A 144,179-nucleotide genomic window follows, 5' to 3' on the forward strand; every position below is an offset into this window, starting at 1 on the left:
TGTACGGCCCTCTCGCCAGGATGATCGAAACTTCGGCGTCGGAACGGAGGAACACATTCTGCAGCTTGGAGTTTCTGAGTCAGCCGCCTCTGGACGGAGCTCCAACACTGGTGATCCTCGGCAAAAGATCCCAGGCCTCCGCAATGTTAAAGTCAGCCCTCGCGGCTAGAAGCTTCACAAACCACAGCTCCACGATGTTAAAATCAGCAGGCACAACACCCCGGAGCTCCGACACTGGCGATCCCCAACAAGGGATCGCCCCGATCCGCGATGGTAATTCCTCGCTGCGCCTGCTGCTAAAGCTCTGGGCCAGTCTCCGTTAGGAAAGGCCGCGCCCATCCAGTTGGTAGGCTGCGATGAGGGGGAAGATGCATCAGATAAAAGATGCATCTCCGTCCAGGTAAGTGACTGAGAAATGGCAACAGTTAGAAAAGTACACAGAGAAGAAAAGGTCGAGGGAGATGCGTGTCAAATGCAGACGAGTGGGACCAGTTCAGTTATAAAATCTGGTCGGCATGGATGGGTTGGGTTAATGGGCCGGTTTATGACTATGTGATTTAGGACGCATACACACACTGAGCAATTGCCCACTTCCAAGAGCAGCTTTGTTTAAACAGTTAAATGCGTGGAAATGAAGGCTTGACCTTTCAGAACTAGGGGCCACAGTTTAAGAATAAGGCGTAAGCCATTTAGAACGGAGACGAGGAAACACTTTTTCCTCAGAGAGTGGTGAGTCTGCGGAATTCTCTGCCTCAGAGGGCGGTGGAGGCAGGTTCTCTGGATGCTTTCAACAGAGCGCTAGATAGGGCTCTTAAAAATAGCGGAGTCAGGGGATATGGGGAAAAGGCAGGAACGGGGTACTGTTTGGGAATAATCAGCCATGATCACATTGAATGGCGGTGCTGGCTCGAAGGGCCGAATGGCCTACTCCTGCACCTATTGTCTATAAAAATGTATAGTACTAATTTGCTACACCTTTCGTTCATGGTATTTTGTGAAACGAATGGAAAGAATGGTTATTTGTCTCAAACATTTCCAAATGCCTATATTTAATATCTAGTGGACTGTAAAATTGAATCTCATCAGCTATAATATGTCTGAAGAAGGGTCTCGACCCGAAACTTCACCCATTCCTTCTTTCCAGAGATGCTGCCTGCCCCCGAGTTACTCCAGCTTTTTGTGTCTATCTTCGGTTTAAACCAGCATCTGCAGTTCCTTCTTGCACATAACAAATCTCAATGGAGTAGTGGAGTACTCCTCCGCCTATGCCGCATCTGTTCCCAGGATGAGTCCGGATGGCATTAACATTGAATTCTCCCAATTTTGCTAGTCCTTGCTGTCTCCTCCCCTTCCTCAACCCTCTAGCTGTCTCCTCCCACCCTCCCATCCGCCCGCCCTCGGGCTCCTCCTCCTCCTCCCCTTTTCCTTCCTTCTCCCCCCCACCCCCCATCAGTCTGAAGAAGGGTTTCGGTCCGAAACGTCGCCTATTTCCTTCGCTCCATAGATGCTGCTGCACCCGCTGAGTTTCTCCAGCAATTTTGTGTACTTTCGATCTTCCAGCATCTGCAGTTCCTTCTTGAACACAGTGTGTAACTTCTGTTTGGTAATCAGAACACTTTTCCTTGAAAGTCACTTCACAGGTAGATTGGGTGTTCAAAAAGGCTTCCGGCACATTGGCCTTCATCAGTCAGGGTCTTGAGTGTAGAAGTTGGGATGCCATGTTAAAGTTACATAAGATATGGGTGGCGCCACATTTGAAGTATTCTATTCAGTTTTGATCACCATGTTATACGAAAGATGATGTCAAGCTGGAAAAGGTGCAGGGAAGATTTGCAAGGATATTGCCAGGACTCGAGAGTCCGAGCTATAGGGAGAGGTTGAGCAGGTTACGGCTTTATTTCTTGGAGCACATGAGGATGAGGGGTGATCTTATAGAGATGTACAAAATGAGAGGAATAGATTGGGTAAATGCATAGTAATTTGCCCAGAGGGGAAATCAAGAACAATAGAACATAGTTTAAGATGAGATGGGAAAGATTTAATAGGAACCCGAGGGGTATTATTTTTTTACATAAAGGTTGGTGGGAGTATGGAACAAGTTGCCGGAGGAGGTTGTTGAGGCAGGTACTATTGCAACATTTAAGAAACATTTAGACAGGCACATGGGCAGGATAGGTTTAAACTCTAAACTTTAGAGGGAGTATGGACCAAACACAGGCAATGGGACTAGTGTAGATGCTGCATGTTGGTCAGCATGGACAAGTTGGGCCGAAGGACATTTCCACGCTGTACGACTATGTCTCTATAACATGTAGATAGTTTGATAAACTATTATAATAATAATAATAAATTTTATTTTCGGGCACCTTTCAAAGTCTCAAGGACACCTTACAGAAATTAACAGAAGAGAAAAAAACATATAGTCGGAGTAAAAAGAATAATAAGGACATCACCAATACACAAATTAAAGACAGAAATCGCTCCAAAGACAAAAAATCAAAAAACACAATGTGAAGAGAGAGCAGCGGCAGCTAAAGCGCGCTAGCGTCCACTCTCCCTTCCGACAGCCATCTTGGACACAGACTAACATGTTTACTTACACACAAAAAAATCATTCCCCCCACAGTGGATACCACTGTGGGGGAAGGCACAATGTCCAGTCCCCATCCCCAGTTCACCCAAAGTCAGGCCTATTGAGGCCACCACTATTGCCTCTACGGAGGCCCGATGTTCCTGGCCGTTCTGGCCGGGTGGTGTTGCCCCGGCGTCGGGAGAGTCCTCACAGCGGCGGGGCCACCTGGAACGGCCGCTTCCTAGCTGGGGACCGTGGCTTCCGAAGCCGACAAGGCCGCGCCGGGTTGGAGCTCCCAGGCTCCCGATGTTTGAGTCGGCGCCGCCCGCTCCGCTCCGCAGACCGGAGGTGTTGATCTCGGCGGTCACAGCTCACCGGAGCTCCAGCGCGTCGATCCAGCGCGGCGACCCAGGCAAGGCATCGCCCGCTCCGCTCCGCGATAGCGCTCCAGTGCTGTGCCGCCAACGAAGCCGAGGTGCTGGGCGGTCCCCGCCAGGAAACGGCGCTCCACACCCGCTGGTAGGCCACGAGGACGGGTCGACGGGGCAGCCCGGAGAAAAAGCTGCCTCACCGACCAGGTAGGGACCTAGAAGTAAAATTGCCCCCTACCCCCCACATTAAGAAGTCCATTTCTCCAACAGACGAAGAACAAGACTTACTAAAAACTTCAAAAAAAAAAGAATTAAACGGACGGCTGCTGGTTAGCAGCCGTTCCCCAAGATGGCTCCTCCACGTTATTAGTAGTACGTTTTAGATGTTGATCTACTTTAATTGCATATTGCAGGAATGTACGGTTGCATGCTCATGTGTGTAATTCACTGATTGGAGAAACATGGGACAAAACTCTTGCCATAACCATGTAACTTTACAATTTTAATTTCTAGTTTCAACTGCACAACATATTACTTCCTGTATGATAAATTAAATGTTTTAGATTTCTCCTGATCACTATATTTAATTGCACAGCATAGTTGTATTAAGATCTTTTTCCTCCCCAAAATGATTCTGCTTTGAAACCAGATTCACCTCTCATGTAATGATTCAACCGTTTTGTTCATTCACGTTGCACATTACTACAGCTCCCTCTAGTGGAGGTTATGTTAAATAGCTAATTAAGAAGCATTAAATCTAACTCGCCATTTAACATTATGCACATATTTAACATTTTATTTGAATTTGTATTCTGTAGGTAGCCAGGAAGCTAAATTGAAGCGTGGGTGAAAAACATTTGCCAAGATTGTTTTCTGATGAACCAAGGCCAATTTGACCTGGTGCAGAATTCTCAATGTGTGCACTGTGTGATTATCTTATTAACTGGCCCGTTGCTGTCCTTAGCTTTCACTGGTGTTAGCCAACCATCAACAACTGAAGCCTTACTAAATTTCCAAATGCAAGGTGTTATGTGGAATTCACTCCAAAGTGATCAGCAGTTTGCTGGAAAACACTTCAGTAAACAGATAATAGCACTCAGATTATCCATTGTCTCCCTGGAAAGTTTGAGATTGGATGATTAGAGGTCTTCCAAGCAGAGGTGGAGGAAATATTCCAGGCACACCGACACTGTGCAGTAATACTGGAAAGAGCCAACAATCGATATTCAACAACTAAAATTACCTTAATGGTATGGTGCTGCAAGAACTTTGATTACCTGGTACATTTGGAGTCCACGTCAAAGGCATCATTAAATCCCACCTCTCATCCACTGTACACAAGTTAAGGGGCTGTCCCACTGCGGCGACCTAATCCGCGAGTTCTGGCGAGTTTGCCCTTGACTCATACACGCAGCATGGTCGACACGAGGTCCTAGGAGGTCTTTGTAATTCTCCTTCATGCTCGAGAGTAGACCCCGCGTACTCGAGGTTGCAGCTATGTCGCGGCGTATTTTTCAACATGCGAGTAAAAAAAGGTCACCATGGAAAAAAAACGATACTTTTTTTACTCGTGGGTTTAGTCAAAGTAGGTCGTAGTAGGTCGGCATGTTATTCGTAGGCAATCGAGGGTAGTCGAAGGGAGGTCGTCTTCACTCTCCACTATTTAGCGGTGTTACAAAACTTACCTTCAGCGGTGCTGCAGTTCTGCCACTGGCTGTGTGCGCGACTTTGGCGCCTTTGAGGGGGAGGGCGGGATTAAAATCCTGTTTTCTACCACCTGTTCGAGGCGGATTTCCTCGGGCTGCCAGCTGATGCAGAAAAATCGTTCCAACTTCCATTCCCGATTTTATTTTATTTTTTTTAAATCGCGAGACAATTTCATAATTATATTAAAATAAAAAGCGACTTCTAACGGCGTCAACGCCTACAACGTGACGGATCTCAAGTACGGGACAAAACGCGGTGTAAGTCGTTTATTTTACATATAAACTTGCTTCTTGGGATGACTTTAATCAATCCTCTATAAGCGAAAATGTGATTTGGGCCCCATATGACCTGGCAGTGTTTTTCCTGCCGATATGGGGTTCAAACTCACCGTAAATGCAACGTTCCAATCGATCGCTTTCCAGAAGCAAGATGATTAAAATGCCCATTTTTTTTTGGAGATAAGCCGTCTAAATTGTCTATATTTTGTCTTATTCTCTCTCCATGACCATTATTATTAAATATTATTATGTTATAAATATTCACAACAGTTTGAGTCACATGTATTGTGCAAAAAACAATAATTTGATTATATTTTGGGTGGATGTTTATAGATTAATTTATGAGAATTAACCATTTCTGGGATATCTGGGATATAAATTCATGACATGAGATTTAAAAATCATGTTATATTGTGAATTCTTGTGTGAATGGGATTAGTCTGTTATTTGGATACTTAGGCTATTTAAAAAAAATATCCTTTTCTTAAGAAATGGAATCTACAGGACATTGTTAATGGGGAAAGTAGTGAGCAGAAACGCATTTGACATGAGTGGTTTGAAGAGCAAAAACCTGTTGTTTAATTAATGATACCACATTTGGAGTATTATGCGCAGTTCTCTTTGCCATGCAAAGAATAACTTGGAACGGGTGCAGAAAAGATTCATAATAATGTTACTGGGATTGGAGTTCTTGAACTATTAGGAGAGACTGTGATTGGCTGGGACTACTTTTCTCAGGAAGAGGCTGAAGAGTGATCCCAGATAAAATCATGGAGGAGCATCATTGGGGTGAATGGTCACAGTCCCTTTCCTAAGGTGCCAGAGTAGAAAACTAGAGGGCCTAGGTTTGTGAGGAGAAAAATCTTAATGGGGCTTGAGGGGGCTACATTTTCATAGAGGGTGGTGGGCATGTAGATCGAGTTGCCCGCGTAAGTGATGACAATGGGTACAATTGTAATGTCTAAAAGACATTTGGAGAGGTACATGGATAGGAAATATTTAGAGGGATGTGAACCAAATGGAACTAACTCAAGGTGGCAACTTATATGGGTAGTTGGGCTAAATGGCATGTCTCTGTACCATGCAGCTCTGACTTAGATAAATGGATGCAGAGGTCAAGTCAAGTTTATTCGTCACATACACATACAAGATGTGCAGTGAAATGAAAAGTGGAAAAGAGGTTCAGTGATTGCTTTCATTCAAACAGTATTCAGCAGATTTTTGGACAGTATCCAGTATCCAGTATCCAGGATGTCACGGACAGAGTGCAGAAAATCCTCAAGGGCGAAGGTGAACATCCGGAAGTGGTAGTGCATGTCGGCACAAACGATGTCGGAAAGAAGGGGATGAATATTCTGCAGCGTGACTTTAGAGAGCTCGGAAAAATGCTGAAAAGCAGGACCTCCAGGGTTGTTATCTCCGGTTTGCTTCCAGTTCCTCGTGCTGGCGAGAGCAGGAACAGGGAGATACGGGATCTGAACGTGTGGCTGAGGAACTGGTGCACGGGGCAGGGATTTAGATTCTTAGATCACTGGGATCTGTTTTGGGGTAAGGGGGAACTGTACAAAAGGGACGGATTGCATCTTAACAGGTGTGGGACCAGCATTCTGGCAGGCAGGTTTGCCACTGCTACACGGGTGGTTTTAAACTGAATAAGGGGGGTGGGGTGTCAAATGGGAGAGTGGAGGATGGAGTTAAAGGGAAAGGGTTTCTTAAATGTGTGAGCGTAGAGACAGAGGGGTGTAAAATGAGGGTAGAAGCAATAGGTAGCAAGGTGAAAAGTAAAAGTGGCAGGCAGACAAAACCAGGGCAAAAATCAAAAAGGGCCACTTTTCAACATAATTGTATAAGGGGTAAGAGTGTTGTAAAAACAAGCCTGAAGGCTTTGTGTCTCAATGCAAGGAGCATTCGTAATAAGGTGGATGAGTTAAATGTGCAGATAGCTATTAATGACTATGATATAGTTGGGATCACGGAGACATGGCTCCAGGATGACCAAGGCTGGGAGCTGAACATCCAGGGATATTCAATATTCAGGAGGGATAGACAGAAAGGGAAAGGAGGTGGGGTAGCATTCCTGATTAGAGAGGAGATTAACGCAATGGAAAGGAAGGACATTAGTTTGGAGGATGTGGAATCGGTATGGGTAGAGCTGCGAAACACTAAGGGCCAGAAAACGCTGGTGGGTGTTGTGTACAGGCCACCTAACAGTAGTAGTGAAGTTGGAGATGGTATCAAACAGGAAATTAGAAATGCGTGCGACAAAGGCAAAACAGTTATAATGGGTGACTTCAATCTACATATAGATTGGGTGAATCAAATTGGCAGGGGTGCTGAGGAAGAGGATTTCTTGGAATGTATGCGGGATAGTTATCTAAATCAACATGTAGAGGAACCAACGAGAGAGCAGGCTATTTTAGACTGGGTATTGAGTAATGAGGAAGGGTTAGTTAGCAGTCTTGTTGTACGTGCCCCCTTGGGCAAGAGTGACCATAATATGGTTGAGTTCTTCATTAGGATGGAGAGTGACATTGTTAATTCAGAAACAATGGTTCTGAACTTAAAGAAAGGTAACTTTGAGGGTATGAGACGTGAATTGGCCAAGATTGACTGGCAATTAATTCTAAAAGGGTTGACGGTGGATATGCAATGGAAGACATTTAAAGACTGCATGGATGAACTACAAAAATTGTTCATCCCAGTTTGGCAAAAGAATAAATCAGGGAAGGTAGTGCATCCGTGGATAACAAGGGAAATCAGGGATAGTATCAAAGCGAAGGATGATGCCTACAAATTAGCCAGAAAAAGCAGCATACCGGAGGACTGGGAGAAATTCAGAGACCAGCAGAGGAGGACAAAGGGCTTAATTAGGAAAGGAAAAATAGATTATGAAAGAAAACTGGCAGGGAACATAAAAACTGACTGCAAAAGTTTTTATAGATATGTGAAAAGAAAGAGATTAGTTAGAACAAATGTAGGTCCCTTGCAGTCAGAAACAGGTGAGTTGATCATGGGGAACAAGGATATGGCGGACCAATTGAATAACTACTTTGGTTCCGTCTTCACTAAGGAAGACATAAATAATCTGCCGGAAATAGCAGGGGACCGCGCAAAGGAGTTGGAGGAATTGAGTGAAATCCAGGTTAGCCGGGAAGTGGTGTTGGGTAAATTGAATGGATTAAAGGCCGATAAATCCCCAGGGCCAGATAGGCTGCATCCCAGAGTACTTAAGGAAGTAGCTCCAGAAATAGTGGATGCATTAGTAATGATCTTTCAAAACTCTTTAGATTCTGGAGTAGTTCCTGAGGATTGGCGGGTAGCAAACGTAACCCCACTTTTTAAGAAGGGAGGTAGAGAGAAAACGGGGAATTACAGACCAGTTAGTCTAACATCGGTAGTGGGGAAACTGCTAGAGTCAGTTATTAAAGATGGGATAGCAGCACATTTGGAAAGTGGTGAAATCATTGGACAAAGTCAGCATGGATTTACAAAAGGTAAATCATGTCTGACGAATCTTATAGAATTTTTCGAGGATGTAACTAGTAGCGTGGATAGGGGAGAACCAGTGGATGTGGTGTATCTGGACTTCCAGAAGGCTTTCGACAAGGTCCCACATAAGAGATTAGTATACAAACTTAAAGCACACGGCATTGGGGGTTCAGTATTGATGTGGATAGAGAACTGGCTGGCAAACAGGAAGCAAAGAGTAGGAGTAAACGGGTCCTTTTCACAATGGCAGGCAGTGACTAGTGGGGTACTGCAAGGCTCAGTGCTGGGACCCCAGCTATTTACAATATATATTAATGATCTGGATGAAGGAATTGAAGGCAATATCTCCAAGTTTGCGGATGACACTAAGCTGGGGGGCAGTGTTAGCTGTGAGGAGGATGCTAGGAGACTGCAAGGTGACTTGGATAGGCTGGGCGAGTGGGCAAATGTTTGGCAGATGCAGTATAATGTGGATAAATGTGAGGTTATCCATTTTGGTGGCAAAAACAGGAAAGCAGACTATTATCTAAATGGTGGCCGACTAGGAAAAGGGGAGATGCAGCGAGACCTGGGTGTCATGGTACACCAGTCATTGAAAGTAGGCATGCAGGTGCAGCAGGCAGTGAAAAAAGCGAATGGTATGTTAGCTTTCATAGCAAAAGGATTTGAGTATAGGAGCAGGGAGGTTCTACTGCAGTTGTACAGGGTCTTGGTGAGACTGCACCTGGAGTATTGCGTACAGTTTTGGTCTCCAAATCTGAGGAAGGACATTATTGCCATAGAGGAAGTGCAGAGAAGGTTCACCAGACTGATTCCTGGGATGTCAGGACTGTCTTATGAAGAAAGACTGGATAGACTTGGTTTATACTCTCTAGAATTTAGGAGATTGAGAGGGGATCTTATAGAAACTTACAAAATTCTTAAGGGGTTGGACAGGCTAGATGCAGGAAGATTGCTCCCGATGTTGGGGAAGTCCAGGACAAGGGGTCACAGCTTAAGGATAAGGGGGAAATCCTTTAAAACCGAGTGAGAAGAACTTTTTTCACACAGAGAGTGGTGAATCTCTGGAACTCTCTGCCACAGAGGGTAGTCGAGGCCAGTTCATTGGCTATATTTCTGGCTATATATAAGCTGGAAATCACATATTAAACATGTAAAATTAAAATTGTCAAAAAGTATCTCTGTATTATACAAAGCCAAGCAAGCTCTGGATTACAAATCACTCCGTATTCTTTATTGTTCATTGATTTTACCCTACTTAAATTATTGTGCAGAAGTCTGGGGTAATAACTATAAAAATTCGATACACTCATTAACCATGATGCAAAAAAGAGCAATTCGTATTATCCATAATGCTAAGTATCTGGGTCATACGAATCCATTATTTTTAGAGTCAAAATTATTAAAATTAGAATATTTGGTTACATTCAAAACAGCTCAGATAATGTTTAGGGCCAAAAATAAAAATTTACCTGGAAACATTCAAAAATTATTTAACGAGCGTGTGGGGGGTTACAATTTAAGAGGAATATTTAACTTTAAGAAACAAAAAGTCCGTACGACTAGAAAAACCTTTTGTATTTCAGTTTGTGGAGTAGGAGTGTGGAATAAATTGAACGGGGAATTGAAGCAATGCACAAACATGAATCATTTTAAAATGATATATAAAAAAATAATTCTCAAGGGGTACAGGGATGGAGGGGATGGTTGACAAGTGGGGGTTAGTGTTTATCTATTGCTTTACTATTGTTTACTTATGTTTGGGTACTTCAGTTATGAAGTTTGTATGTACATAATAGTTGTATGTATATATATGTCTGTAGGTATTATGGGAAATTGCCTAGGGTAGTATTATTATTAGTAATGAATTGATTTTTAAATATGGTAGAAGTGTTGGGGAAAAGGGGTGAGATTTAATAAGTTATTCTTCTTCTCACTCCTTTTCGAGCTTGTACAGACACAGAGTTGGACATTGGAACTTTGATTTTGTTCTTCTCATTGCTTTGTAAATATTGATTGTAATGTCCAATTGTTTGATAATTTCGATTTTGTTAATATTAATGTCGTTAATGTCTTTACTTGTTCGGAATAAATAAATAAATAAATAAATAAATAAATATATTTAAGAGGGAGTTAGATGTGGCCCTTGTGGCTAAGGGGATCAGAGGGTATGGAGACAAGGCAGGTACGGGATACTGAGTTGGATGATCAGCCATGATCATATTGAATGGCGGTGCAGGCTCGAAGGGCCGAATGGCCTACTCCTGCACCTAATTTCTATGTTTCTATGTTTCTAAACAAATCAAGGGACATAGTGATAGTACAGCAATGGAATGTCGTGCTGAAGATCAGCCACGAGCATGCTTGAAGGGCCAGATGGCCACATCTTGCTTGTATGTATTTTTCTTGTTTAGTGGCCATAGTGGCAGCAGCTGTACAAAAGTGAACATACAAAACACTCAATCCAACACTTATACTTCCAATCAGCAGCCCAGAAACCTTGCATTTGATCTGCTGTAGTGTAGTTTGGATAGATGATATGCACATAGGCTAGCACGCATGAGCAACTTACAGCCCAGTGCAGGGGATGAGGATAACTCCAATGGCAACTTCCCTGAAACAATTTTATATCAGAGGACTCAGATACTGACTCCAATGGGACAGATGTTTACAGGCTACTGGGGATGATGTACTGGCAATGCTGCTACCAGGCATACCCACAAGTCAGAAGTTTGATTGGAGTCCAGAGGCCCTTCTGCTTGCTTTGGAAAAGGTAGCAAGCTCAACTTGCAATACTTCTGGTCCTGACCATCATTCACTGGCCAATAGCCAGTGTTCCAGTTTCCATAAGAATCCAAGCAGAAGTTTGTGCTGCAGGGGAAGATCAAACTTTCAGGTTTATTTATTCCCATTATGAGTCTCAATTCTCTCTTCCTATCTACATCCATTATACCTTTGATACTCTAAGCCATTTTGAGTTTCCTAATCCCATTTACACCAAGGATATTCAATGCTTCTGCAACTCCTCCGCATACGAGAATTTCCTCATTTCCTGCTTAAACAGAGGGTGACCAGACAATGCTGAGCATGCTTACTGCATCTACATTACTGTTTCTCACTATAGGCCGATCTTAGTGCAAGAGCGACAGAGTTATGTACTGCCCATACATACGAGTGAGTGTTTGGAAGACTGGTGCGATGAATTTGCCAGCTGCTACTGGGTTTGAAGGCAAGGTTCTTGACACTAACTGGAATTTTGCCACAGGAATCAGGAAAAAAATATCTAGTTAACACACTGAAGTTCATTTTCAAAGATCAAAGATCTCAAAGATCAAAGATTATTTATTAGTCACATACACCTAGGTGTAGTGAAATGCTTCTTGCCAATGCAGCACATGAAGAAGGAATACAGACATAACATTAATAAGAGTTTTAAACATAAAGAACATCCCCCCACAATGGCTCCCACCATGAGGGAAGGCACAAAGTCCAGTCCCCAACCCCAGTTCACCCATAGTCGGGCCTATTGAGGCCTCCACAGTTGCCTCTACGGAGGCCCGATGTTCCTGGCCGTTCTCGCCGGGTGATGTTGCTCCGGCGTCGGGAGAATCCTCACAGCGGCCTGGGAACCCTGGAACGGCCGCTTCCGTACTGGAGGCCGCGGCTTCCGAAGCCAACAAGGCCGCGCCGGTTGGAGCTCCACAACTGGCGATCTCATCTAGAGATCCCAGGCTCCCGGTGTACAGTTCGGCGCCGCCGCCCGCAGCTGGCCGCTCCTCAGACCCGCAGCTCCGCGATGTTTTACTCGGCGGTCTTCAGCTCACCGGAGCTCCAGCGCAGCGACCCAGGCAAGGCATCGCCCGCTCCACGATAGCGCTCCGCACTGTGCCGCCGCCGAAGCCGTGGTTCTGGGCAGTGCCCGACAGGAAACGCCGCTCCAGGCCCGCTGGTAGGCCGCGAGGACGGGTCGAAGGTGCAGCCCGGAGAAAAGCTGCCTCTCCGACCAGGTTGCATATCCTATCTAGAAATACACTGCCTTGGCTAGTATTAGTGCCTTGTAAAATTTCAGAGCATTTAACGATCTACTATAAACCCCTATTAAAGTATTAACCAGAGTCAGGCTTGGGACAAATTCCTTAATATCAGGTTATTGCTATGAATGATAAAATTAGATTTAAAATGCTTCCCCAGATTAGTCCTATGGGATAACAATCCTCTGCATCTACTGCCATGTGGGAACACTGTTTTGGCCACATTTCAGACTTGCGAATTGCTCAAGTTATAAACCATTCTCAGGACCAGAACCCTGCCGTAACTCAGGGAAGACATCTAGAGGAGAATGAGAGAATTTATATTTTAAACAATTCATTCAAGTGGATGAATTTTCTTCAAATAGCATTTTTAATTCTACTAAACAGCATTAATAAAACGTTAGACCTTTGCAACATTAGTCTTCGTTTGCATGCAAGATTATGAATAAACCATTCACAATTCTCAATTTTTTAAGGATTGACAAGTTAACAAATTGACCCAAAACATTAACCGTGCACCTCCCTCCACAGATGCTACCTGACCCGCTGAGTTTCTCCAGCTGTTCTTTTTTGCTGCAGGTTCCAGCATCTGCAGTCTCTTGTGCCTCACATATACATGTCGCCTTAATCTCAGTTGTAGGGAAGTTACTGCAATCTGTTAGTCATTAACAGAGTATTTGGTTAAAATGATCTGGTCATAGGGAGGCAACCCAGATTTAAAAGATAACAACCATTCCAGAAGGTTACAACTGTTCGTAAGGGAGTGCCGCCGACCATCCAAAAAGGTATTCAAGCATGTTTTCCACAACACTCAATAAACAATACATCAAATGTGAGGCATCTTCTATCTATCTATCTATCTATACTATTACTCAAAAGTCTCATCTTGACCACTTCCTGTTTATGTTGTAAATACATTTTACAAAAAACACTACTCTATATCGCTATGATATTTTTGCCATCGTACTCACCGTCACTCCTCTCCTCCATCCGCCCTAAGGTTTTTTCTGATCAGTGAAATAATAAACAAGTTATGAATGTTTAAAAAATCGTGAGATCAGCAGATTGGTCTTCTCGCCTGTCAGTCATCATGATGAAGGGAACACCCCTTCCGGGGGGCCAGGAGAATAAAGCCCCAGAAGCCGGACGCGAGTCAGTCACCCCGGAAGACCGTGAGTGAGAGTTCAGTCCAGAACTGGGAGTCTACGCTGTGAGTGAACTGAGCCGTGTGTCTGCACTGTGCTGCTTGAACTGAATTGAACGGTTGCTCTGTAAACTGTGGTGCTTGAACTAAATGTCACGCTCATTCTGGAAGTCCCACTCCCTGCGGAATTCACGCTCAGGGGAGAGGCCGCACTCAACCGCGTGAGTAGATTCCAGAGTTTTATTGTCATATATGTTGTGTGTGAGATGGTGGGTGGGTGTGTGTGTGTGTGTGTGCGAGAGATGGTGTGTGTGTGTGTGGGAGGGCGTGTGCGTATTGGGGTGTGTGTGCGTGCGTGTTGGGGTGTGTGTGCGCGTGCTTGTTGGGGTGTGTGTGCGTGCTTGTTGGGGTGCGTGATTGTTGGGGTGTGTGCGTGCGAGTGTTGGTGTGTGTGTATGTGTATGTGTGTGTGTGCGCGAGTGTTGGGGTGTGTGTGCGTGTGTGCGAGTATTGGGGTGTGTGTGCGCGCGTGATGGTGTGTGTACGTGCGTGCACACGCGTGTTGGGGTGGGTGTGCGTGTGCGAGTATTGGGGTGTGTGTGCGTGTGTGCGAGTGTTGGGGTGTGCGCGCGAGTGTAGGGGTGTGTGTGCGAGTATTGGGGTGTGTGTGCGCGCGAGTGATGGTGTGTGTGTGTGCGTGCGCACACACGAGTGTTGGGGTGGGTGTGCGTGTATTGGGGTGGGTGTGCGAGTGTTGGGGTGTGTGTGCGTGTGCGCGCGAGTGTTAGGGTGCGTGTGCGCGAGTGTTGGGGTTGGTGTGTGTGTGAGTGTTGGGGTGTGTGTGCGCGAGCGAGTGTTGGGGTGTGTGCGTGAGTGTTGGGGTGTGTGTGTGTGTGTGTTGGGGTGGGTGTGCTTGTGTGCGAGTGTTGGTGTGTGTGCGAGTGTTGGGGTGTGTGTGTGTGTGTGCGCGCGCGTGTTGGGGTGTGTGTGTGCGAGTGTTGAGGTGTGTGTGTGCGAGTGTTGGGGTGTGTGTGCGCGTGTGCACGAGTGTTGGTGCTTGAACTGAATTGAACGGTTGCTCTGTAAACTGTGGTGCTTGAACTGAATGTCACGCTCATTCTGGAAGTCCCACTCCCTGCGGAATTCACGCTCAGGGGAGAGGCCGCACTCAACCGTGTGAGTAGATTCCAGAGAGTTTTATTGTCATATATGTTGTGTGAGATGGTGAGTGGGTGTGTGTGTGTGTGTGTGTGTGCGTGTGCGTGAGAGATGGTGTGTGTGCGCGTGTGTGTGGGAGGGCGTGTGCGTATTGGGGTGTGTGTGCGTGCGTGTTCGGGTGTGTGTGCGCGTGCTTGTTGGGGTGTGTGTGTGTGTGTGCTTGTTGGGGTGTGTGCGCGCGAGTGTTGGTGTTGGTGTGTGTGTATGTGTATGTGTGTACGTGCGCGCGAGTGTTGGGGTGTGTGTGTGTGCGCGCGCGTGTTGGGGTGTGTGTGTGCGAGTGTTGAGGTGTGTGTGTGCGAGTATTGGGGTGCGTGTGCGAGTGTTGGGGTGTGTGTGCGAGTGTTGGGGTGCGTGTGCGCGAGTGTTGGTGTGTGTGTGTGCACGCGAGTGTTGGGGTGTGTGCGTGTGTGCGAGTATTGGGGTGTGTGTGCGCGCGAGTGATGGTGTGTGTGTGTACGTGCGCGCACACGAGTGTTGGGGTGGGTGTGCGAGTATTGGGGTGTGTTGGGGTGCGTGTGCGCGAGTGTTGGGGTGGGTGTGTGTGTGTGAGTGTTGGGGTGGGTGTGTGTGTGTGAGTGTTGGGGTTGGTGTGTGTGTGTGAGTGTTGGGGTGTGTGTGCGCGCGCGAGTGTTGGGGTGTGTGTGTGTGTGTGTGTGTGTGTGTGTGTGCGCGCGCGCGAGTGTTGGGGTGGGTGTTTGTGTGTGGGTGTGTGTGCGAGTGTTGGGGTGTGTGTGTGTGTGCGCGCGTTGGGGTGTGTGTGTGTGTGCGCGCGTTGGGGTGTGTGTGTGCGAGTGTTGGGGTGTGTGTGTGCGAGTGTTGGGGTGTGTGTGCGCGTGTGCACGAGTGTTGGGGTGTGTGCGTGTGCGTGCGCGAGTGTTGGGGTGTGCGTGCGCGAGTGTTGGTGTGTGTGTGTGTGTGTGTGTGTGTGTGTGTGTGTGTGTTGGGGTGTGCGTGCGCGAGTGTTGGTGTGTGTGTGCGAGCGCGAGTTTGTGGATTACACGAAGCTGGGGGGCAGTGTTAGCTGTGAGGATGCTTGGAGACTGCAAGGTGACTTTGATAGGCTGGGTGAGTGGGCAAATGCATGGCAGATGCAGTATCATGTGGGTAAATGTGAGGTTATCCACTTTGGTGGCAAAAACAGGAAAGTAGACTTATCTGAATGGTGGCCGATTAGGAAAAGGGCAGATGCAACGAGACATGGGTGTCATGGTACACCAGTCATTGAAAGTAGGCATGCAGGTGCAGCAGGCAGTGAAGAAAGCGAATGGTATGTTAGAATTCATAGCAAAAGGATTTGAGTATAGGACAGTTTTGGTCTCCTAATCTGAGGAAAGACATTCTTGCCATAGAGGGAGTACAGGGAAGGTTCACCAGACTGATTCCTGGGATGTCAGGACTTTCATATGAAGAAAGACTGGATAGACTCGGCTTGTACTCCCCTGGCGGGGAGATTTGCAAAGGCTACTGGGGAGACTTTAAACTAGTATGGTTGGGGGGAGGGACTCGAATTGGGAAAGATAGCAGTCAGTGTGTAAGGCAGGAGGCAGAGAATGGTAGCACTCTGACACAAAATGTAGGGGAGAGAGAAGAAAAAGAAAATAAACAGAGAATAAGAGATGGTGGGTTTCTTAAATGTGTATATTTTAATGCTAGGAGCATTGTAAGAAAGGTGGATGAACTTAGAGCCTGGATTGACACCTGGAAGTATGATGTTGTGGCGATCAGTGAAACATGGTTGCAGGAGGGCTGTGATTGGAAACTAAATATTCCAGGATTTCGTTGCTTCAGGTGTGATAGAATTGGAGGGGCAAGAGGTGGAGGTGTTGCATTGCTTATCAGGGAAGATATTACAGCAGTGCTTTGGCAGGATAGATTAGAGGGCTCGTCTAGGGAGGCTATTTGGGTGGAACTGAGAAATGGGATTATGGCGGTATTATGGACCGCCAAATGGGGAGCGAGAATTGGAAGAGCTAATATGTAAGGAGATTGCAGATATTAGTAGTAAGCACAAGGTAGTGATTGTGGGAGATTTCAATTTTCCACACATAGACTGGGAAACACATTCTGTAAATGGGCTGGTACACAAAATTGCTGGAGGAACTCAGCGGGTGCAGCAGCATCTATGGAGCGAAGGAAATAGGCGACGTTTCGGGCCGAAACCCTTCTTCAGACTGATGGGGGGTGGGGAAAGAAAGAAGGAAAAAGGGGAGGAGGAGGAGGAGCCCGAGGGCGGGCGGATGGGAGGGTGGGAGGAGACAGCTAGAGGGTGAAGGAAGGGGAGGGGACAGCACAGGCTAGCCAAATTGGGGGAATTCAATGTTGATGCCATAAGGGCGCAAGGACCCCAGACGGAATATGAGGTGCTGTTCCTCCAATTTCCGCTGTTGCTCACTCTGGCAATGGAGGAGACCCAGGACAGAGAGGTCGGATTGGGAATGGGAGGGGGAGTTGAAGTGCTGAGCCACCGGGAGGTCAGGTAGGTTATTGCGGACTGAGCGGAGGTGTTCGGCGAAACGGTCGCCCAACCTACGCTTGGTCTCACCGATGTAAATTAGCTGACATCTAGAGCAGCGGATGCAGTAGATGAGGTTGGAGGAGATACAGGTGAACCTTTGTCGCACCTGTAAATGGGCTGGATGGGTTGGAGTTTGTAAAATGTGTGCAGGATAGTTTTTTGCAGCAATACATTACATAGAAGTACCTACTAGAGAAGGGGCGGTGCTGGACCTCCTGTTAGGAAATGAGACGGGTCAGGTGGCAGAGGTATGCGTTGGGGAACAGTTCGGGACCAGTGATCACAATACCATTAGTTTCAATATAATTATGGAGAGGGTCAGAACTGGACCTAGGGTTGAGATTTTTGATTGGAGAAAGGCTAACTTTGAGGAGATGCGAAAGGATTTAAAAGGAGTAAATTGGGACAGTTTGTTTTATGGGAAAGATGTGGAAGAGAAATGGAGGACATTTAAAGGTGAAATTTTAAGAGTACAGAATCTTTATATCCCAGTTCGGTTGAAAGGAAATAGTAAAAATTGGAAAGAGCCATGGTTTTCAAGGGAAATTAGACACTTGGTTCGGAAAAAGAGAGATCTACAATAATTATAGGCAGCATGGAGTAAATGAGGTGCTTGAGGAGTATAAAGAATGTAAAAAGAATCTTAAGAAAGAAATTAGAAAAGCTAAAAGAAGATATGAGGTTGCTTTGGCAAGTAAGGTGAAAGTAAATCCAAAGGGTTTCTACAGCTATATTAATAGCAAAAGGATAACGAGGGATAAAGTTGGTCCATTAGAGTCAGAGTGGACAGCTATCTGCAGAGCCAAAAGAGATGGGGGAGATATTGAACAATTTCTTTTCTTCGGTATTCACCAAGGAGAAGGATATTGAATTATGTGAGGTAAGGGAAACAAGTAGAGTAGCTATGGAAACTATGAGGATCAAAGAAGAGGAAGTACTGACACTTTTGAGAAATATAAAAGTGGATAAGTCTCCAGGTCCGGACAGGATATTCCCTAGGACATTGAGGGAAGTTAGTGTAGAAATAGCAGGGGCTATAACAGAAAAATTTCAAATGTCATTAGAAACGGGAATAGTGCCGGAGGATTGGCGTACTGTGCATGTTGTTCCATTGTTTAAAAAGGGTTCTAAGAGTAAACCTAGCAATTATAGACCTGTTAGTTTGACGTCAGTGGTGGGCAAATTAATGGAAAGGATACTTAGAGATAATATATATAAGCATCTGGATAAACAGGGTCTGATTAGGAACAGTCAACATGGATTTGTGCCTGGAAGGTCTTGTTTGACTAATCTTCTTGAATTTTTTGAAGAGGTTACTCGGGAAATTGATGAGGGTAAAGCAGTGGATGTTGTATATATGGACTTCAGTAAGGCCTTTGACAAGGTTCCTCACGGAAGGTTGGTTAAGAAGGTTCAATGGTTGGGTATTAATGGTGGTAGCAAGATGGATTCAACAGTGGCTGAATGGGAGATGCCAGAGAGTAATGGTGGATGGTTGTTTGTCAGGTTGGAGGCCAGTGACTAGTGGGGTGCCACAGGGATCTGTGTTGGGTCCACTGTTGTTTGTCATGTACATCAATGATCTGAATGATGGTGAGGTAAATTGGATTAGTAAGTATGCAGATGATACTAAGATAGGTGAGGTTGTGGATAATGAAGTAGATTTTCAAAGTCTACAGAGAGATTTATGCCAGTTGGAAGAGTGGGCTGAAAGATGGCATATGGAGTTTAATGCTGATAAGTGTGAGGTGCTACATCTTGGCAGGACAAATCAAAATAGGACGTACATGGTAAATGGTAGGGAATTGAAGAATGCAGGTGAACAGAGGGATCTGGGAATAACTGTGCACAGTTCCCTGAAAGTGGAATCTCATGTAGATAGGGTGGTAAAGAAAGCTTTTGGTGTGCTGGCCTTTATAAATCAGAGCATTGAGTATAGAAGTTGGGATGTAATGTTAAAATTGTACAAGGCATTGGTGAGGCCAATTCTGGAGTATGGTGTACAATTTTGGTCGCCTAATTATAGGAAGGATGTCAACAAAATAGAGAGTACAGAGGAGATTTACTAGAATGTTGCCTGGGTTTCAGCAACTAAGTTACAGAGAAAGGTTGAACAAGTTAGGGCTTTATTCTTTGGAGCGCAGAAGGTTAAGGGGGGACTTGATAGAGGTCTTTAAAATGATGAGAGGGATAGACAGAGTTGACGTAGATAAGCTTTTCCCACTGAGAGTAGGGAAGCTTCAAACAAGGGGACATGACTTGAGAATTAAGGGACAGAAGTTTAGGGGTAACATGAGGGGGAACTTCTTTATTCAGAGAGTGGTGGCTGTGTGGAATGAGCTTCCAGTGAAGGTGGTGGAGGCAGGTTCGTTTTTATAATTTAAAAATAAATTGGATAGTTATATGGACGGGAAAGGAATGGAGGGTTATGGTCTGAACGCAGGTGTATGGGGCTTGGGGAGAATACGTGTTCGGCACGGACTAGAAGGGTCGAGATGGCCTGTTTCCGTGCTGTAATTGTTATATGGTTATATGGTACTCGCTAGAATTGAGAAGATTGAGGGGGGATCTTATAGAAACTTGCGAAATTCTTAAGGGGTTGGACAGGCTAGATGCAGGAAGATTGTTCCCGATGTTGGGGAAATCCAGAACAAGGGGTCACAGTTTAAGGATAAGGGGTAAATCTTTTACAACCGAGATGAGGAAAACATTTTTCACACAGAGAGTGGTGAATCTCTGGAATTCCCCGCCACAGAAGGTAGTTGATGCCAGTTCATTGGCTATATTTAAGAGAGAGTTAGATGTGGCCCTTGTGGCTAAGGGGATCAGGGGTTATGGAGAGAAGGCAGGTACAGGATACTGAGTTGGATGATCAGCCATGATCATATTGAATGGCAGTGCAGGCTCGAAGGGCGGAATGGCCAACTCCTGCACCTATTTTCTATGTTTCTTTGTGTGTGTTGGTGTGTGTTGGTGTGTGTGTGTGTGTGTGTGTGTGTGTGTGTGTGTGTGTGTGTGTGTGTGTGTGTTTCTGAGTGGGTGTGAGGGTGTGTACATTGCTCAAAAAAACGAGCTCTAACAGTAAAACCTTTACATATTCCTGTAGTTTTGTCCCGTGGATTCAGAAATCGGCTTACCTGAAAATGTTGTGCTTTATTTCTTGAGTTATTAATAAAAATGTTGACAAATCCCATCCAACTTTGAATTCAAAACACCTGTTTTTTTTTAAGCTGATGTGACAATGGATCTGCCGTCTGCTCGCGTTGCGACTGATATCACCTCTCACACCTCCCTCCTCCCCAAGTATTTCAAAGGTCTGGCCGTCGACTGAAGACCAAAGATCATCGCTGAAGACTGCGGCACGCGCTGCAAATGAAGAACGAGCTCTTCCCCACCCCACCTCTCTCTCTCCCCCCCCTGCCTTTCTCTTCCTCCGCTGGCATCCCTCTCCCCCGGGCGTTGAGGGGACGGGACCCAACGGGTCCCCCTTGGTCTAACTCTACCTAGTTGGATGAGAAATTAGAAGCAGCAATGTAAGGGAGAGATACTGGATACATGCTCACATTGGCAAATATGATTAATGACACCCTGCAGGAATTTGTTGCCAATCTTCAATTTCGCATTGTGCTTAATCCTGGGATTAAGGAAATAAAATAATAAGGGGCATATATCAAAGGACACTAATGACAATTTAGATTCCCCAGTAAATAGTGCAGATAAGAGCACCACAGCTGCTGGAGGAACTAGAGGCAGTTCAAGAAACACCAATGGGGGAAGTAAATGAATATACATTGTCGAGATTGTGGCTCGAGTCGAACTGGCAGGGTTGGAAAAGGAGCGAGGCAAGATGGCCATCAAGTAGGACCTTCCCACTTCAGTATCAGTCAACAGTTATATCCCTTTGGTGCAGAGGCTGATGGAGGACCTCTGCTTCCACGGATACATAGGCAGAGGTGGCAGCCAAAGATTTTATACCTTATTGAAACAGGTGTTCACTCCAGCAAGTGCACTGCTTGCTGCTACCGAGGAGCAGGCTGCAGCCACCTGCTCCTCAGAAGGTGCATCCAAAAACAGAGGGAGGTTACCGGGGTGGAAACAGTTGCCAGCGAGGTCCCTTGTTGATTCAGTTCTAGAAGTAAAGGTGAAACTGTTATCTGACTTACATCAAGTAACATGACAAATACAGCTGCTTGTGACAGTGTCAATATCATGGAGTGATGGTCAATGTCATCTGCTGGCACAATTATTGGGAGTAATGTTCCTTCAGCAGGGTAACGGCCACATTGAAATACTACATGATCGCATTAGACACAGCAAACCAATTTGGACAACAAAGTTCAGGCCAACCCGATGTAATGAACGGGTTCTGTTTTTACAACTTCATCATTTTGATTTTGTCCTTAGCTCTTGATATGGTAGCCATACTTCCACAGTATTGTAAAGAATGGCATCAAAAGCACACGCAAGATAAGGAGAGAACAATTATTAAAAAGAGAGGGGAAATTAGTTCTGCAGTTTGTTGGAACAAATGTATAGTACACAGACCCTTTGAATTTAATATTGTGGAAGCTCATACGTATGTAGGGGTGCCCATAAGCCAAGGACAGTTTCCAGGGTGGTTGCCATGGATTCCATTTCACTTTAGTAGTCCAGATCTTACATTTATTGAAATGTTTATTGCTAATTGACTGTTCCCTGTCTTTGTAAGTGATACACGTAGCTGGTGTGAAGGGGCTGAAAGGTCAGAATGCCTGAAAACCTCTAAAATCAAATCTCTGTACCCACTTCACCTGGTGGCCCCTGCTCAAAGGAAACAAAATAATTAGATCCTCAATTTTTCTCCTGCAGACATTATATTATATTGCATCGTTCATCACCATAGCACAAATCCCAGCTGCAAATCATTTGATAATCATGCATCCTAAATGCCAGCAAGACATTTGTAAGGTTCACGAAACCTACAGAAATACACAAAGGAATGAATGATTAAGTCTTATCTTTGTGGCAAATTAATGTGAATTAATTTGTTGTCCTGAAGTATGTGCGATCCTTCTCCCATGTCTATACACCCTGCTTTGATGATTCAATTCAAATTAAAAATTAAAACTGAGGGCAATATCCTCAATCTGAAGGCAATATCCTCAATCAAGAATCATTTTTGGCACTTTAAATATTTCCCTGAAGTTTATGTACAAGCAGACTGCTTTGGCCCTGGTTCAAGACAAACATTGTACATCTGAAGGCAAGGAGATTACCTTTTAGAAACATAGAAATTAGGTGCAGGAGTAGGCCATTCGGCCCTTCGAGCCTGCACCGCCATTCAATATGATCATGGCTGATCATCCAACTCAGTATCCCGTACCTGCCTTCTCTCCATACCCTCTGATCCCCTTAGCCACAAGGGCCACATCTAACTCCCTCTTAAATATAGCCAATGAACTGGCCTCGACTACCCTCTGTGGCAGGGAGTTCCAGAGATTCACCACTCTCTGTGTGAAAAAAGTTCTTCTCATCTCGGTTTTAAAGGATTTCCCCCTTATCCTTAAGCTGTGACCCCTTGTCCTGGACTTCCCCAACATCGGGAGCAATCTTCCTGCATCTAGCCTGTCCAACCCCTTAAGAATTTTGTAAGTTTCTATAAGATCCCCTCTCAATCTCCTAAATTCTAGAGAGTATAAACCAAGTCTATCCAGTCTTTCTTCATAAGACAGTCCTGACATCCCAGGAATCAGTCTGGTGAACCTTCTCTGCACTCCCTCTATGGCAATAATGTCCTTCCTCAGATTTGGAGACCAAAACTGTACGCAATACTCCAGGTGTGGTCTCACCAAGACCCTGTACAACTGCAGTAGAACCTCCCTGCTCCTATACTCAAATCCTTTTGCTATGAAAGCTAACATACCATTCGCTTTCTTCACTGCCTGCTGCACCTGCATGCCCACTTTCAATGACTGGTGTACCATGACACCCAGGTCTCGCTGCATCTCCCCTTTTCCTAGTCGGCCACCATTTAGATAATAGTCTGCTTTCCTGTTTTTGCCACCAAAATGGATAACCTCACATTTATCCACATTATACTGCATCTGCCAAACATTTGCCCACTCACCCAGCCTATCCAAGTCACCTTGCAGTCTCCTAGCATCTTCCTCACAGCTAACACTGCCCCCCAGCTTAGTGTCATCCGCAAACTTGGAGATATTGCCTTCAATTCCCTCATCCAGATCATTAATATATATTGTAAATAGCTGGGGTCCCAGCACTGAGCCTTGCGGTACCCCACCAGTCACTGCCTGCCATTGTGAAAAGGACCCGTTTACTCCTACTCTTTGCTTCCTGTTTGCCAGCCAGTTCTCTATCCACATCAATACTGAACCCCCAATGCCGTGTGCTTTAAGTTTGTAAACTAATCTCTTATGTGGGACCTTGTCGCAAGCCTTCTGGAAGTCCAGATACACCACATCCACTGGTTCTCCCCTATCCACGCTACTAGTTACATCCTCGAAAAATTCTATAAGATTCGTCAGACATGATTTACCTTTTGTAAATCCATGCTGACTTTGTCCAATGATTTCACCACTTTCCAAATGTGCTGCTATCCCATCTTTAATAACTGACTCTAGCAGTTTCCCCACTACCGATGTTAGACTAACTGGTCTGTAATTCCCCGTTTTCTCTCTCCCTCCCTTCTTAAAAAGTGGGGTTACGTTTGCTACCCGCCAATCCTCAGGAACTACTCCAGAATCTAAAGAGTTTTGAAAGATTATTACTAATGCATCCACTATTTCTGGAGCTACTTCCTTAAGTACTCTGGGATGCAGCCTATCTGGCCCTGGGGATTTATCGGCCTTTAATCCATTTAATTTACCCAACACCACTTCCCGGCTAACCTGGACTTCACTCAATTCCTCCAACTCCTTTGACCCGCGGTTCCCTGCTATTTCTGTCAGATTATTTATGTCTTCCTTAGTGAAGACGGAACCAAAGTAGTTATTCAATTGGTCCGCCATATCCTTGTTCCCCATGATCAACTCACCCGTTTCTGACTGCAAGGGACCTACATTTGTTTTAACTAATCTCTTTCTTTTCACATATCTATAAAAACTTTTGCAGTCAGTTTTTATGTTCCCTGCCAGTTTTCTTTCATAATCTATTTTTCCTTTCCTAATTATGCCCTTTGTCCTCCTCTGCTGGTCTCTGAATTTCTCCCAGTCCTCCGGTATGCTGCTTTTTCTGGCTAATTTGTACGCATCATCCTTCGCTTTGATACTATCCCTGATTTCCCTTGTTATCCACGGATGCACTACCTTCCCCGATTTATTCTTTTGCCAAACTGGGATGTACAATTTTTGTAGTTCATCCATGCAGTCTTTAAATGTCTTCCATTGCATATCCACCGTCAACCCTTTTAGAATTAATTGCCAGTCAATCTTGGCCAATTCACGTCTCATACCCTCAAAGTTACCTTTCTTTAAGTTCAGAACCATTGTTTCTGAATTAACAATGTCACTCTCCATCCTAATGAAGAACTCAACCATATTATGGTCACTCTTGCCCAAGGGGGCACGTACAACAAGACTGCTAACTAACCCTTCCTCATTACTCAATACCCAGTCTAAAATAGCCTGCTCTCTCGTTGGTTCCTCTACATGTTGATTTAGATAACTATCCCGCATACATTCCAAAAAATCCTCTTCCTCAGCACCCCTGCCAATTTGATTCACCCAATCTATATGTAGATTGAAGTCACCCATTATAACGGTTTTGCCTTTGTCGCACGCATTTCTAATTTCCTGTTTGATACCATCTCCAACTTCACTACTACTGTTAGGTGGCCTGTACACAACACCCACCAGCGTTTTCTGCCCCTTAGTGTTTCGCAGCTCTACCCATACCGCTTAATTCGCTTAATTACTAAATAAATGGGCTCTTGCCAAAGACCAAATCAAACATCCATTTTTATGTTAATTAAAAAATACAACATATTGATCATGAATAAACCAAAGATGGAATTTTGATTCAGGGTGAGCTTCTCAATGCCATTCATAGTAAAGCTTTATGAGATAATGATAACATTGATAACTTGTTTCAATCTTGTTGATCGACAGACAGATTAACAAGTTCAGCATTCCTGACAAGCCAGTGTTCCTTTATCATTGCATTGAAGTGTCGAGCATCCAAGGTAAACATTCTCCCCAAAACAAAAAAACCATGAGCACACCAAATCTAGAGACCCAGGGTGGAAATTCCAATTTGAGGGCACAGCTTTGAGGCAAGAGGGTCAAAGTGTAAAGATGTGCACCAGTGAAGTTTATTTTCACACAAAGATTGATGAATGCCTGGAGTGAACTGCCACGGGTGGTGGTGGAGGCAGATAAGATTATTTAAGAGGTTTTTAGATAAGAGCATGGATCTGCTGGGTATGGATCATGTGTAGGCAGATGCAATGAATTAATTTTGTCATTATGTTCAGCACAGACATTGTAGGCTAAAGGGCCTGTTCCCATGCTGTACTTTTCTATGTTCTATTTAATGTCAAAGTGTACAAGAGGAAGGTAAATGGATGCTTGTGAGAGAGATAAATACAAAGGTCTATAACTGTAAGAATACAGAATATGCTTGTCAATTTAAAATAGCTTCGGTAAACAATCAGTATGGAAAAAGATACTGCCAAGTAAAATCAAAGACAAGCCTCTTAAATGACTTTTCACAAAAAAGACAGATGTGCTGATGCTGTAATTAAGAACTGTGTGAAATACTGGATGGGATAATCATAGCAATAGAGGAAATGTTGTTTAGCACCTTTTAATGCATATAAATCACTAAACTTGGTTGAAAATATACAAGGCTGGTAAAAGCAGCAAGAAAGAAAATTTAAGAAACCTACCAATTTTTCAGTTTTCCTTGGCTGCAAAAACAACGTCAGAGCATGAACAGAATTTTATTCAGTATCATTGTCATAAACATGGCGGAAAAATATTACAGGCCAGTTAGTTTAAACTTTGGCAGAGATCAACTTTTTGGAATTCATTCCAGGGTACAATATAAATTTTCAATGAGGAATAAAAAATATTCAAGCATGGATTTCTTAAGGGAAAGTCATGTCTATCTAACTGAATTGCTTTTTAGATGCTAACTAGACTAAGTGGGATCCGTTGGGTCCCATGTTCACACGGAAGGGCTGGTCCCCCAACGCAATATTCCACCTCTCCACCAATTCCAATATTGGTGGCCAGTGGGAGGGGGGGGGGGGGGTTGTATATACCAATAATACAACTTTGTAGATAGGTCCGTAGATTATAAAACATAACTATACATCTAATCCTGGGTTCAGGCTTCAGTCAGGCCTCCATGCCGGACCAATTTACCCTTTCAAAAAGTCAATAAATGGAGACCATATTCCAGCAAATAATTATTGTTTGTCAATTAAGACAAGTCTAGTTTTTTCCAAATGTAATAATAATAATGGATGGGATTTATATAGCGCCTTTCTAATACTCAAGGCGCTTTACATCGCATTATTCATTCACTCCTCAGTCACACTCGGTGGTGGTAAGCTACTTCTGTAGCCACAGCTGCCCTGGGGCAGACTGACGGAAGCGTGGCTGCCAATCTGCGCCTACGGCCCCTCCGACCACCACCAATCACTCACACACATTCACACACAGGCAAAGGTGGGTGAAGTGTCTTGCCCAAGGACACAATGACAGTATGCACTCCAAGCGGGATTCGAACCGGCTACCTTCCGTACACTTAGCCCATTGTGCCATCTGTCGTCCCAAGGTCTCCGACATCTCCATAATCCACATTTTTATTGTGGGGGTTGTTGGATTTTTCCAAAATTTCAATATTAATTTTTTCCCCAGTTATTATACTATAATCAAGGAAGTTTCTTTGGCTTGTTGTAAGTTTTTGGCTTTGTTCTGATATTCCTAATATTATTAGTTTTGAGTCGGGATCCAATTGGGTATTAACAACTTCAGAAATTATTCTAAAAATATCCGTCCAAGGATTTTTGATTTTTATACAATTTACAAAAGAATGAGTTAAATTAGCCTCTGAGTGTTGACATTTATCACAGATAGAAGAGATATGTGGGAAAATTCTATTTAATTTTGTTTTAGAGTAATGCAGCCTATGTAGTACTTTAAATTGTATTAAAGAATGTCTGACATTTAACGAGCATTGGTGTATATGTTGTAGACTTTCGTCCCAAATATCTTTCATTATAGGTCGATCTAATTCATTTTCCCATGCTTGTCTAAATAATTCCGTCGACGGGACCTCATCATCTAAGAGAGTATTATAAATGTGAGATATTAATTTAACTGTATTAGGATGTTTATTCAAACATTCATCACGAGTCTTTGGTTCTCTAGTTCTATAATCTTGTGTATGTGATTTAACATAATCTCTAAATTGTAGATATCTAAAAATGTTATTTGAGTGTAGTCCATAATTCTGTTGTAACTCCTGAAATGAAAGAAAAATATGGAATACCTTTTTAATTCCATAATTTTTCCATTGTATAAAACCTTTATCCAACACAGAGGTTTTAAATGAAGGGTTATTTACAATGGGAAGAAAGAGTGATAAATTATCCAATTTTAAAGTATTTTTTTAATTGTTTCCAAATTTGTATACCACTATATATTATAGGGTTTTCACTATGGGTTTTTTTAATTCAGTTTTGTGGGAGCTAACAGAATCGAGCCGCTTCAAAAGGCAATCAATCTTCTTTTTCTATCTTTAACCAGTCTGGTTGCTGATCCATATCTTCCAATCAGAAGTTCATATTTTTAATATTAACTGCCCAGAAGTAAAACAAAAAATTTGGTAAAGCTAATCCTCTTCGATTTACATAATTGTTTTTTACTTATTCTATGGTTCTTATAATCCCAAATAAAGCTTGTGACAATTGAATAAACTTTAAAAAAAAATGTTTTTGGGAAGATATCGGGATTGATTAAAAGAGGTACAGTAATTGCGGAAGATCATTTTTAGAGCATTAATTTACCAAACATTGAAATAGGAAGTGTTTTCCAATACTGAATATTCTTATGCAGTTTCTTAAGTAAAGGTGCAAAATTTAATTTAGTATGTATGGATGTTGTGGGCCGAAGGGACTGGTTTCCAGAGGGCTAGTATGGCCATTGTGGCTCAAATGGATTCTTGGGCTGGCAGCTCAGTCACTCAGGCCTGGTGGGCTGGCAGTTGACCGACTCGCGGCTGTTGGGCTGGCAGTCGACTTACTCACGGCTGTTGGGCTGGCAGTTGACCGACTCACGGCTGTAGGGCTGGCAGTTGATCGACTCACGGCTGTTGGGCTGGCAGTTGACTGGCTGGTGGGCTGTCAGTTGACTCACGGCTATTCCTTGAAATTCCATTTCACGCAGAGTGCAGGCCACCAAATTCAAATGCAATTACATACCTTTTCAAGCAGAGTGCAGGCCACCAAATTCAAATGCAATTTCATACCATTTCAAGCAGAGTGCAGGCCACCAAATTCACATACAATTTCTTACCATTTGGGCTTTATACTCCTGGCCCCCCCAGAAGGGGCATTGCCTTCATCATGGTGATTGACAGGCGAGAGGACCAATGAACTGATCTCAAGATTTTTTAAACATTCAAAACTTTTTTATTTTTCATCGATCGAAAAAATCCTCGGGGCTGCCTCAGCGGAAGACGGCGAGTAAGATGGACAAACATCATAGCGATGTTTGGTAGCGTTTTTTCTAAAATCAATATACAGCGCAGACAGGAAGTGGTCAAGATGAGACTTTTAGTTATATAAAGAGGGTCTTATATTTAATAGATATGGGATTTCTCACAGCTTTGACAAGATGCAATATTGCAAGCCGGCGAAGAGTCCCTGGGATCAAAGATAGAGTATCAAATTGAATCTGAAAATTGCCTCAGGAATAGGAAGAGCAAGGTTGCTACCATTTAGATCAATGTGCTTGGAGTTGTATACTATCCACATGAAATCATCCATCAAGTATAGATTGAAATTCTAGTCACCCAAAATAAGAGATGCAATTGCAGTTTGAGGCATTAAAGATTTATATTGACGTTGTTGAGTCCGTAAAATTACAGCTAGGAGGCACGATGGACTTTTGGGCAGTTAAAAAAGTTTATGCTAAACTGGAGGTGTCAAAGATTACGGGGCTGTGACAGTAAATAGTAAGAACCCAATTCTCACAGTATGGTGAGCAAATCCAGAGGGTAGGAAACAATGTTATTTTTACCCCCTCCCTGCGGATTCTGAAACACCAGAGGCCAAAACCGTGATATTTTTTTTTAAAAGCACCTGCAATGTGCACATGAAGAACAGTTATCTGTACAGATGCAGATCAAATGCTGGAAGGAGTGCTGGGTTATTTAACCCTGGCACACACACGGTCACATGGCCTCCGTGTATATTGTGTTGTTTCATTTAAGAATTGAACTATGGCTGAAGATTTACAGCAACACCAAAAGCGAGATTATTCTTGTGCACTAGTTCCATTCATCGATCTAGAGATATGGCCATCTCACTAAAGGTCACTAAAATATGGTGGTCACATTAACAATGCCTCCAAATGAGAACATGAAAAAATATCATCAGCTGTTATTACAACACAAGAAAACATCAGTTTTCATTAAATTAATTGCTGCTCAAGAACAATCTACAATGTTTGAGAATGCAAACAAGATAACTACTCATTTCAGTGCTAACAATTATACATTGGATATTGATTTCTTAAAAATCTGGGAAGGCAGAATCAGCACAGAGAGAGAGGTTATTTTTTCATTAGAATGGCAAAAAGGTAGAGATGACTAATACTTGTTTTAGAATACCCAAGGAAGAAGGGCAAGAGAGAACAGATGAATAGGACTGCCAGATGGTGGAAATCAGGAGAGATTAGATGGCAGAGCTCAAAATGATAGAGGGCAATAATGGGACAAGAGGGCAGAAGTACACAGCAGTCCAAAGACAAACACGGCAAAAAGGAACAGAATGGGCGGAGATCTTAGTTGAATTTGTAATAGTAATTTCAATTTATCATGTGGGATCATGTGAGCAAAGAGATTGGAGATAAAATTATATTCATATTGTACCTTTGGCAATGATACACCAATGCACTAATACTGCATTAGCAAAAAGAAACTCACAATAAGTCACCATAACCAAAGTAGGCTCATGTAAGATTATTGCACTGGTACTAATCACACATAGAGTTGAACAGTTCTGTAGAAAATCAAAAACTTGATTAAAGATATCAAAATAGTATTTCTGAGAAAAAAAAAGTTTAGAAGGCTATAACAGAATTAAAATGAAAGGGAAGCTGGAGATGAGGCAGTGGTTTTCAAGGGAGAATGTTAATAATGGCAGATGCGATGCACAGAACAATACTTGAGGAAGCTTAAGCAATCAATGAAATTTAAGAACAGGGAATAAAGTGGGAACAAGGTCTGTGAGCGGATTGATGGCACAGTGGTTGGTGGTGATGGTTCACAGCATCAGTGAATCCTGATTTTGGGTGTTTGCAGTGTTCGGACAACTTTCCAGTAACCATGTGGATTGCTGCCCCTTGCTCCAACTTCCTCCCACATCCCCAAAACTTGCTGCCGTGTTATTTGGTTACCATAACTCTAACAATAAAAATCAAATGGGAGCTGAATTATGTTCTGTTACAGGAAAATGCAGGGGTAAATAAAATAAATGGGTTTGCTTCAGCATGTGAGTCAGCATGGAATTCAATGGACTGATTGGCTTCCCATTTCACAGTAAGCGCTGCCTTGAAGAGCCAAATTGCAGAGTGGATAAGATTAATTTAGAGAGCATGAATACTGAAAGGAGAGCAGTATGAGTGTTAAAGGCTCAGACAGGCATAACCTTGGGTATCTGACGAAGGGCTGGGGATAGACAGGAATGGGTAAAGGACAGGGAAGTCGTTTTAGCAGATGAGACTTTGTGGCCTAGCCACTGTACAGATGAAGAACCCAACCATTATGTGCAACATATTTTGAAAGGTTTCACCCCCAGGATTCTTGGGATGGAAAAAGGAGTAAAGGATCAAGTGATTGTGTGGGACACAATTAAGCCAGTAATGATTTGGCCAAATCTGTGCTCTGTAAGGTGACAAGAAAACACCAGAGGCAGTGGTAATAATCTTTAAAAGACAAAAATTAGGCATTTGTGTCCAGATTCAGCTCAAAGTTAGTTCTGGAACTAGGAATCATTCTAAAATCTACAAATTCATATTAGTAAAAGGTAAAAACTGAGAAACAATGGTGACTCTGCTCACACTCAATTACAGACAAATGTATTTGTACAATAGATCAAATACAATTGTTTCAGTAAGTTTATTAAAAATAATCAAAGAATAGAAAACTATACATAAAAAATGTTGAATTTTCACTTGCCGTAACAAGTTGCCCCAGTAGTCCTAAACACGATTCTTTTTTTGTATGCAAGAACGTACAGCCCCACAGTGGTAATCAGGCCAATCAATTGTTCACCATGACATAACTTGAACATGATACAGATGGTTATCTAGCACCACAAAATACACAGCACTTTCAGATATTAATTGCATAAACCAAATATCTACAAAGTAGTGTGTCTGCCATTGCTGAAGCTTAAAGCTAGATGTTATGACCAATAGAAAATCATTTCAGCACAATTTCACCCTTTATCATTTGAGCTTTGGTTTGAGCTGTACTGTTAGGTGGGATCACCAGTATGATTAAACTGATACCTTGTACAGTAATTTCATAAAAATAATTTCTCAACTTTTTGTAACTGGCAGAGTTTAATTACTACAAAAGCTAACGATGACAAATTTAGCTCTCTGCTTAGGACCTGTGGAATTACAAAACCATTGTAGAAAACGTAAAATGTTCTGACTACAATGATGAACCGTTGATGAAACAATTAAAAATAAAGTCGGAAAATAAATTGGCAACTTAGGACTTAGTGTTATACGAGATGCTCTACGGCCAACAAAAATATCACTCGTCAAGAAACACAAAATCAGCTACATTTAAGAAATTAAGAGTCGCAATATACTGGGTCAAATGTTGTTACAATTTTTTATGAAAGCTTGATTTACTATGGTTGAAGTGTAGGGAAATGGAATCCTATAGATATATTATCTATAGGCTATGCACAATACGTAAGGAAATATCAGAACTCAAATTATAGCTTTAAGATTTTTGTGGGTGCTTTGTGTGAATTCAAAGTATCATTTGGTTCCGATACTCTAACAATGCTTGTTATGTTTTTGTGCAAGATGCATCACCCTGACGGTATTATGTCGCATTTTAGACTGGAAAGCTTTGCAATTATTAGTTACCTTGTTTAGTAATGTCACAATTACACTGATGTCAGGTTGGGAGCGATGGACAAGACTCCCATTTCTGAAAGCCATCTTGAGAATCCAAACTATTATAACCATTATAAAGTTAAGTTGATGTTAACCGCAAGGACAAAAAGCCAAATGCTCATATCCAAATGATCAGCACTGATGACAATTGGCATGGGAAAACTCCTCTGTCAGTGTGGAATGATATGCAGCATCCAGAATACATTACATCCAGATACAGATATTGCCCCAGAATTTGTCTGTATTGCAATATCTAGCAATGCAACTTCGATTTTGACTTTACATTAAAACCCCATTAATTTACAGAGCAAGCATGAACAGAAATTGATACACAACCTATGATTGAAAAAAATCTGGCACTGCAATGTTACAATGCCTGTGCACTTGTTATGAATTTGTAACTCCTTAGGTTCATTATTATGCTAATTATACTGTAGGAGACATGAAAATCTGTATTTGAAGATTTCCACTGAATTGAAATGTTCACTTTCACGAGGGTAGTATGGCCAATTTTAAACAAAATGCTGCAAACACCCACAGGTCAGGCAACATCTCAGGAAAGAGGAACTGTATTAACGTTTCATGTGGAACATCCTTGAGTAGAATGGTTGTAATTTCCACAGATGCTGCTCGAGTTGCTGAGCACTTCCACCAATGTTTTTATTTCAAATCCCCAGCATTTTTTCTTTTTGAATTTCAATCAGCAAACTTAAATGGTACAGCAATAAAATTCCTACAAATTCGACCCTTCTGCAAAACATTTTAGATTATTTTCACGAAATTACAGTACAAGACAAAGTGTGGACTTTACTGGAATGTTCTAGAAAATAAAGCACACCAGCTAAACAAGTCAACAGCATGCAACAGAAAAATCATGGCAGTGAGCTCTCAATATCACACAATGATATAGAAGTAACATTATGAAATGTCCTTGTATACTGTTGCTGAGAAACGACTAAACTTGAAAATTTTCCATTTTCCTGCAAATTCCTAAATGTCATGGCAACGTTTTCTCCAAACAAAACCACTCCCACAAATGGACTTGATCCACCTATTAGTGTTTAGTTGGGTCGACACCTCTTCATGAGATTGTCACGTTTAAATTTCAACCTAATTCAGGCAATACAGAAGGCATGTCAAATCCCTTAGGGCAACTGTGTTACATTCTTTAAAACATAGGGCTAGGCAGGCTGTAGTTTTTCTCTCTTCCAAAAAGGTAACAAAACAGTGGTTGTCATGAAAAAAATCTTGCATAGTCTAACTGTATGCATGAGTAATATTCATTGAGTGCCAGCATTGCAGAAGTTAAATTTTTTCTGTCCATTGCAATACTGAATCAAAACACCTCCTACAAATGCATACAGTAGAAGTACTTTTTTTTTTGCTCCTAATAGAACATATGCACACTGGTATAGATTCTTCAATAGAATCAACATAATTCCTTCCACCACATTCTGTTAGCTGGGAACATCATTCATTAAAATGCCATTTGGACCCCAACATTAACAGGTTATGTTTTTATGATAAGCATGAACATAAACACTGAACAAAGTTCTCCTAGTTCAGACAAAATTTGAGTATGCTTCTTCTGTGTTGTTAAGACTTGCGTTTCTGGCTCTTAATCAAAATCAGAAGTTATAGATTCGAAATGACAATAAACAGGCCCTGAGAAAACGCAGCCTAAAACACAAATAATGACAATGCAGAAGAAAAAATGATTCCAGTTGCGTTAACTTCTCTTAAAACTTCTGGTTAGTGCTGAGCATTATATAATGAATTAAGGAGCCAGAACTACTCAACAAAATCCCTTACAGTGTTAGCACACTCAGCTTAAATATCGAACCTGCCAAACCAAGAATTCTCTACAAACTTAGATAATGCAACCTGGGAAAGGATTTGTAAACTTCAAAATGTTTCCCTCCTCCACTTAAATATAACTTAAACATGTGATAATAACATCATATGAAAATTAAATAAAAACTTCTGAAAACAGTTATTGCACGAATGATACAATTTGTTCAATATGTACAGAGTAAAAAGTTCTGATATATGTATGAAACCATGACTAAGAAGCGGCAAAACTAAATTGCCATGAAAATGTCCATCTAGATCAACTACTAGAATGACCCTCGGGTTACAGTATTCCTTAAGTTTGCCTCTGCCGTGAAGAATTGCAGGAAGTGCTCATCAACTGCAGAGTTTTGTGGTGAAAGCTTCAAGCTCTTGCATGTCTATCACCGGAGCCGTTCCAGCAGCGACTTGAGAACTATGGAAAGCAATATCTCCATATCCAATAAGGCTTCACAAATACTTAGCACAAGATGATATGTTCTTTAAGATGGAGTTCACCCATCATAATCGGACACATGCAAACAGTCAGTTGCAGATATTAACCAATACCCACTAACTGCAAGTAAATGCTGGTCTTTAATTCCAGTCTGATGTCGAAATCAGTTTTAATGTGAAGACGGAGGATGAGCTCCAATGTCACACCCCTATCGACTTAAACTAACAGTTATGGGCTCCCTCGTCGGTCTTCTCCTTTTTGAGATGTTGCGATTATATTGGTTATGCCCTCTGTGAATGACTGGCTGCTTCATGCCACCCATTGAATTATGATTGGAGCCTTGATTGTGGAGTCCCTTCACCGAATACTTTGGCCCATTGTGCTGCTGTTCAGATGGTTATAAAAGACAAAAGAGGGAAATAAAAAGTCAGGCAACAAAAACCTTGACGTCCAAGAAACCAATTAAAATCTCAGTAAAACAGAACATTAGTTTTAAATACTGTACACAACATCATTCAATGTAAAATATTCTTGCAAATCATAGTTCCTCAGACCATCAATGATGAACGGTGATCATTCAATGAAAAAAAAATCTACCCTTCTGTAATTAGAGAAACACAAATACCAGGTAGCGTGGTATCAATGTAATTTTAAATTTTGTGAGGAATTACCAAATAACAGAATTTCCTGAAGTTACTGACATGTCGTAAGAGGTGTGTGGCACTGAAATGCTCTAGGACAAACTGAACAATACCATGAAGCCCAACTATGCTTATCACATTTAGCTCTATCAGGCCCATAACAATTTTTTCTCCTTTCCTACCAGACCAAACGTTTTTTGAATGTTGCACTGTTCTCGGGTCTCTTTTCTCCCATAACACCTTAAACATAGACCTACTAGTTTTAGATTCCTGCATTCTGGGGGGGGGGGGGTGGGATCTACCCTGCCCATGTATCTCAATGTTATAAACTGTCAAGGTCACCCACAGCCTCCAGTGAGAATAAACCTAGCCTATCCCATCTTTCCTGAGAAGTAAGTCCTTCCATTCCAGACGTTATCCTGGTGAATCTCCTCTGCATTCCTAATGCTACCACATTCTTCATGTAGTGTGGCAATAAGAACGACACATAATAGTCCAAGTTCGTCTGACCAATGTTTTGTACATCTGAAACGCGACATCTGAATTATGCTCGATTCCTCAGTCTATGTTCACTACCATTTTCAAAGAGTTATGAATGCGCCCCAAACTCCCGAAGAACATCAACTCTCCTGAGGTCCATGTGATTTACTGCACAAAGCTTTGTTTGAAGATGTACTCCCTTTATACTTATCTGGATAAATTCATTTGCCACCACTCCATTTGATCTGTTCAAAAAAATCAATACACCTTTTCTTCCAGAGAAGATTGGTCTTAGTCACTCAATTTCCCCCAATTTTTTTTATTCAAATGTAGACTTACATTGTTAATGGACGGTACTTGAAAATCAATGGACACACTGAAATATTTAATATGGTCCAACAAAGTAATATACTAATATGCAGCCCAAAAGTAATTAAGAGTCCCCTCCTGCCCATCTGCCCCGTCCTCTTTTGATAGTGTACCAATTACTTTCGCTTTTAGGTAACCCTGTTTCAGGAATCATTTTTCAGCAATCAGGGAAATTAAACATTACCAGACCAAGTGCAGGCCTGTTGCGTCTGTTCCCCTAACGAGCGTTGGGGGGGGGGGGGGGGGGGGGGCGGCATTACACACACTACCCACCCCCACACACACGCTAACTACTCCCCTTGATATAATATTAATATTATTAATTTGCTCCTTTTACCCCATACCCGCCATATCCACTGATGCATAGCCCCCAACTCGCAGGTGCGTCTAGAGAGCGGGGGGGGGGGGGGGGGGTGTAGAGAGTGAGGGCAGAGAGAGAATGGGGAGAGACAGAGAGGGGCAGAGACAGAAGGGCAAGAGACAGAAGGGCAAGAGACAGAGGGAGGGGGGGGGGTTTGGAGGGGAGCAGGAGAGGGAGGGTGTGAGGGGGAAGAGAGAGAGAGAGAGAGAGTGAGAGTGAGAGTGAGAGAGAGTGAGATGGGAGGAGAGAGAGAGAGAGGGGGTCTGAGAGGGGGAAGGGGAGGGAGGGTGTGGGGGGGAGGGAGGGTGTGGGGGGGAGGGAGGGTGTGGGGGGGAGGGAGGGTGTGGGGGGCAGGGAGGGTGTGGGGGGCAGGGGGTGTGGGGGGAGAGGGAGAGAGAGAGAGAGGGGGGAGAGAGAGAGAGGGGGGAGAGAGAGAGAGAGAGAGAGAGAGAGAGAGAGAGGGGGGAGAGAGAGAGAGCGAGAACTGTTGCAGCATCAGGGAGCTTCAATATGGCAGTGAATGCACTAAAAGAGAAAGCTTGAAGAGCTCTGTATGTAATAAAAATATTCTACAACATCCAATTAAAATCGGGCTTAAAATATTTGACGGTGTAATCCAGACTATTGCACTTTATGGTAGTGAAATATGGGGTCTGCTCAGTCACCATAGTTATAGTAAATGGGAAAAACATACAACAGAGGCCCTGCATGCGGAATTTTGTCAGAACATTCTCCGTATCCAAAGAAAAACACCAACAAATGCATGTAGGGCGGAATTAGGCAGATACCCACTGATAATAAATATCCAAAAACGTGCACTAAATTTTTGGAATCACCTTAAATCTAGGCCCCCCAGATACATTTCAATTTAAAACCCGTCAAACACACGAGGGGAGCCCAGAAAAGAGTTCCCCGTGTCAGTTGGTACTGAGACTACCTACCCTTATTCAGTTAAACCCTGACCAGCCTCAGATCAATACTGATCCCCAATCACCAGTTAGAGTGAACCAAATTATCAAACAATGTAAAGAAACTTATTTGGAACATTGGGATAAAGAAACCAAAAGACAAAGCAGATTAAAAAGTTACCGTGCCCTAAAAAGAGATTATAAATTGGCAGACTATCTCTCAACTGTTAGAGACATAAAGCAGAGACAGACCCTCACCAAATACAGGTTAAGTGACCGCTATTTGGCAGTTGAAAAAGACAGAAGAGATTCTGGCAACCAAGAGAAAATAGAATATGCGGCCACTGTTTGACAGATGAGGTTGAAACAGAGGTGCACTTCCTTCTAAAATGTAAAAAATTTGACAAAACAAGGAAAACATTCTTTGACAAACTCAGTCTGGCATCCCCTGATTTTAAAGAACTAGATAACATATCAAAACTAAGAATAATCCTAGGTGAAGGAAATAAGGCACATCCTGGTCAGTGGGGGCGCTGCAAAATGTGTTTTATACTTTTTTTGTTTTTTTAGTATGTTTTAATGTATGTTTTTAACTTTTCTTTGTATGTCTCGTGTGGGGGGGTAAGGGGGAAACTGCTTCGGTCGCCTCCTCCACAGAGAGGCAACACCTTCCATGTCGCCTCCCTGTGGCCTAACATCGAGGATCGGTGCGGCCTTTCCCGGAGACGCGCCCGGGACTTCAGCCACGGGAGCAGCGCGGACACTCGGCGTGGAACGGGCGAGCCCTTGCCGGGGCGGAGCGCTCCATTTCGCTGGCCCACGGCAGCCTGAAGTCGCATTCTGCAGAGCTCCAGCTGGCGCAGCGTCCGCAGACTGGGATCCCTCGTTGGGGGACCCCTGGAGGGGAGCTTCGACCGCCGGGCCTGCGGTGCTTCTGGCTTCAGCGCTGCGGGAACGTTAAAACTTTGATCGCCGGCCTGCACCAACCTGAAGCCGCGGTCTCCGGTGGGGAGGTACCGTTTCAGGACTTACCTGGACTTTCACTCATCTGAATGCCCGCAGCGGCGGCTGCGGAGGGTTGAGGTCCCGACCACGGGGGTAAATGGAGGAGGACTGGCCAAATTTTGTGCCTTTCATCACAGTGATGAATGCCGTGGTGGATGTTTGTGTTAAATTTTTTAATTGTGTTTTTGTGTGTTCTTTTTCATTGTACCGCTGCTGGCAAATTCATTTCACTTGCACATTATGTGGAGTGGGCGGGCGTGATCCCGAGTGAGCATGCGGGCCGCCAGCGAGGATGGCGAAAAGCAGCGGGGGCACCAGCCGATCTGTGGCTTCCGCCAGCGTGACAGAGCTGGGCCGGGGAAGTGGAGGAGAGCCGGGCGGCAGCAGCCATTATGGTCGCGCGGGGCACGCGATGAGAAGGTGGCCAGCGGGAGTCGACTGAGTGGGGGGGCGTGAGGATTTTATTAAAAATGTGTACAGAAAATTTCATGAGTGGATTTGCGAATGTAAAAGTAAAATCGCTAGCGAAATGGTAAAAAATCTTGGCATGTTTGCGTCTGGTTTTCGCGAAGTAACAAATCAAAGGCAAAATCAAAATGACATACACCCACACAGAGTTTTAAAAGTATATAGATAGATGTTCAGTGTTTTTCCATTGGGGGTAAAATGCAATTGACAATTGTTGAATGGCTCAGTAACGCTTTTAAGTTTTAAAGAAAATTATCAAATTACAGTGCAAAATAAATTACTACCCTACACCAAAATTATTCTGCAAGTATCACTATTTCAGAGATTTGCGAATTGTGCATTTAAAAAAATACATTTAGTTCAGTTTGGTACTAGCACTGTTTTTATTTCATTTTACTGGTTCGTACCTTGTGATGTATATATAGACTTGACAGAAGGCTAGGGGATGCAGTAGGGGGGATAGGGAATACAGCAGTGACAGGATTCAATGGTGCTCCTTCAATACAAACCTGCCTGGAAGGAAGTGCAGGGTGTGTAGAAACACAAATACTGGCTGGTGAGACACCAATCCTAGCCTGTATAAGGTAGTAAAATACACAGGATAAATAACTTTTCTTTTCAAACGGCAGAGATTTCCCTAATGTTGCTAAGGCAAATTTTTTGCATTAACAATGCTTTATTGTTCTAGAGTTGAAATGTTAAATGAAACAATCCTAAAATACACATACCAAATATTATCAGCACCATGAGTGCATGCGCGTGCGTGTGTGTCAAGAATTCAGCTTTTCCAATTAGTCATATTAATTGAAAATACCACACTCCATATTAAATTCATGCACTGATTTAAGTAGATTTTTTTAAAGGAAACAAAAGCATTAAAGGAAGAGAGTACTATTCTGAGAGTTCGATGAAGGATGGTGTAAAAGTAAAATGGAATGAAAATGCTGGTATTGACTGGTCAAGCCAAATGTTTTTTTTGCCCTACGTTGAATAATTCATTTAAGGTAGTTGTACACAAGCAAAAAAAATAAAAAAAATACTTGAGCAAACTACAAAGGTTCCTATCAATGACAATTACATGAATTAGCAAAAATAATGATGGAAAAGAGTGCTGGTTCTGTAAACTCAGTTACTTTTCGGATCACAATAGGAGCTTTTTGTTGCACATTTCTCGAAATATGAATTTACACATTAACACAACAAACGTTGGTCTGTATTTTGCTTGGTGAAAACTGGGATTATGAAATAGTCATAGTCTTACAATGAGGAAACAGGCCTTTCGGCCCAACTTGCTCAAACCGGCCAACATGTCCCATCTACATTAGTCCCACCAGCCTGCATTTGGCCCATATCCCTCTGAAATGAATGGGATTAGTTGAATGGTGTGATCCTTCTAATGTTTTAGATAATGATTATAACTCCACTTTGCTCTCTTAATTGATCAGTAAATAAATCTTGGCCATTGTGCTGTAGTCATAAGTGCTAGTAAAATCTAGTTCAAATTACTTTTATGGTGCCGAATTAACTACTGTTTTACAGAACAATGACAAATGAATTGATAACTAATTAACCTCAGCAATCTAGGATTGGGAATTCTCTGAGGGAATGTTATCCAAAATCCTGTAGAAAAGGTCTGCAACCCCTAACCTTTCTGGCCTGAATGTGGCGCAAGTCCCATGACAAGAGATTGACTGTTTCCCAGTTTACCGTGTGTGTCAAACAGTTTAAATCACTGCATCATAAGTGGCTCAATAATCACACATTGAAATAAAAAGTTGGTTACAAAATTTGAATGAGTTTTAGTTTCAATCCCAAGTTAAATCTGTACAAATTCCACATGGGTATCCGCCACCGAATGAAATATTAAAAAAGTTTTAAATTACTTGAATACATCTAATAAAGTGAAAATTCAACCGTTTTTATTCACAAAATTTCCCCCAAAAAATTTGGTTTTACACCGTTTAAAACATTAGATGAACCGAATTAGAATTCTTAATTATAAACCACCAATATTTGATGAATTTTCAATGTACAAATAGCAGTATAAAGATGCAGCCAAAACGCATTTCAACAAACATCCATTAGAATCATTTTTTTTTAATTTTGTTGTGATGTCGTTTTAATTGCCTGCTTGCAATTCTTACCTCCTCCACTATTAGGTGAATGTATTCAATCAAATCAAGCTGCTTTCTAGTCATGCAGCTCTAGCAGTCACACGGTGTCATAGAGTGATACAGTGCGGAAACAGGCCCTTCGGCCCAACTTGCCCACATCAGCCAACATGTCCCACCTGTCTGCTTTTGGTCCATATCTCTCCAAACTTGTTTTATCCATGTACCTATCTAACGGTTGGGATAGTTGGGATAAACGTTGGGATAGTCCCAGCCTCAACTGCCTCCTCTGGCAGCTTGTTCCATACAACCACCACCCTTTGTGTGAAAGTTACCCCTCAGATTCCTATTAAATCTTTTCCCCTTCACCTTGAAACTATGTCCTCAATTCCCCTACTCTGGACAAGTGATTCTGTGCATCTACCCGATTTATTCCTTTCATGATTTTATACACCTCTACAAGATCTCCAACACTCAGACCATCTAGTCCTGGCAACATCCTTGTATATCTCTGAACCCTTTTATACAATATCTTCCCTATAATATGGTGCCCCGAACTGAACACAATATTCTAAATGCAGTCTCACCAAAGTCTTATACAACTGCAACATAACCTCCCAACTTCTATACTCAATACTCTGACTGACGAAGGCCAATGTGTCAAAAGCCTTTTTGACCACCTTATCTACTTCTGACTCCACCTTCAAGGAACCATGCACCTGCACTCCTTGATCCCTCTGCTCTACAACACTCCCCAGAGGCCTACCATTCACTGTGTAGGTCGTGCCCTTGTTAGACGTCCCAAAATGCAACACTCCACAATTCTCTATTAAATTCCATCAACCATTCCTCCGCCCACCTGGCCAACCAATCCAGATCCTGCTGCAATCTTTCACAGCCATCTTCACTATCTGCAAAACCACACACTTTTGTATCATCAGCAAACTTGCTAATCTTGCCCTGTATGTTCTCATCCAAATCATTGATGTAGATACCAAACAGTAACGGCCTAGCACCGAACCCTGTGGCACACCACTAGTCACAGACCTCCAGTCCGAGAAGCAACCTTCCACCATCACCCTCTGCTTCCTTCCATGAAGCCAATTTGCTATCCATTCAGCTATCTTTCCTTGGATCCCATGCAATCTAACCATCCAGAGCAGCCTGCTATGCAGAACCTTGTCGAATGCCTTACTGAAATCAATGTATCCATGCAAAAGCTCTGCCCTCAGACTTTTTTGGTCAAGTCTTTAAAAAACTCAGATGTGTGTGACACGACCTCCCATGTACAAAACCATGCTGACTATCCCTAATCAGCCTTTTCCCATCCAAATGCTTGTATAACCTATCCCTCAGAATACTCTAGTAACTTTCCAACTACAGATGTTAACCTCACCGGCCAAAAGTTCCCAACATTTTCCCTGCAGCCCTTCTTGAATTGAAGCACAATATTTGCCACCCACCAGTCTTCCGGCACCTCTCCTTTATTTAAGGACGACTCGTAAATTTCAACCAGGGCTCCCGCAATTTCATCACTAGTTTCCCACAATGTTATCAGATATCTGATCAGGCCCTGGAGATTTGTCTACCTTCATACACGATAGTCCTTCGACAGCAACACTGACTGCTCTCAAGACACTTCCTTTGACTGCCCCAAGTTCCTCCGTCCCACTGTCTTTCTCCTCGGTAAACAGAGAGAGAGAGAGAGAGAGAGAGAGAGAGTGGGACCTCTAGGGAATCGAAGCAGTCACCTCTGTGTGGAGCCACAGGAGATGGGTCCTGTGGCTCCACACAGAGGTGCCTGCTTCGATTCCCTAGAGGTCCCACTCTCTCTCTCTCTCTCTCGTTACCCTTTTCCCCCTTATGCATTTATAAAATATTTGGGATTGTCCTTAATGCTACCCACAGAGCTATCTCCTGGCCCCTTTTTGCCCTTCTGAATTCCTTTTTCAGTTTACTCCTTAGTTCCCAAAACTCCTCAAGGGATGCACTTGATCCCAGCTGCCTATATCTGCCCCATGCATCCTTTTTGTTTTTGACCAATGCCACGATTTCCCTCATCAGCCAAGCTTCCTTACACTTGCATGCTTTGCTCTTCACTCTAACAGGGACATACATATCCAGAGGTGTTGTTAGCACACTTTTAAAAACATCCCATTTGGCTGATGTTCCTTTCCCCTCAAATAACCTGCTCCAGTCAACTTGAGCGAGACCTTCTCTCATACCCTCAAAGTTGGCCTTACCCCAGTTGAGCATTTTAACACGTCCCTAGCCATAATTATCTTAAACCTAATTGAACTGTGGTCACTGGTCCCAAAAGGCTCCTGCACACACACTTCATTAACTTGCCCTTCCCAATTTCCCAATACTAGATCCAGTGTTGCCCTGTCACGTGTGGGGGTCTCTACACACTACTTGAGAAAACTCTCCTGAACACTTTTGATGAATTGCACCCCATTTAAACACTTATTATCTAAATGGTGGCCAACTAGGAAAAGGGGAGATGCAGCGAGACCTGGGTGTCATGGTACACCAGTCATTGAAAGTGGGCATGCAGGTGCAGCAGGCAGTGAAGAAAGCGAATGGTATGTTAGCTTTCATAGCAAAAGGATTTGAGTATAGGAGCAGGGAGGTTCTACTGCAGTTGTACAGGGTCTTGGTGAGACCACACCTGGAGTATTGCGTACAGTTTTGGTCTCCAAATCTGAGGAAGGACATTATTGCCATAGAGGGAGTGCAGAGAAGGTTCACCAGACTGATTCCTGGGATGTCAGGACTGTCTTATGAAGAAAGACTGGATAGACTTGGTTTATACTCTCTAGAATTTAGGCGATTGAGAGGGGATCTTATAGAAACTTACAAAATTCTTAAGGGGTTGGACAGGCTAGATGCAGGAAGATTGCTCCCGATGTTGGGGAAGTCCAGGACAAGGGGTCACAGCTTAAGGATAAGGGGGAAATCCTTTAAAACCGAGATGAGAAGAACTTTTTTCACACAGAGAGTGGTGAATCTCTGGAACTCTCTGCCACAGAGGGTAGTCGAGGCCAGTTCATTGGCTATATTTAAGAGGGAGTTAGATGTGGCCCTTGTGGCTAGGGGGATCAGAGGGTATGGAGAGAAGGCAGGTACGGGATACTGAGTTGGATGATCAGCCATGATCATATTGAATGGCGGTGCAGGCTCGAAGGGCCGAATGGCCTACTCCTGCACCTAATTTCTATGTTTCTATGTTTCAACATTATGGTTTTCCCAGTCAATATTGGGAAAGTTAAAATCTCTGACCTGCAGCTGTCTGCAATCTCCTGGCATATTTGTTCTTCTAATTACCATTGAGTATCTGGGGGTCTGCAGTACACCCCCAACAAGGCGATCATCCCTTTCTTGTTCCTCAGCTCCACCCATATAGCCTCACTAGACGAATGGTCCTTAATGTCACCTCTGACAACTGTCGGGACATCCTCCTTCAGCAACAATGCAACGCCCCTTCCTCTTTTTCCCTCACCCCAGCCTCTCCTGAAACTCCTGAACCGCAGAACATTAAGCTGCCAGTCCTGCCCCTCTCTTACCCAGCTTTCCATAATGGCTACAACGTTCCAGTCGCTCATACCTATCCATGCCCCAGCCTCATCTGCATTACACGTCAGGGCCCTTGTATTAAAATACGTGCAGTTTAAACCAACCCTCCTTCCTCGCTCTCTGCCTTTCACCTGCCTATTCTGTCCACTAACCTTTCAACACCCTCCATACTTACATCACGAGAGGCATACAACAAGTGAATGTAACTGATTGTGCACTGGACAACTGGAGCACGGTTAAGTAACAAACTATGCAAAAAGTCTGGATGTGAAAGAATCAAAATTTTAGGCCTTGGAAATATTTACTGAGGAAAAGAATAGATGGTTCTTTGTTTAATAGGTGTTTTTGGTTTTAAGTCTTGATAATAGAAGTGGGGAAATTCAAGCACAGATCATTATTCAATCTTTGAAGAATAGCATCTGTAAAGCAGAATCCAAGTCATTAACTAACTTCCTTTGTTAAATTTTCCTCAAGTTGGCAAGGAGCCCTTTCGTGGAATTGGGAAATCATTAACTAAATTCATGAAGCAGATTGTGATCAGAATGGATTTTCTTAGAATAAAGAGATAAGTTGTATCAAGAGTGGAGCATATAACTGCTTTGTTCAAGAAGGAACTGCAGATGCTGGAAAATCAAAGGTAGTCAAGAATGCTGGAGAAACTCAGCAGGTGCGGCAGCATCTATGGTGCGAAGGAAATAGGCAACGTTTCGGGCCGAAACCCTTCTTCAGACTGATGCAGGGTGGGGGTGGGGGGGAGAAGAAAGGAAGAGGAGCCAGAGGGCTGAGGGAGAGCTGAGAAAGGGAGGAGACAGCAAGAGCTACCAGAAATTGGAGAAGTCAATGTTAAGCCACTGGGATGCAGACTGCCCAAGCGGAATATGAGGTGCTGCTCCTCCAGTTTCCGGTGGTGCTCACTCTGGCAATGGAGGAGGCCAGGACAGAAAGGTCGGACTCGGAATGGGAGGGGGAGTTGAAGTGCTGAGCCACAGGGAGATCAGGTTGGTTAATGCGGTCCGAGCGAAGGTGTTCGGCGAAACGATCGGCAAGCCTACGCTTGGTCTCACCGATGTAGATCAGCTGACATCTTGAGCAGCGGATGCAATAGATGAGGTTGGAGGAGGTGCAGGTGAACCTCTGTCGCATCTGCTTTATAAGCTATTGACAAATCTTAATGTGCAAGGGATGGAAACTTATTTTGCTGGCTTGCGTACTGAACGTGTTTACATATGTTATATGTTTGCATCTGACTTTGAAACTTGAAAAGGGAGACTCAAGTACTCAAAGGACAACAGCTTTCTCACCTGAGTGTTTGAAGTCACTATCAATGCAACTGTTATATTTGGCTGTGGGCTCCCACTTGGGATGGGCAGTGTAGGTGCTTAAGTTGCCATCAAAGGAGCTAATGCAGGGATGCCAAAGTGGTGAACTTTGGAATTGTGCATGGTATAGAATCAGCATCCTGTCAAAAGCACCATTAAAAACACTTTCACAGCGCTATTGTAACTGATTTAGTCAATATATTAGAATTTACTGTAAACTCTCTTCACTAGATCTAATTCAAAATTATGAGAAATTAATGACCCGTTATTCCAAATAATCAATAGAGTGAACAATCTATATTTTCAATTTCAATTTGCAATTTCAACTACAATCTTGGGCACAAACTACTAATGCAATTTAGTTTTTTTTAATGGCCATACTTACTATATCACTTCCAGACAGTGAAGCAGTTGATGAAGAGCAGGCTGATGAGAGCTGAAGTGGGCTGGACAAAGACATAGGTGATGCTTGGCTATAGGGAGAATCAGAATCTCTGCCTTGTTGGTGATCTCTGTTGACATTACCAGTCGTCTTATCCACTGGTTCAATCTTAACACCATTATCTGATTTGGGAAGAACAAAAAAAGGTGACATGTAGAGATACAGAGAATCAACAGTTTAAAAATTGTTTTAAGCATATGTTATTATATGCATCAAAAATTTTTCACAACAATACAATACAATACAATTCAATTCAATTTATTGTCATTTGGACCCCTTGAGGTCCAAACGAAATGCCGTTTCTGCAGCCATACATTACAAACAAATAGACCAAAGACACAACATAATTTACATAAACATCCATCACATTGCTGTGATGGAAGGCCAAAAAAACTTATCTCTCCCCTGCACTCCCCCCCCCCCCCCCCCCCCCCCGATGTCAGAGTCAAAGTCAAAGCCCCCGGCGGGCGATGGCAATTGTCCCGCGACCATTAAAGCCACGCCAGGTGATACAAGGTCACACAAGGTTCTTGATGTTAGAGCCCCCGGCGGGCGCTCGCAGTCCCGCAGCCATTCCAAGCCGCGCGGGGCGATGATGTAAGGCCCCGCTCCAGGAGCTCTTCAACCCCGCAACTCGGGCGGGAGAAGTCGCCGTTGCGGAAGCCCCGAAAAGCGGTCTCCCTCCAGGGACCCGCGGGCTCCCGGTGCCGTCCGCCAAACCCGCAGTTGCAGCCACCGAATCTCCGGAGGTCGGGCCGCAGCAGCGTCCACCACAGCTCCACCCGCTCTGGACTCAGCCAGCTCCGCGACGGTGAGGTGAGTAGTCGGCACCACAGCCCCCGGTCTTCCTGTTGGAGGCCGCTCCTCGTTGCAGCCCCAACGACAACGGAGACCCGACAAAGAAAAGGTCGGGTCTCCCGTGCAGGGAGAGATTTAAAAGTTACCCCCTCCCCCCCACACCACCCCCACATACCCCAACAAAAAATAACAAAAACTACATAAAAACATAGACATAAAATAATAAAAACGCAGACGGACTGCAGAGGCCGCTGCTGACGATAGTCGCGCCGCCCACCGGAATTGTATTGAATTGTATTGTATTGTAATTGTTGTATTGTAAATGCTTCTACAATTAAGTTAGTGTTCAGGAAAGCCATATCCATAATATCCAATTATATAACTAATTAATGAAGCACAAACAACCCATGGCAATGAGAGTCATACAACTTTACAGCATGGAAGCAAGCCATTTGACTCAACTTGCCTATTCTGACCAATTTGGCATTCTTGGCTAATCAAATTTGCCAGCATGTGGCCCATATCGCTCAAAATCTTTCCTCCCCATGTTTCTGTCCAAATTTCCTTTGAATTTAATTGAAACATTATCCAAAAAAAAAATTCAGTGTGTCACTGAGGCCAGCCAATCACAAAACTGTTTGGTGGAAGGGGCGGATCTAAAGAAAAATGGTGGAGTGGTGCAGATTAGCAGTGGTGACAGAGGACTCAGTCTAAAGTACAGAGGCTTTTCTGTGGCCATGAGCAAGACCATGATCAGTATGGTGTGTTGCTTCCTAGGTGTTGAGGTCAAGAATGTCATAGTGGGTACAGAGCATTCTGGAAGGGGAGAGGAGCCATTTGTAATAATGACCTGAGAAAGGAGAGACTAGGTTCTGCAAGAGTAAGGGAGAAAACTGAAAAGGACTTCCAGGGTTGTAATCTCATGACTACTCAATTCACATGCTAGTGAGTATCGAAACAAGAAGATAGCATTGATGAAATGAGTGGCTAAAGACCAGGAAGGCAGACTTCACATTTTTTAGACTATTTGGATCTCTTCTGTGATAGGGATGGGTTGAACCAGAACTGGTGGAGAACCAATATTCTTGCATGGAAATTTTCCAGCGCTATGTAGGAGGACTTAAACTTGTGAGGCCAGGGCTTCAGACACCAAAATGAGAGCACAACAGGTGGGAAGTTTGACTCGCATGTAGAAAATAGAATATAGTCCAGAGGGATGAATGGGAGGGCCAGGTCAGAGCTCACAGGAAAGATGGCGAGCACAGAGTGTGGATAAGCACGAGAAATTATGATATTGTTGCAATCAAAGAAAGATGGTTGAGGGAAAGGTAGGATTGACAGCTTAATGTTCCAGAGAGGCATGTAAAGAGGGGTTTTGCACTGCTGATCAGGGAAAGCATTCCAGCAGAACTCGGGAAGATACCCTGGAGGGATGAGACAATAAGCCACCTGGCTAAAATTAAGGATGAACAAAGGGGTGATCGCTTTGTTGGGTTTATACTAAAGACCTACCAATACTGAAGCATAGAAAAGTAGGCATATTGCAGAAAGGTGTAAGAGCAGTAGGTTGCAGTAGTGTGCCATTATTATTTTCTAGATATTGACAGGGATTGCCTTAAGTACTGGAGCTATAATGGAGTGGAATTCATAAAATAAATCCAAGGTGCTTTTTCTTTTTTAAGCAAAGTGTATAGTCTTGCCAAGCAGGGGCAGTGAGTGGGGCTGGAAAAGTTAGAAGTGTCTGAACAAACCGGGAACTGGATCCATAGTTTAGTAAGCTTTAAATTAGTCATGGAAAAATAAGGTTGGTCTTAGAGTTCGGGCCTTAAACTGGTAAGAAAACAGTATTGCCATAGTGCAAGACTGGACCTGACACAAGTTGTGTGAGAAGGAACTGCAGATGCTGGTTTAAACCAAAGATAGACACAAAAAGCTAGAGTAACTCAGCAGGACAGGCAGCATCACTGGAGAGAAGGAATGGGTGACGTTTTTGGGTCGAGACCCTTCTTCAGATTGGGACGTAGATTGGGAGCAGCTGGATAAAGGGAAAACAATGCCAAATAAATGGAAAGCAAGAAGGTATTTGTGGAAAAACTAGGTCTCCTCAGGGAGTAAGTGGCAAGCTGTGTGTAGAGCAAGGACTTTTCAGTTTCTGAAGGAATACTTGTTAGATATGTGGTTTGAGAATTAATTGAGGGGTTTGCCAATATTCTGGAGCACATCTATACCATAACGTAGGAAGTGATGGAAATATTGGTGCACACTAAGGCGGATAACTCCCTAGTCCTGATGAGATGCGTCCCACGATTCTAAAGTAAGTGAGAGGGAAAACTGCCGCGGGTCTGATAAAGATTCCTGCATCATAGTTAGCCATGCATGAAGTACCAGAAGACTGGAGATTACCAGCTTCTCTTCCAGATGAACCATAAAAAGCATCTTGTACATTGCATCGCAACCTGAATATAGGCAACTGCTCTATCCATGACCATAGAAAAATTGCAGATTGTGTACACAGTTCAGAGTTTCCAATCAAGACTTCACAAACCAGACTTTCCAACCCAACCCCATCAATTCCATCTAAACTTTGTGCCACCTTGGAAAAACCATTAATCAACATTTACACCCTGGTTATTCTGTCTTCTTTCCTTTCCTGTCAGGCAGAAGACACAAAAGCTTGAAAGCCTGTACAAGATTCAAGAATAGTTATTTATTTGTTATCAGACAATAAGACTTTTGACTCGACTCTGTAAGTGACCTCTTCGATGCCACGGATGAATGGCAAATCTTCCAATCTACCTAGTTGTGGCCGTTTCCTTTTAAAAATCTGCATCATCTTTGCACTGTTTATTTCCTTCTTTGCATTACCTGATGTATTCATGCATGGTATTATTTGTTTACTTTGCGCACAGTTTTCCACTGTATTTCAGTATGCGACAGAAATAAACCAATTCAAATAGCTACATCCTTGTAGTTATTGATCTTGCCTTCAGAAGTTCTCAGAATCAGAGTATTCCATTGGATTCCTCTCTTGTGCCTTATTAATGGTGGAAAGTACTTGGCGAAATCAGTAGACATGTCATCTACTTCAAAATATATAGCTTTTGCCTTTCCACAATGCCACAGCATTTGACTAGTTTCAAAATGTTTCCGAATAAGTTAATCTTAAGAGGGCAAGTATAAATAGAATTATTGAATGTTGAGGGTAGAGCTTATAGTGACCATCCCCTGACACTTATGTGGCAAACTTTGCTTTCGACTTATCAGAATGAACGTATGCTGCATACAGGAAATGGACATTATGAATTCATTAGAAAACCTTTGGCCTTCAATTTGTGTCTTGAAGATAGATGGTCTGAGAGTACTTCCCCATGATGATAGAGTGTAGAACTATGGGTAGTAATGAAACCAAACTGATTTATTTGCTTTCTGACCTTGAAATCACAAATTCCTTCTTTCTTCCTATTCCTCCCAGTGCACTATATCTTAAACACTGTAATGGCTGTTACAGGGAGAACGGAACCAGATTCATTCCATCGTTCAACAATGCCACATTGCCATTAATCAATATCACCACATGTGTTTCACCATTTAATAAGATCTTTGATAGAAAGTCTCAAAAAAATCCTCACTTGATTGATCTTTTACGGGGAGTACACAATACAATACACCTTCTCTTGGAAATTGCAGTAGTAGACCACAAATTAGAGTGCAACTCCATTATTCTTGGCAAATACAAAATGGCCAAGTTCTTCAGAAGGAAAGCCTCAACAATTAAAATACATTAGGCTGATTAAGTCTATTGTTGACAAATGCAAATGTTTATCTTCAAATAGAAGTATCTTTGGCTCTATCTTAAATGAGCAATCACTTATTCTGAAACCACGTTCTTGGTTTTTCCATACATGGGGAAACAATCTACAGGCAAACATGGCCAGAATCTTAATTAAATTGTTCATCCTTCTTGCAATAAAGTGCAATATTGCATTTGCACAATTATTTCCTACACCCAATTGCTAACTGATTCACCCAGAGGTCATCCAAATCACTCTGCATGGGAATAATTCAGAGATTTTCTCCATTTAAATCACTGTTGTTCCATTCTTCTTACCAAATAGGATAACAGTACATTTGTCCATCTGACAAATTTGAGTCCACTCATTTTTCCTATTATGATACTCTCAATCTGCTTCTCTGTCTGTTTCCAGATTTTCAGAAAACATGTTACTTAAAGAAAAAGTACCACGTTTTCTGAAAATCTAGAGATGGGCAGAAAAGCAGATTTATTGGTCTATCACTAAAACAGACCAAAGACAAGGCCCTTACACTGATTTCTGCGACACCCAACTCGCCAATCCAATAATGACTTTTCTTTATTACATAATGCTTTCCATGCTAAAACATATTACCCCCATGCATAAACTCTTTTGTTGAGAACAATATCAGCTTTTCCAGTCTAACCCAACAGCTGAAATCCCTCATTGAATTATTAGAACCATGCTACTAAAATGTTTTCTGTAGGACCTTTCAAAAGTATGATGACCAGAATAGTCTAAACAGATGTGCTGTACAAAGTATTTGGTTGCATCATGGGCTGGTACAGTAATTACAACTTACAAGAAGCAGCACAGAGTGGTGGACACTGTCCGCCGCTCTATTAAAAGCATCTACATGTGCTCCTCTCACTGCCTAGTTTATCCTACAAAAGCCTAGCTTTTCTTTCACATATATTATGATACTCTCAATATGCTTCTCTGGAAATAGGCATGGAGCAGAAAGTAGAGAAGCGTGCAGTTTCACACCTCCAGGTTTAGGAACACATTTGTTCAATTATCAGGTTTTTGAACCAATCTAGAGTCCTAATTCTATCGTGACAAAAGACAATGGATCACCTCTTGCACTACCGTGGACATGGTTTTCTAAATGTCTTAACTTTCTGCAGTCTGCTTTCTTTTAGAAACTATATCTAACATTTGTGCTTGTCTGATTTTATGTGCCATTGATTCTGCTGCAAGCAAGATTTGCATTGTACCTGAACCACACTGTACTTGTTCATATGACAATCAATTCAACTTGACAGGACCAGAATTGGATACAATGCTCAATAGAATCTAAACAAGGTTCAGTGCAAGGCCCCCATAACTTCATGCTGGTATATTCTGTGCCTCAAAATGATATAACCAGTTTTATATATGCATTACCTCCAAATTGCTCAACATGCCCTGCAACAGTCTTGGTTCCTTCAGAGTTAGGGTATTATGTCCATGTGGCCATTCCTTATTTTATTACTGCCAAAGTGCATCATCACACACTTCGTTTAATTTCATCCACCTCTACCAATTCAGATAGCTCGTCTTTCAGATTTTTACTTTCCTTCTCACTTTTCATCACTTTAAACAGCCATGGATTACCAAATAAATTGGAAACTTTACTTTGTGCCCTGCTACCATATTAACCCACTCTCAGCACATCACTGTGGAACACAATTATTTAGCATCCTCCAGTATGAATACCATTTATCATTACTCTGCTATCTGCCTTTAAGCTAATTGCATAAACATGTTGCAAATAACCCTTTAATTCCACAGACCTCAATTTTGTGTGGAACTTTACCAAACAACTTTTCAAAATCCATGCAGGAAACAATTGCCATGATGTCCTGATTCTCAGTTCTAAAGCTTCCCCACAACACATCTGCTAGAAGAGTATTAATTTTACTATTTTCCATTCTGTTGCCATCTATCACAGAAGGATGAGAGGAGATCTTATAGAAACACATAAAATTCTTAAGGGATTGGATGGAAAATGTTCCCAATGTTGGGGGAGTCCAGAACCAGGGGTCACAGTTTAAGATTAAGGGGTAGGCCATTTAGGACTGAGACGAGGAAAAACGTTTTCACCCAGAGTTGTGGATCTGGAATTCTCTGCAACAGAAAGCTGTGGAGGCCACTTCACTGGATGTATTCAAGAGAGAGTCAGATATAGCTTTTAGGGCTAACAGAATCAAGGGATATTGGGAGAAAGCAGGAACAGGGTATAGATTTTGGATGATCAGCCATGATCATTTTGAATGGCTCGAATGGTCTCGTCCTGCACCTGTTTTCTATGTTTCTATCGAGTGAATATTGGAAGATTGTGGCAAGGCCTTTTATAATCTCAACACCCAATCCAAGCAACCTTAACCGATCTCATCTGGAACTTGTAGTATTTAAGTACTTAGCCTTTTGGTACTTTCCATAATTTTCATCTTTTTCATTTTGTCTCCCTTTCTGAAACTCTGGCAGTATCCTCTCAAAGCAAGGAATTAGTCAAAAGCAGCATGTAATTTCTAAACAGGACTTCTAGCTGTTATTCTGTCATGTTATTAGTTCTAACGTGGACCACAAAGAGTGGCTCCTCCTCTCCTCCAATAAATTAAAGATGTCCCTAATGCTACAACATACTAAGCCCCAATACTACTTACAAAAGAATGCCACGGGGTTTTGCAGTCCTCCCTACTTTGTTAGCACTCATTCTTGACAACCTCCAGCAACTACTCCTAATTTTGTCCTGATTCACACAGGTAGCAAGAGTACTGTACCAAATGGATAGGAATTCCATTGAAAAGGTCAGGATAATGGCTCGCATGGTTCATATCTCAGCATGCCAATACTTCTGTTCTCATTAGATCATGTGATAGGAGTAGAATTAGGCCATTCGGCCCATACTGCCAGAGTCTACTCCGCCATTCAATCATGGCTGAGCTATCTCTCCCTCCTAACCCCATTCTCCTGCCTTCTCCCCATAACCTCTGACACCTCTACTAATCAAGAATCTATCTATCTCGGCCTTAAACATATACACTGATTTTGCCTCCACAGCCTACTGTGGCAAAGAATTCCAGATTCACCACCCTCTGACCTCTAGTTCTAGACTCTCCCACTAGTGGAAATACCCAATCCGAATCCACTCTATCCAAGCCTTTCACTATTCTGTACATTACAATGAGGTCCCCCCTCATTCTTCTAAACTCCAACGAATATAGTGCCATCAATCGTTCATTATATGTTAACCTACTCATTCCTGAGATCATTCTTGTAAACCTCCACTGGACCCTCTCCAGAGCCAGCACATCCATCTTGAGACATTGTGCCCAAAATTGCTCACAATATTCCAAATGCGACCTGACCAGTGCCTTTGAGCCTCAGCATTACATTTCTGTTTTTGTATACAAGCACTCTCGAATTAAATTCTAGCATTGCATTTGCTTTCTTTACTACAGGTTCGACTTGCGGATTAACGTTTTAGGAATCCTGCACCAGCACTCCCAAGTCCATTTGCACCTCCAATTTTGGATTCTCTCCCCATTTAGAAAATATAATCTACGCCTTTATTCCTACTACCAAAATGCATGACTCCATACTCTGCTGCACTATATTCCTTCTGCCACTTCTCTGCCCACTCTCCCAAACTATCCAAGTCCTTCTGCAGAGTCCTTGCTTTCTCCACACTACCTGTTCCTCCCCCATTTTCATATTTCACACTACCTGCCCCTCCCCATCTACAAACTTGGCCACAAAGCCTTCAATCCCCTCATCCAAATCATTAATATACAATGTTGCCCAAATATTGAGCAGCAGCCCCAGCATCAAGCCCTGTGGAACTCTGATAGTCATTGGCAACCAACCAGAAAAAAAAACCTTTATTGCCCCTCTTTGCCTTCTGCCATCTAGCCAACTTGATATCCATGCTGGTATCTGCCTATTTTATCGTGAACTTCTAAGGACTCCGTAACCTCATCCATTATAACACCAAAGTCAGACTAACTGGCCTATAGTTCACACTATAGACACAAAATGCTGGAACTCAGCAGGACAGGCAGCTTCTCTGGAGAGAAGGAATGGGTGATGTTTTGGATCAAGACCCTTCTTCAGACCATCAGTCTGAAAAGGGGTCTCGACCCGAAACGTCACCCATTCTATCTCTCCAGAGATACTGCCTGTCCCGCCGAGATAGTCCAGCATTTTGTGTCTATCTTCAGTTTAAACCATCATCTGCAGTTCCTTCCTATCGTTCCCACTATTCTGCTTTGCTCCTTTCTTGTGCAGCGGGGTAATATTGGCAATTTTCCAATCATCTATCAATGCTTCCATAATCTCTAAAGACACCTCTTTCAGAACCCTAGGGTGCAGTCCATCAGGTCCAGGTGACTAATCCACCTTCAGCACTTTCAGCTTCCCAAGTACCTTCTCTCTAGTAATAGTTCTAACAGGTAGTTCTGAAAATAACAGAAATTAAACACAAACCTATAATATTGAGAGCCAAAATAGCATATGGAATATATTAGGTGGATCGATTCTTTAAAATAAAAATTACTCCAAGTACATATAGTAAAAAGCAAAACATTTTACACTGAAGGAAACTAAAGAGCATTTGCAAACTACATCTAAGTGAGGAGAAAGTAGTCAGAAGGGCCTTGTCAGAAAGACCCCAAATAGGTTTACCCAATGAGGTTCGCAAAGATTAAAATTTACACTTTAATCTGCTTCAATTCAGTATAGGAAAGCATTACTAACCAGAATCAGATGATCCAGGGATCTTCACCGCACCCCATTTCTTCTTGATCCACTCCCTGTAATCTATTACCTCTTGTGTCACTTTAATAATTCTTCCAAGAGTGCTGAAAAAAATAAAATAAAATATAAGGCAATGAAAATCCTTCATTATTAAATTCATTGTTGTAATATCCTACCTCTCAGAATCTCTGTTTGGATAAGATCTTGCCAACGGTGATACAGCATGACTTAGGACAATGTACGCATAATCAAAGACCTGCTTGACTTGCATGGCTCCATATGAACTCCTCCCTACATCATATCCTACCAGAAAGGAGAATTCAACATTCTTTGTCAGTTCTTAACATGAAGTACAAAATATAAACAAAGAAAAATCACAACAGCCCAGTTGCATTCATCCATTGTCTCACATCTGAATAACTTATTGCAGCATTCACTGGCCATTGTTTTGCAAACATTGATATTTGCTCTACAACTATCAGTTACGAGGCCAGCCACAGGATATGGTCAGGACTCGAGGGCAGGTTAGGACTTTATTCCTTAGAGCCAAAGAGGATGAGGTGTGATCTTAGAGGTGTATATGAGGGGGAAAGATAGGATAAATGCACTAATCTTTTAACCAGAGGGGAATGAAGAACTAGGGGACATAGGTTTAAAGTGAGGGGGAGAGATTTAAAAGTAACCCGAGGGGTAACTTTTTCCACAGAGGGTAGTGAGAATATGGAACAAGATGTCAGTGGAGGTAGTTGAGGTGGGTACTATAACAATGTTTAAAATACATTTGGACATGGATAGGAAAGGGTTAGAGGGATATGGGGCAAAAGTAGGCTCATGGGACTGGTGTAGACGGAAGATCTTGGTCGGCACGGGCAAGTTGTCCAAAGGGCCGGTCTCTGTACTGTACGAGTAAGACTATGACTGTCCAAATTCCTTTTAAAATCTTTGTCGGTTGTGAAATCACTGAATATTGTATAACATAGTCAGAGTTTGTTTCACTACAAATTGCCCCAATTGGGTGAAAAGAAAGCAAACTCTCAAAATATGTAATGAGAAGAACTGAGTGAATGGTAACTGACCTAATGTTAAAATGTCATCAGTAATACTAAAGAGTATTTTCAACAAAATGCAGTTTTCATACCTTGGGGGGGAAAAAAAATCTTACAAACAAGATCACTCAATGGGAATGGCTTATTTTGTTTTTAAATGCCGAGATGTTTAATTTAGAATATTTAAATGCTTCAATCTGAACCATTCCATTTTCCCAATCGGCAAGGCAGTGCCAAGACTCCAAAAGGAAAATTAAAAAATTGGAATGGTGAATAAACTGATAAGATACACCCAATTGGCTACTTTATAGTAGAACATTATGTTCCAATTCAATAGGCAATGTTTTCAGCTAACCAGAGTGTCACCAGTATTAGTGCCACAATCTGAAATAAATAAACTGTACAGTACATGTAAAACTCCTACTGACTTCTTCCAAAAGAAACTGGCTAACCAGCTAATTTGATATGAAAAGGAGAGACTCCAATGTCTTCATCATTCCTTAATTATTAACATTAACAATGGCAATCCATGCTTACTTCTAGCACTCAGATATTTCTATGAAACTCCGAAGACCAAACTCAGAGTTGAAAATTCTGTAAACACTCCACAGGTCAACCAACATCTGGTCCACTTAAAGGGAGACCTTTTAATATGATTTTATAGCAATTCACTAATTCTGTGAAATAAAAACAATTTATTGCTAGTAGGAGGAAGGAGAACAAATGTGTGACTACTTTAAGAAAATTTGAATAGCTCAGGTAATTATCTAGTGTATTAAAAATAGTGTATATTACAAAAGATGACAATTCAATCTAAACTATTGGCTATAAATGCCTTGACTATAAAAGTCAAGCATGCGAATGACATGTTATTGTAATTTTAGACCAAAATTATCAATTACAACAGAAAAATACTGATATTGATAAAAAAACACACCTACTCCAAAATAATCAAAAATTCTGACATGAGACAAAAAGCCACTCTGCAAATGGGCAAATGATGCAATCAAATGGGTTATTTTCCAATAACATTTACATTTTAAATCAGTGCACAGCATGCACATTGGATCATTTATCCTTCAAGTGAATTGGGAGGATTTAGCATTGGTCGCTTTGATTACATATTTCAAGTGTACTAAGGCAGCTGCTGTGGGTAGATCTGGACTCAAATGCATGCAAGTGGCCAGGGATTACTGTTGCCTGGTTGACAATGCATCGTGCCACTTCTGATGTCCTGATCTTCGAACACTCTAATCCTCCTATCAACAAATGGATGTGCTAGCACATTGAGAGCCATTGTGAATTTCATCAATGTCTGCTTTTGCTAAGGGTGGCTGCTGAAATATGGGAGATAGTAGATGATCGCCAGGGCTACGCTGTGAAACTTTGTCCAGGGGCAATATTGTACTGCTAAGACAGATCAGTAAAGTGTGTTGTAGATGTTGCACATGCCACAAGCAAACCCAGTTAAGCCAGCAGCAGGCCCGTCTGCCATGGATTTGCCGGAACATCCAGCTTGCGCATCATGGATGTGGACAGAGGACCCGCCTGGAAGACCCGGCTTGCATGTTGCGAGAGGGAGTGCACGGCCTCGACGGTGGAGTGGGCGCTGGAGACCCTGCTCAGCCAGGGGTTCAGCTGAACTGGGTGTCGATCCAAGAGGTCATGTGTGTGAACCGCACGCAGCCTACAGCGGTGGCAGAGCAGCAGTGGTGGACACGACGGCTACCCTTAGCCAGGCCAACCTTGCAACGCTGCCAGGACAATGAGCTTTCATGGTCGTCAAGAACACTTCACTTACAACAACTAGGACTTGAAAATGGCACCAAATCTGCTGACTCTGTATACTGTCTCAGTGTACTACTGTTATACACTTGTACTGCATCTGAGAGGCCTATCTAATTTGTATCCAAGTGCTTATATATAAAGATACTTGTACTGAACTGTATACAAAAATGAATTTCACTGTACCTCGGTACACATGACAAATAAAGTACCATTGAACCATGTTGAGTAGGAGGCACATCCACTCGTACGCCTTGGTGAACGAGTTGACAATGCTTCAACTTTAGACTTAGCATGTGAACATAGGCATTATCTGCAAATTGTAGCTGGACTTAGGAAGCTCAGGTGACATTTGTTCTGAAGACTAGTTGCCATGAATTTCCCCATTACATCTGATGATTAGTTCCTCTAACGTTTGTTGGGGGGGAGGTGCCATATTGTGTTTGGAAAACTGAGAGGCAGCATTGGGTAGTCGTACAGCCGCAACTGAGATGTGTCTATTGTAGATTCGTGGGTTAAGATTATGGCTTGCATGTTTTAAGAACATCATGTAAAATCCCGATGAATCTCACTGGGCAGCCGACTAGTCCTCTTGGTTGGAGTCAACCATTTTTGTTTATTTGGAAAAGAACATCAGCTGGTTCAGCTTCCTGCATTTAGGTTTGGACTTGTTGCACCTTGACATCCATCATTCCTCTGGATGGCAGAATCTACTGCAATTTTGAGCAGCTCTTCAGATAAGAAGAGGCATTTCAGGACACAGCTGATGATTTTTCCCAGTTTTAGTTACCAGTGAAATGTTCTCCCTTCTCGGTCATAATTACAGACCTCAGAGATCTCTTTGCACATGTAGATAATGAAATGCTTAGTTCATAATGGTTGCATGTCTGACACCCAACTCCCAAAGCACAAACTTCATTCACAGCTTTGTCACTGGAAAAGACAAGAGACCCAATAGGTAGAGGAGACGTTTGAAAGTCCTTTGGAAAATCTCTAAAAAATTCAAGGTCCCTCTCAGTCTCAAGAATATCTGATGTACGACTGCTGAGTAGGGAGAAAGGGCATTCAGGATAAGGATAATCACAAGTCCATGCATCAATAGCATACAGAAACTGTTATTGGCCTGTCATTGAGAAGTACACCAACTCACATTCAACCTACCCTTCCTGCTCAACCAGGCACCTTATGCACTCTCTGTGGAACCATCTCCATTCCCACTTGGCCTCTGAACCCACAAATAAAGATAACACATTTACACCATCCTGAAGGAAAAAGACAGTATAATGTTTTAATAAAAACAGAAAATGTTGGAAACGCTCAGGTTGGGAAATATCGGTGGTAAGAGAAACAAATAATATTTCAGGTTGAAGACCCTTTGTCAGTATGAAGGATCTCCAACGTAACGTGGGTTAGTTATCTTACCACAGATGCTACCTGTGGGCTCTTCCAGAATTATCTGTTTTTATTTCCCATTTTTAAAAAAAAATTTAAGTCTATGTTGACTTGTTACAAGCCCTTCTGGTTATGAAATACAAGACAAAAAGGCAAAATGCATTTTTAATTAGTGAATTACCTGGAACCAGAGGATCTTCAATACATAACATGGATGGTCTATATCCATTGGTCATGTTCTTCATAATTTCATCTTTGGCAACGTACGCACCTCCACTTCTTATTCTAATACCAGTTTTCAAGTAATTAAAATGTCTCCCATACAGTTCGAAGAATTCCACCAGAAGAACTCCAAGATTTACACTAGGCCTTCTGGCATCAATTCGTGGATGCAACTGCAACATTCAAAAGTGTCAAAATGTTTAGTTCGAAAATATCTAGATTACATCTAGTTTTCATAATCTGAGTATTTTTACATATTTTGGACATTACAGCAGAAGCAAATCTTGCAATCCCAGAATGACTAACTGGGCATACCCCGCCACATCTAGCTTATTTATACACCCATCTTGTTGGCCCAAATCTTCCTAATTCTATTGACCAGTTTGGATGGTAGCATGGCCTCCTGCAGTGGGACAAGACAACCTTTTCCCCTCTTGAAACTGAAATGCCCTTTAAACCTTTCACAGCCTTTAAGATCCTGTTCTTAATTTTCTGGCTGACAAAAATGCAAGTTTAACAGCTTTCAATTTTAATACTAAAAAGTAATTTAAACAAATTAAAAAGGTTGATTAAAAACATAAGCAAATTACAAATTAAAGCATAGTAAGTTTACCTCTTAAATATAATAAAATGTTTTATTATGTACGAAATATGCCATCCTGCACCAGGATTAACCTAAAAGTGCATTTGAGAAGTGATTGCCTAATCCTATCAGTATATTCAGAACTTGCAGATTTGACAGCACAAGTCTCAAATGTACTGTCATTTAAATATTTAAACTTTTATGGTTTCATAATGACTGACATTATCCAGCAAAGTATTGCCCCCCCCCCCATCTGAAAGTAAAGTCAAAACCTTTTTACCTGTAAGAAACTAATAGCCATCAAAATAAGGCTGTAAGAACTAATTCCTCCAGTAAAGACTTCATTCAAATCTCTCTGAAGAAGAAATTGTTTTAAGACCAGTATTAAGTAAGGTAACACTGGGTAACCCTGTAAAGAAATAAAAAAAATTGCGTTAACTCAAGACAAAAATCGCCATGGATTAAAAGCCAAAACACAAAAAGATTTGGAAGCAGAAAATTGGCAATTTATCTTTTCAATATAATGCCATTTGACATAGTGTGCAAAATTTAAAATGCTAACACTCAGTAATAGAACATTTGTTACCTGTGATGGCAGAGTCTAATTAGGCAGGTCAAATATTCAAATATGGAACAGACAAGTCAACAAACAGCTACATGAAATAATTAGATTACCAATGGCTTAATAATCAACTGATTTTCTGCACCAATGATATGAATAAAGGTTATGCCACAGTACTTTAGCAAAACATTGGTATAGGGTGGAAAGCAGCTTATAGACAGTTCTGAAACCTTGCTGAAAATCACAATTTAAAAGAGAAAAACCCAAATTAAATAATACTTTAAAACATGTATTAAAACATGTTTTATTTTCAGAGAAGCAGTTACAGGTCCACCACCGATTTTCCTGCAACTGATGGTCCGGCACCACCTCTAATCAGGACAAAATTACAAGAGCGCACTTGAAATTGGGATAGAGACCAGGATATTTTCATGACCAGATTCACTTTTGCCTTACATCACCAAGGTTTAGTCATTAAGCACCGATGACTTCAGCACAAGGTAGACAGGGAACCACTGATAATTTATATTTGCCTAGGCCCTTCATTGCCAGAGTGAGGCCTCACACAAACTGGAGGAACAACACCTCATATTGTCAACTTTTCATCTCTGGCCTTGTCCACCATCTAACAATCAATCCCCCCTCACCTGCATCCACCCAACAGTTAATTTATCCTGCACCCATCTCTTTTCAAGCTTTCTCACGCCCTAGTATAATCAAACTGAAGAAAGGGTCTTGACAGGAAATATCACCATGCCCTGTAGAGATGTTGCCTCACCAGGGAGTCCAGTTACTCCAGCATTTTATTTTTGTTGACGACTGCAGTACGTTTAGTTCCATGTTTGGATTAACTAATTCCATAGGGGAGGTGCCAGATGCCAGCGAGCTCAATCTCAACAGCAAAGCTCACTGAGAAAATAGCATTCATCTTGTAGTTCCCCAGTTCGACCGGTGGCACTAACGTCCGTGGTTGGTTGGTTATGGCGCATATCAACACCTACCTCAACAAGAACTTCAATCCATTACAATTTGCCTACCATCACAACATGGCAACTGACGATGCGATCTCATGGGCTATCCACTGCACTAGACCACTTGGATTATAAAAACCACATACATTAGGCTACTGTTTATAGACTACAGCTCGGCCTTCAATACTATCACCCCCTCCAAGCTGGTTACCAGGCTCACGGAACTGGGTCTCTATGCATCCCTCCGCAACAGGTCCTCGACTTACTCATCACAGACAGTCTGTTCAAATTGGCAAAAACACTTCTTTCTCAATAACTATCATAACAGGAGCATCTCAAGGCTGTGTGCTCTACTCATGACGGTGTAGGCGGACAGTGTGTACTCCTTCTTCAACCTTTCCGATGATGCCACCATTTTTGGACAAATTTCATATGACGATGAGTCAGGGTATAGAAGTGAGATCGATCGACTAACGAAATGGTGCTAGTACAACAACCTGGCTCTCAATGCCAGTAAGACCAAGGAACTGATTGTTGACTTTGGAAGAGGAAGGATGAGGTCCGCAAACCTGTCTTTGTCGATGGGACGATGGTGGAATGAGACAAAGGTTCAAATTCCTGTGCATGTATATTTCTGAAGATCTTTCCTGGACCCAGCACACTGATGCAATTTTAATGAAAGCCCATTAACGCCTCTACTTCCCGAGAAGTTTGCGGAGATTCGGTATGTCAGAGAGGATTCTCTTGAACTTCTACAGGTGTATGGCGGAGAGCATATTGACTTGTTGCATCACGGTCTGGTTCAGCAACTTTAATACCCAGGAACAAAGACGACTGCAAAAAGTTGTGAACACTGCCCAACCTATCACGGGTTCTGATCATCCCACCATCGAAGGGATTCACAGGAGTCACTGCCTCAAAAAGGCAGCTAGCATCAGAGACCCACACCACCATGGCCACACAATTTCGCCTTTGCCAACGGGAAGGTGGTACAGGAGCCAGAATATTAACATCCAGATTCAGGAACTGCTTTCCTACAGCCATCAGGCTATTAAACAGTTCCTGCCTGGTCCATCACGGCCTAGTTCAGCAACTTGAATGCCCAGGAACGAAGACAACTGCAAAAAGTTGTGAACACTGCCCAGTCCATCACGGGTTCTGACCTCACCACCATCAAAGGGATTTACAGGAGTCACTGCCTCAAAAAGGCAGCCAGCATCAGACCCACACCACCCTGGCCACACACTCATTTCACCTCTGCCATTGAGAAGGAGCCTGATAACTGACAGCCAGATTCAGGAACAACTGCCTTCCTTCAGCCATCAGGATATTAAATAGCATGACCTCCATTAAGCTCTGAACTACATAGACTATTATTGTTATGATGGCACTATTATTGCTGTTTGTTTTATGTGTACGCATGTCTGTGTGTGAGAGAGAGCGAGCGATATATAAATACACACTGTATTATTTTTCTAATTTATTCTATTGTTTATAGTGTACTATGTTTACATATCCTGTTGTGCTGCTGCAAGTAAGAATTTCATTGTTCTATCTGAAAATCTTGGATTGGCAATGCTGGACCAAAACAATGAAAAACAAAACTGCTGCTGCATGGATATCAATCTACATACATTGGATACCGTTCAGCAGGTACAAACTTGTTTTTGTGCATGTCATTATTTGCAATGATGAGGACACACATATATATTGTGTCCTCATATATATAGTGTGTGAATGTTTGTGAGTGATTGGTGGTGGTCGGAGGGGCCGTAGGCGCAGATTGGCAGCCATGCTTCCGTCAGTCTGCCCCAGGGCAGCTGTGGCTACAGAAGTAGCTTACCACCACCGAGTGTGACTGAATGAATAATGCGATGTAAAGCGCCTTGAGTATTAGAAAGGCGCTATATAAATCCCATCCATTATTATTATTATATTACATGCAGCAATTGTCATATTTACCTTAATAAAGTCTTTGATAAATTGAGCTGCATTCACACCAGTTTCTACATTGAAACTGATATCAACTTTGACTTCTGTCTCCTGGTCAGTCAGTTTTATAATTGGCACCTGTAAAGTTGAGAATATTTTTCTTTCAAATCATGAAACACACAGAGGCAAATAGTTTTAAATCTAAATTACATAGAAATTCTCCTAAGTAACCTACTGTAGCTTTGTCAAGTACTTTAATAGAATACGGTTCAGCAATATTCCGTCTTCGTAGTGCTTGTTCCAATAGTTGTAGAGGTGGGTTCTTCCATTTCCCAAAAACTACCAGGTCTATATCACTGTAAAGTAAAAAATATTTTAAACAATTTATAGTCATAGTAAATTGTAGTTATGAATTAACCTGTAAAGGCAAGCAACGATCATCCATGAGATATCACTCACTTTCTCATGATTTCTGCTTAAAAGTCAACTGAATCACCCATGCCTTCCAAATCCAATTATCATTTTTATTTAAATTAGTATTTAAATAAAACTACCAGAGAATTGGATAAATATGCATACCTTTGCCTTGTTGACCCCTCCCAAGATCAAATGGGTCTTTTACAACCATCCGATTGAAGTGAGAGCTGCAAGTGACAGCTTTACAATCACAATAAAACTTTATTAGCCAAGTATGTTTTACAACATACAAGGAATCTCATTTGCCAAGTCAGTCATTCAAATAAAAAGCAACGGAACACACAAAATACATTAACATAAACATCCACCGCAGTGACTCCTCCAAATTCCTCACTGTGATGGAAGGCGAAAAAAAGTTCAAATTTAATCCCTTCTTTGCCCTCCCTTCCCTGGGCTCCCGTATCCAGTGATCGGGCCGATCAGCTCCTGCATCTGGGGGGGGGGGGGGGGGGAGAGGGAGATGTCAGATACCCCGCGCCGATGATCGGACCCCAGGTCGGGGCTGGTCGAGCCTATGCGTTGTTGGAGGTTCCTGACGCAGCCTCTCCCGAGATTGCGAGCCCATGATGGTAAGTCCGCAGGCCGCGGTTGGAGCAATCCCAGGCAAGGGATCGGCTCCGATGTTAATTAAATATTTTTATTTTAATTGATCATAATTCTAATAAACACCCAATTTAAAGCTACTACTTCTCCTTAGATTGAAAGCTCACTTCCTTTCAGAATGTTTTCCTCCCCAACTCAAACTTGTGGGGGAATAAGAGGATCTGTGTCCTTAAATGAACATGCACATTTCTCTGCCTTGACGGCTGTACTAACAATCAGTCCACATAGCTTCCCGAAGCTTTACAGCATGATACAATCTGCACACAAATGCAGCTCTGCCTGAGAAAATGATTGCAAAATACAAACTAGGAGTCAAACTTGCTTCACTATTCAGTAAGATTACAGCTGATCTGATCGCCATCTCAAATCCCCATTCCCATGCCGCTGATATCTTTCCTCCCCTTGCTTGTCAAAGTGTATCTATGTCTGCCTTAAAAATATTCAGGTTAAGACTTCCACTTGCCTTTTCAGCAAGAGTACCAAAAACGCATGACTTTCAGAAGAAAACCCTAATTTGTGCCTTGAATGGGTAATCCCCAGTTCCATATTCTCTCACAAGAGTTAAAATTCTCTCCTCGTCCAATCTGTCACAATCTCTCCATCCATTCTCAGTCTTCCAAACTCCAGTAGGTACAATCATGCCTAACCTTCCTCAGAAGCTAACCCACCCAATTCGGGCATCAGCTGCAAATCTTCTCCGAACTACTTCCAAAGCATCTACATTGTTTCTTAAAAGATATAACAAATGTTTCACACAACCCTCCAGATGTGGTATCACCAATACTCTTTATGATTGATTCTAACCCTATTTTGTATTCAGATGATTTCTCACTAAATACCCGTCAGCTTTACTAATTACTTGCAGTACCTAAAAGCACTTTTGTGATTTATATATTATCCGCATTAAAGTCATTTCATCACCTTTTTGACCAAATATCAATTTCATAGCCAATTGAACAGGTCATTAGCATATGATCTAATATTGGGCCTCTTTGCATGCCTTTGTAAGTAGCCACAGGCCTAAATTGAGGCTTCTACCTCATTCCACAAAAGTCAACCTGGAAAACAAACTCAAATGAAGCAGATGTTGCTATGCTAAGCTTACTGAATAAGTGACTTGAATTAATTTATTTCATCTTATCTTTCTTGCTGAAAGCCAACAAATCCTAATCAAAGTTTCAACAATTAATTAATAATCATACGCATCATTATATCATAACTGCACGGAAAAAGGAAACACTTTAGTATAGGCTAATTGTGCAAGTGTAAAGACCAAGAAACAACTTTAATGGCATTAATGGCATATTAAATGTCAAAGCAATTATTTAAATTCGCACCTTGCATGCATAACATAGAATTGCATAATATACAATGAAAATCTTAAATAAGCACACTAACAACCGAGTGAAAATTTCAGCATAAAGTACATCTAATCATACGCCAATGTCTAGAATAACTAAGTTACAATCCTGTTAATTGCCAATTGTGGTTCAGCAAGCTGCTGCAAATTCTTTCTATTCTACACATGGTAATACTCCATGTTGGCTGAAAGTTAATAGACAATAGACAATAGGTGCAGGAGTAGGCCATTCGGCCTCTCGAGCCAGCACCGCCATTCAATGTGATCATGGCTGATCATCCACAATCAGTACCCCTTTCCTGCCTTCTCCCCATATCCTTTGACTTCCGCTATCTTTAAATGGTACTTTGCACTGTCAAAGATGTTGCTCTTCAGATAACTTAAAGTGACACTCTTCCACTACCAACCTGTATAGCAGAGGACGGCAACCTTGTTCTGCATAGCGTGGCATGTCTGTGAGCAGATGGCGGGCCACATCTACCAAGTGTTCACATAGATCCCGCCCCCATCTCGCCTCGGATAGCAGGCATCAAATCACGTGTTCACATAGATCCCATTCCTTCGAGTACACCACCCGGAGCACTGGCCCCTAGTTACAGGTGCTCACGAACAAGGCGTACCTACGGACCATTGGCTTGGCTCGGTCCTGAAGGCGGTGGCTCTAATACTCACACTCACTCGTCCCCGGCCTAATGACAACCCCGATCCCGACAGTGAAGCCCAGACACAGGTGTGCGGCCGTGCTGGCGGCTTTGCGCAGGATGCCGTACAGCCAGAGCTCGGTGCTCGGCCCCGTTCTGGCGCTCGGCGGTTCCGCAATTGCGTCACCGCGCCTGGGCGCCTCGGGCACGGGAGGTACCGGATATGAAGGAAGTCTGCGGGCCGAGGTTACAGCCCCTGCTGTACAATGAAAAGGACAGGGGAAGCAGGATTTGTCTTACCTATTAATGTCAATAAAAAGCTGCATAGCTTTGCCTAGGTCAGATTTGCTACATTATAACATGCTTTCAAATAAAATGACTGTCAGTTTTAAAAGCACTTTAGGATATCCTGAGATTGTCATGGTTACAAATGGTTTACAACTACAAAGTCCTATTTATCGTTTTAAAACACTTAAAAAATAAGGCACTAAAAATTTCTATTGAAAATAACTTCCCAAACAAATTATTTAATTGGTATTATGGGAGATAATTTTGACCTACCTGGTTGGGAGATAGAGACCCGTGCTGAAACTTCCAAAAATCTGAACCTGTAGATTAAACATACATTAATTAGTTGAATAGATCAATTTTCATCCTCTGCATGGCAGAAATAAAAGGTTCAGCTTATCATTTTGTCGCGTATAATTTTATCGCACGTGAAAGGCTAATTTGTTCAAATTTTTTGCTGATTAGCAAGTTTTTTTTATGGGGAAGAATCAATCACTTCTCTCCAAATTTGTTCCAGGTCACAAACAAAAAATAGGTTAAATTTGGGATACGTTACACTGATCAGAAACAACTATAATTAGCTTCCAATTAATTTCTTAAAGCATCATTCCTCTCCAAATCTAACTTGCAGTAAGGCATTTAATCCTGCAGAGGGAAGGGACTATCACTGATAAAGCAAAAGCTAATTGTGTCTATGAACAATAAGGATTTGAATTCTTGTCAAGTCAAGAGCGTTTTATTGTCATGTGTGCCAGATAGAACAATGAAAATCTTACTTGCTGCAGCACAACAGACTATGTCAATGCAATCTGCTGACAAAACTACTAACAATTAAGGATCCATGACATAACATGATGTCCACCTTCATGGAGTATAAAAAGGTTTGAGACGCTTAAGACGCACACGCACACTCAAAAGCATCTATACAAGACACTGTCTCAATATCTTATCTAGATGTTCACCATCCAGCCATGTCTTCTTCTCGCTGCTCCCATCTGGCAAGAGGTATGGAAGCCTAAAGTCCCACACCATCATGTACAGGAGCAGTTACTTCCTCTCAGCCATCAGATTCATTAACCAACCCTTGCAACACAAATCTACCCTCGGGAAAGGAACACGATGAAACACCTCTTACACTATCAATGTTCAAATTATGTATAACCCATTGCTCATGCTGTTTGGGTTGTGCCTGCAGATGAGATTTCCATTGTGCCTGTCCCTCAATGTCCATATGACAGTAAACAATTAATTTCAAAATTAAGGCCATCGGGTAATAAAACAATAGTGAACTCACTGCAATTTTAATAGAGTCATTTTCATGTTTTTGAAATTATTGCAAGATGGTTTCATTATCCACAGATCTTCCAATAAATTCACCCTATCACTAACAATGTAGTGCTGTAATCCCTAACTAGTTCTGCCACCCTATCCCTAACAATGTAATGCTGAGGCATTGAAAAATGTGGGCAGCAATGATTCAGTGGTGAGCAGTCTGCTTGCCATCAGCCCAAATAATCTGGACTAAAATCTGTTTTGCTAACATATGCATTTTGCAAAAATAGTTACTACTTTGCTATTAACCAAAGAAATCAGCTATAACTGAGTGCCGAAAAATGACAGGCTAAGCCTTGACACGTTAATTTACTAACATAATGTTTTCCAATTTCACATTCCTATATTTTTTAAACCCTGAAAAATAATGGTGTTTAAATAAATAATCTTCTTTGAAAATTTCACAAAGTGTATTCATCGCATCAGTTTGATGTATTATGATATATTTTGATATATTTAGCTTAAAAAAATCCAAAAATGTCCTCCAATGTAATAGTTTCTGTAATCTTTCATTACAATAATATGGAATTCCAATTTATTTCCTAAATGTACACTTAACTCCACCATTTTTAGTTAGTTTAGAGATAGGGAGAGCGCAGAAGCAGGCCCTTCGGCCCATTGAGTCCATGCCAAACAGCGATCCCCTCACTTACACTATCCTACAAACACACACATCAATTAACCTACAAACGTGTACTTCTTGATTTTGGGACCAAACTGGCAATGCCAGCGAAAACCCACGCAGTTCATGGAGAGAACGCACAAACTCCGTACGGGCAAACACCCATAGTCAGAATCGAACCATGGCACCAACTCTACTGCTGAACCGTCCGTGCGTGCTTGTGCGTGTGTGTATTTTTCTAATAAAGTACAAATTTCCGTTTGGCAACATGGGGCCAATTTAAAGAATTAAATCTAATTTACAAATTCTGCATTCCTCTCAGTGTAACTAAGTATAAAAAAAAACAATAGACACAAAATGCTGGAGTAACTCAGCGGGTGAGGCAGCATCTCTGGAAAGAAGGAATGGGCAACGTTTGGGGTCGAGACCCTTCTTCAGTCTGAAGAGGGGTCTCGACCTGAAACGTCACCCATTCCTTCTCTCCAGAGATGCTGCCGGTCCGGCTGAGTTACTCCTACATTTTGTGTCTACCTTCGATTTAAACCAGCATCGGCAGTTCTTTCTTACACACAAGTAAAAAAGGAAATGAATTAAGTGGATATGTGGTTCTATATTGTAATACTCACATCAGCTGTAGGCCAAAGCTCCTTGATAACAGATTCTATTCGCTTTACTACCTCTTTACGCATTGTTTCCTCTTCGGGACGTGGTGACATGAAATTGTAGAAGTCCAAGACTTCTTCATGAAGTCTAAAAAAGTAAACTTAAATTAGCCTTCTGCAACGTAATTACACCCACAACCTTTTATTTAAACTTTTGTAAAAGCTTCTGAAATATGAACAAAATAGTGGAAAACATCATCATCATATCATCACTTTATATATGCATGCATGTTTGGTAATCGCATATATTCCTTAAAATAGCTCATTGTGTCATGAACGTTGAGCTAACACACAACTGAGAAAACCATGCCAAATGGCTCCTATCGAGTTTGTGAAGATCCTGGCAAAGAGGTTTGCCCACTGGATCTAAAAAAGCCACCTTGCATCGCCTCGTGTGTCTCTATTTTAACTGGCCCATAGCCAGTTGGTTATATTTCAGAGTATACAATATCAATCTGCTGAAGGAATTCAACAGGGCAAACATCATCTGCAGACAGAAATAAATAGTTAACATTTTGGGTTGAAACACTACATCAAGACTGAGTAGAGAGGATAAAACCAATAATGAAGGCAGACAGTGAGATGGAATTGAGAGGTGATTGGTAGAACAAGGAACAAAAGGACTATGGGCAAATAGAGTCAGGTAGGGAATGAGGAGGGATGTATTTGTGATGCAGTGATAGATGGGTAGATGGAGGCAGACATAAAAAAGCAAAAAGGAAAAAAGGAGGCAGATGGAGGGAAGAGGGGAGGGTGAAGATGGAAAAGCTGCTGAAGGCTTTGGCGTGGAGGGTAAAATAAGGAGGGGTTATTTATTTTAGCAAGTTCCTATGATAGTACATTGCCAATGGCAGTTAGGGTATTGGTATGCGCCTCCTGCAGGATATAGGAATCTGGGGAGACCAGTCCAGTATCCCAGTGAACTATACATTTGTGGGACATGCCAAGTCCGCGGTGACCACCAAGAAAGGAAATAGGCAAAGAGCGCAGGAATCCCATGACAATTTCCCTCCAAAACAAGTATATTCTTTTAGAGGGTGTGAAAACGAGAAATCAAAAGGGATGCGCCTCAAGGAAACTGTAGAATAGATCATTGTTTGCTTGAGGGAAGTTGACAACGAAGCATACAGAAATAAAAATTTAATCAGGAGGACAGTCAGACTGGTAGGAGAACTAGGATGGGGAGGAATGGAGAGGGTGTGAAAGCAAGGATTACTTGAAGTTAGAGAAGTCAATATTTATACCGCTGGGGTGTGAGGTGCCCAAGCAAAATATGAGGTGCTGCTCCTCCAATATGCGCTGGGCCCCACTCTGAGACAGGACAGAAAGGTCAGTATGGGAATGAGTGGGGGAGTTAAAGGTTTTAGCAACCGGGAGATCATGTAGGTTTAGATGGTGTTCAGCTAAACGATCACCGAACCTGCACTTGGAGTGAGACCATATGGGCCTTTCTATCCTTCCTTGGCCCGCATCCCCTTTGAATGCTTATTTTCACACCTTATCTTTTCCATATCTCTGTATCTCCCTCTCCCCTGACAGCCTGAAGGGTCTCGACCCAAAATGTCACCCACTTTTTCTCTCCAGAGATGCTGCCTGTCCCGCCGAGTTATCTCTGCATTTTGTCTATCTTCAGTGTAAACCGACATTTGCAGTTCCTTCCAACACATACTTTTTTGGATACTGTTGGAGGGGCCAGGGATCATTCAGGGATGAGCCACAGCAGTAGTCCTGTCTGTGGCATGAGGCATGACTGAGGTACAGCAGGGACAGGTGAAGGCAGAGCAATTATGATAGGAAACTCATTAGTTAGGGGGACAGACAGGAGATTCTATGGCTGCAAATAGAACTCCAGTATGGTGTATTGTCTCTCTGGTGTCAGATGTCTCAGAGCGGCTGCAAAACATTTTCAAAGGGGACGGAGAGGAGCCAGAACACATGGGAAGGGAGAAGCGGTTATGTAGAGCCAGGTTACTCTCAGGATTACTCTCAGTGCCACGTGATGAGGAGAGGAAGGTGAGGACAGGGCAGATGAATGTGTGAATGAGGAGTTGGTGCAGTGGGTACAGATTTTGATTTTTGATCCACTGAGATCTCTTCTGGGGCAGAGGCAACCTGTACACGAGGGTCGGGTTGCATCTGAACCGCAGGGGATCAAAATCCTTGCAAGGAGGTTTGCTGGAGCAAATCAGGAGGGGTTAAACTAGAGTGGTAGGGGGTGGGAAGCAGAGCAGATGGTCAACAAATTGATTAAAAAGTAAAGGATATGACCAGTAGGGCCCAAAGGAAGGCGAGGCAGAGACGGGATAAGGAATATTGTGAAAATGAAGGGCTGAAGTGTTCATTTTTATAAATGCAGGGAGCATTGTGAGTAAAACAGATTAACTTAAAGGGCCTGTCCCACTGTACAAGCTAATTCAATAGTTCTCCCGAGTTTCCCCTGATTCGAACTCGGAGAATTACGGTAATAGCCACGCGTAGATAATCAGGGCTCTCGTGGACATTTTTCAACATGTTGAAAAATCTCCACGAGCTTACTTCCTGAGTACCTGCCGTTAGTGTTACGAGCCGCTCAGAGACGTCCTGAGCTCCGACGTACCTGCTACGTACATTCTACGCGCTTACCACGAGTCTGATTTTTTTTTAAACTCGGGAGAGCTCTTGAATTACCTCATACAGTGGGACAGACCCTTAAGTCTTGATCAGTGCTTAGAACTATGATGTTGTGGCCAGTATGGAGAACTTGGTTGCCACGGTCAGGACAGACAAAGTCAAAGTCAATTTTATTCGTCATCTACAGCTCTATGTTCCAGAGATTTAATGTTTCAGTGAGGGAGATAAGGTGAGAAGTTGATTTACTAATCAGGGGGGACGTCTGAGGCACTCAGGGCATATACTGGAGCGTACATCCACTGAGGCATTTTGCATAGAGCTTAAAAATAAAGCTAATTCTAATAAAAAATTCGAATGGGATTATACAATTAACCTCCCAATAACCAGCAAGAGAGGGAAGAAAGGACATGTAGACAGATTATATTTGCAAATGCAACAGGGTTTCCGTGGTGGGTGACTTCAACTTCTCCAATTTTGACTGAGACTTGCTCAGTGCAAAAGGTTTAGGCATGGCAGAATTTGTTAGGTGTGTTCAAGAGTGTTTCTTGAAACAACATGTGGATAATCCAACTCAAGGACGGACCATACTTGACCTCGCACAGGGAAATTGCTTCAACGTTCATGCCACTGGGTTGTAGACTACATAGGTGGAATACAAGGTGTTGTTCCTCTAGTTTGCATTTAGACTCACGATGGCAGTGAGAAGAACCCGAGGATTGACACGTCAGCGCGAGAATGGGAATGAAGATTGAAATGGGATGCAATTATAAGCCTGGGATGGCCATTAAAGACAGAGCAGGTGTCTTACAAATGAGATGCCTAGTGTGAACTTGGCAATGCCAATCACGAGAAGGCCACATGAGCGGCACCAAATGCAGGTGAATATATGTGAATCTTTGCCTCTGCTGAGATATGTGGAGAGTGGTGAGGAAGGAGGTGCAAAAATAAGAGTCCGAAGAAGGGTTTCACCCAAAACATCACCTATTCCCTTTCTCCAGAAATGCCGTCTGACCCACTGAATTACTCCAGCTTTGTGTCTATCTTAGGGTCCAGACACGAGTCAGGAGAAAGTTAGTAATTAAGTTGCTTAAATGGATGAATTCCACAGGAAGCAGGAACCATCACAAATGCACAGAGAGCTGGGAAGTATTGGAGAAAGTTTGGAACACTTTGTTTCATGTAGCCAACGTAAAGCAAGGCATAGTTGGGGTCCATGTGGGTGACCATGGCTACACATTTGATTTGTGAAATGAACGGATGTTAAAAGAAAAGTTAGATTAGGCAGGAGGCAGAGGAATCTAATAAAGATGAGGGGTTATAGGGTGAATACACAGAGTCTTTTGCATGTGTACGGGAATCAAACACAAGAGTACACATGTTTAGGACGAGGGGAAACATTTAATACAAACATGAGGCAACCGCTTTCACTCTGAAGGTGGTGGGCATATGGAGCCAGCTGCTGGAGGTGATAGTTGTCAGATATTTTAACGACTTTTATTTGGACAGGTACATGGATAAGAAAGGTTTAGAGAGATTTAGATGGAGCATCTTTGTCAGCATTGACAAATTTGGCCATGGGAACTGTTTCTGTGCTATATAACTCTAACCAAGTTTAGCCAGGTGGATAAAATTGTTGGATGAAATTGTTGGTTCAGGGAAATTCTTTTTTCTTCATTTAAGGTAGTGGGGGTATTAAAAATTATATGGAAATTTTGAAATGAAGAAATTTAAACACAGATGTTGCTGTGATTGGCAATGCACTGGATTAAAAGGAAAAAGCAACTTTCAACAGTGAGCAAAGCAAAGACATGGAATGAAAAAAAGATAACATTTGAGCACACCAATCAATTATCCCGTACTCTCGGATTTTGTAAAACATTGGCACTTCATTTGGCTGAGATTATCATGCATGATAAAATACAAAAGGGTAACATGGCATAACTGAAAACCCTTGATTGTTTGGATAACTCTTGAGAAGGAATGAGAGAAACATTTCAGTCACTCCAGCTGTATTTCTAACTATGGGAGATCAGTGTGTGGGGTCATCTATACTGTATATGATAACACAAAATTCTATTGTAGCACTTGTATATAATTTCCACAATTTCAAAGCATGCAGTCCCTGATGAATTAAATATCCAAGTATAACTGAAATACTAACATTGTGAAAATTAGCATTTCTACTTACTACCAAATAACTAGAAAGGAGATCCTACAATTTGTGTACATCTTACAGATCAAATCTGGTCAACAAGTGCGCAGGTCTACCACAGATTTTCTGGCAACTGGTGGTCCGGCACCTCCCTCAATCCGTGATGGTCATGCCAATTTGTTTTCCCAAAATGCAACACCTCTCATTTGAATTCAATATCATTAGGCATTACTCAGCCCCCCCTCCCCCCCGTTCAGCTGATCAAGATATAATTGTTGATAACCGCCATCATTGTGTACAAACCATCTAATTTATTGTCATCTGTAAACTTTTTAATCGTGCCTTTACATTCTCTTCTAAGTAGTTGATAAAGATGACATACAGAAATGGGCTCCACACCGATTGTCACAGGCCTCCGATCCAAAAATAAAATCAATCTACGAGTCCCTGCTTCCTAATGTGAAGCCAAATCTGTATTCATTTACCAGGTTCTCGCTGGATATCATGCGATCTAACCTTCTGGAGCTGGCTGCCATGTGGAACTTTATCAAAGGTCCCACTGAAATCCATATAGATTATGTCAACAGCCTTGCCCACATTACCTACTTGCATTGTGTAAAACCTGTTCAATCACTGTGTGAGAAATACTGCCTCACATGTCTCTAAATTTTCCCACTCTCTTTAAACCTATGTCCTCTAGCATGACCTTTCCACACAAAGTAAAAGACCGATTATCGACCCTGTCTATGCCTCAACTCTATATGCATTAGATCACCCCCTCAGCTTCCCATGATGCACTCCATCACTTCAGAGATCCACTTTAAATAAAAGCCTGTTGCAATCAAAAAGCCACCATTTTCCAGCAGTACAATTGAAAAGCGAGAGCTTTAAGCTCCCCGGTGCATATAGGTGCCCGAGGAACAGTCTGTCCTGAGCCATCCCCATTGAAGCTACGGCCATAAAAATCACACCAACGCCTTTATTTCAAGAGACAAAGGAGGTTTGGCACATCTCTAACAACTCTTACCAACATTTACAAATGCACCAGAGAAAACATACTATCAGATTGCAGTTGTAAGAGGGAACTGTAGATGCTGGTTTAAAATGCTGGAATAACTCAGCGGGGACAGGCAGCATCTCTGGAGAGAATGGGTGACTTTTTGGGCCGAGACCCTTCATCACAGCTTGGTTTGCAACAGATCTGACTGCAAGAAGTTGCAGAGAATTGTGGATGTAGTCCAGTCCATCACACAGACCCGACTCCCCACCATTGATTCCATCGACACTTCATGCTGCTTCAGAAGGCAGCCAGCATTATCAGCAACATTTCTCACCCCAGTCATTCCCTCTTCTCTCTATTCCCATTGGGTAGAAGATACAAAAGCTTGAAAACACTGATCAAACTCAGGAACAGCATCTTCCTTGGTTATCAGACTTCTAACAGTTCTCCCATTACCTAGGGTGTAGTCCTGATCTTCCCATCTCATTACAGAAATTGGACTTTTTCTCTGGAACTGTAAAGCATAATGCTTTCGCACTATATTCTGCACCATGGTATTTTTATCTTTGCTCTACCTGCTGTACTTGTGTGGAGCTTGATTGTACTTGTGTGTAACCTTATGTCAATTGGTCGGCATGCAAACGAACGCATTTCACTGTATCTCAGTGCACATAATAAAACAATGTTTATAATAACCTCAATACTGCACTACCATTCCTTGCTTATCAAATATCAAACCTTGCATTAAAAATTATCAAATGTTCTCATTCCACTGCCCTTTTAGGAAGAGAGCTCCAAAGACTCACGACTCTTCAAAATTAAAAAAACCTTGTCTCAAATGGACAGCCCCTTATTTTTATAGATTAATATTATCTGAGATTAAGATTCCTCTACAGTAACAACTTTTCCATATTAATACTATCTCAGGATATTACACACCCCAATTAAGTACTTCCTCACTTTAAGCTACAACAGGTACAATCTGGCAATCAATGCAGTAAACTTCTAAACTAGTTCCAATTTCTATAAATCCTGTTTTGAGACTAGAATTGAACACAATATTCTAGATGTGTTAATATTCCAATCCCCTGTAGTCTACGCAAACATTCCATTTTTCGCGACCATAATGAGGCTGCGGCCAGTCTCCAGAATGCGGGAACTCCTCACGACTATGATGGCGGTTCCCCAGCAACCACCCGCGAACATGTGACGACCGCCGAGTCTCCTGTAGTCACTTAGGTGGGACAGGCCCATCACTGATGGATTGGGAAAAACCACTTCACTTCTGATCTCTCAATCTTATTTTTTTTTAAATTAATTTTGTCGTAGAAATTCCTTTCCTGCTTTTCAACTACTGCTATAACAATGTCGTAGATCATCATAATTTTTATTTAAAATCCCTACAATTACAATATTTTAATGAGAGAGTTTTATAATAGTATTGAAAATACATGTGATTCTATGCAAGTTTGTGCATGTTTTTTGGCTGATATGTTAGATCAGCAGCTGCAGGTACTTAGGCCTGTAGCTATTATTTCAGAAGCCAGTCCTTAAAGAGAAATATGCACAAATTAGAGAAGTAATACAAGGAGCACCCTTCTGGCCATACAAGAATGTTCATGCTTAATGAATTATGCCATAATGATGAGAGAGGAGGTGGAATGATTGGATCTGAGCAGGCTGAAGAAAACATTATCCACAGGAGGAATATTCTCTTGCTAGAGAAACTATTTCGACCTTGCAGGGCAAGAGATAGGCTTTTCTCTATCAGGATTAATACTACATAAGAGCAATCTGTGAATGTGCACACTCAAAGATCCCCACAATGTGTAAAAATTCCCACGCTTGCCGTATGTTCCTGAAGGCTTAAAAAAAGACAAAAAAATTCTCCCAATCATAAACTTGGATAACTTCCCAAGCACCACAAAACTAAATCAGCTCATCTCTGAACTTCTGAACCTTGGCCTTGGGGCCTTCATCTGCAACTGGACGTTGGACTTCCTAGCTGTGCTGGTTAGAAATGTTCATAACCTTCACCCAGCCCCTCGCACTGGTGATCCTCAGGGTTGTGCACTCTGTCCTTTGATCTGCTCCATGTATAGTCGTGACCAGTGGCGTCAATTGGGTCAAATGGCTGTTTGCTTTAAGATTACTGATTAAATATCACTGCTGTTAGCTGGATCAACAATGTGACAAAGCTTTGCTCTAAAGCAAATTTCCATAGCATGAAATGGACATAGTGCGAGTAATGAATTATTCATAGCTGCACACAGCATGGAAACAGGTCATTGAGCCTGCCTTGTCCACACCAACTGAGTTGGTATACTGGGCTACATCCATTTGGCTGCATATGACCCATTGCCCTCTAAGCCCTAACTATCCGTATCTCTCTATCCAAATGTCTTTTAAGAGTAGTTCTATAACTTCCCTCTGGCAGCTCATTCCAGTTGCAGAGTACCATTTCAGTGAAAAGGTTGTCCCAGAGGTCCCTCTTAAATCTCTCCCTTCTCACCTTAAGCTATGCTCTTTAGTTTTAGAATTCTCCACTCTGGGAAAAATATTGAGCATTCACTTTATCCCTGCCCTTCATGATCTTATACACTTCAAGATTCCATCCCCTCAGCCTCTTATAAAAGTCCCAGCTTATTCAACCTCAAACCCACAAGCCCAGTAACATCATAAGTCTCTTCTGCACCCTTTCTAACAAAATTACATTTTTCTAAGGTTGGGTGACCAGTACTGCACACAGTATATCAGAAGTGATTTCATCAAAGACTTAAGCAGCTGCATTATGATGTCCCAACTACTGTACTCGAGACCATTCCCAAAGAAGGCAAGTGGGCCAATTGCCTTATTCACCACGTTATCCACCTGACACTCCACTTTTGGGGAACTGTCAATCTGTACTCTTTCCTGCACCATTCTCCAGGGCTCTGCCATTTATTATGTCCTGTTCTGATTTGACATATCAAAGTGCAACACACCTCACTTATCAGTTAAATTATATTCATCATTCCTTGGCCTATCTTTCCAACTGACCCAGATCTTGTTGTAAACTTAGATAACCTTCCTCACAGACTACTATACCACCAATGTTGGTGTCATTTGCAAATTCACTAACAGTCTTAACTGCGTTGTCATCCAAACCGTTAATTTATATGGACCCAGCAAAAACCAACAAAAAAACCTGCAAATACATCATTGGTCAGAAGACTCCAATCAGAAAAACAACCCTTCACAACTATCCTTCAACTCTTTCCTCAAAGACAATTTTGAGTTCAATTGACTCGTTCACTTTAGATTCAGTGTGATCAAATCTTCCAGATCAGCCTATCATGCGGGACTTTGTCAAAGGCCTTTGCGAAAATCCATAAAAACTATCCTTGGTGACCTTTTCACAAAACTCCATCAGATTTCACAGACATGACTTTCCATGCACAAAGCCATGCCAACTAATCAGTGTGTGCCAATTTAAATTTGGGTATATCTGTCTTTAAGAAACCCCTCCAACAACTTTCTCACAACTGACATCAGGCTTATCAGCCTGTAGATCCCGTGCTTGTACTTGTTGCCTTTTTAAATAATGATATAACATTGGCCAGGAAATTAATCTACGGCAATATAAATATTCCTCAGTAAAAAAGTCTAGAAGTATTCATTTCATAGAACCCCATCCTTCGTGACCCTACACAAATATGGTCATGCTGGTCTTTAAGCGGAACTATTCTTTCCATAGCCATACTTTAACTCTTAATATACTATAGAAGCTCTTAAGGGTCTGTCCCACGAATGCGACTTTTCAGCGACTGTCTTCGACCTTCAAGCTCGAGGGCACTCGCCTGAAAAACCTTGAGTTGGATCGACCGTCAACGATGAAACCGCGAGCCGGATCGACCGTCTGCACATAATCACATCGCAAAGGCGGGGGACAGGGAAAGCAGGGGAGCACTGTCCGAAATTCACACCCACGATGAACAGGAATGTAAAAGACAGCTGGCACAGTTACAGCAAGTCCTTTAGAGAGCGCGGAGAGGGGGGGTTGGAGAGAAGGAGTGGAGACACTTTTAAGAAGCCAGACAACTTTTAATAAAGTTTAGCGGGCATTTAACATTACCGGTCGGTTTTCCTTGGTTCTGAAAACTCCAATGAGCCAATTAAAATGTCAGCAAAGGAGATTGCCTAGCGACCCCACCACTGCACTACGAGTTCAAAAGAACCGTGCCGATCAATTTTTACTCGCAGAAGATTTTTCAACATGCTGAAAATTTTTCCTCGACCAAATTGAGGCCGCGAGTATGCGGGAACTTCTCTCGAGCATGAAGGAGAGTTCCAGTGACCTCCTAGGACCACGTGTCGACCATGCTGCGAGTTTGAGTCGAGAGCAAACTCTTCTAAACCCGCAGTGGGACAGACCCTTTAGGATTTTCCTTTACCTCGACTGCCATCTCCATTTCATAGGGAACACCATTTGCCTTAGAGACCAAATAACACAATTTTAATTGGAAATGGAGAGCCACTTACAAATTAATTTGGAAATTGACTAGCAGAATACATTTTTTCATTTTCAACAGTCCAGAGGGAAAAACCCTGTTTCCTCGCAGTAATAAGACACCATTGTTTCCTAAGAACACATCTGCTACTTTCACCACTGGAAGCCAGTAAAATTAACAAGCATTCACTTCTATTGACACTTGTACAACAATGCTATTAAACAACATAACATAGCCTTTAATATTATAATATCAAGAAATTAATGTCTACTGAAAAGACCTTTACATTTGGGAGGAAGAACAACAGTGCCTATCAGAGTTGCCCCACTATTTCCTCTGCCCTATCCATCCTTCCCATCACATTCACAAAAAACAAACCTTTTTTTCTCTTTTACAGTTCTGGTGATGTCTGACCTAAAATATTAACTGTTTCCATTTTTCACAGATGGAAGGCAGCGCCAATCCCTTGATTTCAGATTCAGCATTCTCGGGTTTAGGTTTCGGAGAGTAAACAACACTTTTGCAGGCTATTCTATCAGATCAGATATATTATTCATAAATACAATCGTCAAACTCAAATACAAAAGATAAAGCAATGGGGAAAATGCAGAACAGTTCCCAGCATGTGTAGGAATGAACTGCAGATGCTGGTTTAAACCATAGACAAAAAGCTGGAGTAACAGCGGGTCGATGGAATTGATCTACAATGCTGAGAACTATAGATAGACACAAAAATATGAAGTAACTCAGCGGGTCAGACAGCATCTCTGGAGAAAAGGAATAAGTGATGTTTCATGTCAAGACCCTTCTTCAGTCTGACCCTTCGCCGCCTGTTCCTTTTCTCCAGAGATGCTGTCTGACCCGCTGAGTTACTTCATATTTTTGTGTCTATCTATAGTTCTCAGCATTGTAGATCAATTCCATCGACAAAGTCCAAAGCCCACAATGAGGTAAAGGTAAATTGGACAGAAACGTTGATTATGTAAGGACCGCTCAGATGCTTGCTAACAAATCTGTTGCTGAATCTAGAGGTTTCTGTACTTTCTGCAGGAAAGGAACCGGGAGGAGGAACAAGTCTTTGATTAAGGGCTGCTTTTCTGAAAAAAACACGAAATGTAGATGGAGCCAATATTGGCAAGTCTGGTCTATGTGATGGACTGGGCTACATCTAGAACTCTGCAACATCTTCATTCTTAGGCAGCGATGGTCCCAACCAAAGCTGTGATGCTACCCGACAGTATGCTTTCCATGGTGCATCTGTAGAGGTTTTGTAAAGGTCACTGGAGACAAGCCGAATTTCCTCAGTCTCCTCAGGAATTAGATGCAGATGTACTTTCTTAGCTGTCGCACCTATGAGACTGGTCCGTGACTAATTGTTGGTAATATTAATGCCAAGGAACTTGAAACTTCCAGCCATTTCCACCACTACTATTGATGTTGATCAGGGTTCATACTTCACCATGCTTTCTGAAGTCGATAACTAGCCCCTCTGCCTTGCTGACATTGAGGGACTATTGTTTGGACACCATGTTATCTATCTCCTTCCTGTACTTTAACCAGTATTGCAGTTTTACATATCTGTTGTTTTCTCTCTAGCTGGCCTCAAATCTATTAATCAGACCATCCTATAAATATAAGAATCATTTTAGCAATCTGGCCTCTCGCTGTCAGAGAGATTTGCGTTATCGTCCTGTTCCTTCCCCCTCTTCTCTACAAGTTTGAACTAGCTTCTTGTTTCTTTCCCAACTCAGCTATTTCAACCCAAAACACAAGCTCAGATTTTCTTTCCACTGATATTATCTAACATTTTACTTTTTTTTAAAGTCCTTTTTACTTGTAGTGTCAAAGCTAATAGAATTGGCTGATACAGCAAATTGTGTGGATTGTTATGCACTGAGCTACAATAACTAAGTACAGGTTTGATTAAAACTCAACTGGATGGTGGAAACACGTAAAGACAGAAAAATAAGGCAGTCCAAAGAAAAGTTTAAGAGATTAAATCTTATTGCCCAATGGCCAATTTGATGATTACTTACTTAAGAGTCAGAAGACAAATTACATATCTTGATTCCAAGATGAAATTGGGAGCAAAATATTGCAAAAGGTTTACATTCCTATTATATTGGAATTTCCTTTCATACAACATCCTAAAGAACCTCATTGTTCACTTATCAAATGCAAAAAGCTACAGAGAACATTTGGGAAAACTTGTTTCTAAGCATCACATAAAGAATCTATTACGCCTAATCAGGCTGTTGATACAGAAGAGAACATCTGACATTCTTCTTGCTGATGAAAATCAACCTCTCGGATCTTATGCCTGGAAGGCCCAATATTAACTCAGACCCTACTTGTTTACATAGAGATTCCCAAATTGTAGATGAGGAAGAAGTTACGTTCTTCCCTTTGTTTTTTTTAAATTTCTTATTGCTTTAATAAATTGTCATTGCATTGTTGAAGCATCAAAATAGTTCTGATTTAAAACTTAAGCAACTTAAAAAAGACTGAATATAAAAGATGCATAAAGCACCCCAGCATTGTCAGAAAAAACTACTTTGGAAAAGACGTTCCAGGTGTGAAACCTCAGCTGTACACAAGTTTCATCACTGTTGCAGGTTTGCTGTACCCGACTGCACAATTCCTAAATGCAGTGTTTCACTCTGGTTAACAGTAACTTTATGCAACTATGGATGAGTTAAATCCAGCCTAAATTGGCCCAGATCCCTTCTGATTATCAAACAGTCATAGTTTAAACATTTCATCTGATAACACCTTCCTGCCAAGTAGCATCTGAATACATATGCAATTAAATTGTGGAGTGCTTTACTGACCCAGGATATAATGCCATGAATTGAGCCAAGATAATCAAAATATACCACATTCCGGTGGTAATCTCAAAAATCCAAAGGACCTTTGCGGTATATGTGGGTGCTGCTGCTCATCCAATAATTATGGACATTATTGATACAGGGGCTTTCCTCAAACTCTTGGGCAACATTCCCACATGACGAACCCAAATACTGATCAGCACCACAATATGTTGAACAATTTTTTTATTTTTTTTTAAAGCCTCTTACCAATATATTTATAAAAGTTTCTGGGCTTGGACAATGCATTTATGCACACAATCATATCAAGGTAATAATCTATCTCCCTTTCACTGGGGGTTACTTTGTACATGGCTTGGCTGTCTATTATCACTGCAAAGATAGTAGAACATAAGATGGGCCATGGAATTTCTTGTTTGGAAAAACGTGATCAGCCAAATTATGGAAGGTAGACAAAAATGCTGGAGGAACTTGTCTATGGAGAGAAGGAAAGATGCATCAGGTCGAGACCCTTCCTCAGACTGATGTCGGGGGGGGGGGGGGGGGGGGGAAGAGAGAAAGGAAAAAAAGAGCCTCTTCCTTTCTTCCCCCCCCCCCCCGCGACATTTTCCAGCATCCGCAGTACTTTCTTAGAAACATTATGGAAATCGTTTTATACCCAAGTATTGAGAGATCGCTTTAGATATTTTTAAAATACAGATGAGTATTTTGTTAAATGCTTTTGTGAGAACCTTTTAAGAATCAGAAATTAAATATGCAAACATATGCACAAAGAAAACATATGCACATTTGGAGCAGGTGAGCCATTTTTGATACTTTCAAGAAGACAGAGGGTGAAATAAGCTTTAAAAAAAAATAATTTGTGACAATGGTAATTTTTTTGCCATTGACAACCCATAAAATTAACATCAATATTGTGGTGACTCCGCACATGGACCATCATGGAAAGCTGGGCACTCTCACTGTGTACTAATGCTGGATTCCAGAGTTCAGCAATGTAGTAGGGATATAAACAAACAAGGAACTGCAGATGCTGGCTTACAAAAAAGAGACAAAGTGTTGGACTAATTTAGCAGGTCCGGCAGCATCTCTGGAAAACATGGATAGGTGACATTTTGCGTCAGGGCCCTTTTTCAGACGTCTGCCAAGATTCATCCATGTTTTCCAATTGAGTAGGGATGCTGGCCAATTATCCAGTACTTAAGATATAAAACCAACAGAAATTCCTACGGCAGATATTCTCTCATTGCTATTAATGGTATGAATCTAATTCTACCATTTTTTATTTTATAGGCAGGTCCATTTTGGAACCTACATGACACCCTTCTTTGGCACTGAAATGACCATTCCGAGCAAAGCTTCAGATAAACGTCACAGCATTTCTACACTTCCACAGATTTAACTTTTTCCCTTTACCAATGAATGTTAACACTATATCATATGTGCCACATGGATGCTTAGACAAACACATGCAATAAAGACACCAGTTGTCCCACCATCCATCACCTCCTCTACTCTGGGCTTGGTACCAAGCTAAAACCACAGCACCAGGTCAATTGCAAAATCAAGTTCTTTGGCTACTCATTTTATTTGCTGCAGTAGACTGGGATTCTTGGCAAGAGAGGTGAAGAGAGCATCATTGAGAAATATATGTTATTGCACAGTCATACTGTGATCAGAAGTACAAAATGAAGTTTTGTTAGATTCTTGAAGCAAGCAGGTCAGTGGTGCATTCACTAAACATTTCTGCACACTACTTTTATTTACTCCGAGGCTTACGCCTTAAAATATTAAAAATGCAAATATTTGTTAAAGACTGATGAGGCTGCATTTGGAGCATGTGCTCAGTCACCCTGCTAAAGGAAAGACACCACTTAGCCGCAAAGAATGCAGAGACAATTTACAAGGATGTTACCAGGACTCAAGGGCCTGACCTATGGTGTAACATTATTCACTGTAGCGGATGAAGCAGAGAGGTGATCTTGTACAAAATCATGAAGGCAATAGATACAGTGAATGCATAGTCTTTTTCGCATGGGTAGGGGATTCAAGAACTAAAACGCATAGATTTAAGGTGAGAGGGAATTATTTAATAGGAACCCGAGCAGCAACTTTTTCCCAGTGTGTGTTGGGTATATAGAATGAGCTGCCCTAAGAAGCAACTAGGAGGCGGGTACAATAACATTTAATAGACAGGTACATGGGGGGGGGGGGGGGAGATATGGGCCAAACACAGGCAAATGGGACTAGCTTAGATGGAGCATCGTGGTTGGCGTGGACAAGGTGGGCCCAAGGAGCCATTTCATGCTGTGTGACTAAATATGACAGAGATCTGAAAAGACACAGATTTTAAATAAAGTGTTTCTGCACAGTGCTAATTTGACATGTATCTATTCACTCCCACTTACTGAAAACCTGGTACTTACAGGGCTCGAAATTAACGGTTGCCCGGGTGCCATTGACCACTCAAAGCGCCGCCGGGCAACTAAACACCGAGTCATTTTGCCCGGCTTGGCAACCAGATACTGGTTTGTACCAAAGATAGACACAAAAAACTGGAGTAACTCCGCGGGTCAGGCAGCATTTCAGGAGAAAAGGAACGCGATGTTTTGTGTCGGCGGTGACGGCTGTATTGCGTGGGAAAGATACTAGGTGCGGGGTGACGAAGAGTCGAAGCGAATGACGGGCCCCGAACAGCGGTTCCATCTCCTCCCGCACCCCCTGATAAGGGCCGCTGCTTGCAATCCCGCTAATGGCGATAACCGCTTTAAAAACAAACCCTCCCGCACGCCGAGACCGGGAGGAGGGAGGGAAGGGGAGGCCTCGGCGCGCGGGAGGGTTTGTTTTTAAAGCGGTTATCGCCATTAGCGGGATTGCAAGCAGCGGCCGCAATCAGGGAGGAGGAGATGGAGCCGCTGTTGCGGGACCCGTCATTCGCTCCGACACTTCTGAAGCAGCTGCACCAGATACTATAGCTATGGGATCTTTGAGCTGCACCGCTCGGCCCCGCACCTTGTTGTTGGCTGGCGGAGGAGGGAGGCGGTGGCGAGGAGTTCCCAACGGCCAAGGCAGCAGGCGATGTTGTCCGAGGAACGCTGACCTTCCTTCCTCCCCACCTCTCCCCACCTCGCCCCCCCTTCTCTCTCTCTCTCTCTCTCTCTTGTACGTCCGTCCCCCCCTTATCCTGGGACCCCTCCTCTCCATCCCGCACTGATCCCCATCCCGCCTCTATTCAGTCCTCACTGACATCCCCTGTGCTCCCCTCCCCATCTCCCCCCCCCCCAATCTATTCATCCTGCGCTGATCACCCTATCCACCTCGCATTGATTCTCCTGCCCCCCCCCCCCCCACCCTACACTGGTTCCCCAATTCACCCTGCACTTACCCCTTTCCCATCCATCCTGCACTTCTCCTCCATCCATCCTGTACTGATCCCCCATCCATCCTGTACTAATCCATGCATTCATCCCGTACTGACCTACCCTCCATTCACCCTGCACCTTCCCCTCATTCATCCGGTAGTGATTTCCCATTCATCCTGCACAGACCCTCCGATCCACACTATACTGGCCCCCCCCCCCATTCATCCTGCGCTGATCTCCCCCCCCCCCTCCCCATCCATCCTGTACTGATCCTCCCATTCAAGAAGAATGGGGGGAACAGTCTGAAGAAGGGTCTCGACCCGAAACATTGCCTATTTCCTTCGCTCCATAGATGCTGCCTCACCCGCTGAGTTTCTCCCGCACTTTTGTCTACCCCCATCCATCCCGTACTGAACCCCCCCATTCAACACCATTGACATCCCCCGTGCTCTCCCCTCACAATTTTACTTATTCCAACCAACACGTACTAATTCACCTGCCTCAATCCATCCATTCTGCACCGACTGCATTCTAACCCCCCACCCCCCCCGCCATCTATTCACCCCGCACTGATTCACACACACCGCCACCCTGACCCTATTGTCCTCCCTATAAAACCACTATGGTGAAATGGCAATGGGCTACAAAAACCGAAGGCAATTAGAGTGACAGCAGACCAGAGTACCATTTATTTAATATACTGCTTGAGGGCAGTGCATGAATGACTCAAGATCATGCAATGCCAAGTCAAACTTTAGATGGTAATAATCAATGGAATGTACGACTTTGGTGAACAGATACAGTCAGATGATAATTATGGGTATGGCAACAGAGTGCCTTTGTTACTGGTTAAGCATCCAGTGGGCTGGACATCGGGGTTCGGGACAATAATTTGAATCCTGTCTGGCAGTATATGAACCTAAATACAAATAAAACGCTACATCAGTAACAATGACCATGAAACTACCATATTGTTTGGAAGTAACATTTGGTCCCAATTAAAGGCAGTTTCGGAAGCAAAGAAATTCCAGATTCTAAATACATAACTTCAACTGAACCTATAAAACTAAGGATTAAGCCAGCAGCCTTACACCTCTGCCACATCACTTCACCGCCAACCACCCCCCATCCCAAAGTACTTTATGGGATCACACCAGCCACCCTGAATGGTGACCAGAATTTACCACTAATTCTAAATATGGCATGAGTGCAATTTTGTACAATGATCCTTTGGTGGCGAGTTTTACATTAGAGTACTGGAGACACACATAACAGCATTATTTCTCCATCACTGTCTTTGAAATAGCTTCTTGGATTGAGCTGTGTACTGTCAAGGCCTTTTGCAGGATATTTTTTAACTTGACACCTTTAAAAAAAATTCAAAACGCAAACAGAAAGGCCTAACCCATATATGCTACATTTGCCAATGTCAAACAACATTTCCAAGAAACATACCCATTGTCTCTCAACCAAATTCAATGGCATCATTATTGCTTTCAAGAGTTTTGACACGCATAAATTAATTAAGATGTGTGGGCTGCTCCGTATCTTCAAATTATTTAAAGACCACTCCTACCACTCTTGGGAAAAACCATTTCAAAGACAATCATCTGGGATTTTTAAAAAATCAGCTTGGGCCAGTAACTTATTTTCAAAAAAGGTGATTTCCAGTTCTAAGTACAGGGCTCGAAATTAGCGGTTGCCCGAGTGCCAATGGCCACCCAAAATTGGCACTGCAGATACTGGTTTATACCGAAGCTAGACACAAAAAACTGGAGTAACTCAGCGGGTCAGGCAGCATCTCTGTGTCAGCGGCGGAACCAAGCTGTCGTGCGGGGCAAAGTGACGGAGGGTTGGAGCGAATGACGGCCCCCGCACAGCGGTAGCGGCTCCTCCTCCCACACCCCGCCCGCATAGCGGCCGCTGCTTGCCACTCCGCCATCAAAACAAACTCTCCCGTACGCTAAGGCTGGGAGAGAGTAAGGGGAAGGCCTCCTTTCGCCATCTGAGGCACCCGCACCTTCCTGATGGCTGGCGGAGGAGGGGAGGCGGTGGCGAGCAGATCCCCCTTTGGGGCGGCACTTGGTGGTGGACAGTGGCAGGAGCGCTGACCTTCCTTCCTCCCCACCTCCCCCTCTCTCTTGTACACCCCCCCCCTTATCCTGAGACCCCCCTCTCCATCCCGCACTGATCCCCATTCCCGCCTCTATTCAGTCCTCACTGGCATCCCCTGAGCTCCCCTCCCCATCTACCCCCCCCAATCTATTCATCCTGCGCTGATCACCCTATCCACCTCGTATTGATTCTCCTGCCATTCCCCATCCATCCCACACTGGTCCCCCAATTCATCCTGTACTGACCCCCTTTCTCATGCATCCTGCACTTCTCCTCCATCCATCCTGTACTGATCATCCCATTCATCCCGTACTGACCCACCCTCCATTTACCCTGCACCGATCCCCCCCATCCATCCTGCAGTGATCTCCCCATTCATCTTTTACTGAACCCCCCATTCATCCTGTACTGATCCCCTCATTCATCCTGTACTGATCCTCCCCATCCATCCTGTGGTGATCTCCCCATTCATCTTTTACTGACCCCCCATTTATCTTGCACTGATCCCCCAATTCATCCTGTAGCAATCCCCCCCCCCAAATTCATCCTGTAGCGATCCCCCCATTCATCCTGTACTGATCACCCCCCATTCAACCAGTAGCGAATCCCCCCCCATTCATCCTGTGGCGATCCCCTCATTCATCCTGTAGTGATCCCCCTCCCATTCATCCTGCACAGACCCTCCAATCCACACTGCACAGACCCTCCAATCCACACTGTACTGACCCCCCCCCCCCCATTCATTGTGTACTGAACCACCCATTCTTCCTGCGCTGATCCCTCTGCCCCATCCATCCTGTACTGACCCCCCCCCCCCATTTAAGAAGAATGGGTAGATCCGTCTGAAGAAGGGTTTCGACCCGAAACGTTGCCCATTTCCTTCGCTCCGTATATGCTGCCTCACCTGCTGAGTTTCTCTGGCATCTGTCTATCCCCATTCATCCTGTACTGATCCCCCCCATTCATTCTGTACTGACCCCCCTACCCCCCCCCCCCCCCCCATCCATCCTGTACTGATCCCATCCATCCTGCACAGATCCCCCCATCCATCCCGTACTGATCCCTCCATTCAAGTCCTCTGACATCCCCCGCGCTCTCCCCTCACAATTTTACCTAATCCAACCAACGAGCACTAATTCCCTTGCCTCAATCCATCCCGCAACGATTGCCTTCTCAACCCCCCCCCCCCCCCCCCCCCATCTATCCATCCCGCACTGATTCACACCCCCCCTCCGACCCTATTGTGCTGGAAATTTCTTCAGAGCGAACATTAACTATGTTTGATAACGGAATGCAATCAAATGTGTATTAATTCCCAATGTTATTATTTGTTTTAATCCATAAAGATGGATTAATTAAATTGTGAACTCATAAACATTAAAACCGCAGTGTTCGATTGTCACTGCTACCGTTGACACGTTATTACAGAATTCATTTTAACGGCAAATCAATGCTCTTAATATGGCGTATCAGTACTGTAGTTATTTAATGAGAAACATTCACAACTATACGTTGGATTTATCCAGGTTTTACTTCTACAGTCGGTCATATACATCACAACTTTGGTCAGGAGATATTTCATTTAAAATGTTAATGTTAATTCTGAAGTGGGACGATGGAAACAGCATTTATCAAAAAAAAAATTTAATCTGGTGCGTACAAACTGGGTATCTTCATTGCTGTTCACAGCACATACATCTAATCTGAATGTCCGGTAATGTGGCGTTTTGACATATTACCAAAAGAACATTTGCTGCAGTTATGTCCTTTGACCATCTCTTGTCAGTTAGTGTAATGTTTAACCTGTCAGATGAGTAGTCGGTTTTAACAGCTATTATCATAAAATGCCTTAAGAAATTTCCTTGCAACCTGTATATTTTGTTGTGGATAAATTATGTGGGAAGCGAGTGTTTCTGTGCCAATAGCAATAACGACCCATGCTATGGCCATGTCATGATAATTTTCTGTCCTTCACAGAATTGTTTGCGTCAATTTGTAATGTGCATGGTTAAGCATATATGTTACCATGGTCCAGGTTTTATTGACACACGTTGATCATACGCTGAATAATCCAACCACATTTTTGATTGGCAGTGGAAAGAAATAATAGAAATTGCATTAATTGCAATGGGTAAAAAGAGTTGGGATACTGTATTATAATTTTGCTGCATGTCATTGTGGTATATATCATGTCTTGATTGGTGAATATGTTTAGTTCGTGACTTTATTTCAAGCAGAAATAATATGTGAATGCTTCATTGGGCATAATTCCAACTGGTAACTACGCACTTCGTCCAAGTACATTATTGCACGCGTCATGCAAACCGCCTTAAATGACCACCTAAACTGTCATTTGACAACCTAAAAAGCTGCCCAGAATGCCCGGCTAGCAACAGGGAAAAAAAGTTAAGTGAGAGCCCTGAAATACATCAAGAGAAAACATCCACTCAGTCAGGATCCTGCATATTTCAATCAAGAATCCACACTTCCAGAGATACAGACCTCTAAAAACAATGTAACCTTTCCCGAATTTCCGACAATAATTTTCTGTATGCAAGGCAATACTAGAGGCAATATTACACATAAGATTAACAGCAATGCCTTATATAAGCAATATCTTTCTAAATTCATGTTACATTTACCTCCCAATAGTAACTCTCCTGGTTACTTCCCTTCCCTGCATACCAGCCTTTTGCGAATCATTCATTGGTACACCAAGATTTCATTGCAATCTCTCAATATCTAAACAATATGTTTTTATATTTATGGAGGGAAATAGACGTTCTATGACAGTGCTACTCTTGACCCACAACGTCAACCATCCATTTCCATTCAGATGGTGCCTGACTCTCTGATTTCCTCCAGCGGATTTTATTTTTTTGCTCAAAATATTGTCTATTTTGTCTCATGTGTTTCTATCTGCTTGCCAAATAGGACAACTTTCATGCATTATACTACATTTCCCAGATCATTGCCCACTCGCGTAACCTATGTTTCTATAAAAACCGCATCACTCCCTCTCAACCTACTATTGGCTATCTTTATCATATGGAAATTTAGGATCCATATCTTCCATGCTTCATCCAAGTCATTGAATATATTTAGTTCCCGAGAACTCAACCCTGTGACATACTATTTGGCAACCAAAAGACCAAGTCCAGTCTCTGTCACCCTATAGCCAGGTAGCCTTCAACCAAGCCAATGGAGTCAGTGTCACAGTACAGAAATAGAAAATTCTACTCACCATTAAGTATTATATATATCAGGGGTCGGCAACCTTGTTCTGCATAGGGGCCAGATACATGTCTGTGAGCGGATGGCGGGCCACATCTATCACGTGTACACATGGATACCGCCCTGGATGACAGGCAACAGATCACGTGTTCACATAGGTCTCGCCCCTTCAAGGATGCCACCCGAAGTACTGGGCGCTCACGAACATGACGTACCTACGGACCATTGCCTTGGCTCTGTCCTGAAAGCGGTGGGTCAAATACTCACACATCCCTAGCCTATTGACAACCATGATCCAGACAGTGAAGCCCAACCACAGGTGCGTGGTCGTGCCGGTAGCTTTGCGCAGGATGCGGTACAGCCAGAGCTCAGCAGCTCCACCATTGCGGCCGCCAGAGCAAGCCTCCTTGCGTCACCACGCCTGGGCGCCGCGGACTCGGGAGGTACCGGAGATGACGGAAGTCTGCGGGCTGGACAAATACGGGTGGGAAAAAAAACGCCTGCAAGCCGGATGATTTCGGGTCACGGGCCGCATTCGGCCCAGGGGCCGCAGGTTGCCGACCCCTGATCTATATTAATTCTATGGTCAAACATTTAACCTGCAGCTTTCAATGCCATGACATTTTAACGGTTTAGACTTAAATGTTGACAGTTCAGTTTAAGTGCACTCAGGCTGAAAAAAGAACTCCCCCAAATCTTCTACACCTTACCTTAAACCTATTTTTGCCAAGGGAAACGATTTCTCACTATTTACCCAATACCTCATAATTTTGTACAATTCAATCGCGATATGGGGAAATGTTTCAAACTATCTACACCCCCCAATTATGTACAGCTCTATTGAGTCCCCCAAGGTTTCCTCCACTCAGGCAGGCAAGTGGAGAGCATCAATCACATTCCTGCAGATGGAGGACAGGCTTTGGGGAGTTAATCGTTACAGGACTACCTAGTCTCTGACCTCCTCTTGTAGCCACAATGCATATATGACCACTCCAGATCATTTTCTCTTCAGTGGTAACAAAGAAAATAGGAGCATTTTCTTTGTTACCACTGAAGAGAAAATAGTGGGCTATTCAGCCCTTCGAGCCAGCACAGCCATTCAATATGATCATGGCTGATCATCCAAAATCCGTAACCCGTTCCAGCATATCCCCATATCCCTTTATTCCCTTAGCCCCAAGAGATAAATTTAACTCTCTTGAAACCCCCCCAGAGATAGATATATTTTTGATTAGTACAGGTGTCAGAGGTAATGGGGCGAAGGCAGGAGAATGGGGGGGGGGGGGGGGAGGGAGAGAGAGAGAGATCAGCCATTATTGAATGGCATAGTAGACTTGATGCGCCAAATTCTACTTCTATCACATGACCAATTACATTAATTGGGAGGAATCAATAATGGTAGTGCCATTGAAAGTCTTCTGATTTTCCTCCACCTATCATGCCCACTGTTCAAAAATGCTGAGTAGACAAAGACCATCCGCAAACATAGAAATCTGTAATATTGGTGTCATGCACAAAAATTACATCCAAATTGATGATCTATAAAATAAGGATTCTAGCATTGATAACCCATTGATCCCAGACTTCCAAACACAAAAGAATACCTTGACTCGATTTATCTACCTAACACCAAGTTAAATTAAATTAAACACTAAATTAACACTAAATTTCAGAACCAATCTGTCAATTTGCTCTGATTCACATGGGTTCATACTTTTTAGACCACTCTTACATGTGGGACTTTTGTTTAGGCATTACCAAAGTCCAGGTAAACAACATCAAAAATGCCTGGGTTGTACCGTGTAAATGGTGGACATGTTTTGGAGAGTTAGGCTGCCCTCAACAAGTTACCTCTGAAAGGATGAAGGAGATTAGTCACAGGATAGACCTCTAAAAACAATCTGGGATTTAACATAGACATCGGTGATTCATCCACCTTTAAACCCATTCAAATATTCAGATCATCCTCCTTTTTAATGGTATTTTTTTTCTAGAATTCCACCTTCTCTTCCATGAACCGTCCATCAGCCACATCTTCGTATACAATTTTAAAACAGTCCTTATGAGGAAAAGCCCCAAGCCTGACACATTAACTGTTTTCCTTTCACAATACTGTTTGACCTGATGAGTATTTCCACATTATTTAAGAACACATTATATTTTTCTCCCTTCACAAGCATTATTTGTGCAATAATCTTTGACAAGGCACCTTAAATGCCTTTTGGAAAACTGCCTAATACTTCTACCAATTCCCCCCCCCCCCCCCCCCCCCCCCCCCATCTTGGAGCCCAATAGTTATCTCTCCTTTTGATCCAAATCCAATTGTTGCTTTTTTCTGCAAAATTTGATAATGACTTGATTGCTTGTTGGAGGGAGTGACCCCTCACCCCCATTTTCTTTAATAGCATGGTCATAGATGTAGCAACAAACCCCCTGCATCCCACTTCGACAGGGAAAATCTTGCTCTTCCAGCCATTCTGAGCAGCTTCAGTTGCCAGTTCAGAGTACTTGGTCTTTTTCCTCTCATAAGCTTCTTCAACACCATCTGCAAATCTTCCCATGGAACTATTAATTACATAATGTATACCAACTTGGCTGTTGTGTACCACAGGACCACATCTGGCCAGAGTGTTGTAGCCACAATGTCTGGGGGAAACACAAGCTTTTTTCCCCCCAAGTCCATTTCCATTTTACAATCCCGAGCAGGATGCAGAATGCTTGCACCCTTTAAAGTTATCTGGTGCTCTGGAGGTTGGCCTGCTGGTATAAATGTTGTGAAGTGGACATTTCCTGCCGGTTTGTGGGGAAGCATTTGTGATCTTACGCCTCTGTTCCAGGATTGATGCCAGTTGTCTGAGAACTTGGTTTTGCCGGCAAGTGTAACGCCCTTGGCCGAGGCTCATAGTGCATCCTGGTAAAATGTGCCTTAGTGATGCAGGTGCTTGGCAAAGGGAGCAAGCGGGGTCTTCTCCGAACCACTGCTTCAGGTTCTGGGGTGATGGTAGAACATCATAAGTGGCTCTGATGACAAAACTTAGCCGAGATCCTTCCATTTGCCAGATGTCACGCTAGCTGAGTTTCCTCTTTTCCAGGCTCTCACAGTTCGTCCATTTGCCCTGCTTGGCCATTGAGACGGCCTTGGCGTGTCACTCTGCCTCCTCCCGTCTTCTCACCAACTCCAACACGAGCCGTCTCTTCTGTACTGATGTTGCCTTGTGCCATTGAGGAGCTTTTGGGACGAGCCCGACTCTCCCGTGATGGACTTAGCCAACCCCATCCCGGAAATGAAGAGCAGACTTAGCACTCTGATCGGCTTCTGATGGGGTCCACTTCCTCTCCGTTGCCACACTGGGGGCCGCTGTTCGAATAACAGTATCTTCAGATTCAGTGAGGGTCATGACCAACCTTGATTTAGTGCATTTAGTCCCATACAGTCCGACAGTACTTAAGCATTGTGGAAGTCCAGGCCACTGTTTCACATGTGTGCTGATCATTCTTTCCTACAATTACCCCATGACTGATTTGTATAAAGACCAGTTGAACCAGTACTTTGGTCCTGTCCTCACTAAGGAAGACATAATCTCCTGGAAATACTTGGGGACTGAGGATCTAGTGGGAGGGAGGAACTGAAGGGAATCCACATTATTCAGGAAACGGTGTTGGGACTGAAGACAGATAAACCCCCAGGGCCTGATGGTCTGCACCCCAGAGTGGTCAAGGAGGTGGCATTAGAAATCATTGATGAACATTTTCCAATGTTCTATAGATTCTGGAGATCAGTTCCTGTGGACTGGAGGGTAGCTAATGCAACCCCACTTCTTAAGAAGAGGGAGAGAGAAAACAAGGAATTATAGACCAGTTAGCCTTACATCAAGTGGAGAAGATGATCAAGTCGATTATTAAAGATGCAATAGCAGCACATTTGGAAAGCATTGACAGGATCGGTCAAAGTCAGCATACATTTGTGATGGGGAAATTATGCTTGACTAATCTTCTGGAATTTTGAGGATGTAACATGTAGAATAGATAAGGAAGAGTCAGTGGATGTGGTATATCTGGACTCTCAAAAAGCCTTTGACAAGGTCCCACACAAGAGATAAGTGTACAAAATTAGAGCAGATGGCATTGGGGGTAGGTATTGACTTCTTCTTCTTGCGTTTGGCGTGCACAGCCTAAAGTTGTCGGACAACTTGTTCTATTTGAATGTACACGCCGGGTTGATTGCATTTGTCGAAACAGGGCGGACCACGTGAAGGTTGCAATCTCCCACCCCAGGGTATTGACACGGATAAAGAACTGGTTGACAGACAGGAGGCAAAGAGTAGGATTCAACGGGTCCTTTTCAGAATGGCAGGCAGTGACTAGTGGGTGTCGCAAAGCTCAGCGCTGGGACCCCAGTAATTTACAATATATATTAACAATTTAGACAAGGGAACTAAATGTAACATCTCCAAGTTTGCGGATGACAAAGGTGGGTGACAAGTGTGATCGGCGAGAAGAATGCTATGAGGCTGCAGGGTGACTGGATAGGTTGGGTGAGTGAGCAGATGCAGTATAATGTGGATAAATGTGAGGTTACTCATCACTTTAATTTCATGTTTCATGTCTTTTGTGTTTTTTATGGCTGTTGGCAAATTAATTTCCCTCCTGGGATAAATAAAGTTCTATAGTATCGTATCATATTTGGTGGCAAGAACAAGGCGGCAGATTATTATCTGAATGGTGTCAGATTAGGAAAAGGGGAGGTGCAACGAGACCTGTTGCCCTTGTACATCAGTCACTGAAAGTAAGCATGAAGGTACAACAGGCAGTGAAGAAAGCAAATGTCATGTTGGCCTTCATAGCAAGAGGATTCGAGTATAGGAGCAGTTGTACAGGGCCCAGGTGAGACCACGCCTTGAGCATTGTGTGCAGTTTGGGTCTCACAAGGAGGACATCTTGCTATTGAGGGAGGGCATTTGATGAAAGAATGGGTCATTTGATGAAAGAATGGGTCAACTGGGCATGAGTTTACTGGAATTTAGAAGTACGAGTGGGGGTCTTATAGAAACATAAAATTCTTAAGGGATTGGACAGGTTAGATGCAGGAAAAATGTTCCCGATGTTGGGGGAGTCCAGAACCAGGGGTCACAGTTTAGGAATAAGGGGTAGGCCATTTAGGACTGAGATAAGGAAAACCCTTTTCACCCAGAGAGTTGTGAATCTGAGGAATTCTGTCTCAGAAGGCAGTGGAGGCCAATTCATGAAGGCCAATTCAATTCAACAGAATAAAGGGATATGGTGAAAAAGCACTAACAGGGTACTGATTTTGGATGATCAGCCATCATCATATTGAATGACGGTGCTGGCTCGAAGGGCTGAATGGCCTACTCTTGCACCTATTTTCTATGCCTATGTAAAGTTACATTTACTATTTTCCAACAATTCAACTTTCCCAAATCTAAACAATTTAAAATGTAAGCCCAATGCATCAACTATCTCATTTAACTAGCCAGTTATTTTAAAGTATCCTAACCAGTTAGGTTAAAGTATATCAGGGGTCAGACAGGGATCAGCCTGCAGCATCAACAATTTGCACTGTACTGGTAATTCACTAGAATTCCTTCCTCCCTCATTTACATGCAGATTTCTCTGGGATGTCATTTGTATCCTCATGGAGACTAATGCATGAAACACCAGTTTAATCCGGTTCTTTATTTTCCATTATTAAATACCCAGATTTTCATTGTATTTCTTAAATATAGATAATACCCAATGTTTGCATCACAGCTTAGTTTGGGAACAGCTCAATCTAAGACCGCAAGAAATTGCAGCAAATTGTCGACAGTCCAGCACACAAACCAACCTACCATCAATTGACTCAATTTATACCTCACGTATAGCAAGGTCAGCAGCATAATCAAAGATGAGTCGCACCTTGGCCACCCTCTTCTCCCGCACTCCCGTCACATCGGGCAAAAGGTGTGAACACGCACACCTCCAGATTCAGGGACAGTTTCTTCCCAGCTATTATCAGGCAACCGAATCAAGTATACCGCACAAAGAGAGCAGTCCTGAACGATTATCTACCTCATTGGTGACCGTCAGACAATCTTTGATTGCACTAAACGTTTTACCTTCTCGTGTATCTATTCACTGTAAATGGCTTAATTGTAATCGTGTTGTATTTCCACTGACTGGTTAGCACGCAACAAAAGCTTTTCACCGTACCTCGCTACACGTGACAATAAACTGAACAGAACTGAAATTTCTGGCTAGTTCCATTTCAAATTTGAAATTTCCTTTTTAAACTTTGAACAAACTTTTACACTGTTCGATCAGCTTCTGTGCAATTATGTTCTTTTTTCTTCAGTTTGATACCATTATTTTTTTTAATTAATCAGACACTGGGTATTCCCTCTTGGAATTCTTTGTATCTCATTGGTATCGATTCAATGTATAATGAAGGCCCCCCTTAGAAATCTGTCCTTACATCTTAATCGACCAATTTCTTATCCCGTTGTCAGTTTTTTTTTTAACGTGACTGCTTCATCACATAATTGCAATTGAACTTAAAATGCTAGTCTTGTACATATTCTTCTCTCCCACAAACTGAATGCGAAATTCAATCACTTAATGTTCACTAGTACCTAGGGAAGCCCAAGAGATCTTTATTTAATCTTATCTTGTTGCACAATGCCAGGCATAGTATAGCCTGCCCTTTGATTGGTACCAGAACATGCTGTTCTAAATAGAAAACATTATGAACTTTTCATCTACGCTCGTTCTGACCATTTGATTTTTCCAGTGCATATGCAAATTGAACTCTCCATAATTACCGCCACACCTTTCAGACAAGTTTCCCATTCTTTATTTCTCTTTAGTGTCCAGTTGTGCTTGCAATTGCTCGTAGGAGGCCTCTACTCCAATGTTGAAAGTGACATACTGCCTTTTTTATTTCTTCATCTCCACCCAAATCATTTCCACATCCTGGTTTTTGGAACTTGGGTGCATTGACCACGAGACCATTGAAACAAACTTATTCCACCACATAAATGTCATGTACACTTTGATATCACAGCCTCAAATCCTGTTGCAGCTACATCTCAGTAATGGCTACGGGAACACATTTATTTCCATGATCTCAGTTTATTGTCTTCATTTTGAATGCCCTGTGCACTCAGATAAAGCTTTTTGCTTACTTTGAGTTGTATTCTCTAACCTTCCTGTCACAATCTATTTCCCATTATAAAACCTCTTTCTCGAACCTCCTTGCGGTATCAACCCAGATCAGATTTCTTGCTACCACTATTTAGTGTACAATCTTCCCAACTTCCCCAATCACAATATGCTGGAAGAATCCCAGCATAGTTCACATGTAGTCAATACCATTACAGTTCTCATCCGTCTGAAGAAGGTTCTCGCCCCGAAACGTCACACATTCCTTCTGTCCAGAGATGCTGCCTGGCCCGCTGAGTTACTACAGTAACCTTCAATCAGAACCCATCCTGCAATACCAGTTCTAGAGTTATACATTCATCTCAAATCATTCACCCTGTACTAATCCAGAGGTTATTGCCTTGGTTCTGCCTCTTAATTTGGCGTCTACTTTCTTGTATCAACTGTGTAGAAACTCATCTATTCATTGATGTCCATTTACACAATGGCTGGATCCTCCACACCCATTGCAAAGTTTCTCTCTTGCTTTGAGGAAACATTTCAAACCCAGATACCAGACATGCAAAAGATCATATTGCAGTCTACAATGAACAATGATAATTTTTCTCACTATAAAAAATGCCATTCAACCTTTCAAGTCAGCTCCATTATTCATCATGATTATGATATTCTACCTCAACTCTACTTCCCTGCACCTTACCCATAATCCGCTCCCTGAACATCCAGTCTATGGATCTGTCACTGACAGCATTCACAGCAGTCCAGCATAGTTATTTTGTTTCTTATGCATTACCCTATTATAACTAATTTTCTCTTCCATTTGAATAACATGCTGCATCATGACGTTATAGTCAAAGAGCTCACCCATCACACCTGCCCCAACAAGTTCATAAAATCTCGAGCCCACGCAGTGCTTCTGCACTCCTGTCCCCATCCCTGACACTCGCATCCACTCTCCCATCGCTGACCAACCACTTCTCTTAATGGGTCTGTCCATCTCCTTGTACAAAATCTGGTACTTCCCTGCGTCGTGATGTGTTGCGATATCTCCAGCTCAACCTTAAGCTCAATGATTCTGAGCTCAAGCTCTTTGATCCACAAACACTTCCATATGATATTTTCTCACCAACATGCAGTTTACTAACTGCTTATGCAGATATTTTATGCTAAAGTTTAAATTTTCCATTAAATGTTACTTTCAACACAAGCAACTACAGCAGAAGTTTCCTCCACTATGGGATCTGTTAATAGCGAATGATCCAAAAACTTAAGGCCGTACAAAAGATGCTTGCTTTGCTGCCTTAGAAAATGTAATCCATAACCATGAGCTCCCCATGTTTTATCTTTAATATAAAATGGTCTAAAGTTAAGCTCTAATACATCCTTAATATCACACCCACTGAATTATTCCGCAATGAAAATTGTTAACGTTAATGAAAACATTCGATTTAAATAATATAGCACTTAATCTGGTTTGACTTTGCTTTAAAATAATCTAAAAACTTTTAAATTCTGCTTTTAAATCAATCAATCTATCTATATTACTATAACTCTGTTCTTGACCGGTTTTGGCGATCTGTGCTGCGATTTCCGAGAGAACGCCGCCACCTACGGCCGTCATTTTTGGCCACGTCGCTCAGAGCCCCCCTTCGCCGCATGTGTGCCGAGGATTTTTCCAGTCGATGAAAAATGACAGAGATATTAATGATTTTACAAAATTCCCCATTCTCTCTGCTGCCCCCACTGGCGGCAGGGGGGATGGACTATAAAACGTCGCCTATTTCCTTCGCTCCATAGATGCTGCTGCACCCGCTGAGTTTCCCCAGCAATTTTGTGTACCTTCGATATTCCAGCATCTGCAGTTCCCTTTTGAACACAGTGGTGTGCCTCAATTAGTCTGCAAGCTGGAGGAAGGTAGAGGATCACGTTTCTCTGAGCTGTGAATAACACTGAACACATGTCCACACAACTGTGAGTAAGTACCCTTAATGTGGTTTGAAAATGAAAATTATGGTTAAAGTAAAAAAGCACTGCCTGCAAATGGTTGTTTGGGGGGTTTGGGTTGAAATAAAAAGGCACTCTCTCTCCCCCCCTCTCCTCTCCCCCCTCGCCTCTTCCCCCCCCCCTCCCTCTCCTCTCCTCCCCCACCGTCCCTCCCTTAAACCCCCCTCCCCTCCACACACCCATACCCCCTTCCCTCCACCCCCCCTCCCTGCTCCCCACCTCTCCTCTCCCCCCTTTCTCCCACTCCTCCCCTCCCCCACCGTCCCTCCCCTCCGCACACCCCTACCCTCCACCCTCCCTGCTCCCCACCTCTCCTCTCCCCCTCTTCCCTCACCTCTCCCCCTCTCTCTCCTCCCCTCCACCTTCCCCTCACCCACCCTCCCTCTTCTCCTCCTTGCCACCCCCTCTCCCTCTTGCCCCTCTCTCTGTGTCTCTGCCCCTTCTCTCTCTGCCCTCACTCTCTACCCCCCCCCCCCCCTCTCTAGATGTGACTGCAAGTTGGGGGCTATGCGTCAGTAGATAGGGTGGTTATGAGGTAAAAGGAGCAAATTAATAATATTAAAATAATATCAAGGGGGGTAATTAGCGTGAAGGGGGGGGGGGGGGGATAGTTAGTGTGTGTGACGCTGCATGCCGCCTCCCCCCCACAACCGCACGTTGCGGGAACAGACCCAACGGGTCTGCACTTGGTCTAGTAATACCTATTTTTCGCTTTGGGCACACAATGAAACATAAATGTAATTCCATTAACCATCTCAGTTAACTGGTTAGTTCAACCATGTTAGGTTAGTTCTACAGTTTTAAGGACAAATTAAAATGGCATAAGTAGAGAGTAATAGAGTTCTGTGGAAACAGATTAATTGAGGCCTAAATATTTCTCAAGTGCTGCAATATTTCTCTGTTGCAGGGCTTCAACTAAAAGCACTTTTTCCATACTTAAGATATCAGCCAGATGTTAGAGAACGATGTTTTAAAATTGTTACACGTTTAAAAGTAGCATAACCAACACTGTCATTTCTTGATAACTGCAACATTTTTGTTACTGGAATCTGATAAAACATTGAATGTAAAGGTGGTTTCTTAAATTTCAATTCGGATTTTGAACAAGACTTAATCAAAATCTCGACATTTATCCAATGTTTTAACTAAGTGAATGCTTAAAGACCTTTTTCAACCAAATCTAATGTGGCAAGCAAAATAAGTTAGTTCTATTGTGAGAATAAATGCCTTTGGTATATAAAAAATGTTTGAGAAAAATACAATATACAGTTGGCACAAGGCTATCTAAATATACGTAGGCCGATAACTATAAAATACTATTGCTTTTACTGACCATGCTTCATCACGAACCTTACCCATCTACCTCATTCAACGCCATTTTTTTTTAGTTTAAATATTTCAGTCGGGAGCTTCGTCTCCCTGTTAGCCATCCTTAACAAAATGTTGACACTAGGTTGGTTATTCTATATTTTATTTTCAAACTAAAGTTAATGAAGAAACCCAAAAGGATGAAATGACCCATTCTCGTGTCATTGTTAGATTGATAAAATAAATCCCTTACTTAAAATACGGTGTAATTACATGCAGCGAATTACACACATCCCATCTCAGGTCGTGCCCATGTGCTCCGACATCGCCAGCCGTACCTCAAATTCTACTCATTATTCAGTTTCGTTTCTCCAACCTCTGCTTTCATAACGTGCCATTTAAATACATTTTTTTTTAAACAGGCTTGCGCAAGTGCATTCTATTTTAGATGAATTTAAAGGCATTTCCATACATCGAGTACCACACCCCCTGCTCGCTACACGAACGTAGCTGCTGACTTACGAAGATAAACCTGGAAATTACACACAAGGTACACACAACGCGGTCACCAAGTCTCTTACCCAGTCACCCCTACGTTATATTTCATGGTTTTCCAGGGGGTCCAGCTGTAGCAGTTCCCATTGCTGGAGCTCAACACATAATTTATGCCGTAAGTGCTGGCCTTATTCTCCCTCTTTCTTCTCACCAAGCTCTTCAAACTGTTATTGTGGTAGTTGTTGTTCTTCACTAAGTTGTTGCCAATTCCACCACCATTCATTTCTGTCAAATTGTGATGATTGAAGTAAGTGCCGGTGCCGGTTTTAGTCCTTCCCGAGGAGGAGGTGGAACAACACGAAGACGAGGAGCTGCCAGTACCCGATTCGGGAGATGGGGACGATGAGGAAGACGATGAAGCAGAAGAAGATTTCTGCAGCGTCCTGCAACCCTCCCCATTGCCCGGTCCCGGCCCTGGTCCCGGGCCCATGCCCGTGTCGGGGGAGGAACCTGTCCGGTGTCTGTGGCCGTTTGCGGGCGCCGAGCCCGGGCTGCCGGAGGCGGCGAGGCCCCCGCCGCTGGCTGGTGCGGTGTCGAGCGCCGGCGAGTTCAGGTACAGCGGGTAGTGGTGAGTGGAGTTGCTGCGCATTCCCTGAGACGTCTCCCAGATCTGCATCCACAAGGCATTGGCGGGTCCCTTCTGCTCCGGCTGAATCCAAGCCACTCTCGGATCCATCAAACAGTGTTCGCACTCACTCAGCCCAGACAACCTATCTAAAACAAAGCACCGATCACCTTACGACCCACCGGCTCCCGCTCTCGATCACACACCACAGAACCTCGTGCGTACTCGGCTTTGCCTTCGTCTTTCTTCCGTTTACTTTTCTGTTAAATGGCTTACAAACTTTTCTTTTATTTAAAAGAATAGCCAGGACCGGGTTGTGGCTGCACTTTAACAATATGGCGTCCTTCCCATAACCCGGCTGCCCCGCCGCGCATGCGCGCGCATTTTTAAACGCTTCGCCCGGCTCCAACCGCCACGGCCGCGCGTGCGCAGTCTCCACCGGGCGGGCTGGCTGGCTCGCTCGCTCCCAGGGCTCGACCGGGCGGGGCGGAGTCGAGAAGGAAGGACGCGCACTGTGGCTGCATCGACGTGTGCACTCCTCCGCCCCCAGCTTGCAGCGTGCTTGAAATGTCATCTCCTTTCTAATTTACAGATCTGTCTTCTGCGATACATTCACCAATTTTTGAATGGCTTCAGGATTCGGCGAGCCCCGAAATAAAATATTGAACTGGCAATCTTGTCTCTCTTTTATTGTTGCTCACTCACATCTTATACATGTTGACGACGACATATGAAACAATGGGGGAGCTAAACTTTTCTCCCCCGCACTTTGGCTTATTTCCATTAGTGCAGCCTGACCTGCTATTCGCAACACCCAAATAAGTGTAATCACTATCTAACTGCATGCATTCGCCCATTTGACCTGGCTTTTACTTCGCCTTTTGGAATGTTCATCACACCCCCTCCCCACTCCCACAATATTTCGGAAACTTAAAACTAACTTGTTTTTTCTCTGTTCCTCCTGGAACATTAACTGTTCCTTTTCCCACTGATGCTGACTGATCTGCTGAGTGTTTATACCTTATTGTTTCAGGTTTGGTGTATTCTTGCATAATAGTAAGATTATAAGTTTGAAATTTAGCAAAAGCAATTGTTTTTTACCATATTGACAAATTTTACCGCAGTGGCCACTTAGTAAGAAATATTTAGCTAAAAATATAGCAAATGTTGGGCTGTAGGTTGATGGTAAAGGATATGCTGGGCTATTAGATTACAGACAGAATTGCAGATGGATAGGACCATTATTTGTGATTGTTTCAGATAAGGTAGAGAAGGGGATAAAAAAAAAAAGGCTGGGATGACAAATATGTGCGGGGGAATAATGTGCTTGAGAGATTGCCAAATGACGATTTGTTGGTTGAACGAAGGAACACAAAGGGGTAATCACACAGCTGGGATTGTGCTAGTAGTAGTGTTCTCTTAAGGAGAAGAAAAAGGAAATTATTGAGCAAACATCTGACAAGTGTAATGAAAATTGGAAGTATTAGTTGGTCTTATCAGTTACCCGGAAATAAGCTAGATTAGGCTAGTATAAAAGATATAGATGGGAAATAATTTCCAAATTGAATTCAGGAGAACATTATTAACTGATATCTAATATAAATGAAAGTAGACAAAAATACTGGAGAAACTCAGCGGGTGAGGCAGCATCTATGGAGAGAAGGAATAGGTGACGTTTCGGGTCAAGACCCTTCTTCAGACTGATGTGTGGGTGGGGGGGCTGCAGGAAGAAGAAAGGAAGAGGCTGAGACAGCAGGCTGTGGGATAGCTGGGAAGGGGAGGGGAAGGAGAGAGAAAGCAAGGACTACCTGAAATTGGAGAAGTCAATGTTCATACTGCTGGGATGTAAACTACCCAAGCAAAATATGAGGTACGGCTCCTCCAATTTGCGGAGGTGCTCACTCTGGCCATGGAAGAGCCCCAGGACAGAAAGGTCAGATTCGGAATGGGAGGGGGAGTTGAAGTGCTGATCCACCGGGAGATCAGGTTGGTTAATGCGAACTGAGCTGAGGTTGGGCGAAGCGATCGCCAGCCTGCGCTTGATCTCACCGATGTAGAGCAGTTGACACCTAGAACAACGGATGAGGGTGGAGGAGGTGCAGGTGAACCTCTGCCTCACCTGAGTTGGTATGAACATTAACCTCCAATTTCAGGTAGTCCTTGCTTTCTCCCTCCTTCCCCTCCCCTTCCCAGCTCTCCCACAGCCTACTGTCTCCGCCTCTTCCTTTCTTCTTCCCGCCCCCCCACCCCCTCATCAGTCTGAAGAGGGGTCTCGACCCGAAACTTCACCTATTCCTTCGCTCCATAGATGCTGCCTCACCCGCTGAGTTTCTTCAGCATTTTTGACTACCTTTGATTTTTCCGGCATCTGTAGTTCTTTCTTAAACATATAATATGAATGAATGATACTTTATTTATAATAAGCCCAGAGACTGGGATAATTCTAGATTTAGTTGTAGTGACCTGAATCTGGGTAGATGAAATGCATGTCAGTGAGGCACATCACCTGCGCATAACATCATTCTTGTAGTAATCATAATTCTGTAAGGTCAGGATGGTTTTGAATAAAGACAAAGATACAAATGGAGTTTCTAAAATGGAGTACAAACATTTTACTAGCTGAAATATATATGATTTGAAAAGTGGATTTAAAAACAGTTATTTGAAAATAACAGTATCATAGCAACATTCAAAGAGATTTAGATGGTTCAAACTAAGAATGTCCGTGTGAAGAAAATAAAAGTAGGATAACCAATCTCAAATCCTCAGATATCAAAATGCTTAAATGATAAGACACAAAGAGCTTGATACTCAAAGCCTAAAATAATATAGAATGCGTAGCTATGAAATTAAAAGGAAAATTAGGGAAAATATGAACAAATACTGGCAAATGGAAGAAAATCCAATTGAAAAAGGGGCCTATTGGGGATCTAAAAGTTAGCCCATTTGTGAAGATAGAGGAAATTGGTACAGTTTCATTTTATGACAATCTTCGCATGATGCCATGAATGTAATTAAGAAGGAAGTGTGTCAAATACTGGACAGAATAATGAGACTAAAGGGAGTTGGAGTAGTGTCCATTTATAAAGGTATCCAAACCACAAGGGGTGGATGAAATATATCCAACCTATTGAAACAAGTGAAAAAATCATGACAGTCATTATTCTTTTCTGATCCTCCATGCTGCGGAAGCAGTACTATACTACTATATATACTAGTGGGCCACTAACATTGTATGGTTATTTATGTTATTTGAGAAGGGAGTAAGAGATAACTCAAGTAATTACAAACCAGTTAATTTAATTTAATTTTGGTTATGGGCCAATTGATCTAGGTAAGCATAGATGAATTACAAACAGCCCGTTGGTATTAGTTTAGAAAAGATGGTGTCTGACCACATGATTGCAGTTTTGACCAGTGAACAGGAGGTATTGATGAGTTCAGTGTATCCGGTGTAGTCTAGATGGATATTTTTTAATGAAATCACACACAGTATGCTAGACAAAAAAAAGGCCAAAGAATTAACAAAAATACCGCACATTGGATCCACACTTGGCTCTTTTCTGTGCTACAGAGTTAATTGTAGACAGATGTTTTTGCAAATGGGAGATTGTATCCAGTGGGATATTGCAGGGCTCACTAAGTTTGAACCTGTCCCTTCCTAATGTAAAAGACGTGATAAGGAAATGTTCAGATGGTAATTGATTATTGACTATGTGGTTTGAAGACTGGATGAAAGTATTCACCTGTGGGCAGACACCAATGGACAAGTTAGTTAAGCAGAAAATTGGCAAATGGAATTCAATCCAGAGAAATGTGAGGTTCAACAAGGCTGGGAATACATAATAAAGGGAAGGGTATGGAGAGATTTGATGGACCAGAGAGACCTTCGGCTATATATTGGCAACTTATTAAAAGTATCATTACAATCTGCTGATTAAAATGCTAATAAGATGCTTTCCTTTATTAGCTGAAGCAGAATAAAATAATAAGAGTTTGTACTATCAAGAGATATTAAATATTTTGGGTCTAAATTCATTGGTGTTTAGAAGAACAAGGATTTACCTTATTTAAACATATGGTCCTAAGCGGCTTGATGGGTCAGATAGAATTCTCTGCCCTGATAGGTGGTGGAAAGTGGATCATTAGAAGTATTTAAAGTGATGGCCTTCTTCAGTTTTTTATATGTCTTCTTTGGTGGCTCTGCCTTCAGCTGACTTGGTCCTGTGGTCTAAAATGCCTTGAACGTCTCTGTTGTTGTACAATCAGTCAAAAATTACCCTTCTATTCTAATGCTTCGTTACATGGCAAAACTGGCCATGTAGTAGAGATAACGGTGAAAAGATTTTTTTGCAAATGTAATGTTGTATCCAGAAGAATCTATAGGGGTCAACAACTTGTGACATTTGTGGAGGTAGTTTTATTTGTTAACTTCCTGAGAAATGGTTTGAAACATTTTACCTCCTTAAAAATGCTGTACAATACAAACTGTTATGCAAGGCATGATTACCTGAGTAAAATTACTATCATGCTTGGTCTTGCACTAGAGCTGGACTGGAATTTTGGTTGATAGATTGAAAATTTGTTATTTGAAAAGGCAAATCGTAGTGGATGGATTTGGTAGACGGACCATGTCCCCAAATCTGTTTCCTAAATTTTTTTTTTATGCTTCCCCTCACTGGCCACTTGCTACCAATACATCCTCAAAATGATATTCATACTCACACAGTACTTTAAGGGGTCGAAGATGGCTGATAGATTGGGGATGAAGTGAATAAAATTTATTAACCTAATTCCATATTAATCACTTTGATACAGTCAACAAAAAACAAACACATTTGCCACAGTCATCAACATGTGCTATAACACACATACCCTAATGAATAAAATAGATGGCAGAGTTCTTTCCAATTCAATTTATAATTGTTCTCAGAACATGTTGTTCCTTCAAAACTTCACAACATTGCAGTAACGCCCTTTAAACAATGTTAAATCAGTCAATCATTTTGTTCATTCAAAATCCACAAAAGGGATCTTTGTCCTCAAACCTGCCACTGTCTATCACCACTAGTAAAAGGTCAAGGAATTAAGTATGTCAATAGTGCTACTTCAGTGGTGATGGTCCTTTAAGGGCAGGAACTCAGCAGAAGCAATGAAAGCATTTATCCATGTAGAGTCTAGGAGCATTAATAATATAACCCAATAATCTTGGCTGTGGAATTTGTTGCCACAGACAGTTGTGGGGGCCAAGTCAATGGACAATTTTAAGTTGGAGATTGATAGATTCTTGATTAGTAAGGGTGTCAGGGATTATGGGGCAAAGGCAGGAGAATGGGGTTGAAAGGAAAAGATAGATCAGCCATGAAAAATGGCGGAATAGACATGATGGATCGAATGGCTTAATTCTGCTTTTAATATTACAGTGAGGAACTACAGTCAGTAAAAAGTAGTACCACGAAATGGAAATAAATAAAGACAAGTCAGGTAGCAAGGCAATCATGAGCAGCAGAAACCCAAATAATATTTTTGACCAACATCCATCAAATCAAACAGTAACTATGGAGGAAATGGACCGTTGATGTTTTGGATTGAGACCCTGCATCGGAATTAAGTGTGTGGAGGGGAGGAAGCCAATGTGGAGATGTAAGTTGGAGGGGTGGGGCTTGAGCTGGCAGGCTGAAGGTGGATCCAAGTTGGGAGGAATTCAGTGGCAGATGAGTGAACGTCATGGACTGTGAGGAAGGCTGACAGCGGGATATAGATCAGCTATTGAAATGGGCGTGGAATGGCAGATGAAGTTTGATCTGAGTAAGTGTGAGGTGTTGCAGTTTGGGAGGTCAAATGTAAGGTGAAACCATACAATTAATGGCATAACCCTTAGCAGCATTGATGTACCGAGGGATCTTGGGATCCAAGTTCATTCCTCCCTAAAGGTGTCAACACAAGTAGATAAAAGAGTAGTAAAGAAGGTGTCTGGTCTGCTGGCTTTCATAGGTCTGGGCATTGAGTATAAGAGTCAGGAAGTCACAATGCAGCTTTATAGCACTTTGGTTAAGCTGCATTTGGAATGTTACATGCAATTTTGGTCTTCCCAATATAGGAAGTATGTGGAGGCTTTGGAAACAGCGCCGAGGAGGTTTACCAGAATGTTAAAGATAGACACAGAATGCTGGAGTAACTCAGCGGGTTACCAGAATGGTGCCTGGATCAGATATGGTTGCAGAGGAGGTTTATCAGAATGATGCCTGGATTGGCGGATATTGGCTGTGCGTGGAGGTTGGACAGACCTGGGTTGTTTTCACTGGAATGCTGGAGGTTGTGCAAAAACCTGAGTGAGCAGAAGTGAGTGCAGTGGCTATTACTAAGGGGAGGGTGCTTGGCAAGCTGAAAAGTCTGAAGGTGGATATGTCACCTGGGCCAGATGGCTGGGGAGACCAAGTTATTGGGTATTTTTTAAATGGAGATTGATAGGTTCTTGATTAGTAAGGGCATTAAAGGTTACGGGAGAAGCAGAAGTGTGGGGTTGAGCGGGAAAAATTGATCAGCCATGAGCGAATGACAAAGCAAACGCGATGGGCCAAATGGCCTGAGTCTGCCCCATGTACTTATTTACTGCTTATTATGCCTCCTGGCATGTAGGGCAGCAACGAAGGTCCTCCACTCCTGTGTGTTCTGGGCTAGCTTCTGGACACTACTCCAGGTCAGGTCAATTGTTTTAATTTCCTCCTCTACAGTTCAACCCCACATGGTTTTGGGTCTCCCTTTTTTCCTTTTCCCTTCCGGTGTCCAGTGCAGGGCTATTCTTGGGATGCTGTCTGGACATTCATCCTAGCATCTGCCGATAGCCCTGGAAGTCCATCACGCCCAGTAGTGTTGATTCCTTCAGTTGCTGTTTCCGTAACATATGTGTTTTACGAGACAGGGTTGTTAGCCCTGTGCTCAACCCCCAACCTGGAGGACCAGTGGATCGGTGGATTGCTCTTCGTCTCGCCTCTACCCTTCGACCTGTCCAGCATGGGAGACCCTAACAGGAGACAAATCTCCCGCTGGCATAGCTCTGGGGGTCATTGAGACACACAAGCTCCCCGACCACGACAAGGTTGCAATCCATGTATTATGGTGTTACCCCCCCACCCTCCCCTTGTATACGTCCTTATCAGATTCCATAATTTGAAGCCTTTTTGTTGTCTCCACCTATCACCTCCCAGCCTCTATCATTGTCTCAACCCTTTCCTCCTTCACCTGACTCCATCTGCTAATCAACCCCTCCTCACCTGATCCACCTACTGCACGCCAGCTCTTGGCCCATCCTTTCCCCTCTCCTGTCCATACTGGCTATCTTTTCGCTACGCTTTCCATGCTGATGTAGGGCCTATCAGCCTAAAATGGTGACAGTCCATTTCCCTCCACAGATGCTGCCTGACCTGCTGAGTCCCCCCAGCAGTTTGTCTTTTGCTCCCGATTCCTGCATCTGCTGTCTCTGATGCCTCAATCAAACTGGTTGATCTGGTGGATGAAAAATTACCCATGTTTCATGGTTTGAGATTCAAGGAAATTCAAACCATTTCCTTAATCCTATATCTCGCTCCTGTAATCTCAACCTCATTATGTTGGTTTGCGTGATGCTGGGGATATTTTCAAGGAGCATTCTTGTTAGAGCTTAGTTTATTTCTGGTGAGTAACATGAAGAAAATATAAATTTAATTATTTTATAGAAATAAATACTTTGCTTCAAGATGTGTATGAACAAAACTTACAATTAAAGAATATAAATGCCGTAGAAGCTATTTCAGTGTATTTATCAAGCAAGTTACTTTATTAAGAAGGCAAACTGACCCATTAGCCTTTAATAGGTTGGCTGGACTGCAACTCACCACTAGATATCAGCACAAAAATCAACACTCAGCTTCAACAGTCAAATTATTGCGAAAGCTTGCCCTTGCAGAGGAATTCACTAGTGCTGAGTGTGTGGGTTTTAAACTAACTTAGGAGGGGGATGGGACTCGGATTAATGCATTGGAAAAAAATATATAATGTCAACAAAGGCTTTGAATTGACAGAGCATGGAATAAACATTTTCTTCTCTTCTAATAATGTACTGAGGCAATATAAGATGACGGTATGTAAATGGACAAAGCTTGATAACTAAGGTTCATGACCTGTACGTACAAATAGCCACAAGTAGCAAAATAGAACATGATTGGCAACTAAATATTTCTGGAAACATTGAGCTTAGAAAGGAAAGAAAGAACTGGATGTGTTAAAGCCCTGTCCCACGGTACGAGTTCATTCCAAGAGCTCTCCCGAGTTAAAAAAAAATCTAACTCGTGGTAAGCACGGAGAATGAACGTAGCGGATACGTCGGAGCTCGGGAACGTCTCTTAGCGGCTCGTAACGCTAACGGCAGGTACTCGGGCAGACTCGCTAACGGCAGGTAAGCACGGGAAGACTTGTGAAGATTTTTCAAAATGTTGAAAAATGTCCATGAGAGCCCCGAGTACTGACGAGTGGCCATTACCGTAAATCACCGAGTTCGAATCAGGGCCATCTCGGGAGAGCTCTTGGAATGAACTCGTACCGTGGGACAGGTCTAATAGAGTTAAATAATAACAGAAGATAGACACAAAATACTGGAGTAACTCAGCGGGACAGGCAGCATCTCTGGAGAGAAGTAATGGGTGATGTTTTGGGACAAGACCCTTCTTCAGACAGTGTTATTCATTTTGGTGTTTTCTACAGGCAACAGACCAGTAGGGCAGAGAAGGAGGATCAATTTTCACGGATATTACAGAGAGGTGCAAGAATTATATAGTGATAAAAGATAAATCCACATCCGTAATATAGGTTGGGGTGGTGATATTGCAAAGAGCAAAATAAATACATTTTTAAGTGCATACAGAAACACTTCTTCCATCCAAATAAGGAAAAAGCCTTGTGTAAGAAAGAACTGCAGATGCTGGTTAGAATCGAAGGTGGACATAAAATGCTGGAGTAACTCAGCGGGACAGGCAGCATCTCTGGAGAGAATGAATGGGTGACGTTTGAAGAAGGGTCTCGACCCGAAACGTCACCCATTCCTTCTCTCCAGAGATGCTGTCTGTCCTGCTGAGTTACTCCAGCATTTTGTGTCTCTCTTCAAGGAAAAAAACCTTTGTTGGAAATGGTTCTGGGAGATGTATTGGATCGAGCTAATCAAATATTAGCAGGAGAGCAATTATCACTGTGAGGTTTACATTAAAAATAAAGGTAAAAGATGAAGGGTCCTGATGAAGGGTCTTTCATCTGAAATATTAACTCCGTTTCTCTTTTCACAAATATTGTTTGATCTGCTCTGGCTTTTTCTAATTTTATTTGAGGTTTTCAAAATCTGCTATTTTTTGATATTCATAAAATTTAAAGCGGCTGCGGAAAAGGACAAAGATGACCTAGACTGAGAGTGCTTCAAGATTGTCAAGCAAATCTGAAATTGAACAGTAGTCAGCCATTAAAAAAGAGATATTTTGGGTACAGTCTCGGTACATTCCCCCCTGGGGAAAAGGTTGAACACAGCTCCCTGCTCAGCAAAAGAGATCATCGATTATAGAGTCATACAACATAGGAACAGGCCTTTCGGCCCAATTGCCCATGAGAATAAAGAGAAGTAGAAAGAGGGATGATGACAAATATCAGGTAAAGATATGTGGGAATTAAAATACTGTAAACACAGCAAAATAATGAAGTCTTAAAATAAGGCCAAAAAAAAACAAGAAAGTAAACCACAGCTAACATATCAAGAATTCAATGAGTCTACTGTAATTCTGTAAATAATAAATAGTTAATATTAGGAGGGATGAAGCCTGTTGAGATCCATAATTAGTCCTTTACTCAAGGCAGAGAACATTGCAGAGCTACTGCTATCCACCTGTTCAACAACAACGATCCACGGCGGGTGTGGCAGGGCATCCAGCACATCACCAACTACAAGCCCAGCATCAGCACGACGGCCAACGGCGACGCCTCACTGGCAGAGGAGCTGAACTGCTTCTTTGCTCGCTTCGAGGCAGAACCAGAAGAGCTCGTCACCATTCTCCCACCAGCCCCTAACAACAACAACAACTACACCCTCACTGTGCAGGAGCATGAAGTGAGGCGGGTGCTCAGGGCGGTGAACCCGAGGAAGGCTGCCGGCCCGGATGGCGTGACAGGAAGGGTTCTGAAGGAATGTGCAGACCAGCTCTCCGAGGTCTTCACGAAAATCTTCAACCTGTCCCTGTCCAAATCCATCATCCCACCATGCCTGAAGTCTGCCGCAATCATCCCACTACCAAAAAAGCCTGTTATCAGCGGCCTTAACGACTACCGACCGGTAGCTCTCACACCAGTCATCATGAAGTGTTTCGAGAGGCTGGTCCAGCAGCACATCAAAGCCAGCCTCCCGCCCACCTTCGATCCACACCAGTTTGCCTACAGAGCAGATAGGTCCACTGAGGATGCCATCGCCACTGCTCTTCACACTGCACTGACCCACCTCGAACACCAGGGGAGCTATGTGAGGATGCTTTTCATTGACTTTAGCTCCGTCTTCAATACCATCATCCCCAGCAGACTGGTCACCAAACTCATGGATTTAGGACTCTCCCAACCCATCTGCCTCTGGATCAAGGACTTTCTGTCTAACCGCCCCCAGACCGTCAGACTGGGCCATCACCTCTCCACCCCCATCACACTCAGCACCGGCTCCCCACAGGGCTGTGTGTTGAGCCCCCTCCTCTACGCCCTCTACACCCACGATTGTGCCCCCGCCCACTCCACCAACACCATCGTCAAGTTTGCGGACGACACGACTGTGGTTGGACGTATCTCAGGAGGAGATGAGACAGGGAGGAAGTCCAAAGACTGGCAGCGTGGTGTTCAGGCAACAACCTCATCCTAAACACCACAAAAACAAAGGAAATTATCATAGACTTCCGTAAGAACAGTGCAGCCCCCAAACCCCTATTCATCAATGGGGACTGTGTGGAAAGGGTCTCAGACTTCAGATTCCTGGGCACACAAATTACAGAGGATCTCTCCTGGACTACAAACACCACCACAGCAGTCAAGAAGGCCCAGCAGCGACTCTACTTTCTGAGGATCCTCAGGAAAAACAACCTGGAGGAGAAGCTGCTGGTGTCCTTCTACCGCTGCTCCATCGAGAGTGTGCTGACGTACTGTATAACCACATGGTATGCCAGCTGCTCTGACCACATGGTATGCAGCGGACAGGAGAGCCCTTCAAAGGGTCATCAACACCGCACAAACAATCACTGGCTGCCCACTGCCCTCCCTGAAGGACATCTTCAGCTCTCGCTGCCTTGGCAGGGCAGCCAACATCCTGAAGGACCCTTCCCACCTTGGACACAACCTGTTCCACCTGCTGCCCTCTGGCAGACGGTACAGGTCTTTCAAAACTCGCACAAACAGACTCAGGGACAGCTTCTACCTCATAGCCAAACGTGAACTTAATAATGCAAAATAAGAAATAACACTCACATTCAACTGAATGGTTCTACCTCAGCTGCTATTGTTATTTATCTGTAATTTTTTTTAATATGTATATATTTTTACCTTTGTGTATCGGACCGTGGGATTGACTTTTAAATTTTGTTGTACCATGTGCAATGACAATAAAGAGATTAATTAATTAATTCATTCATTCATACAAAGATTCTCTCAGTCAAAAAGAGACTGTTAAATAAATGGACAGGTTAAAAATTGATATTAAAAATTAAAATACTAGAAAAGTTGACTGGACCCAAGTTATATCAGTCACCAAAATTAATCCATACTTGTTCATGTTTTTATTAATTTTGTCCATCATTATCCTCTCTGGTGCAGTATATTCATGATTAGACTGTGGTTTATATTTATACTTTTTTTAAATAATACTGCTTCTGTCTGTGAAATACCTATGAAACATTATGAGAGTACAAGCATCTGCTACCTCTTCAAGCAATAAGTTTCAGGTTACATCTGCCTTCTGGCTATAAAATCTTCCTCAAATCTTCTCCAAATCTCCTCCCCTTATCTTAAACCCTTTACTCCTTGATTACAGAGATTGTTAATGGGAAACAATTTGCACTATCTACCTTAACTGTGCTCCTCACAACTGTGTAAAGCTCAATCAAGTCCCGCTCTGAGCTTTCTCGGATCCAAAGAATGCAAAACTTGCCTTTCCATTTTCTCACTGTGGCTGACATTCACCAAGCAAGGGAATCCTCTGGTGAATCTCAGCCTTGGCCTCTACAGTACAATCACATTCTTTCTAATCTAATGAGTGGTGACTGGATCTACATGGAGAACTCCAGTTGTGGCCTAACTAATCATTTATATAGTTGTGCCATAACATTACTCATCTTATATTCTATGCTATAGCTAATGAAGGCACGTATCCTGCATGCCTTCTTAACCACATTATCTTCATGACCCTGCCTTTCTTGATCCTTGGACATATACTTGGACATATATACACCAATGTCCCTCTGCTCCTCAGTACGACCTTGAGTCCTTCCAGTCACTGTTATTAGTTCTGCCACATATTTTTCAAAATTATATTCCATCTCCCTTGCTTTGCCCATCTTATCAGTTACCAATTAGTACCATCACCGAATACTTCCTGCCGCTGTATCAACAACAGCATAAATCTTCATGCCATCTGGACATCCAATTGGACATCCGGTGGCGCTGTTGCTAGCTGCCTCCGCCTTCAGTCCGGTATCTTTTTGTTTTTGTTTTTTTGTTATGTTTGAAGAGCGTTTTTCTGTGGTTTTTTTTGGTCTTTATGTGGGGGGAAGAGGGCACAGTAAGGGGGATACCGTCCTTCAGTCGCTTCCTGGACAGGATGCGACTATTATTCGAGTCGCATCCTCGCCCCCCTCCCCTGTGGCCTACCTACTGGATTGGCGCGGCCTTTCCTGCCAGAACCAACCAGAGCTCTAGCAGCAGCAGCGGCGCAGCATTGGAAACATCGCGGGGCGGGCGATGCCTTACCGGGGATCGCCGTTTGGAGCTCCGGAGTGCTGGACCTGCTGCACCGACATCGCGGAGCTGTGGTTCGCGGAGCTCCCAACGCGGGCGGCGCTGGCCAACATTGCGGAGTCCTGCGACTCCGCCCGGCTCGGCCTGTGGACTTTGGGAGCCGCGGACTGATCTGGAGGTCCGGGCCGCTGAGGATGTTCTCCGTTGGGGTTCGGCGTCGGGGTTCCATCATCCCGGCGAACGGGCCTGAGCATCGGGCCACCCGTGGCGGCAACAGCGGGTGCTCGGGAGGCCCCGACCATGGGTGAACATCTGGGAAGATCGGCGGGGAGTCTGGCTGGACTATGGTACCTTCCTCAACTTTGGTGCCGCTGTGGGGTTATGTTGTGGTTATGTTGTGTCGTGGACTTCTGTGTTTGTGCTTTTTTTGAATGTTTTATTTATTTATTATTTATTTTTATGTTACTTGACTGTAAGGAAAATCCATTTTGTTATCTCTTATGAGATAATGACAATAAATTGAATACAATACAATACAATAATCTATGAACTTACTAATCATACATCCTGCACTCTCATTCAGATCATTAGTGAATATATTGAAGAGCAATAGAACCATCAGCGATCCCTCTAGTACCAAATTGTTCTCAGGCTTATAATTTCAATAACAACTATTGACCTCCTATTGTCAAGACCATTTTGCATCCAATTTGTCAAAATGGCCCTCTACTCTTACCTTTTGGATCAATCTCCCATGTGGGACATTGTTAACAGCCTTAACAAAGTCCATGAAAATTATTTCGACCATGCTATCTCGAAACACACTTAGTTAACTCCAAGGAAAATTCAGTCTTACGGTGACTCCACTTTACAAATCCATGCTGATCAGGATTAGGCCTGTCTCTCGGAAATTTGTTGCAATAATATCTTTGCATTAATATTAACTGCACCGACCTACAATTACCTGGCTTATCCCCGCTGCCCTTCTTGAAGAAAGGTACCACATTTGCTATCCTTCCATCTTCTGTGATCTTTTCTGTGGTTAGAGAAGATTTCAAATGTTCCGTTAAAGCTGCAGCATTCTCCTTCCTTGCCTCCAAAAGCAGCCTGTGATGCACCTCATAACTCCAGGAGATTTATCCATCTTTGGGCACCTCCTCCTTTTTGATGGTAATTTGTAGTAGAATTGTACATTCCTTCTCCCAGAATTCACTAACTACAGAGCACTTGGATGGAATTGCTTGGAAGATCACAGAGAAGCAGCAGCCATACCAGCGAGTGAGTGGATTGGCTGAGACATCCTAATTAGTTGAGTGGATAGTTGACTTGATTAGATAAAATTAAGTTCAGGTCTAAGCGAGCGGCCTTGGTGAGGTAAAGGGCGAGACTTTGGCGAGGAGGTTGAGGCAAGGAGGCTACATTTGCTTCGGTTGTGTGTTTAATTTAAATATTTAAATTTGTGATGGCAGGAATGTTATTGCAGTGCATTTATTGCAGTTGTATAAGATGTTGGTGAGACCGCATTTAGAATATTGTGTTCAGTTCTGGGCACCATGTTATAGGAAAGATATTGTCAAGCTTGAAAGAGTTCCGAAAAGATTTACGAGGATGTTGCCAGGACTAGAGGGCGTGAGCTATTAGGAGAGGTTAAATAGGCTGGGTCTCTATTCCATGAAGCATAGGAGAATAAAGGGAGATTTTATAGCGGTATACAAAATCATGAGAGAAGTAGATCGGGTAGATACACAGAGTCTTTTACCCAGAGTAGGGGAATCGAGGACCAGAGGACATAGGTTTAAGGTGAAGGGGAAAAGATTGAATAGGAATCCGAGGGGTAGCTTTTTGACACAAAGGGTGGTATGTGTATGGAACAAGCTGCCAGAGAAGGTAGTTGAGGCTGGGACTATCCCATCGTTTAAGAAATAGTTGGACAACTACATGGATAGGACAGGTTTGGAGGGAAATGGACCAAGCTCAGGCAAGTGAGACTAGTGTAGCTGGGTATTGTTGGCGGTATGGGCGAGTTGGGCCAAAGTGCCTGTTTCCACACAGTGTCACTCCATGACTATGACACTATGTGGGAAGTCAGGGGCAGTGCTGGTGTCTCTGGCTACTGCACCTGTGGGAACTGTGTCCAGATGCAGCTCCTCAAGGACCAAATTAGGGAACTGGAACAGCAGCTGGATGACCTGTGGTCCATCCGGGATGACAAAAGCTTCCTGGACAGGACCTACAGCCAGTTCGGCACTCCAAGAGTGCAGGTGGTGCAACGGGTAGAGACAGAAAGAAAGGGCGTGAAGCGAGTACAGGAGACCTCTGTGGAAGTACCTCTGGAATACAGGTACTCTCTCTTGGGAGCTGTCTGGTCAGACGACGTTTCCAGTGTGAGCAGCGGACAGGTCTGTGACTCGAATCCTAGTGCTGAGACTCGACCAGCAGCAGCGATGTCAGGCAGAGCCACAGTGGTGGGTGACTCCATTGTCTCAAGTGGAGACAGGAGATTCTGTGGCGACAGGTGAGACTCGAGGAAGGTGTGTTGCCTCCCTGGTGCCAGGGTCCAAGATGTCTCAGACCAACTTGAGAACATCCTCGTGAGGGAAGGTGAACAGCCGGAAGTAGTTGTGCGTGTAGGGACAAATGACGTGGGTGAGGAGAGGAAGGAGGTTCTGCAACGCGAGTATAGAGAACTAGGTAGGAGGCTGAAAAGCAGGATGTCTAGGGTAGGTTATCTCTGGGTTGCTTCCAGTACCTCGTGCTAGTGAGGGTAGGAACAGGGAGATAGGGGATCTGAATGTGTGGCTAATAAGTTGGTGCAGGTGGAAGAGATTTAGATTTCTAGATCACTGGAATCTCTTCTGGGGCAGGGGTGACCTGTACAAAAGGGACGGGTTGCACCTTAATTGGAGGGGGACCGACATTCTGGCAGGCAGGTTTGTTAGTGCTACGTTCTTCCAATGTTCTCTCCACTCTGGATCAAACAAAAAAGGTTGGGGGGTGGAGTCAACAACGTGGACGCATATCCATGCAGGTAACGGGAAAGAGAGTGTAGTAAAGATCACGTTTAAACTAACAGGGCAGGAAATGAGACCCAATGCAAGGAGACAGAGGGCCATAAAAGGAGGACAGAAGCAAAAGGTAGAAGGGAGATAAGAAAAACTAACCTGAAAGCTTTGTGCCTTAATGCGAGGAGCATTCGAAATAAGGTGGATGAATTGAATGCGCAGTTAGTAGTTAAGGGATACGATATAGTTAGATCCAGTGTGACCACGGCTGGGAGCTAAACATGCAGGGGAATTCGATATTCAGGAAGGATAGACAGAAAGGAAGAGGAGGTGTAGAATCGGTATAGGGAGAACTGTGAAATAGCCAAGGGCAGAAAACGCTTGTTGGAGTGGTATACAGACCACCAAACAGCAGTAGGGAGGTTGGGGATAGCATCAAGCAGGAAATTAGGGATGTCTGTAGCAAAGGTACAGCGGTTATCATGGGTGACTTTAGTCTAAATATAGATTGGGCCAACCAAATTGGTAACAGCGCTGAGGAGGATTTCCTGGAATGTAGACGGGTGGGTTTTTAAACCAATATGTAGAGGAATCGACTAGAGGGCAGGCCATTCTAGACTGGGTATTGTGTAATATACCATATAACCATATAACAATTACAGCACGGAAACAGGTCATCTCGACCCTTCTAGTCCGTGCCGAACACGTATCCTCCCCTAGTCCCATATACCTGCGCTCAGACCATAACCCTCCATTCCTTTCCCGTCCATATAACTATCCAATTTATTTTTAAATGATAAAAAGGAACCTGCCTCCACCACCTTCACTGGTAGCTCATTCCACACAGCCACCACTCTCTGAGTAAAGAAGTTCCCCCTCATGTTACCCCTAAACGTCTGTCCCTTAATTCTCAAGTCATGTCCCCTTATTTGAATCTTCCCTACTCTCAGTGGGAAAAGCTTATCCACGTCAACTCTGTCTATCCCTCTCATCATTTTAAAGACCTCTATCAAGTCCCCCCTTAACCTTCTGCGCTCCAAAGAATAAAGCCCTAACTTGTTCAACCTTTCTCTGTAACTTAGTTGCTGAAACCCAGGCAACATTCTCGTAAATCTCCTCTGTACTCTCTCTATTTTGTTGACATCCTTCCTATAATTAGGCGACCAAAATTGTACAACCTGACAAACAACCACCACCAGTAATGAGAAAGGATTAGTTAGCGATCTTGATATAACCATATGCAAGGCCCCTTGGGCAACAGTGACCATAATATGGTGGAATTCTGCATTAGGATGGAGAGGTGTATTAGGACGGTTAGTTCAGAGAATAGGGTCCTGAACTTGAATAAAGGAGACTTTGAAGGTAAGAGACTGGAATTGGCTAGGATAGACTGGCAAATTATACTTAAAGGGTTGACAGTGGAGATGCAATGGTGAAGATTTAAAGACCGCATGGATGAACTGCAGAAATTCTTCATCCCTGTCTGGCGAAAAAATAAAACTGGGGCAGCGGCTCAACGGTGGTTGACGAGGAAAGTTAAGGATAGTGTTAAAGCCAAGGAAGAGGCATATAAAGTGGCCAGAAGAAGCAGCAAACCGGACGACTGGGAGAAATTTAGAACTCAACAGAGGAGGACAAATGGGGTTAATTAGGAGGCAGAAAAAAAGAGCATGAAAGAAAGCTCGTGGGGAATATAAAAACTAATTGTAAAAGTTTCTATAGGTATGTAAAAAGGCAAAGATTAGTGAAGATGAATGTAGGTCCCTTACGGTCAGAGACAGGTGAATTTATAATAGGAAGCAAGGATATGGCAGAACATATAAACAAGTGCTTTGGTTCTGTCTTCACAAAGGAAGACACAAACAATCTCCTGGAAATACGAGGGGACCGATGATCTAGTGGGAGGGAGGAACTGAAGGGAATCCACATTAGTCAGAAAATGGTGTTAGGTAAACTGTTGGGACTGAAGGCAAATAAATCCCCAGGGCCAGATGGTCTGCATCCCAGAGTACTCAAGGAGGTGACCCTAGAAATCGTGGATGCATTCGTGATCATCTTCCAATGTTCTCTCCACTCTGGATCAGTTCCTGTGGACTGGAGGCTAGCTAATGTAACTCCACCTTTTAAGAAAGGAGGGAGAGAGAAAATGGGGAATTATGGACCAGTTAGCCTTACATCGGTAGTGGGGAGGATGATGGAGTCAATTATTAAAGATGTTATAGCAGCACATTTGGAAAGCAGTGATGGGATCGCAGTCAGCATGGATTTTTGAAGGGGAAATAATGCTTGACTAATCTTTTAGAATTTTTTGAGGATTTAACAAGTAGAATGGGTAAGGTGGATGTAGTGTACCTGGACTTTCAAAAAGTCTTTGACAAGGTCCAACACAAGAGATTAGTGTGCAAAATTAGAGCACATGGTATTGGGGGTAGGGTATTGACATGGATAGAGAATTGGTTGGTAGACAGTAAGCAAACAGTAGGAATTAACGGGTCCTTTTCAGAATGGCAGGTAGTGACTAGTGGGATGCCACAACGCTCGATGCTGGGACCCCAGCTGTTTACAATATATATTGACGATTTAGACGTGGGAATTAAATGTAATATCTCTAAGTTTGCAGATGACACAAAGCTGGGTGGCAGTATGAGCTGCAAGGAGGATGCTATGAGGCTGCAGGCGGACTTGGATAGGTTGGGTGAGTGGGCAGAAGCATGGCAGATGCAGTAGTATTTGGATAAATGTGAAGCTACCCACTTTGGTGACAAGAACAGGAAGGCAGATTGTTATCTGAATGGTCTCAGATTAGGAGAAGGCGAGGTGCAATGAGACCTGGGTGTGCTTGTGCATCATTCACTGAAAGCAAGCATTGAGGGACAGCAGGCAGTGAAGAAAGCTAATGACATGTTGGCCTTCTTGCGAGAGAATTTGAGTTTAGGAGCAAGGAGATCCTACTGCAGTTGTACAGGGCGCTGGTGAGATCGCACCTGGATTATTGTGTGCAATTTTGGTCTCCTAATTTGAGGAAGGACATTATTGCTATTGAGGGAGTGCAGCGTAGGTTCACCAGGTTAATTCCTGGGATGGCAGGACTGACGTATGATGAAAGAATGGGTCGACTGGGTTTGTATTCACTGGAATTTAGAAGAATGAGAGGGGATGTGATAGAAACATATAACATTCTTTGAGGATTGGACTGGGTAGATGCAGGAAAAATCTCCCAATGTTGGTTGAGTCCAGAACCAGGGGTCACAGTTTAAGAATAAGGGGTAGGCCATTTAGGACTGAGATGAGGAAAAACCTTTTCACCCAGAGAGTTGTGAATCGGTGAAATTCTCTACCACAGAAGGCAGTGGAGGCCAATTCACTGGATGTTTTCAAGAGAGAGTTAGATTTAGCTCTTAGGTCTAAGGGAATCAAGGGATGTGGGGGGAAAAGCCAGAACGGGGTACTGATTTTGGATGATCAGTCATGATCATATTGAATGGTGGTGCTGGCTCGAAGGGCTGAATGGCCTACTCCTGCACCTATTTTCTATGTTTCGCTTTTTATGTTAAGAACACTAATGTTAAGGGTTGAAACTAACCTGAAATAGAAAGTAGGAAGAGAATTTTTAAAAGAGTAATCATGGAAATTTTTGGGCAGCACAGCTCCATTTTAGAAACATAGAAACATAGAAAATAGGTGCAGGAGTAGGCCATTCGGCCCTTCGAGCCTGCACCGCCATTCAATATGATCATGGCTGATCATCCAACTCAGTATCCTGTACCTGCCTTCTCTCCATACCCTCTGATCCCTTTAGCCACAAGGGCCACATCTAACTCCCTCTTAAATATAGCCAATGAACTGGCCTCAACTACCTTCTGTGGCAGAGAGTTCCAGTGCATTTTTGTGATGAAATATTGGACCAAAGGAAGCTGGTTTTATTTTTTGATTGAAGAGCACATTTCCGTTATGACAAATGTCACAGACTTGGAATGATATTCTTACCTATTAATAAGGCTTCTGGGTTTCTTGTAACTTCTAAAATAAGAGAAATATCAATATGTTTCAGAAAGGCAAAATGTAAATTTATCATTATTCATGTACAAATTACTAATATGCTCAATGGAACATTTATTCCTCATATTTGCTGGGTCTAATTTTTTAAGATTAGGATGTTTTACAGTAGCTCTGTGATTTAAAATAACTAATTTAATAAAATATTTTTAGGAAATTAATCTTTACGCTGTGATGAATAATATTGCACTTAGATTTCACTTTTTGCTAACTGATTTAAAACAGTAATATGAGCAGTAATTAGTTTAATGTATCATTCATTAAGAACATTAATATTAGTATTGCACACAAAGAGCTACATACAGAGTTCCAACAAAAACAAAGTGACCATTTAGGAGTAATACTGAACAATTGCTTGATCAGGTTGATCAAAATATCTCATCTCAAGGATAGCCAATTTTTTTAACCAAACTTAACCAAACCAAGTTTGCAACATGTTAAAATAAATCTGATATTTCATGGAGTTGCGGAGTTTTCAACGCCTTAAAGTCTCCGGCTTTAAGGAAATATAATATCTGAACAAATAATCAGAAGAGACATCAGATTAGTTCACCATAATTTTTGCAGTCCTCCTTTACAATATTTGCTCTTCATAACCTACAGCTTTTACTTCAGTGTATCATTATGTGCAGAAAATATTTGGCTCAAGTCATGTTGCAAAATGGATGGTATTGAATCAATCAGCATTACACACAGAGCCCATTATTCATTTCCATTGAGGTCGAGTTGTCTGACCAATCCGTTTGGAGTTTGTTAATATCCTTATAATCTGGTAAACATCAATCTAATAACACAGTTCAACAACTTAGTAAGTAAGTAAGTTAATTTTATTTATATAGCACGTTTAAATCAACTCGCAATAATACCAAAGTGCTTTACATAAAATAAATAATTAATGTTCCGTACATCCATAGAAAAAATTAAAAATAAGAAAAAATGACACAACACATTATAGAATTCAACATGAACGTCCCCCCACAACAGAATCAACATTTTCCACTGTGGGGAAAGCAACTGTGACAGTTTTTACTCTACATTTAATGGACATTAATTGAATATGGAGTTAACTACTTTGATTGTTAGCACTATAAAATATATGTGTTGTCAGTTTTTCCTTTCATTGCACACTTGTTTATATTACATTTTACCTGCTATTGTTCCTCCCTGTGGAAATTATTTTCAATTTCAATTTATTCTATACATCATAAACTGCTACTTCTAATTTCACAATGCCATTACCCTTCAATTTGTCGTAATTCAAAAACAACTACTTCAGTATAACTTGTCAGTAACATTAATAGGCTCAGCATCTAACTTTTAGGAGTTCAACCAATAATCACCCCATCTATGCCACTCCTCCAGTATAATGCTCTAACATGTATTCATTGTTTCCTGCCTTCAGCCAATCTCTTGCTCATTCAGACAGTACTTTGAACCCTATCTGAGATCACGACAAAACTTACACTGTCTACGTTAAATTAGTTTCTTCAACCCAAGAACTAAAACGAATTGCAGAAAATTGGGCGATTGCCAACTGGGCACATTTTCTGTCCAAACTATTTCCACTCTATGTCCTGCTCCTATTTTCCTGTTTCTTAAACATCAGCTGTTATGGTCAAACTATTGTAAGTCTATTGCATATTACTCCTGGCTGAGTGGATTACTAAATGTAGAGAAGGTCCCCCCCTTCCCCTAAAGTTAACCCATTTGAATAAATGTGAATTAGAAGAGATTAGAGGAGGATCCATAGAGCTGCCGACAGCTTTCGTCCATGAGACGCAGACGCTTCATTTCCAGAACATTCTGAACGCATGACGCATGGTTGCATTTCGCTCTCTCTGTCTCCCCCCTCTCTCTCTCCCCATCTCTCTCTCTCCCCATCTCTCTCTCTTCCCTCTCTCTCTCTTCCCTCTCTCGCCCTCCGCCTCTCTCTCTCTTCCCCCTCTCTCTTCCCCCCTCCCTCTCTCTCTTCCCCCCTCCCTCTCTCTCTTCCCCCCTCCCTCTCTCTCTTCCCCCCTCCTCTCCCCCACCCCCCCCCAGCAAATTTAAACACCTATGTACACGCCAAGAAAAGATAATTGAAAAATCCTGTAATGAAAGCTGGAAGGAAAATAAAAAAATGTTTTTGAAACTGTCTGGATGGGAGGCCAAATCATACCTAACCAGGTTGGCTTAGATATAACTGTTGGAAAGAGTTAAGAGTTGGAAATCTGAAATAGAAACAGAACATGCCAGAAATTTTCAACATATCAGGTAGAATCTATAGATGAAGAAACAGAATGGGGTGAAAGATCGTCAAACCTGACAGGTTAACTTTGTTTCTGATGTGTTGAATGTTTCCAGACTTTTCCACTTTTATTGGCTAGAATTCGTCTTGTTGCTTAATTACTCCATTCCCAACCAAATGCAAGCTACTAATCTAATGTCTTCAATACTGTGGGCACCCTTTTGTGAGCGTGAACAGAATTAAAGCCTATCAAATTATGTAGAGAAGGAAGATCAAGATGCCAAGCAGTATGTGATGATATGTCACCCACATTACTGCAACTTTGGACGTCAATGCTCCAGCTGGTACCAATTCTTCTGCTGATAACCCATCTTCAATATGTCCATTTTCCTACTCCAACCTTCCCCTTTCCATCCGACTAACACTCTCACCAGTTGTATTTGAAGGACTATTTGCAGACGAGTGGCTGTGAGATTTCCCCTGGCTGTTATAACAATTCTGCAAGGGTTTTCTGCTTTCTTTAGCTCTGTAGCTTTCTGAGTTGCAAATGATAACAACGAATGATATTTTTTCTCATTTGAAGTGGTGCTAAGAATCAAAGAATGCATGTAGCACAGAAACAGCTTGTTGGCCCAATAGTCCATGCTGACCATCTAGTACGTATCTATACAAATCTCATTTACCAATACTTGGTTCATAGTCTTCTATGACTTGGTGATTCATGTGCTAATCTAGATATTTCTGAAATGTTGTGAAAGTCTCTGCCTCCATCACCCACCCAAGCAGTGCATTCCAGATTCCAATCACACTTAATATAAAAGCCATTCCTCAGATCGCCTCTATATATCTTCCCCTTATCCTGAACCAATGCCCCTAAATTTAAATATGAGGAAATGTTTCCTACCATCTACTCTACCTGTCTTCATAATTTTGTATATCTGTATTTGGTTTCTCCCCACCCTCCCACCCTTCGCCTCCTCCGCTCGATGGAAATCTAACCCAATTTAGACTTTATACAGCACAGAAACAGGCCTTTCAGCCCACCGAGTCCATGCCGACCAGTGATGACCGCATACACTAGCACTATCCTACACACTAGGGACAATTTACAATTTTACCGAAGCTAATTAATCTACAAACCTGTACGTCTTTGGAGTGTGGGAGGAAACCGGAGCACCCAGTGAAAGCCCACCCAGTCACAGGGAAAACATATAAACTCTGAAGACAACACCCGTAGTCAGGATCAAACCCGGGTCTCTGGCGCCTTAAGGCCACTGCTACGCCACGGTGCCGCCCTGTGAATTTATTCAATGTCTCTTCATAACTGAATGCTCCATCCCAGGCAACATCCTGGTGAATCTCCTCTGCTCACTTTCCAGTGCAATTATGTCCCTCCTATAATGTATCAACCAGATAACATGGCTATTGACTTAATGATCCAAGAACAAATGGAAACAGAAATACTGAAAGCTGCCACGCAGAACATGTTTACAGCCAATCATTCGTCTGTGGAATCACAATTTTGTGGGCAGGTAACATCAAGAATACTGGCGAATGAAAGGTGTAGAATTATAAATTAGATAATTCTAAGCTGCAGCTATCACCTTCCATTGCTCAAAAGAACTCTGGTATTTGAATGTTATTGCTCCTAATTTCTACATCAAGTCTCCCAACACTGCTTTCTGAAAGCATGGAGCCTGCTCTGTCTCATGCTTTGTCATTATTATATATCCCAGATCTGATCCCAAACTGATTCCTGGGATGGCAGGACTTTCATATGAAGAAAGACTGGATAGACTCGGCTTGTACACGCTAGAATTTAGAAGATTGAGGGGGGATCTTATAGAAACTTACAAAATTCTTAAGGGGTTGGACAGGCTAGATGCAGGAAGATTATTCCCGATGTTGGGGAAGTCCAGAACAAGGGTTTAAGGATAAGAGGGTAGTCTTTTAGGACCGAGATGAGAAAATCATTTTTTACACAGAGAGTGGTGAATCTGTGGAATTCTCTGCCTCAGAAGGTAGTTGAGGCCAGTTCATTGGCTATATTTAAGAGGGAGTTAGATGTGGCCCTTGTGGCTAAAGGGATCAGGGGTATGGAGAGAAGGCAGGTATGGGATATTGATTTGGATGATCAGCCATGATCATATTGAATGGCGGTGCAGGCTCGAAGGGCCGAATGGCCTATTTTCCTATTTTTCTATATATCTTTGTCCATGTACTTATCTGTACGTTATCGAGCCACTAGGATGTGGTCTGGCTTTAAATAGTCTAGTTTTGTTTCATGATATTTGGCTCCTTACTGAATTATCTACCCGACAAAATAGGTATTCAATGCACGCAGAAATCTTGTAAATGAGCAGAAACCATGAAGTGGCATGCTGCCTGCATTGTAAGCAATGGGCATGCTTTATTCTGATTTGGCGACTTCCAGTCCACCTTTTGAGGGATATCCAATTTAGTCCTGTGCAAATGTTGAAGCTGTGTATTCTCATGATTTTGTTGGCAGGTTTCTAATTACAAAGTTAAACAAGAATTCTGCCATTTTATTAAAAGAGTAATCCTACCCCATACATCTGTTTGATCTGTAACAAAACTTGTACTGTTCAGTTGTTATTGTGAGGTGAAACATAGCTGTGGATGAATGAGAGTGGAAAAAAGTCAGAATGATTCCAATAGAACATCATATGTTAAGTCAATCAATCTGAACGCAATATGTACTTGCCAACAAGACTGGAACAATATTCCAGAAATTAGATCATACCTTCAGGAATTTCTTCAAATGAAGTCACAGTGAGTACATACAGTAATTGAATATGTATGCCATTCTGGCACAATGTTTGGATTCGTACTGGCCATGTTGTCAAAGCTGTCTGAACCACAGAGATAGGAAAGCAGCCCTTAGTTGCCTACTAATTCCTTTTGCTGATTTCTGGGGTCTTTGCACTGCAGCAAAAATGCAATATTGTGCAGTAAAGGTTAAAGTCTAATGAGAAATTATATATTTTTAAATGTATTGAAGGTAACTAGTCTAGTGTAACTAATTCAAAATGCTAGATGCTTTGATTTATACAAGTTCAACTACCTCCTGCCTGTTCTCATGAATACAATTGCCTTACAATGAAGAAGATGCACTGCAGTGTAGCGAGTCACTTGTCTGAATGTTTGAGTTGTGCAATCAGCAGCAACATTCCCTGCCAGCAGCCTGAACGTGTGAAGTTACCCCAAAAGGCATACATACCAGTCAAGTCTGCTCAGTAGTGTTTAATATGTGGAAAAAATAACTCCATGTGTCTGACTTTGAAGACGAAGAGTAATTGAAAGATACCCATGCAGCCTGTAAAGAATGCACTGTGATGTTATGTTTTGCCATTCTCTATTGGCTAGCCACCAGTTTGCATCAGGCTTTTGTATCATGGAAATAAATCACTCCCAAGACTTCAATAATTACCCTGCATGAGGGCAGTCCTTTTGATGGCATCATAAACCTGGATGGAGGGGTTAGAAGGTTAGAGACACTGAAATACATCATCTTCCTTCCTAGTGCACCTTCCTAATGTACAACAAGTTTCTGCCAAACATCGTAAGCACGTTTACATAGATTGCAATGAATGAATGTACAATCTTCCAAATTACATGCTGAGAATTGGCTTCATCTTCATTACATGCGTATGTAACGAATAAGCAGCTTTGTTTTCTTCCCCCCTCAAGTTAAAAAAACTTGAGCTTTTACAACCAAAGTTCTTGAACCTGAAATTTAATTGTGTAGATTTTCCAGTAGGAATCACTTTACATTTATTATTATTATTTTTTTTAATAACTTTATTTTTGGTTTTCAAGTTATAAACACAAATTTACACAGAACACCAACAAACAGTACAGAACAGTACACAACTTATATACCCCCCTCCCCATCCGCAAAACTCAAAAAAGAGAAAGAGAAAATAATAATAATAATAATTTTTTTAAATAAAATAAATAAAAGGCAGAGTCTTTGTGTTCAAATGTTATGGGAGAATACCTCAAATATGTTCCCCCAGTAGCTGTTGAGAGAGGGACATGTCCAAAATATGTGTCCTACAGAGGCTGGGCTATTGCCACATCTAGGGCAGCCAGGATCTGAGGTAGAAAAGATTTTGGCAAGTTTGTCTCTTGAATACTGAAGACGGTGAAGCACTTTAAATTGGATCAACCCATGGCGTATACACAGCGAAGAGGTGTGTATACAAATTAAGCTCTCTCGCCACACCTCATCAGAAAGCTCTACACCCAGGTCCCTCTCTCATGCCGCTTTAGTTTTGTCCCAGGTTATTTGTTTTAATTCCTGTATTAATGTGTAAATTGCTGAAACACGTTTCTTGTCAAAGGGGTCCAACTCTAGAATAGTGTCTAATTGGCTCTGAGTGGACAGATAAGGAAATGAGGGGAAACACTGTTTTAGCAAAGCTACGAATTTGAAGATACCTGAAGAAATGAGATCTGGGTATATTGTGGTCTTCAGATTTGGTCTTCAGCAAGCATTTCAAAGGAGGTGAATGTACCGTCAATAAACAAGTCACAAAAATATACCAGTCCATTCTCTTTACATTTATATTATTTGAAATGAGGGGCCATAACAGAAGCTGATTTATATGGAATTACATCTTGTAGTTCCTGAGATTTTTCTCTGATGGTGTGAATGAGTTATGGTGGTAATAGATGTCAAAGTCACGGGCAATATGGTCCTGATTGTTTTTACCTTCGGTTCTGTCACGGAATCTCACAAGGGATATCAATTATAGAAATCTGCAACCAGCAAACAGATGCTTACAGCACCATGATGTTTGCAAGATGTGATTACAGTGATGCTTGCAAGAACAGTTTACCTTATCTTTATTTGGGTAAACAACAGAAGTGAGAATGTTAAGCTGTGATTCTGGATCACAGGTCCCTTTCAAGAGATAAATAATTTGTTTGGTCTCAAAAAGCAGCACACATCTCTGCCATCTTCAGAATGCCATGCCTTCCTTAAACATACAAGAAATGATTGTGTGTAACTATCAGCTTTGAGTAATAAAGGTTTCAACTTGGTTTTCCTACTGCTGTTATTTTAAAATATATATTTTCAGTCGAAGCGTGTGAGTCTGACAGAAATTTAAAATCTTGTAAAATTGGGTTAAAAATTAGAATGCCATGATATGCATATTTACTATACCATCCTGATGCAGCACTTCAGTTGCCAGGATAAATGAGAGAAACAGTTTCAATATAAAATTCATTCTCATTTTGTGTCGCATGCACTATTTGCCCAGAACATAGCCATTTAAGGCCAAGATTACACATATGTCAGGAAGTGTTATTTGCCCGGGAGAATAGAGGATCTGGAATAATGTTAATGCCCTTAGGAAAGCCAGAGAATAATTTCTTCACCTTACTTTGTCTGTAAATCTTTTGCGTTTTTCTCTCTGGAGATCCCACAGGCATGACATGAGTGGGATATCCTCGATGGACCAATATTATATTTATATGTTCCAAACAAAAGTTGAAAGCATGATAAACATTTTACAAAATGTAACAGGTCACAAGGAGGTGAAATACATTGTGCAATTTGCATTATTTGGATAGCACATTATCTTAATTTACTGCCCTGTTGAAATCTTTTAATCACTATTTGTCTTGAAGTCAAATTGTGCTAAGCACGTCATGCTACTCTTCAAGATTTAAAAAAGATCCACTTTCTATTTCCAATAATATTTCTGCCACACCATGGAAACACCACCTCTCTTTATCATTTGGAGGGATCTGGGCCGGATTTAGATGAAGAGAGGCCCTAGGCTATTCCACTTGCGAGGCCCCTCCCAATCCCCCACCCCCACGACGAGAGGAAGATGGACGAGTCCACCAGATTGACACCGATGTGCAGCCGAGCGTGGCCAATGAGATAAGGGCTGGAAAGCTGCACTTTTTATTTATTTATTTATTGCCATTGCTCATGTCGAGTTATCGGATTAAAACACTATTATTGTGAAATGGAGGGCAAGGAAAATTACTGAAGTGTTGTTTAGAGACTACAGTGCGTTGTGACAGCATATGTAAGAAAGGCCTATGACAGTGTCAAAAATATTATACACCAGGCCCATACGATGCTTTTCAAAAAGGAGGGTGACATGGCAGGATTACAAAAAGTTTATGTGAAATAAGTGCACACAGCGCATATCACAAGCGCGAAGCTCAAAGACCTTTGCAGCCGGGGTTTTAGATGCTCTCTGGTGCATTCTGAGCCTCATTTTGGATAATTTTTGCACCAAATTTTATTTCAGAAATAATTTTGGTTGAATCAAGAGTAATGAGTGGTTGGAATGGGATGATTGGGGTCATTGTTGTATACATTTTTTTAAATCAAGAATTGAAGCTGTCCTTGTTTTAATAATCAAGTTGTACTGTAAAATGGTATGTAAAATGTTATAAAGGGGCATGCAAACACTGCAAATAAAATACTGTATGTTTTTGCTGTGAATAAAACCTTTTTTTAGAAAATATTTTGTGTGTTGATTTGATTGCCTGTTACTGTTCGACTGTGTTAGTGTGTGCACATTAAAAATATGATGCAAAATGAAAGTCGCAAACTATGGAATAGATATTTTTCAGTATTGTTATCAAGGAAAAGAAAGCAGTTCCAATTGTTATTATTCATATGAAGAGAAAATATAATTGCTCTAAGCCGGAACCAGAATTTCGGGTAATTTCCGTCAAAGTGGAAACGCTGATAGCACTCCAATTTTTTTTTTCTCAGGATTTTTTTTACTCTGGGAAAAAAACACCTTGGCCGGAGGCCCCCTAGTTTTGAGGCCCTAGGGTCTATAGGTAAATCTGGCCCTGCCGAGGCCCCCTAGTTTTGAGGCCCTAGGGTCTATAGGTAAATCTGGCCCTGCCGAGGCCCCCCTAGATCTCGAGGCCCTAAGCTTAAACTTGTGAAGCTTATACGTAAATCCGGCCCTGGAAGGGATCTGTGAACACCAACCTTGCTCATTTCTAACCAGCATGATGGTCGATAAACTCTTGAAACAATCTGAGCCCAAATTAAATTCAGACTAACATTTAATAGAAAATGTAGAAATGTCCAAAGGGCCTCCCATTGAAAATGCCATAAGTAACTGTATCTCAGAATCATTAAATCCAATGATGAATGACAAATGAGCAATTTTGTACACAGAGAAAATTTATGACCCTAATTCTACATTTTGATTGTACTCATGCTTACAGGAAAAGTTAATCACTGATTTTGCCCTTAAATTTTGTGTCTTTTTCAAAAATAACTATTCTTTACCTTTTTATATTTAGATTATTTTGTGCTCCATTTTGATATAGGATTCTTTCTGGGCTGCAGAACAGATGAGCTATCACCACAATCATATTTAATATGTTTTGATATGAACACATTTTATTTGCAACGTTCTTGACTAAGAACCAACTAAAAGCAAAAGTTGTTTCACTTTGGAAAGAATTCTAAATTGTTTTCTTTAAGCAAAACATTAGCAAGTAATCTCAAAAAGAAAATACCCTAAAATAATCCATGAAATCCTTAAATAGTTGCAACATAGTTATTATTACAAATATTCAAGTAAATCAATCTTAAACCACATTAATTTGAGGCACAGATAGATGTGAATATTTCGTAAACTGAGATACAGTATGATCACATACAGGTATTTTGTAATTTTTTGAGTCTAAAAGGAGTCAATTAATTATTTTTGCTATTATTTTTGCCTTTTGAATTTCAAACTGAAAATACATTGGATTGTACTCCATCTAGTAAGTTGATCTGGAAGCAGACATAATTTAGGTTTGTGGCTAATAGCCAGCCTCTGTATGTACTTGAATTGTCTGAAGAAATGTGAGCATATTAAACTTTTTCTATTTGTTGAACTGGTTTGAATTTCTGAGTGCTGCCATTGGATGGAAGCCCAGATGCTTTAGAAACTAAGAATTATCTCCAATCATAGTTTTTTTTCCTGCTGAATAAATCTTTTTTTAAGGTGTCAGATGTGAACAACTTATCAAGCTAATTCAGCAACACCAGTTTTATAAAATTCTTTAAATAAGGAATCAAACTACTTGATTAAATCTTGAGGTGGAGAAACATTTTCTCTGCAAAAATATTATTGACACAAATTAATGCCATTCTCTGATTTACTGCAAACGCCAAGCTATATTTGTCTCTGGTGAGAATGTGACATTATCAAAACATTCTGTTGTTCATCAAAATGAAGACAACAACTTTAACCAGGTGTGTTCAAAATATTTTGGAGTAATCGAGAAATACAACACAAGAACAGGCACTGGCCCACAGAGTCCTTGTCAAACATCAACATTGATCCAAATTTTATTCTCCACACATTATCATCTTGCTAAAGATACTGCCACTCATGTACATATTAGGGGCAATCTATAACGGCTTAGTAGCATGCTTTTGGATTGAGAGAGGAAATCATAACACCCTTCGGAAGCCCATGTGATCACAGGGAGAATGTGAAAACTCTACAAAGATAACACAAGATCAGAATTGAACCAAGACCGCAGGTGCTATAAGACAAACCTTTATGAGTTGTTCCATCATATTGCCCCGTCAAATCTTTCATTAGTTTAGTTGTGTCTGTCAGTAATCATGAAACAGTGTTGATGGTCAATTTCACAGGTGATCTACTTGTAATTGCTGTCAATGAAAGCTGGGAGATATGAAGATGGCAGTATGTTTATATCTGATTAGACTATTCACACCAGATTTGTACAATGTGCACATGTTTGCCTGGAAGAAGCAAGGTTCTGCAAATGTTTACGACCTCTGTTACAAGGGAACAGGTTCAAAGATCTGACCAGTAGAACAGAAAAAGGCTCACTCGTCTGTTTCGTTACAGATCAGTTTTATTGGCAAGAGAGAACTTGTCTTGGTATGCACGGGGTTCGTTTTACAGCAGCACACCTCTCTATCTCTCTGCCTCCGTCCCCGGCACTGATCGCGACAGCCCATCGGTGAACTCCTCTCGTACATAAATTAACATGGCTTATTGGTGCCTGGTAAGAAATCAGCTGTTGAAATAGCCGCCGGTAAGTCCTGGCCAATAGCGCTGCTCCCAAATTCAAACTATAACCAATGGCAGGGGACCCCCCCACCCCCCCGGGAACAAAGGGCTATCAACCGCAGACTGGCACGTAAAGCAATACACAGCGCTACAAACTTGCTGCCCAAATCAATATATACAGCACAACTGACCTATCGCAATACACACAGTGCTGCCGGTTTGGCACACAAAGGTTTAAACAGAGCGGTGTCAGCTTAACGCGTGTGAATTTAAACAAAAAGCTGCCGGCTGCAGCGCTATAGGTTCTACAGTGCCCTCCATAATGTTTGGGACAAAGACCCATCACTTATTTATTTGCCTCTGTACTGCACAATTTGAGATTTGTAATAGAAAAAAATCACATATGATTAAATTGCACATTGTCAGATTTTATTAAAGGCCATTTTTATACAATTTGTTTGCACCATGAAGAAATTACAGCAGTGTTTATACATAGTCCCCCCATTTCAGGGCACCATAATGTTTGGGTCACATGGCTTCACAGGCGTTTTGTCATTGCTCAAGTGTGTTTAATTGCCTCCTTAATGCAGGTATAAGAGAGCTCTCAGCATCTAGTCTTTCCTCCAGTCTTTCCATCACATTTGGAAACTTTTATTGCTGTTTATCAACATGAGGATCAAAGTTGTGCCAATGAAAGTCAAAGAAGCCATTATGAAACTGAGAAACAAAAATAAAACTGTTAGAGACATCAGCCAAACCTTAGGCTTACCAAAATCAACTGTCTGGAACATCATTACGAAGAAATAGAGCACTGGTGAGCTTACTAATTGCAAAGGGACTGGCAGGCCAAGGAAGATCTCCACAGCTGATGACAGAAGAATTATCTTTATAATAAAGAAAAATCCCGAAACACCTGTCTGACAGATCAGAAACACTCTTCAGGAGTCAGGTGTGAATTTGTCAATGACCACTGTCCACAGAAGAATTCATGAACAGAAATACAGAGGCTACTGCAAGATGCAAACCACTGGTTAGCCGCAAAAATAGGATGGCCGGGATACAGTTTGCCAAGAAGTACTTAAAAGAGCAACCACAGTTCTGGAAAAAGGTCTTGTGGACAGATGAGACGAAGATTAACATATCAGAGTGATGGCAAGAGCAAAGTATGGAGGAGAGAAGGAACTGCCCAAGATCCAAAGCATACCACCTCATCTGTGAAACACGGTGGTGGGGGTGTTATGGCCTGGGCATGTATGGCTGCTGAAGGTACTGGCTCACTTATCTTCATTGATGATACAACTGCTGATGGTAGTAGCATAATAAATTCTGAAATGTATAGACACATCCTACCTGCTCAAGTGCAACCAAATGCCTCAAAACTCATTGGCCGGCAGTTCATTCTACAGCAAAACAATGATCCCAAACATACTGCAAAAGCAACAAAGGAGTTTTTCAAAGCTAAAAAATTGCCAATTCTTGAGTGGCCAATCACCCAATCTGAACCCAATTGAGCATGCCTTTTATATGCTGAAGAGAAAACTGAAGTGGCCTAGCCCCCAAAACAAGCATAAGCTAAAGATGGCTACAATACAGGCCTATCACAGAGCATCACCAGAGAAGACACACAGCAACTGATGATGTCCATGAATCACTGACCAAGCGGTCATTGCATGCAAAGGATATGCAACAAAATACTAAACATTACTACTTTCATTTACATGACATTTCTCAGTCCCAAACATTATGGTGCCCTGAAATAGGGGGACTATGTATAAACACTGCTGTAATTTCTACATGGTGAAACAAAAATGTATAAAAATGGCCTTTATTAAAATCTGACTGTGCACATTAACCACATGTGATTTCTTTCTATTACAAATCTCAAATTGTGGAGTACAGAGGCAAATAAATAAATGATGGGTCTTTGTCTCAAATATTATGGAGGGCACTGTAAATACCTGCCTGCAGTAGCGCTATGGGCTTTAAACATAGTGCTATGGCCACAGCTCTATGGATCACAGACTGTTCGGGCAAAATTCAAAAAGGACAAAGGACATTTATTGTCACTTACTCCAATTGGTGCAGTTAAATTTGAGTTACCATGCAGCACACAAATAAGATAAACAGAACACTATAGAATTTAACATTGAACATAAAAACATCTCCTCACAGCGGAATCAATGTTTCCCACTGTGAGGGAAGGCAACAAAATTCAGTCCTCTTCCTCTTCTTCACCCGTGGTCAGGGCCTATTGAGGTCTCCGCAGTTGCCGCAACGCCGGCCCGATGTTTCAGGCCCTCTCGCCAGATGATGGAACTCTGGCGTCGGAAGAACACTCTCAGCGGCTTAGAGTTTCCGAATCGGCCGCTTCCTACCGGAGACCGGGGCTCCCGAAGTCCACATGCCAAGCTGGGCGGAGCTCCAACACTGGCGACCTCGGCGAAAGATCCCAGGCTCCGCGACGTTAAAGTCAGCGCCACCCGTGGCTGGAAGCTCCGCAGACCACAGCTCCACGGTGTTAAAGTCGTCAGTGCCAGCACTCCGGAGCTTCCAACACGGCGACCCTAGTCAGGCATCGCCCGCTCCATGATGGTACTTCAGTGCTGTGCCGCTGCTGAAGCTGAGGCTCTGGCCGGTCTCCGGCAGGAAAGGCTGCGCCAATCCAGATGGTAGGCCGCGATGAGGGGTGAAGATGCGGCTTGGAGGACAGACTTTTTTTTTAAGATTCTATTTTATTTTTAATATGTTTTATTATTTATTATTATTATTTATTTATTTTTATGATACTGACTGTAAAGGGAAATTCATTTCGTTGTCTCTAATTGAGACAATGACAATAAATTTGAATACAATACAATACAAAAGACGCATCCTCGACCAAGTAGGGACTGTGGAAAACAGTTTCCCCCCTCCCCCCCCCCCCCCCCCCCCCCCCACCATCCCCCACATAAAAAGACTAAAATACCTCCAAAACAAAACTTTTTGACAGACTAAAATTTAAAAAAAGGATGAAAGGACGAACAGCTGCAGGCGAGGCTGCCACACTCGATGGTGCCACCACTCGGATAACAACTTCCAAAATAATTCCATGCTGAAATACAATTGGGTGGTTTGCTGGAATAACATACAGAGCTCACCTTACGTCCTGGACCTCAGTGGTATGTGATATGATTATCTGATCAGATATGTTACAGTCATCTTCATTTGTGTCAGCTCCGTCCTCTCAGTCTTCGTTCCATCCTAATCTCAAGTGTTATCTGTGTTGAGTTTGCACATTGTCCCTGTGACTGTGTGGGTTATCAAAGGGTGTTATGGTTTCCTCTAACAATCCTAAAACACGTGGCTTGGTCGGCTGATTAGCCATTATAAATGTAATGTAACCCAGTCCTCCAGGGCAGGCAATTATTGTGCTCAGATTTCTTGTCTGCCTTTTCTAACACGGAAGAGAGATGTATTTAAGTGAGTGTCCTGTAATCTGCTTTTGTGACATGGATATTATAGTTGTATTGCTGCCAGTTTGTTAAAGCTGTGAGACATGAGTACGAGTTTGGTGTTGTGCTAAAGGATGTGTAGGGCATATACATTTTAAGTTGAGGCACTGATATTGTTGATAGGTGAGTGTTGAAAAACTATTGCATCAAGCAGAATGTGACAACGTGGTGTATTGGTTGGGATTTGATGACTTATGCACTGACTTTGACATTCTATGTGAGATCATAAATCTTCTTGTGGTACTGCATCCATCTTCAATGATTTTCACTCTTGACTTTAACCTCAATTCAACCTCATATTTTTATCACTTTATTTTAGGTCCAGTAGACATCATAGATTCTTGTAATTGAGGGACCTCTCATTTCTCTCCATTGATCAAAAGGCCCATTATGGTGTACAAAAATCAGGGTGCCTGTTTTTGCCTGTGCCCCAAACTGATTTCCATCAAGCATTCAAATTCTTTGCAGCAACCTCCATGAACATCTCCACTTTAAGAGGTGCAGATGTTGCTGCAAACATTTCCAGTTAGCTTCTACTCATGCCAATCACAAGTTCCTTCATGTTTATGTGCTGAATCAATAAATTGTTTGGTTAATATTGCCCGATTATTAAAAGTGCAAGTTTAGTTTGTATTTGTACCAATTCGAGCAAATGTAGGTTAATTCAAGACTTTTGCCCCTTCCCTTCCAATGCTTTACAGTACCTCCCCACAGTAAATCATTGAAAAAAAAACTAGTGAAACTGAAACTGTGAAAATAGGGTGTAGGAAAATAGGTTATTTGCCTATTGTGTTGCAACATACTATTTATGAGGAATTACAACAAATTATTTACTCGTTTTCACGAAAATTGATAAACATTCTCTGGTTTACCTGTATTCCTATTCAGCATTATCCCCAAAGGAACCCAAATGAGCCTAGTAATCTAATTATCACAACAAAATCCATATGGAGCAGATACTCTGTCAAAAACATTTGCTACTCCTTTATTGAATTAACCCGACTTCCTGGATGATTTGATACTTGCTGTTTTCATTTCTTAATAGAAAACTGTTGCAGCTCACTAAAATGGCGAATTATTTATGTTATTCACATCATTTTTTCAGCAGTAAACTAGTAATAAAAAGTAATAATATCATATATCATCAATTTAATCTCTTAATTTAATTTAGTCAATTTCAATGGTATTTTCTTTGGTTTAGCTCATTAGCCAATATAGTTTAGTGTGGTTAATATTTGGACCACATGGAATAAGCTGTAGAATATAGGTTCCTGCAACCCCCAGTGCAGTCTGACATGGCTAGCTTACAGGAAACGTTGGTGATTTTTATATTTCTTTATTATTTGTTCATCAGATTTAGACCTTGTTAACAATGCCAGTGATTATTGTCTAACTCTAACTGCCCTTTAACTAAGACGTCTTTTAATCAGAAAACTAGATATTTTTTTAAACTACTATAGTAGTTTCATGGGAACTATCACTGATACTAGGTTTTCAATTCCAGATTGGTTTGAGTTTTATTTAAATTCCCCAGCTGCCACGATGGGATTGAAACTCTCCGGATAAATTGTCAGTTTTTGGATGCATTCCTGTAACTTAACAATTATGCCAACATACACTCCACTGTGGTACTATTTCTGGGCTAAGAGTGAAGGAGCATTCCCATTGCCAGTTATACAGACCGATTAAAGCTCACCTGTTCCATAGCACCCGCATCAATCCTTTGGTACCTCTGCTGATCTGAGCAGATTGCAGGAGGTAATTTCTGTCTTAAAATTCCCTGCTCATGTGCTTCACCATTTTATCCATCTGGTATACTACCACCTCCAAGCTGGACTTTGTTATACTGATACTTGGCAGTGTGGCAAGAATTATTTCCAGCTGCAGTGTCATCAGTGATGAGTTTGATTCCAAGAAAGATTAGGATGCTCATGACATGATACTCACATTTTATCTAGTACCTTATATAATTACTAGTATTCCTCAAGCATTTCGCTTTTCATGACTGAGGGACTGGAACAACAGATCTACTTTTCATTCAGTTAGAAGCCGACATTGTCTCCTGCATTGCCCCTTCTACCACTATCCACCTATGCTCACTCGATCTACATCTTTCATTATGTACAAGTTCCTCAAGCTTCCGATTTATTCCACCCAATGTGCTAACTCTGCTACAGTGCTTAGCAGTGCCATATGGTGCTTTTTCTGAAGGCTGCCTTTTGGCTTGTCTTCTTCTGGAATTTCCTGAGCAGTTCCTTTTGGACCGGAAGAAAGGGAATGAAAAGTATTAGAGTGGGTGTGAGAGGAGCAGTATCATATGAAAAGTTTCACTACTGTTACTGAGGACTTCATGCTGATTGATTGTGTAATACCTTACTCTTTGTGCAAGATTATATGAAAGATGCAGCAACAGTGATTAGACAAGTGTGCACTCTTGGCATCTTCAATGCTGCCAGCTTGTGATATCCCATTTATTTCCAGTTCTTCAAAATCGCCCTGGACTAGGAGTTCCTTCCTTATATTTATTTCTTTCCTTAGTGTTATATGACACTTTCGCCTTCAAAAAGAGTAGTGAATGGTCACAGAGAATATTTATTGGGATTCTATTCACAGAGCATGTGTCTGGAGAGAGAAGATACTTGGAGAATGGGAGAAGACTACAAGTGACGAGTTAATGCCTTGAGTGTAAATTAAGGAAGCTTGCATCGGAGGAAAAGCAGGTTCTGTCACTGACACCAGGAGAGAAAGATATAGCGCAAATAGAATTGCTAACGCACCAAGTACCAGGCGAGCAGCAGTAAAAAGGGGAGCATGTGGTACTTTATCTAAATACTTGCAAAGGGACAATGTACTATGTAAGAAAGGATCTCCTGTAACGATTTGGATTGCACTTCCTGTGTTACTGAATCTCTTTATATACTGGTTCCAGATCCTACGCCTGCTGTTCCTATGCTCTTTTCATCTGTTACCCCCTCATCCTACTTTAGTGAGAACATTCACAGTTTATATGAATTATTAGGCTGGTAGGATAGAGTGAAATATTTCCATTTGCCAACTGCTCAAAACTTTATGGGAGAAGGATGACTAGGTTCTTCAAGGTGGTTTAAACATGTTGAGTCTGTGGACATATACATGGTAGATGCAGTATGATTTGGATAAATGCAAAGTTATCAAGTTCAGCAAGAAAAACAGAAAGACAAAATATTACTTGCATAATGACAGACTGTGACATGTAGATATAGAAATAGATTGAGGTGCCCTTGTACACCTGTTAACAAAAACAAATGAGTAGAGATGGGATGCAGTTAAAGCGGCAAATGGTATTTTATGCTCTGGGTGGAAGAGCAAGGGAGTCATGGTACAATTATACAGGAGCTTTTTAAAAATATTGTGTGGTAGTTTGCTCTCCTTAGCCAAGAATACTTGCCAAAGAGGGAAGGCAAAGGCTCACCAGACTGATTGCTGGGATGCAGAGACTGTCAGATGAGAAAGCTTTGAATCATTTGACAAATATTCGCCAGAGTTTTGAAGAACGGTAGGAGATTCCACTGAAACATACAGGATTCTGATTGTGCAGGCAAGATCAGGGTGCATGTTTCCTCTGGTTTATGATGATTATAACTACAGCCATAGGATAGGGAATTTGGACAGAGGAGAGATTTTTTTATTCAAAGAGTCAAGAGTCGAGAGTGTTTTATTGTCATATGTCCCAGACGGGACAATGACAATGACAATGACAATGACAATGACAATGACAATGACAATGAAAGACTGGTGAACCTGTGGAATTATTTGTCACAAAAGACAATGAAGACCAAGTCAATTGATATATATTTATGGAGGAGTCTAATACACATTTAGACATGAAAGGGACATTGGGAGAGAGCAAGAATATGATATTGAGATAAAGAATCAGCCATAATCAGACTCAATAGTGCAGCAGGCTTGTAGAGCTGAAGGGCAGTCTTCAGTTTCATTTCCTATACTTCAGATGTGTATCTTTCCACTTTGCGTGAGAGGTAAATCTCCCCTGACTGACTTTTGTCAACATCACGTCCCCGAAGGCTTCAGAAAACCTGGGTACAACCTTTCCTCTGACTCTTTACACCGACAACACGCAACAAAATCAAAATCACAACAAAAGAATAGGGTTTCGGTACATCCTTCATGAGGTAGAATCTTCCCTTTAATAAGCTGCCTCATGAATTCCATCAGAAATTGTACAAAAGATGGATGAATGACCTGCAATTGGTCGGCAGCTTACCAAGCATATCACTATGAGGCCCATCTGCCAAAATTGTTTGGGCGTAGCTCCAAGGACTTCAATGTTTCTGCTCTTCCAGCTTTCGATGCTCTTTTCCAGCTATTACTCCCTCTGCTATTGTTTACATTTGTGGACCTGGGTTACCTTTTATCCTTCATTTTAATTGGCAACACCCAAATATTTCAGCGTTACTTTTCTTGCTCTTTTGGAAACATCTCTTTGGGTCTAAGGTTTTAAAAACTTTTTCTTTGCCTCTGAGCAAAGAAATCAACTATCCACACAAGCAACAGCAAACAGCTGTTTGCTTATAAACACATATTTTCAATTCCCTGATGAACTCAGTTGACGCTTTTAGTCTGTGGTTTGGATAATAACATAAACCCGTTGAGAGTATTTTGCGGAATGACAGCTTCATTTTCTTTCCAATAACTCAGATGATTAAATGTTAACCGCAAAAATTAATTAATCAATTGAATGTAAACTGGTCAAATTAAAACAAACATCTACAACTATCCATCCACCGCCACCATTCTCCCTGTTCTTTCTACAAATTGAAATCTCTCCAAATACATTCCATTCATCAGGTGAATAAATGTTATTACAGTCATTCACGAATCTGTTCCTTTCCTCATTGCAAACTAATGTGTGCAGATGACAGTGGGACATACTGGAAGGTAAGCTTTTGGTAACCAACTTACAGGTGTATTTGGCACAGGCAGCATTTAGTTCAGTCATTATTTCCCTATGGCACCTTCTTGAACTGCTGCAGTGCATATGGAGAGGGTACTTCCTCAGTACATGCATAGGAAGTCCTAGTATTTATACCTTATGATGAGGAAGCAATATCTGATGTCCAGCAGCAATTTCATACCCAAGAATGTAAAAAAAGTGAAATAATTATGGGCCTGTTCCACTTAGGCGACTCTTTAGGCCAGGGACTAATTTTAATGGAATGCACCTACGACATCTAGCGACAACCTACGACAACCTATGACAGCAAAATTGTCGCCACTGTAGCCGAAAAAAGTTTCAACATGTTGAAAATTTTGCGGCAATCGCCTGTAGTCACCCAAAAAATCACCTAAGTGGGACAGGCCCATGTAGGTCAAAGCATAAGTAATTTAATACATAAAGTGCCCCACCCATACCCTGATCCAGAATCTGATTCATTTGACCTCAGTAGTAACTCATACCAGAATTCAAAGCTCA

At 42.3% G+C, this 144,179-nt stretch overlaps 1 protein-coding gene across 4 annotated transcripts; it reads right to left on the reverse strand.

Moving 5' to 3' along the window:
- Positions 1–31,615: 31,615 nt before the first annotated feature.
- On the reverse strand, positions 31,616–104,244 carry tent4a (terminal nucleotidyltransferase 4A). Of its 4 annotated transcripts, none has more exons than XM_033048085.1 (12): positions 103,337–104,244; positions 70,459–70,582; positions 68,152–68,198; positions 64,745–64,865; positions 64,540–64,647; positions 61,325–61,453; positions 60,421–60,634; positions 56,193–56,319; positions 56,017–56,120; positions 46,610–46,788; positions 39,728–39,793; positions 31,616–35,368 (listed from the first exon to the last, which is right to left on the reverse strand). In XM_033048085.1, exons 1-12 carry the CDS (start codon positions 103,984–103,986, stop codon positions 35,195–35,197), a joined length of 2,043 nt encoding a protein of 680 aa, XP_032903976.1. In that variant the 5' UTR covers positions 103,987–104,244; the 3' UTR covers positions 31,616–35,194. The 4 variants fall into 4 exon arrangements, with proteins under 4 accessions (XP_032903976.1, XP_032903968.1, XP_032903960.1 ...); XM_033048077.1 differs by having other exon boundaries at positions 31,616–35,371; XM_033048069.1 differs by having other exon boundaries at positions 39,626–39,793.
- Between the last annotated feature and the right edge of the window lie 39,935 nt (positions 104,245–144,179).

Source organism: Amblyraja radiata, chromosome 2 (genome assembly GCF_010909765.2).
Source record: "Amblyraja radiata isolate CabotCenter1 chromosome 2, sAmbRad1.1.pri, whole genome shotgun sequence".
Classification (NCBI taxonomy): domain Eukaryota; kingdom Metazoa; phylum Chordata; class Chondrichthyes; order Rajiformes; family Rajidae; genus Amblyraja; species Amblyraja radiata.

Excerpts from the sequence above, each read along its gene's own strand:
- tent4a (XM_033048061.1), bottom strand. The coding sequence starts at position 103,986 with ATGGATCCGAGAGTGGCTTGGATTCAGCCGGAGCAGAAGGGACCCGCC. Across the intron at positions 60,635-61,324 it reads TGGCTATTAGTTTCTTACAG|TTGCATCCACGAATTGATGC; the intron begins GTAAAAAGGTTT and ends TGAATGTTGCAG. Across the intron at positions 39,794-46,609 it reads CACTGTCTGGAAGTGATATA|GCTAGGATTGGTGTCTCACC; the intron begins GTAAGTATGGCC and ends TACCTTATACAG.